We start from the raw sequence: 144,179 nt of genomic DNA on the forward strand, positions 1-144,179 counted from the left end.
ATTCATGCCAGAAAACAACGAAAATCGGCGAGAAATCGTCGCTTTGCATCGAAATATGCGGTTTTCTGTAGGAATTTTGATGATTTCGTGCAGAATTCTGCTGTTTTCTTGCAATTCAGCCGTTGAATCTTGGTAAAATGTCATGATTTTGTAGATTTCGTGCTCTTCTTTGCGAATTCAAGCCAGAAAACAACGAAAATCGCCGAGAATTCGTCGTTTTGCATCGAAATATGCGGTTTTCTGTAAGAATTTTGATGATTTCGTGCAGAATTCTGCTGTTTTCTTGCAATTCAGCTGTTGAATCTAGGTAAAAAGTCATGATTTTGTAGATTTCGTGCTCTTCTTGGCGAATTCAAGATAGAAAACAACGAAAATCGGCGAGAAATCGTTGTTTTGCATCGAAATATGCGGTTTTCTGTAAGAATTTTGATGATTTCGTGCAGAATTCTGCTGTTTTCTTGCAATTCAGCCGTTGAATCTAGGTAAAAAGTCATGATTTTGTGGATTTCGTGCTCGAAATATGCAGTTTTCTCTAAAAATTTTGATGATTTCGTGCAGAATTCTGCTGTTTTCTTGCAATTCAGCCGTTGAATCTTGGTAAAAAGTCATGATTTTGTAGATTTTGTGCTCTTCTTTGCGAATTCAAGCCAGAAAACAACGAAAATCGGCGAGAAATCGTCGTTTTGCATCGAAATATGCGGTTTTCTGTAAGAATTATGATGATTTCGTGCAGAATTCTGCTGTTTTCTTGCAATTCAGCCGTTGAATCTTGGTAAAAAGTCATGATTTTGTAGATTCCGTGCTCTTCTTTGCGAATTCAAGATAGAAAACAACGAAAATCAGCGAGAAATCGTCGTTTTGCATCGAAATATGCGGTTTTCTCTAAGAATTCTGACGATTTCGTGCAGAATTCTGCTGTTTTCTTGCAATTCAGCTGTTGAATCTTGGTAAAAAGTAATGATTTTGTAGATTTCGTGCTCTTCTTTGCGAATTCAAGATAGAAAACAACGAAAATCAGCGAGAAATCGTCGTTTTGCATCGAAATATGCGGTTTTCTCTAAGAATTTTGATGATTTCGTGCAGAATTCTGCTGTTTTCTTGCAATTCAGCCGTTGAATCTTGGTAAAAAGTCATGATTTTGTAGATTTCGTGCTCTTCTTTGCAAATTCATGCCAGAAAACAACGAAAATCGGCGAGAAATCGTCGTTTTGCATCGAAATATGCGGTTTTCTGTAAGAATTTTGATGATTTCGTGCAGAATTCTGCTGTTTTCTTGCAATTCAGCCGTTGAATCTTGGTAAAAAGTCATAATTTTGTGGATTTCGTGCTCTTCTTTGCGAATTCAAGCCAGAAAACAACGAAAATCGGCGAGAAATCGTCGTTTTGCATCGAAATATGCGGTTTTCTGCAAGAATTTTGATGATTTCGTGCAGAATTCTGCTGTTTTCTTGCAATTCAGCCGTTGATCTAGGTAAAAAGTCATGATTTTGTAGATTTCGTGCTCTTCTTGGCGAATTCAAGATAGAAAACAACGATAATCGGCGAGAAATCGTTGTTTTGCATCGAAATATGCGGTTTTCTGTAAGAATTTTGATGATTTCGTGCAGAATTCTGCTGTTTTCTTGCAATTCAGCCGTTGAATCTAGGTAAAAAGTCATGATTTTGTAGATTTCGTGCTTTTCTTTGCGAATTCAAGCCAGAAAACAACGAAAATCGGCGAGAAATCGTCGTTTTGCATCGAAATATGCGGTTTTCTGTAAGAATTTTGACGATTTCGTGCAGAATTCTGCTGTTTTCTTGCAATTCAGCCGTAGAATCTTGGTAAAAAGTGATGATTTTGTAGATTTCGTGCTCTTCTTTGCGAATTCAAGCCAGAAAACAACGAAAATCGGCGAGAAATCGTTGTTTTGCATCGAAATATGCGGTTTTCTGTAAGAATTTTGATGATTTTGTGCAGAATTCTGCTGTTTTCTTGCAATTCAGCCGTTGAATCTTGGTAAAAAGTCATGATTTTGTAGATTTAGTGCTCTTCTTTGCGAATTCAAGCCAGAAAACAACGAAAATCGGCGAGAAATCGTCGTTTTGCATCGAAATATGCGGTTTTCTGTAAGAATTTTGATGATTTCGTGCAGAATTCTGCTGTTTTCTTGCAATTAAGCCGTTGAATCTTGGTAAAAAGTCATGATTTTGTAGATTTCGTGCTCTTCTTTGCAAATTCATCCAGAAAACAACGAAAATCGGCGAGAAATCGTCGTTTTGCATCGAAATATGCGGTTTTCTGTAAGAATTTTGATGATTTCGTGCAGAATTCTGCTGTTTTCTTGCAATTCAGCTGTTGAATCTTGGTAAAAAGTCATGATTTTGTAGATTTCGTGCTCTTCTTTGCGAATTCAAGCCAGAAAACATCGAAAATCGGCAAGAAATCGTCGTTTTGCATCGAAATATGCGGTTTTCTGCAAGAATTTTGATGATTTCGTGCAGAATTCTGCTGTTTTCTTGCAATTCAGCCGTTGAATCTAGGTAAAAAGTCATGATTTTGTAGATTTTGTGCTCTTCTTGGCGAATTCAAGCCAGAAAACAACGAAAATCGGCGAGAAATCGTCGTTTTGCATCGAAATATGCGGTTTTCTGTAAGAATTTTGATGATTTCGTGCAGAATTCTGCTGTTTTCTTGCAATTCAGCTGTTGAATCTTGGTAAAAAGTCATGATTTTGTAGATTTCGTGCTCTTCTTTGCGAATTCAAGCCAGAAAACATCGAAAATCGGCAAGAAATCGTCGTTTTGCATCGAAATATGCGGTTTTCTGCAAGAATTTTGATGATTTCGTGCAGAATTCTGCTGTTTTCTTGCAATTCAGCCGTTGAATCTAGGTAAAAAGTCATGATTTTGTAGATTTTGTGCTCTTCTTGGCGAATTCAAGCCAGAAAACAACGAAAATCGGCGAGAAATCGTCGTTTTGCATCGAAATATGCGGTTTTCTGTAAGAATTTTGATGATTTCGTGCAGAATTCTGCTGTTTTCTTGCAATTCAGCTGTTGAATCTTGGTAAAAAGTCATGATTTTGTAGATTTCGTGCTCTTCTTTGCGAATTCAAGCCAGAAAACATCGAAAATCGGCAAGAAATCGTCGTTTTGCATCGAAATATGCGGTTTTCTGCAAGAATTTTGATGATTTCGTGCAGAATTCTGCTGTTTTCTTGCAATTCAGCCGTTGAATCTTGGTAAAAAGTCATAATTTTGTGGATTTCGTGCTCTTCTTTGCGAATTCAAGCCAGAAAACAACGAAAATCGGCGAGAAATCGTCGTTTTGCATCGAAATATGCGGTTTTCTGCAAGAATTTTGATGATTTCGTGCAGAATTCTGCTGTTTTCTTGCAATTCAGCCGTTGATCTAGGTAAAAAGTCATGATTTTGTAGATTTCGTGCTCTTCTTGGCGAATTCAAGATAGAAAACAACGATAATCGGCGAGAAATCGTTGTTTTGCATCGAAATATGCGGTTTTCTGTAAGAATTTTGATGATTTCGTGCAGAATTCTGCTGTTTTCTTGCAATTCAGCCGTTGAATCTAGGTAAAAAGTCATGATTTTGTAGATTTCGTGCTTTTCTTTGCGAATTCAAGCCAGAAAACAACGAAAATCGGCGAGAAATCGTCGTTTTGCATCGAAATATGCGGTTTTCTGTAAGAATTTTGACGATTTCGTGCAGAATTCTGCTGTTTTCTTGCAATTCAGCCGTAGAATCTTGGTAAAAAGTGATGATTTTGTAGATTTCGTGCTCTTCTTTGCGAATTCAAGCCAGAAAACAACGAAAATCGGCGAGAAATCGTTGTTTTGCATCGAAATATGCGGTTTTCTGTAAGAATTTTGATGATTTTGTGCAGAATTCTGCTGTTTTCTTGCAATTCAGCCGTTGAATCTTGGTAAAAAGTCATGATTTTGTAGATTTAGTGCTCTTCTTTGCGAATTCAAGCCAGAAAACAACGAAAATCGGCGAGAAATCGTCGTTTTGCATCGAAATATGCGGTTTTCTGTAAGAATTTTGATGATTTCGTGCAGAATTCTGCTGTTTTCTTGCAATTAAGCCGTTGAATCTTGGTAAAAAGTCATGATTTTGTAGATTTCGTGCTCTTCTTTGCAAATTCATCCAGAAAACAACGAAAATCGGCGAGAAATCGTCGTTTTGCATCGAAATATGCGGTTTTCTGTAAGAATTTTGATGATTTCGTGCAGAATTCTGCTGTTTTCTTGCAATTCAGCTGTTGAATCTTGGTAAAAAGTCATGATTTTGTAGATTTCGTGCTCTTCTTTGCGAATTCAAGCCAGAAAACATCGAAAATCGGCAAGAAATCGTCGTTTTGCATCGAAATATGCGGTTTTCTGCAAGAATTTTGATGATTTCGTGCAGAATTCTGCTGTTTTCTTGCAATTCAGCCGTTGAATCTAGGTAAAAAGTCATGATTTTGTAGATTTTGTGCTCTTCTTGGCGAATTCAAGCCAGAAAACAACGAAAATCGGCGAGAAATCGTCGTTTTGCATCGAAATATGCGGTTTTCTGTAAGAATTTTGATGATTTCGTGCAGAATTCTGCTGTTTTCTTGCAATTCAGCCGTTGAATCTTGGTAAAATGTCATGATTTTGTAGATTCCGTGCTCTTCTTTGCGAATTCAAGATAGACAACAACGAAAATCGGCGAGAAATCGTCGTTTTGCATCGAAATATGCGGTTTTCTCTAAGAATTTTGATGATTTCGTGCAGAATTCTGCTGTTTTCTTGCAATTCAGCCGTTGAATCTTGGTAAAAAGTAATGATTTTGTAGATTTCGTGCTCTTCTTTGCGAATTCAAGCTAGAAAACAACGAAAATCGGCGAGAAATCGTCGTTTTGCATCGAAATATGCGGTTTTCTCTAAGAATTTTGACGATTTCGTGCAGAATTCTGCTGTTTTCTTGCAATTCCGCCGTTGAATCTTGGTAAAAAGTCCTGATTTTGTAGATTTTGTGCTCTTCTTTGCGAATTCAAGATAGAAAACAACGAAAATCAGCGAGAAATCGTCGTTTTGCATCGAAATATGCGGTTTTCTCTAAGAATTTTGATGATTTCGTGCAGAATTCTGCTGTTTTCTTGCAATTCAGCCGTTGAATCTTGGTAAAAAGTCATGATTTTGTAGATTTCGTGCTCTTCTTGGCGAATTCAAGATAGAAAACAACGAAAATCGGCGAGAAATCGTTGTTTTGCATCGAAATATGCGGTTTTCTGTAAGAATTTTGATGATTTCGTGCAGAATTCTGCTGTTTTCTTGCAATTCAGCCGTTGAATCTAGGTAAAAAGTTATGATTTTGTAGATTTCGTGCTCTTCTTGGCGAATTCAAGATAGACAACAACGAAAATCGGCGAGAAATCGTTGTTTTGCATCGAAATAGGCAGTTTTCTCTAAGAATTTTGATGATTTCGTGCAGAATTCTGCTGTTTTCTTGCAATTCAGCCGTTGAATCTTGGTAAAAAGACATGATTTTGTAGATTTCGTGCTCTTCTTTGCGAATTCAAGCCAGAAAACAACGAAAATCGGCGAGAAATCGTCGTTTTGCATCGAAATATGCGGTTTTCTCTAAGAATTTTGACGATTTCGTGCAGAATTCTGCTGTTTTCTTGCAATTCAGCAGTTGAATCTTGGTAAAAAGTCATGCTTTTGTAGATTTCGTGCTCTTCTTTGCGAATTCAAGATATAAAACAACGAAAATCAGCGAGAAATCGTCGTTTTGCATCGAAATATGCGGTTTTCTCTAAGAATTTTGATGATTTCGTGCAGAATTCTGCTGTTTTCTTGCAATTCAGCCGTTGAATCTTGGTAAAAAGTCATGATTTTGTAGATTTCGTGCTCTTCTTTGCGAATTCATGCCAGAAAACAACGAAAATAGGCGAGAAATCGTCGTTTTGCATCGAAATATGTGGTTTTCTGTAAGAATTTTGATGATTTCGTGCAGAATTCTGCTGTTTTCTTGCAATTCAGCCGTTGAATCTTGGTAAAAAGTCATGATTTTGTAGATTTCGTGCTCTTCTTTGCGAATTCAAGCCAGAAAACAACGAAAATCGGCGAGAAATCGTCGTTTTGCATCGAAATATGCGGTTTTCTGTAAGAATTTTGATGATTTCGTGCAGAATTCTGCTGTTTTCTTGCAATTCAGCCGTTGAATCTTGGTAAAAAGTCATGATTTTGTAGATTTCGTGCTCTTCTTTACGAATTCAAGCCAGAAAACAACGAAAATCGGCGAGAAATCGTCGTTTTGCATCGAAATATGCGGTTTTCTGTAAGAATTTTGATGATTTCGTGCAGAATTCTGCTGTTTGCTTGCAATTCAGCCGTTGAATCTAGGTAAAAAGTCATGATTTTGTGGATTTCGTGCTCTTCTTGGCGAATTCAAGATAGAAAACAACGAAAATCGGCGAGAAATCGTTGTTTTGCATCGAAATATGCGGTTTTCTGTAAGAATTTTGATGATTTCGTGCAGAATTCTGCTGTTTTCTTGCAATTCAGCTGTTGAATCTAGGTAAAAAGTTATGATTTTGTAGATTTCGTGCTCTTCTTGGCGAATTCAAGATAGAAAACAACGAAAATCGGCGAGAAATCGTTGTTTTGCATCGAAATAGGCAGTTTTCTCTAAGAATTTTGATGATTTCGTGCAGAATTCTGCTGTTTTCTTGCAATTCAGCCGTTGAATCTTGGTAAAAAGTCATGATTTTGTAGATTTCGTGCTCTTCTTTGCGAATTCAAGCCAGAAAACAACGAAAATCGGCGAGAAATCGTCGTTTTGCATCGAAATATGCGGTTTTCTCTAAGAATTTTGACGATTTCGTGCAGAATTCTGCTGTTTTCTTGCAATTCAGCAGTTGAATCTTGGTAAAAAGTCATGATTTTGTAGATTTCGTGCTCTTCTTTGCGAATTCAAGATAGAAAACAACGAAAATCAGCGAGAAATCGTCGTTTTGCATCGAAATATGCGGTTTTCTCTAAGAATTTTGATGATTTCGTGCAGACTTCTGCTGTTTTCTTGCAATTCAGCCGTTGAATCTTGGTAAAAAGTCATGATTTTGTAGATTTCGTGCTCTTCTTTGCGAATTCATGCCAGAAAACAACGAAAATCGGCGAGAAATCGTCGTTTTGCATCGAAATATGTGGTTTTCTGTAAGAATTTTGATGATTTCGTGCAGAATTCTGCTGTTTTCTTGCAATTCAGCCGTTGAATCTTGGTAAAAAGTCATGATTTTGTAGATTTCGTGCTTTTCTTTGCGAATTCAAGCCAGATAACAACGAAAATCGGCGAGAAATCGTCGTTTTGCATCGAAATATGCGGTTTTCTGTAAGAATTTTGATGATTTCGTGCAGAATTCTGCTGTTTTCTTGCAATTCAGCCGTTGAATCTAGGTAAAAAGTCATGATTTTGTAGATTTCGTGCTCTTCTTGGCGAATTCAAGATAGAAAACAACGAAAATCGGCGAGAAATCGTTGTTTTGCATCGTAATATGCAGTTTTCTCTAAGAATTTTGATGATTTCGTGCAGAATTCTGCTGTTTTCTTGCAATTCAGCCGTTGAATCTTGGTAAAAAGTCATGATTTTGTAGATTTCGTGCTTTTCTTTGCGAATTCAAGCCAGAAAACAACGAAAATCGGCGAGAAATCGTCGTTTTGCATCGAAATATGCGGTTTTCTGTAAGAATTTTGATGATTTCGTGCAGAATTCTGCTGTTTTCTTGCAATTCAGCCGTTGAATCTAGGTAAAAACTCATGATTTTGTAGATTTCGTGCTCTTCTTGGCGAATTCAAGATAGAAAACAACGAAAATCGGCGAGAAATCGTTGTTTTGCATCGTAATATACAGTTTTCTCTAAGAATTTTGATGATTTCGTGCAGAATTCTACTGTTTTCTTGCAATTCAGCCGTTGAATCTTGGTAAAAAGTCATGATTTTGTAGATTTCGTGCTTTTCTTTGCGAATTCAAGCCAGAAAACAACGAAAATCGGCGAGAAATCGTCGTTTTGCATCGAAATATGCGGTTTTCTGTAAGAATTTTGATGATTTCGTGCAGAATTCTGCTGTTTTCTTGCAATTCAGCCGTAGAATCTTGGTAAAAAGTGATGATTTTGTAGATTTCGTGCTCTTCTTTGCGAATTCAAGCCAGAAAACAACGAAAATCGGCGAGAAATCGTTGTTTTGCATCGAAATATGCGGTTTTCTGTAAAAATTTTGATGATTTCGTGCAGAATTCTGCTGTTTTCTTGCAATTCAGCCGTTGAATCTTGGTAAAAAGTCATGATTTTGTAGATTTAGTGCTCTTCTTTGCGAATTCAAGCCAGAAAACAACGAAAATCGGCGAGAAATCGTCGTTTTGCATCGAAAAATGCGGTTTTCTGTAAGAATTTTGATGATTTCGTGCAGAATTCTGCTGTTTTCTTGCAATTCAGCCGTTGAATCTTGGTAAAAAGTGATGATTTTGTAGATTTCGTGCTCGTCTTTGCGAATTCAAGCCAGAAAACAACGAAAATCGGCGAGAAATCGTCGTTTTGCATCGAAATATGCGGTTTTCTCTAAGAATTTTGACGATTTCGTGCAGAATTCTGCTGTTTTCTTGCAATTCAGCCGTTAAATCTAGGTAAAAAGTCATGATTTTGTAGATTTCGTGCTCTTCTTTGCAAATTCATGCCAGAAAACAACGAAAATCGGCGAGAAATCGTCGTTTTGCATCGAAATATGCGGTTTTCTGTAAGAATTTTGATGATTTCGTGCAGAATTCTGCTGTTTTCTTGCAATTCAGCCGTTGAATCTTGGTAAAAAGTCATGATTTTGTAGATTTTGTGCTCTTCTTTGCGAATTCAAGCCAGAAAACAACGAAAATCGGCGAGAAATCGTCGTTTTGCATCGAAAAATGCGGTTTTCTGTAAGAATTTTGATGATTTCGTGCAGAATTCTGCTGTTTTCTTGCAATTCAGCCGTTGAATCTTGGTAAAAAGTGATGATTTTGTAGATTTCGTGCTCTTCTTTGCGAATTCAAGCCAGAAAACAACGAAAATCGGCGAGAAATCGTCGTTTTGCATCGAAATATGCGGTTTTCTGTAAGAATTTTGATGATTTCGTGCAGAATTCTGCTGTTTTCTTGCAATTCAGCCGTTGAATCTTGGTAAAAAGTCATGATTTTGTAGATTTCGTGCTCTTCTTTGCGAATTCAAGCCAGAAAACAACGAAAATCGGCGAGAAATCGTCGTTTTGCATCGAAATATGCGGTTTTCTGTAAGAATTTTGATGATTTCGTGCAGAATTCTGCTGTTTGCTTGCAATTCAGCCGTTGAATCTAGGTAAAAAGTCATGTTTTTGTGGATTTCGTGCTCTTCTTGGCGAATTCAAGATAGAAAACAACGAAAATCGGCGAGAAATCGTTGTTTTGCATCGAAATATGCGGTTTTCTGTAAGAATTTTGATGATTTCGTGCAGAATTCTGCTGTTTTCTTGCAATTCAGCTGTTGAATCTAGGTAAAAAGTTATGATTTTGTAGATTTCGTGCTCTTCTTGGCGAATTCAAGATAGAAAACAACGAAAATCGGCGAGAAATCGTTGTTTTGCATCGAAATAGGCAGTTTTCTCTAAGAATTTTGATGATTTCGTGCAGAATTCTGCTGTTTTCTTGCAATTCAGCCGTTGAATCTTGGTAAAAAGTCATGATTTTGTAGATTTCGTGCTCTTCTTTGCGAATTCAAGCCAGAAAACAACGAAAATCGGCGAGAAATCGTCGTTTTGCATCGAAATATGCGGTTTTCTGTAAGAATTTTGATGATTTCGTGCAGAATTCTGCTGTTTTCTTGCAATTCAGCCGTTGAATCTAGGTAAAAAGTCATGATTTTGTAGATTTCGTGCTCTTCTTGGCGAATTCAAGATAGAAAACAACGAAAATCGGCGAGAAATCGTTGTTTTGCATCGTAATATGCAGTTTTCTCTAAGAATTTTGATGATTTCGTGCAGAATTCTGCTGTTTTCTTGCAATTCAGCCGTTGAATCTTGGTAAAAAGTCATGATTTTGTAGATTTCGTGCTTTTCTTTGCGAATTCAAGCCAGAAAACAACGAAAATCGGCGAGAAATCGTCGTTTTGCATCGAAATATGCGGTTTTCTGTAAGAATTTTGATGATTTCGTGCAGAATTCTGCTGTTTTCTTGCAATTCAGCCGTTGAATCTTGGTAAAAAGTGATGATTTTGTAGATTTCGTGCTCTTCTTTGCGAATTCAAGCCAGAAAACAACGAAAATGGGCGAGAAATCGTTGTTTTGCATCGAAATATGCGGTTTTCTGTAAAAATTTTGATGATTTCGTGCAGAATTCTGCTGTTTTCTTGCAATTCAGCCGTTGAATCTTGGTAAAAAGTCATGATTTTGTAGATTTAGTGCTCTTCTTTGCGAATTCAAGCCAGAAAACAACGAAAATCGGCGAGAAATCGTCGTTTTGCATCGAAAAATGCGGTTTTCTGTAAGAATTTTGATGATTTCGTGCAGAATTCTGCTGTTTTCTTGCAATTCAGCCGTTGAATCTTGGTAAAAAGTCATGATTTTGTAGATTTCGTGCTCTTCTTTGCGAATTCAAGCCAGAAAACAACGAAAATCGGCGAGAAATCGTCGTTTTGCATCGAAATATGCGGTTTTCTCTAAGAATTTTGACGATTTCGTGCAGAATTCTGCTGTTTTCTTGCAATTCAGCCGTTGAATCTTGGTAAAAAGTCATGATTTTGTAGATTTCGTGCTCTTCTTTGCAAATTCATGCCAGAAAACAACGAAAATCGGCGAGAAATCGTCGTTTTGCATCGAAATATGTGGTTTTCTGTAAGAATTTTGATGATTTCGTGCAGAATTCTGCTGTTTTCTTGCAATTCAGCCGTTGAATCTAGGTAAAAACTCATGATTTTGTAGATTTCGTGCTCTTCTTGGCGAATTCAAGATAGAAAACAACGAAAATCGGCGAGAAATCGTTGTTTTGCATCGTAATATGCAGTTTTCTCTAAGAATTTTGATGATTTCGTGCAGAATTCTGCTGTTTTCTTGCAATTCAGCCGTTGAATCTTGGTAAAAAGTCATGATTTTGTAGATTTCGTGCTTTTCTTTGCGAATTCAAGCCAGAAAACAACGAAAATCGGCGAGAAATCGTCGTTTTGCATCGAAATATGCGGTTTTCTGTAAGAATTTTGATGATTTCGTGCAGAATTCTGCTGTTTTCTTGCAATTCAGCCGTAGAATCTTGGTAAAAAGTGATGATTTTGTAGATTTCGTGCTCTTCTTTGCGAATTCAAGCCAGAAAACAACGAAAATCGGCGAGAAATCGTTGTTTTGCATCGAAAAATGCGGTTTTCTGTAAGAATTTTGATGATTTCGTGCAGAATTCTGCTGTTTTCTTGCAATTCAGCCGTTGAATCTTGGTAAAAAGTGATGATTTTGTAGATTTTGTGCTCTTCTTTGCGAATTCAAGCCAGAAAACAACGAAAATCGGCGAGAAATCGTCGTTTTGCATCGAAATATGCGGTTTTCTCTAAGAATTTTGATGATTTCGTGCAGAATTCTGCTGTTTTCTTGCAATTCAGCCGTTGAATCTTGGTAAAAAGTGATGATTTTGTAGATTTCGTGCTCGTCTTTGCGAATTCAAGCCAGAAAACAACGAAAATCGGCGAGAAATCGTTGTTTTGCATCGTAATATGCAGTTTTCTCTAAGAATTTTGATGATTTCGTGCAGAATTCTGCTGTTTTCTTGCAATTCAGCCGTTGAATCTTGGTAAAAAGTCATGATTTTGTAGATTTCGTGCTTTTCTTTGCGAATTCAAGCCAGAAAACAACGAAAATCGGCGAGAAATCGTCGTTTTGCATCGAAATATGCGGTTTTCTGTAAAAATTTTGATGATTTCGTGCAGAATTCTGCTGTTTTCTTGCAATTCAGCCGTTGAATCTTGGTAAAAAGTCATGATTTTGTAGACTTAGTGCTCTTCTTTGCGAATTCAAGCCAGAAAACAACGAAAATCGGCGAGAAATCGTCGTTTTGCATCGAAAAATGCGGTTTTCTGTAAGAATTTTGATGATTTCGTGCAGAATTCTGCTGTTTTCTTGCAATTCAGCCGTTGAATCTTGGTAAAAAGTGATGATTTTGTAGATTTTGTGCTCTTCTTTGCGAATTCAAGCCAGAAAACAACGAAAATCGGCGAGAAATCGTCGTTTTGCATCGAAATATGCGGTTTTCTCTAAGAATTTTGATGATTTCGTGCAGAATTCTGCTGTTTTCTTGCAATTCAGCCGTTGAATCTTGGTAAAAAGTGATGATTTTGTAGATTTCGTGCTCGTCTTTGCGAATTCAAGCCAGAAAACAACGAAAATCGGCGAGAAATCGTCGTTTTGCATCGAAATATGCGGTTTTCTCTAAGAATTTTGACGATTTCGTGCAGAATTCTGCTGTTTTCTTGCAATTCAGCCGTTGAATCTTGGTAAAAAGTCATGATTTTGTAGATTTTGTGCTCTTCTTTGCGAATTCAAGATAGAAAACAACGAAAATCAGCGAGAAATCGTCGTTTTGCATCGAAATATGCGGTTTTCTCTAAGAATTTTGATGATTTCGTGCAGAATTCTGCTGTTTTCTTGCAATTCAGCGGTTGAATCTAGGTAAAAAGTCATGATTTTGTAGATTTCGTGCTCTTCTTTGCAAATTCATGCCAGAAAACAACGAAAATCGGCGAGAAATCGTCGTTTTGCATCGAAATATGCGGTTTTCTGTAAGAATTTTGATGATTTCGTGCAGAATTCTGCTGTTTTCTTGCAATTCAGCCGTTGAATCTTGGTAAAAAGTCATGATTTTGTAGATTTCGTGCTCTTCTTTGCAAATTCAAGCCAGAAAACAACGAAAATCGGCGAGAAATCGTCGTTTTGCATCGAAATATGCGGTTTTCTGTAAGAATTTTGATGATTTCGTGCAGAATTCTGCTGTTTTCTTGCAATTCAGCCGTTGAATCTAGGTAAAAAGTCATGATTTTGTAGATTTCGTGCTCTTCTTGGCGAATTCAAGATAGAAAACAACGAAAATCGGCGAGAAATCGTTGTTTTGCATCGAAATATGCAGTTTTCTCTAAGAATTTTGATGATTTCGTGCAAAATTCTGCTGTTTTCTTGCAATTCAGCCGTTGAATCTTGGTAAAAAGTCATGATTTTGTAGATTTCGTGCTCTTCTTTGCGAATTCAAGCCATAAAACAACGAAAATCGGCGAGAAATCGTCGTTTTGCATCGAAATATGCGGTTTTTTGTAAGAATTTTGAAGATTTCGTGCAGAATTCTGCTGTTTTCTTGCAATTCAGCCGTTGAATCTAGGTAAAAAGTCATGATTTTGTAGATTTCGTGCTCTTCTTGGCGAATTCAAGATAGAAAACAACGAAAATCGGCGAGAAATCGTTGTTTTGCATCGTAATATGCAGTTTTCTCTAAGAATTTTGATGATTTCGTGCAGAATTCTGCTGTTTTCTTGCAATTTAGCCGTTGAATCTTGGTAAAAAGTCATGATTTTGTAGATTTCGTGCTTTTCTTTGCGAATTCAAGCCAGAAAACAACGAAAATCGGCGAGAAATCGTCGTTTTGCATCGAAATATGCGGTTTTCTGTAAGAATTTTGATGATTTCGTGCAGAATTCTGCTGTTTTCTTGCAATTCAGCCGTAGAATCTTGGTAAAAAGTGATGATTTTGTAGATTTCGTGCTCTTCTTTGCGAATTCAAGCCAGAAAACAACGAAAATCGGCGAGAAATCGTTGTTTTGCATCGAAATATGCGGTTTTCTGTAAAAATTTTGATGATTTCGTGCAGAATTCTGCTGTTTTCTTGCAATTCAGCCGTTGAATCTTGGTAAAAAGTCATGATTTTGTAGATTTAGTGCTCTTCTTTGCGAATTCAAGCCAGAAAACAACGAAAATCGGCGAGAAATCGTCGTTTTGCATCGAAAAATGCGGTTTTCTGTAAGAATTTTGATGATTTCGTGCAGAATTCTGCTGTTTTCTTGCAATTCAGCTGTTGAATCTTGGTAAAAAGTGATGATTTTGTAGATTTCGTGCTCTTCTTTGCGAATTCAAGCCAGAAAACAACGAAAATCGGCGAGAAATCGTCGTTTTGCATCGAAATATGCGGTTTTCTCTAAGAATTTTGATGATTTCGTGCAGAATTCTGCTGTTTTCTTGCAATTCAGCCGTTGAATCTTGGTAAAAAGTGATGATTTTGTAGATTTCGTGCTCTTCTTTGCGAATTCAAGCCAGAAAACAACGAAAATCGGCGAGAAATCGTCGTTTAGCATCGAAATATGCGGTTTTCTCTAAGAATTTTGACGATTTCGAGCAGAATTCTGCTGTTTTCTTGCAATTCAGCCGTTGAATCTTGGTAAAAAGTCATGATTTTGTAGATTTTGTGCTCTTCTTTGCGAATTCAAGATAGAAAACAACGAAAATCAGCGAGAAATCGTCGTTTTGCATCGAAATATGCGGTTTTCTCTAAGAATTTTGATGATTTCGTGCAGAATTCTGCTGTTTTCTTGCAATTCAGCCGTTGAATCTAGGTAAAAAGTCATGATTTTGTAGATTTCGTGCTCTTCTTTGCAAATTCATGCCAGAAAACAACGAAAATCGGCGAGAAATCGTCGTTTTGCATCGAAATATGCGGTTTTCTGTAAGAATTTTGATGATTTCGTGCAGAATTCTGCTGTTTTCTTGCAATTCAGCCGTTGAATCTTGGTAAAAAGTCATGATTTTGTAGATTTCGTGCTCTTCTTTGCAAATTTAAGCCAGAAAACAACGAAAATCGGCGAGAAATCGTCGTTTTGCATCGAAATATGCGGTTTTCTGTAAGAATTTTGATGATTTCGTGCAGAATTCTGCTGTTTTCTTGCAATTCAGCCGTTGAATCTTGGTAAAAAGTCATGATTTTGTAGATTTCGTGCTCTTCTTTGCGAATTCAAGCCATAAAACAACGAAAATCGGCGAGAAATCGTCGTTTTGCATCGAAATATGCGGTTTTCTGTAAGAATTTTGATGATTTCGTGCAGAATTCTGCTCTTTTCTTGCAATTCAGCCGTAGAATCTTGGTAAAAAGTGATGATTTTGTAGATTTCGTGCTCTTCTTTGCGAATTCAAGCCAGAAAACAACAAAAATCGGCGAGAAATCGTTGTTTTGCATCGAAATATGCGGTTTTCTGTAAGAATTTTGATGATTTCGTGCAGAATTCTGCTGTTTTCTTGCAATTCAGCCGTTGAATCTTGGTAAAAAGTCATGATTTTGTAGATTTCGTGCTCTTCTTTGCGAATTCATGCCAGAAAACAACGAAAATTGGCGAGAAATCGTCGTTTTGCATCGAAATATGAGGTTTTCTGTAAGAATTTTGATGATTTCGTGAAGAATTCTGCTGTTTTCTTGCAATTCAGCCGTTGAATCTTAGTAAAAAGTCATGATTTTGTAGATTTCGTGCTCTTCTTTGCGAATTCAAGCCAGAAAACAACGAAAATCGGCGAGAAATCGTCGTTTTGCATCGAAATATGCGGTTTTCTGTAAGAATTTTGATGATTTCGTGCAGAATTCTGCTGTTTTCTTGCAATTCAGCCGTTGAATCTAGGTAAACAGTCATGATTTTGTAGATTTCGTGCTCTTCTTGGCGAATTCAAGATAGAAAACAACGAAAATCGGCGAGAAATCGTTGTTTTGCATCGAAATATGCAGTTTTCTCTAAGAATTTTGAAGATTTCGTGCAGAATTCTGCTGTTTTCTTGCAATTCAGCCGTTGAATCTTGGTAAAAAGTCATGATTTTGTAGATTTCGTGCTCTTCTTTGCGAATTCAAGCCATAAAACAACGAAAATCGGCGAGAAATCGTCGTTTTGCATCGAAATATGCGGTTTTCTGTAAGAATTTTGATGATTTCGTGCAGAATTCTGCTCTTTTCTTGCAATTCAGCCGTAGAATCTTGGTAAAAAGTGATGATTTTGTAGATTTCGTGCTCTTCTTTGCGAATTCAAGCCAGAAAACAACAAAAATCGGCGAGAAATCGTTGTTTTGCATCGAAATATGCGGTTTTCTGTAAGAATTTTGATGATTTCGTGCAGAATTCTGCTGTTTTCTTGCAATTCAGCCGTTGAATCTTGGTAAAAAGTCATGATTTTGTAGATTTCGTGCTCTTCTTTGCGAATTCATGCCAGAAAACAACGAAAATTGGCGAGAAATCGTCGTTTTGCATCGAAATATGAGGTTTTCTGTAAGAATTTTGATGATTTCGTGAAGAATTCTGCTGTTTTCTTGCAATTCAGCCGTTGAATCTTAGTAAAAAGTCATGATTTTGTAGATTTCGTGCTCTTCTTTGCGAATTCAAGCCAGAAAACAACGAAAATCGGCGAGAAATCGTCGTTTTGCATCGAAATATGCGGTTTTCTGTAAGAATTTTGATGATTTCGTGCAGAATTCTGCTGTTTTCTTGCAATTCAGCCGTTGAATCTTGGTAAAAAGTCATGATTTTGTAGATTTAGTGCTCTTCTTTGCGAATTCAAGCCAGAAAACAACGAAAATCGGCGAGAAATCGTCGTTTTGCATCGAAAAATGCGGTTTTCTGTAAGAATTTTGATGATTTCGTGCAGAATTCTGCTGTTTTCTTGCAATTCAGCCGTTGAATCTTGGTAAAAAGTGATGATTTTGTAGATTTCGTGCTCTTCTTTGCGAATTCAAGCCAGAAAACAACGAAAATCGGCGAGAAATCGTCGTTTTGCATCGAAATATGCGGTTTTCTGTAAGAATTTTGATGATTTCGTGCAGAATTCTGCTGTTTTCTTGCAATTCAGCCGTTGAATCTTGGTAAAAAGTTATGATTTTGTAGATTTAGTGCTCTTCTTTGCGAATTCAAGCCAGAAAACAACGAAAATCGGCGAGAAATCGTCGTTTTGCATCGAAAAATGCGGTTTTCTGTAAGAATTTTGATGATTTCGTGCAGAATTCTGCTGTTTTCTTGCAATTCAGCCGTTGAATCTTGGTAAAAAGTGATGATTTTGTAGATTTCGTGCTCTTCTTTGCGAATTCAAGCCAGAAAACAACGAAAATCGGCGAGAAATCGTCGTTTTGCATCGAAATATGCGGTTTTCTGTAAGAATTTTAATGATTTCGTGCAGAATTCTGCTGTTTTCTTGCAATTCAGCCGTTGAATCTTGGTAAAAAGTGATGATTTTGTAGATTTCGTGCTCTTCTTTGCGAATTCAAGCCAGAAAACAACGAAAATCGGCGAGAAATCGTCGTTTTGCATCGAAATATGCGGTTTTCTCTAAGAATTTTGACGATTTCGTGCAGAATTCTGCTGTTTTCTTGCAATTCAGCCGTTGAATCTTGGTAAAAAGTCATGATTTTGTGCTCTTCTTTGCGAATTCAAGATAGAAAACAACGAAAATCAGCGAGAAATCGTCGTTTTGCATCGAAATATGCGGTTTTCTCTAAGAATTTTGATGATTTCGTGCAGAATTCTGCTGTTTTCTTGCAATTCAGCCGTTGAATCTAGGTAAAAAGTCATGATTTTGTAGATTTCGTGCTCTTCTTTGCAAATTCATGCCAGAAAACAACGAAAATCGGCGAGAAATCGTCGTTTTGCATCGAAATATGCGGTTTTCTGTAAGAATTTTGATGATTTCGTGCAGAATTCTGCTGTTTTCTTGCAATTCAGCCGTTGAATCTTGGTAAAAAGTCATGATTTTGTAGATTTCGTGCTCTTCTTTGCAAATTCAAGCCAGAAAACAACGAAAATCGGCGAGAAATCGTCGTTTTGCATCGAAATATGCGGTTTTCTGTAAGAATTTTGATGATTTCGTGCAGAATTCTGCTGTTTTCTTGCAATTCAGCCGTTGAATCTAGGTAAAAAGTCATGATTTTGTAGATTTCGTGCTCTTCTTAGCGAATTCAAGATAGAAAACAACGAAAATCGGCGAGAAATCGTTGTTTTGCATCGAAATATGCAGTTTTCTCTAAGAATTTTGATGATTTCGTGCAGAATTCTGCTGTTTTCTTGCAATTCAGCAGTTGAATCTTGGTAAAAAGTCATGATTTTGTAGATTTCGTGCTCTTCTTTGCGAATTCAAGCCATAAAACAACGAAAATCGGCGAGAAATCGTCGTTTTGCATCGAAATATGCGGTTTTCTGTAAGAATTTTGATGATTTCGTGCAGAATTCTGCTGTTTTCTTGCAATTCAGCCGTAGAATCTTGGTAAAAAGTGATGATTTTGTAGATTTCGTGCACTTCTTTGCGAATTCAAGCCAGAAAACAACGAAAATCGGCGAGAAATCGTTGTTTTGCATCGAAATATGCGGTTTTCTGTAAAAATTTTGATGATTTCGTGCAGAATTCTGCTGTTTTCTTGCAATTCAGCCGTTGAATCTTGGTAAAAAGTCATGATTTTGTAGATTTAGTGCTCTTCTTTGCGAATTCAAGCCAGAAAACAACGAAAATCGGCGAGAAATCGTCGTTTTGCATCGAAAAATGCGGTTTTCTGTAAGAATTTTGATGATTTCGTGCAGAATTCTGCTGTTTTCTTGCAATTCAGCCGTTGAATCTTGGTAAAAAGTCATGATTTTGTAGATTTCGTGCTCTTCTTTGCGAATTCAAGCCAGAAAACAACGAAAATCGGCGAGAAATCGTCGTTTTGCATCGAAATATGCGGTTTTCTGTAAGAATTTTGATGATTTCGTGCAGAATTCTGCTGTTTTCTTGCAATTCAGCCGTTGAATCTTGGTAAAAAGTCATGATTTTGTAGATTCCGTGCTCTTCTTTGCGAATTCAAGATAGAAAACAACGAAAATCAGCGAGAAATCGTCGTTTTGCATCGAAATATGCGGTTTTCTCTAAGAATTTTGATGATTTCGTGCAGAATTCTGCTGTTTTCTTGCAATTCAGCCGTTGAATCTTGGTAAAAAGTGATGATTTTTTAGATTTCGTGCTCTTCTTTGCGAATTCAAGCCAGAAAACAACGAAAATCGGCGAGAAATCGTCGTTTTGCATCGAAATATGCGGTTTTCTCTAAGAATTTTGATGATTTCGTGCAGAATTCTGTTGTTTTCTTGCAATTCAGCCGTTGAATCTTGGTAAAAAGTGATGATTTTGTAGATTTCGTGCTCTTCTTTGCGAATTCAAGCCAGAAAACAACGAAAATCGGCGAGAAATCGTCGTTTTGCATCGAAATATGCGGTTTTCTCTAAGAATTTTGACGATTTCGTGCAGAATTCTGCTGTTTTCTTGCAATTCAGCCGTTGAATCTTGGTAAAAAGTCATGATTTTGTAGATTTTGTGCTCTTCTTTGCGAATTCAGGATAGAAAACAACGAAAATCAGCGAGAAATCGTTGTTTTGCATCGAAATATGCGGTTTTCTCTAAGAATTTTGATGATTTCGTGCAGACTTCTGCTGTTTTCTTGCAATTCAGCCGTTGAATCTTGGTAAAAAGTCATGATTTTGTAGATTTCGTGCTCTTCTTTGCAAATTCATGCCAGAAAACAACGAAAATCGGCGAGAAATCGTCGCTTTGCATCGAAATATGCGGTTTTCTGTAGGAATTTTGATGATTTCGTGCAGAATTCTGCTGTTTTCTTGCAATTCAGCCGTTGAATCTTGGTAAAAAGTCATGATTTTGTAGATTTCGTGCTCGAAATATGCAGTTTTCTCTAAGAATTTTGATGATTTCGTGCAGAATTCTGCTGTTTTCTTGCAATTCAGCCGTTGAATCTTGGTAAAAAGTCATGATTTTGTAGATTTTGTGCTCTTCTTTGCGAATTCAAGCCAGAAAACAACGAAAATCGGCGAGAAATCGTTGTTTTGCATCGAAATATGCGGTTTTCTGTAAGAATTTTGATGATTTCGTGCAGAATTCTGCTGTTTTCTTGCAATTCAGCCGTTGAATCTAGGTAAAAAGTCATGATTTTGTAGATTTCGTGCTCTTCTTGGCGAATTCAAGATAGAAAACAACGAAAATCGGCGAGAAATCTTTGTTTTGTATCGAAATATGCAGTTTTCTCTAAGAATTTTGATGATTTCGTGCAGAATTCTGCTGTTTTCTTCCAATTCAGCCGTTGAATCTTGGTAAAAAGTCATGATTTTGTAGATTTCGTGCTCTTCTTTGCGAATTCAAGATAGAAAACAACGAAAATCATCGAGAAAACGTCGTTTTGCATCGAAATATGCGGTTTTCTGTAAGAATTTTGATGATTTCGTGCAGAATTCTGCTGTTTTCTTGCAATTCAGCCGTTGAATCTTGGTAAAAAGTCATGATTTTGTAGATTTCGTGCTCTACTTTGCAAATGCATGCCAGAAAACAACGAAAATCGGCGAGAAATCGTCGTTTTGCATCGAAATATGCGGTTTTCTGTAAGAATTTTGATGATTTCGTGCAGAATTCTGCTGTTTTCTTGCAATTCAGCCGTTGAATCTAGGTAAAAAGTCATGATTTTGTAGATTTCGTGCTCTTCTTGGCGAATTCAAGATAGAAAACAACGAAAATCGGCGAGAAATCGTTGTTTTGCATCGAAATATGCAGTTTTCTCTAAGAATTTTGATGATTTCGTACAGAATTCGGCTGTTTTCTTGCAATTCAGCCGTTGAATAAAAAGTCATGATTTTGTAGATTTCGTGCTCTTCTTTGCGAATTCAAGCCAGAAAACAACGAAAATCGGCGAGAAATCGTCGTTTTGCATCGAAATATGCGGTTTTCTCTAAGAATTTTGATGATTTCGTGCAGAATTCTGCTGTTTTCTTGCAATTCATCTGTAGAATCTTGGTAAAAAGTGATGATTTTGTAGATTTCGTGCTCTTCTTTGCGAATTCAAGCCAGAAAACAACGAAAATCGGCGAGAAATCGTTGTTTTGCATCGAAATATGCGGTTTTCTGTTAGAATTTTGATGATTTCGTGCAGAATTCTGCTGTTTTCTTGCAATTCAGCCGTTGAATCTTGGTAAAAAGTCATGATTTTGTAGATTTCGTGCTCTTCTTTGCGATTCTTACAGAAAACCGCATATTTCGATGCAAAACGATTATTTCTCGCCGATTTTCGTTGTTTTCTGGCTTGAATTCGCAAAGAAGAGCACGAAATCTACAAAATCATGACTTTTTACCAAGATTCAACAGCTGAATTGCAAGAAAACAGCAGAATTCTGCACGAAATCATCAAAATTCTTAGAGAAAACCGCATATTTCGATGCAAAACAACGATTTCTCGCCGATTTTCGTTGTTTTCTGGCTTGAATTCGCAAAGAAGAGCACGAAATCTACAAAATCATCACTTTTTACCAAGATTCTACGGCAGAGTTGCAAGAAAACAGCAGAATTCTGCACGAAATCAACAAAATTCTTACAGAAAACCGCATATTTCGATGCAAAACAACGATTTCTCGCCGATTTTCGTTGTTTTCTGGCTTGAATTCGCAAAGAAGAGCACGAAATCTACAAAATCATCACTTTTTACCAAGATTCTACGGCTGAATTGCAAGAAAACAGCAGAATTCTGCACGAAATCATCAAATTTCTTAGAGAAAACTGCATATTTCGATGCAAAACAACGATTTCTCGCCGATTTTCGTTGTTTTCTATCTTGAATTCGCCAAGAAGAGCACGAAATCTACAAAATCATGACTTTTTACCAAGATTCAACGGCTAAATTGCAAGAAAACAGCAGAATTCTGCACGAAATCGTCAAAATTCTTAGAGAAAACCGCATATTTCGATGCAAAACGATTATTTCTCGCCGATTTTCGTGGTTTTCTGGCTTGAATTCGCAAAGAAGAGCACGAAATCTACAAAATCATGACTTTTTACCAAGATTCAACGGCTGAATTGCAAGAAAACAGCAGAATTCTGCACGAAATCATCAAAATTCTTACAGAAAACCGCATATTTCGATGCAAAACGACGATTTCTCGCCGATTTTCGTTGTTTTCTGGCTTGAATTCGCAAAGAAGAGCACGAAATCTACATAATCATGACTTTTTACCAAGATTCAACGGCTGAATTGCAAGAAAACCGCAGAATTCTGCACGAAATCATCAAAATTCTTACAGAAAACCGCATTTTTCGATGCAAATCGACAATTTCTCGCCGATTTTCGTTGTTTTCTGGCTTGAATTCGCAAAGAAGAGCACGAAATCTACAAAATCATGACTTTTTACCAAGATTCAACGGCTGAATTGCAAGAAAACAGCAGAATTCTGCACGAAATCATCAAAATTCTTACAGAAAACCGCATATTTCGATGCAAAACAACGATTTCTCGCCGATTTTCGTTGTTTTCTATCTTGAATTCGCCAAGAGGAGCACAAAATCTACAAAATCATGACTTTTTACTTAGATTCAACGGCTGAATTGCAAGAAAACAGCCGAATTCTGCACGAAATCATCAAAATTCTTACAGAAAACCGCATATTTCGATGCAAAACAACGATTTCTCGCCGATTTTCGTTGTTTACTGGCTTGAATTCGCCAAGAAGAGCACGAAATCTATAAAATCATGACTTTTTACCTAGATTCAACGGCTGAATTGCAAGAAAACAGCAGAATTCTGCACGAAATCATCAAAATTCTTACAGAAAATCGCATATTTCGATGCAAAACGACGATTTCTTGCTGATTTTCGTTGTTTTCTATCTTGAATTCGCAAAGAAGAGCACGAAATCTACAAAATCATGACTTTTTACCAAGATTCAACGGCTGAATTGCAAGAAAACAGCAGAATTCTGCACGAAATCATCAAAATTCTTACAGAAAACCGCATATTTCGATGCAAAACGACGATTTCTTGCTGATTTTCGTTGTTTTCTATCTTGAATTTGCAAAGAAGAGCACGGAATCTACAAAATCATGACTTTTTACCAAGATTCAACAGCTGAATTGCAAGAAAACAGCAGAATTCTGCACGAAATCATCAAAATTCTTAGAGAAAACCGCATATTTCGATGCAAAACGACGATTTCTCGCCGATTTTCGTTGTTTTCTGGCTTGAATTCGCAAAGAAGAGCACGAAATCTACAAAATCATGACTTTTTACCAAGATTCAACTGCTGAATTGCAAGAAAACAGCAGAATTCTGCACGAAATCTTCAAAATTCTAACAGAAAACCCCATTTTTCGATGCAAAACGACGATTTCTCGCCGATTTTCGTTGTTTTCTGGCTTGAATTCGCAAAGAAGAGCACGAAATCTACAAAATCATGACTTTTTACCAAGATTCAACGGCTGAATTGCAAGAAAACAGCAGAATTCTGCACGAAATCTTCAAAATTCTTACAGAAAACCGCATATTTCGATGCAAAACAACGATTTCTCGCCGATTTTCGTTGTTTTCTGGCTTGAATTCGCAAAGAAGAGCACGAAATCTACAAAATCATCACTTTTTACCAAGATTCTACAGATGAATAGCAAGAAAACAGCAGAATTCTGCACGAAATCATCAAAATTCTTACAGAAAACCGCATATTTCGATGCAAAACGACGATTTCTCGCCGATTTTCGTTGTTTTCTGGCTTGAATTCGCAAAGAAGAGCACGAAATCTACAAAATCATGACTTTTTACCAAGATTCAACGGCTGAATTGCAAGAAAACAGCAGAATTCTGCACGAAATCATCAAAATTCTTAGAGAAATCTGCATATTTCGATGCAAAACAACGATTTCTCGCCGATTTTCGTTGTTTTCTATCTTGAATTCGCCAAGAAGAGCACGAAATCTACAAAATCATGACTTTTTACCTAGATTCAACGGCTGAATTGCAAGAAAACAGCAGAATTCTGCACGAAATCATCAAAATTCTTACAGAAAACCGCATATTTCGATGCAAAACGACGATTTCTCGCCGATTTTCGTTGTTTTCTGGCTTGAATTTGCAAAGAAGAGCACGAAATCTACAAAATCATGACTTTTTACCAAGATTCAACGGCTGAATTGCAAGAAAACAGCAGAATTCTGCACGAAATCATCAAAATTCTTACAGAAAACCGCATATTTCGATGCAAAACGACGATTTCTCGCCGATTTTCGTTGTTTTCTGGCATGCATTTGCAAAGTAGAGCACGAAATCTATAAAATCATGACTTTTTACCAAGATTCAACGGCTGAATTGCAAGAAAACAGCAGAATTCTGCACGAAATCATCAAAATTCTTAGAGAAAACCGCATATTTCGATGGAAAACGACGTTTTCTCGCTGATTTTCGTTGTTTTCTATCTTGAATTCGCAAAGAAGAGCACGAAATCTACAAAATCATGACTTTTTACCAAAATTCAACAGCTGAATTGCAAGAAAACAGCAGAATTCTGCACGAAATCATCAAAATTCTTAGAGAAAACTGCATATTTCGATGCAAAACAACGATTTCTCGCCGATTTTCGTTGTTTTTTATCTTGAATTCGCCAAGAAGAGCACGAAATCTACAAAATCATGACTTTTTACCTAGATTCAACGGCTGAATTGCAAGAAAACCGCAGAATTCTGCACGAAATCATCAAAATTCTTACAGAAAACCGCATTTTTCGATGCAAAACAACGATTTCTCGCCGATTTTCGTTGTTTTCTGGCTTGAATTCGCAAAGAAGAGCACGAAATCTACAAAATCATGACTTTTTACCAAGATTCAACAGCTGAATTGCAAGAAAACAGCAGAATTCTGCACGAAATCATCAAAATTCTTACAGAAAACCGCATATTTCGATGCAAAACAACGATTTCTCGCCGATTTTCGTTGTTTTCTATCTTGAATTCGCCAAGAGAAGCACGAAATCTACAAAATCATGACTTTTTACTTAGATTCAACGGCTGAATTGCAAGAAAACAGCCGAATTCTGCACGAAATCATCAAAATTCTTACAGAAAACCGCATATTTCGATGCAAAACAACGATTTCTCGCCGATTTTCGTTGTTTACTGGCTTGAATTCGCCAAGAAGAGCACGAAATCTATAAAATCATGACTTTTTACCTAGATTCAACGGCTGAATTGCAAGAAAACAGCAGAATTCTGCACGAAATCATCAAAATTCTTACAGAAAATCGCATATTTCGATGCAAAACGACGATTTCTTGCTGATTTTCGTTGTTTTCTATCTTGAATTCGCAAAGAAGAGCACGGAATCTACAAAATCATGACTTTTTACCAAGATTCAACGGCTGAATTGCAAGAAAACAGCAGAATTCTGCACGAAATCATCAAAATTCTTACAGAAAACCGCATATTTCGATGCAAAACGACGATTTCTTGCTGATTTTCGTTGTTTTCTATCTTGAATTCGCAAAGAAGAGCACGGAATCTACAAAATCATGACTTTTTACCAAGATTCAACGGCTGAATTGCAAGAAAACAGCAGAATTCTGCACGAAATCATCAAAATTCTTAGAGAAAACCGCATATTTCGATGCAAAACAACGATTTCTCGCCGATTTTCGTTGTTTTCTGGCTTGAATTCGCAAAGAAGAGCACGAAATCTACAAAATCATGACTTTTTACTAAGATTCAACTGCTGAATTGCAAGAAAACAGCAGAATTCTGCACGAAATCTTCAAAATTCTAACAGAAAACCGCATTTTTCGATGCAAAACGACATTTCTCGCCGATTTTCGTTGTTTTCTGGCTTGAATTCGCAAAGAAGAGCACGAAATCTACAAAATCATGACTTTTTACCAAGATTCAACGGCTGAATTGCAAGAAAACAGCAGAATTCTGCACGAAATCTTCAAAATTCTTACAGAAAACCGCATATTTCGATGCAAAACAACGATTTCTCGCCGATTTTCGTTGTTTTCTGGCTTGAATTCGCAAAGAAGAGCACGAAATCTACAAAATCATCACTTTTTACCAAGATTCTACAGATGAATAGCAAGAAAACAGCAGAATTCTGCACGAAATCATCAAAATTCTTACAGAAAACCGCATATTTCGATGCAAAACGACGATTTCTCGCCGATTTTCGTTGTTTTCTGGCTTGAATTCGCAAAGAAGAGCACGAAATCTAAAAAATCATGACTTCTTACCAAGATTCAACGGCTGAATTGCAAGAAAACAGCAGAATTCTGCACGAAATCATCAAAATTCTTAGAGAAAACTGCATATTTCGATGCAAAACAACGATTTCTCGCCGATTTTCGTTGTTTTCTATCTTGAATTCGCCAAGAAGAGCACGAAATCTACAAAATCATGACTTTTTACCTAGATTCAACGGCTGAATTGCAAGAAAACAGCAGAATTCTGCACGAAATCATCAAAATTCTTACAGAAAACCGCATATTTCGATGCAAAACGACGATTTCTCGCCGATTTTCGTTGTTTTCTGGCTTGAATTTGCAAAGAAGAGCACGAAATCTACAAAATCATGACTTTTTACCAAGATTCAACGGCTGAATTGCAAGAAAACAGCAGAATTCTGCACGAAATCATCAAAATTCTTACAGAAAACCGCATATTTCGATGCAAAACGACGATTTCTCGCCGATTTTCGTTGTTTTCTGGCATGCATTTGCAAAGTAGAGCACGAAATCTACAAAATCATGACTTTTTACCAAGATTCAACGGCTGAATTGCAAGAAAACAGCAGAATTCTGCACGAAATCATCAAAATTCTTAGAGAAAACCGCATATTTCGATGGAAAACGACGTTTTCTCGCTGATTTTCGTTGTTTTCTATCTTGAATTCGCAAAGAAGAGCACGAAATCTACAAAATCATGACTTTTTACCAAAATTCAACAGCTGAATTGCAAGAAAACAGCAGAATTCTGCACGAAATCATCAAAATTCTTAGAGAAAACCGCATATTTCGATGCAAAACAACGATTTCTCGCCGATTTTCGTTGTTTTCTGGCTTGAATTCGCAAAGAAGAGCACGAAATCTACAAAATCATGACTTTTTACCAAAATTCAACAGCTGAATTGCAAGAAAACAGCAGAATTCTGCACGAAATCATCAAAATTCTTAAAGAAAACTGCATATTTCGATGCAAAACAACGATTTCTCGCCGATTTTCGTTGTTTTTTATCTTGAATTCGCCAAGAAGAGCACGAAATCTACAAAATCATGACTTTTTACCTAGATTCAACGGCTGAATTGCAAGAAAAAAGCAGAATTCTGCACGAAATCATTAATATTCTTACAGAAAACCGCATATTTCGATGCAAAACAACGATTTCTCGCCGATTTTCGTTGTTTTCTGGCTTGAATTCGCAAAGAAGAGCACGAAATCTACAAAATCATGACTTTTTACCAAGATTCAACGGCTGAATTGCAAGAAAACAGCAGAATTCTGCACGAAATCTTTTTTTTTGCAATTCAGCCGTTGAATCTTGGTAAAAAGTCATGATTTTGTAGATTTCGTGATCATCTTTGCAAATTCAAGCCAGAAAACAACGAAAATCGGCGAGAAATCGTCGTTTTGCATCGAAATATGCATTTTTCTGTAAGAATTTTGATGATTTCGTGCAGAATTCTGCTGTTTTCTTTCAATTCAGCCGTTGAATCTTGGTAAAAAGTCAAGATTTTGTAGATTTCGTGCTCTTCTTGGCGAATTCAAGATAGAAAACAACGAAAATCGGCGTAAAATCGTTGTTTTGCATCGAAATATGCGGTTTTCTCTAAGAATTTTGATGATTTCGTGCAAAATTCTGCTGTTTTCTTGCAATTCAGCCGTTGAATTTTGGTAAAAAGTCATGATTTTGTAGACTTCGTGCTCTTCGTTGCGAATTCAAGCCAGAAAACAACGAGAATCGGCGAGAAATCGTCGTTTTGCATCGAAATATGCGGTTTTCTGTAAGAATTTTGATGATTTCGTGCAGAATTCTGCTGTTTTCTTGCAATTCAGCCGTTGAATCTTGGTAAAAAGTCATGATTTTGTAGATTTCGTGCTCTTCTTTGCGAATTCATGCCAGAAAACAACGAAAATCGGCGAGAAATCGTCGTTTTGCATTGAAATATGCGGTTTTCTGTAAGAATTTTGATGATTTCGTGCAGAATTCTGCTGTTTTCTTGCAATTCAGCCGTTGAATCTTGGTAAAAAGTTATGATTTTGTTGATTTCGTGCTCTTCTTTGCGAATTCAAGCCAGAAAACAACGAAAATCGGCGAGAAATCGTCGTTTTGCAACGAAATATGCGGTTTTCTGTAAGAATTTTGAAGATTTCGTGCAGAATTCTGCTGTTTTCTTGCAATTCAGCCGTTGAATCTTGGTAAAAAGTCATGATTTTGTAGATTTCGTGCCCTTCTCTGCGAATTCAAGATAGAAAATAACGAAAATCAGCGAGAAATCGTCGTTTTGCATCGAAATAAGCGGTTTTCTCTAAGAATATTGATGATTTCGTGCAGAATTCTGCTGTTTCCTTGCAATTCAGCCGTTGAATCTTGGTAAAAAGTCATGATTTTGTAGATTTCGTGCTCTTCATTGCGAATTCATGCCAGAAAACAACAAAAATCGGCGAGAAATCGTCGTTTTGCATCGAAATATGCGGTTTTCTGTAAGAATTTTGATGATTTCGTGCAGAATTCTGCTGTTTTTTTGCAATTCAGCCGTTGAATCTTGGTAAAAAGTCATGATTTTGTAGATTTCGTGATCATCTTTGCAAATTCAAGCCAGAAAACAACGAAAATCGGCGAGAAATCGTCGTTTTGCATCGAAATATGCGGTTTTCTGTAAGAATTTTGATGATTTCGTGCAGAATTCTGCTGTTTTCTTTCAATTCAGCCGTTGAATCTTGGTAAAAAGTCAAGATTTTGTAGATTTCGTGCTCTTCTTGGCGAATTCAAGATAGAAAACAACGAAAATCGGCGTAAAATCGTTGTTTTGCATCGAAATATGCGGTTTTCTCTAAGAATTTTGATGATTTCGTGCAAAATTCTGCTGTTTTCTTGCAATTCAGCCGTTGAATCTTGGTAAAAAGTCATGATTTTGTAGACTTCGTGCTCTTCGTTGCGAATTCAAGCCAGAAAACAACGAGAATCGGCGAGAAATCGTCGTTTTGCATCGAAATATGCGGTTTTCTGTAAGAATTTTGATGATTTCGTGCAGAATTCTGCTGTTTTCTTGCAATTCAGCCGTTGAATCTTGGTAAAAAGTCATGATTTTGTAGATTTCGTGCTCTTCTTTGCGAATTCATGCCAGAAAACAACGAAAATCGGCGAGAAATCGTCGTTTTGCATTGAAATATGCGGTTTTCTGTAAGAATTTTGATGATTTCGTGCAGAATTCTGCTGTTTTCTTGCAATTCAGCCGTTGAATCTTGGTAAAAAGTTATGATTTTGTTGATTTCGTGCTCTTCTTTGCGAATTCAAGCCAGAAAACAACGAAAATCGGCGAGAAATCGTCGTTTTGCAACGAAATATGCGGTTTTCTGTAAGAATTTTGAAGATTTCGTGCAGAATTCTGCTGTTTTCTTGCAATTCAGCCGTTGAATCTTGGTAAAAAGTCATGATTTTGTAGATTTCGTGCTCTTCTTGGCGAATTCAAGATAGAAAACAACGAAAATCGGCGAGAAATCGTTGTTTTGCATCGAAAGATGCGGTTTTCTCTAAGAATTTTGATGATTTCGTGCAGAATTCTGCTGTTTTCTTGCAATTCAGCCGTTGATCCTTGGTAAAAAGTCATGATTTTGTAGATTTCGTGCTCTTCTTTGCAAATTCAAGCCAGAAAACAACGAATATCGGCGAGAAATCGTCGTTTTGCATCGAAAAATGCGGTTTTCTGTAAGAATTTTGATGATTTCGTGCAGAATTCTGCTGTTTTCTTGCAATTCAGCCGTTGAATCTTGGTAAAAAGTCATAATTTTGTAGATTTCGTGCTCTTCTTTGCGAATTCAAGATAGAAAACAACGAAAATCAGCGAGAAATCGTCGTTTTGCATCGAAATATGCGGTTTTCTCCAAGAATTTTGATGATTTCGTGCAGAATTCTGCTGTTTTCTTGCAATTCAGCAGTTGAATCTTGGTAAAAAGTCATGATTTTGTAGATTTCGTGCTCTTCTTTGCGAATTCAAGCCAGAAAACAACGAAAATCGGCGAGAAATCGTCGTTTTGCATCGAAATATGCGGTTTTCTGTAAGAATTTTGATGATTTCGTGCAGAATTCTGCTGTTTTCTTGCAATTCAGCCGTTGAATCTTGGTAAAAAGTCATGATTTTGTAGATTTCGTGCTTTTCTTTGCGAATTCATGCCAGAAAACAACAGAAATCGGCGAGAAATCGTCGTTTTGCATCGAAATATGCGGTTTTCTGTAAGAATTTTGAAGATTTCGTGCAGAATTCTGCTGTTTTCTTGCAATTCAGCCGTTGAATCTTGGTAAAAAGTCATGATTTTGTAGATTTCGTGCTCTTCTTTGCGAATTCAAGCCAGAAAACAACGAAAATCGGCGAGAAATCGTCGTTTTGCATCGAAATATGCGGTTTTCTGTAAGAATTTTGATGATTTCGTGCAGAATTCTGCTGTTTTCTTGCAATTCAGCCGTTGAATCTTGGTAAAAAGTCATGATTTTGTAGATTTCGTGCTCTTCTTTGCGAATTCAAGATAGAAAACAACGAAAATCAGCGAGAAGTCGTCGTTTTGCATCGAAATATGCGGTTTTCACTAAGAATTTTGATGATTTCGTGCAGAATTCTGCTGTTTTCTTGCAATTCAGCCGTTGAATCTTGGTAAGAAGTCATGATTTTGTAGATTTCGTGCTCTTCTTTGCGAATTCATGCCAGAAAACAACGAAAATCGGCGAGAAATCGTCGTTTTGCATCGAAATATGCGGTTTTCTGTAAGAATTTTGAAGATTTCGTGCAGAATTCTGCTGTTTTCTTGCAATTCAGCCGTTGAATCTTGGTAAAAAGTCATGATTTTGTAGATTTCGTGCTCTTCTTTGCGAATTCAAACCAGAAAACAACGAAAATCGGCGAGAAATCGTCGTTTTGCATCGAAATATGCGGTTTTCTGTAAGAATTTTGATGATTTCGTGCAGAATTCTGTTGTTTTCTTGCAATTCAGCCGTTGAATCTTGGTAAAAAGTCATGATTTTGTAGATTTCGTGCTCTTCTTTGCGAATTCAAGCCAGAAAACAACGAAAATCGGCGAGAAATCGTCGTTTTGCATCGAAATATGCGGTTTTGATGATTTCGTGCAGATTTCTGCTGTTTTCTTGCAATTCAGCCGTTGAATCTTGGTAAAAAGTCATGATTTTGTAGATTTCGTGCTTTTCTTTGCGAATTCATGCCAGAAAACAACGAAAATCGGCGAGAAATCGTCGTTTTGCATCGAAATATGCGGTTTTCTGTAAGAATTTTGAAGATTTCGTGCAGAATTCTGCTGTTTTCTTGCAATTCAGCCGTTGAATCTTGGTAAAAAGTCATGATTTTGTAGATTTCGTGCTCTTCTTTGCGAATTCAAACCAGAAAACAACGAAAATCGGCGAGAAATCGTCGTTTTGCATCGAAATATGCGGTTTTCTGTAAGAATTTTGATGATTTCGTGCAGAATTCTGTTGTTTTCTTGCAATTCAGCCGTTGAATCTTGGTAAAAAGTCATGATTTTGTAGATTTCGTGCTCTTCTTTGCGAATTCAAGCCAGAAAACAACGAAAATCGGCGAGAAATCGTCGTTTTGCATCGAAATATGCGGTTTTCTGTAAGAATGTTGATGATTTCGTGCAAAATTCTGCTGTTTTCTTGCAATTCAGCCGTTGAATCTTGGTAAAAAGTCATGATTTTGTAGATTTCGTGCTCTTCTTGGCGAATTCAAGATAGAAAACAACGAAAATCGGCAAGAAATCGTTGTTTTGCATCGAAATATGCGGTTTTCTCAAAGAATTTTGATGATTTCGTGCAGAATTCTGCTGTTTTCTTGCAATTCAGCCGTTGAATCTTGGTAAAAAGTCATGATTTTGTAGATTTCGGGCTCTTTTTTGCGAATTCAAGCCAGAAAACAACAAAAATCGGCGAGAAATCATCGTTTTGCATCGAAATATGGGGTTTTCTGTAAGAATTTTGATGATTTCGTGCAGAATTCTGCTGTTTTCTTGCAATTCAGCCGTCGAATCTTGGTAAAAAGTCATGATTTTGTAGATTTCGTGCTCTTCTTGGCGAATTCAAGATAGAAAACAACGAAAATTGGCGAGAAATCGTTGTTTTGCATCGAAATATGCGGTTTTCTCTAAGAATTTTGATGATTTCGTGCAGAATTCTGCTGTTTTCTTGCAATTCAGCCGTTGAATCTTGGTAAAAAGTCATGATTTTGTAGATTTCGTGCTCTTCTTGGCGAATTCAAGATAGAAAACAACGAAAATCGGCGAGAAATCGTTGTTTTGCATCGAAATATGCGGTTTTCTCTAAGAATTTTGATGATTTCGTGCAGAATTCTGCTGTTTTCTTGCAATTCAGCCGTTAAATCTTGGTAAAAAGTCATGATTTTGTAGATTTCGTGCTCTTCTTGGCGAATTCAAGATAGAAAACAACGAAAATCGGCGAGAAATCGTTGTTTTGCATCGAAATATGCGGTTTTCTCTAAGAATTTTGATGATTTCGTGCAGAATTCTGCTGTTTTCTTTCAATTCAGCCGTTGAATCTTGGTAAAAAGTTAAGATTTTGTAGATTTCGTGCTCTTCTTGGCGAATTCAAGATAGAAAACGACGAAAATCGGCGTAAAATCGTTGTTTTGCATCGAAATATGCGGTTTTCTCTAAGAATTTTGATGATTTCGTGCAGAATTCTGCTGTTTTCTTGCAATTCAGCCGTTGAATCTTGGTAAAAAGTCATGATTTTGTAGATTTCGTGCTCTTCTTTGCGAATTCAAGCCAGAAAACAACGAGAATCGGCGAGAAATCGTCGTTTTGCATCGAAATATGCGGTTTTCTGTAAGAATTTTGATGATTTCGTGCAGAATTCTGCTGTTTTCTTGCAATTCAGCCGTTGAATCTTGGTAAAAAGTCATGATTTTGTAGATTTCGTGCTCTTCTTTGCGAATTCATGCCAGAAAACAACGAAAATCGGCGAGAAATCGTCGTTTTGCATTGAAATATGCGGTTTTCTGTAAGAATTTTGATGATTTCGTGCAGAATTCTGCTGTTTTCTTGCAATTCAGCCGTTGAATCTTCGTAAAAAGTTATGATTTTGTTGATTTCGTGCTCTTCTTTGCGAATTCAAGCCAGAAAACAACGAAAATCGGCGAGAAATCGTCGTTTTGCAACGAAATATGCGGTTTTCTGTAAGAATTTTGAAGATTTCGTACAGAATTCTGCTGTTTTCTTGCAATTCAGCCGTTGAATCTTGGTAAAAAGTCATGATTTTGTAGATTTCGTGCTCTTCTTGGCGAATTCAAGATAGAAAACAACGAAAATCGGCGAGAAATCGTTGTTTTGCATCGAAAGATGCGGTTTTCTCTAAGAATTTTGATGATTTCGTACAGAATTCTGCTGTTTTCTTGCAATTCTGCCGTTGAATCTTGGTAAGAAGTCATGATTTTGTAGATTTCGTGCTCTTCTTTGCGAATTCATGCCAGAAAACAATGAAAATCGGCGAGAAATCGTCGTTTTGCATTGAAATATGCGGTTTTGATGATTTCGTGCAGAATTCTGCTGTTTTCTTGCAATTCAGCTGTTGAATCTTGGTAAAAAGTCATGATTTTGTAGATTTCGTGCTTTTCTTTGCGAATTCATGCCAGAAAACAACGAAAATCGGCGAGAAATCGTCGTTTTGCATCGAAATATGCGGTTTTCTGTGAGAATTTTGAAGATTTCGTGCAGAATTCTGCTGTTTTCTTGCAATTCAGCCGTTGAATCTTGGTAAAAAGTCATGATTTTGTAGATTTCGTGCTCTTCTTTGCGAATTCAAACCAGAAAACAACGAAAATCGGCGAGAAATCGTCGTTTTGCATTGAAATATGCGGTTTTCTGTAAGAATTTTGATGATTTCGTGCAGAATTCTGCTGTTTTCTTGCAATTCAGCCGTTGAATCTTCGTAAAAAGTTATGATTTTGTTGATTTCGTGCTCTTCTTTGCGAATTCAAGCCAGAAAACAACGAAAATCGGCGAGAAATCGTCGTTTTGCAACGAAATATGCGGTTTTCTGTAAGAATTTTGAAGATTTCGTACAGAATTCTGCTGTTTTCTTGCAATTCAGCTGTTGAATCTTGGTAAAAAGTCATGATTTTGTAGATTTCGTGCTCTTCTTGGCGAATTCAAGATAGAAAACAACGAAAATCGGCGAGAAATCGTTGTTTTGCATCGAAAGATGCGGTTTTCTCTAAGAATTTTGATGATTTCGTACAGAATTCTGCTGTTTTCTTGCAATTCAGCCGTTGAGTCTTGGTAAAAAGTCATGATTTTGTAGATTTCGTGCTCTTTTTTGCGAATTCAAGATAGAAAACAACGAAAATCAGCGAGAAGTCGTCGTTTTGCATCGAAATATGCGGTTTTCACTAAGAATTTTGATGATTTCGTGCAGAATTCTGCTGTTTTCTTGCAATTCTGCCGTTGAATCTTGGTAAGAAGTCATGATTTTGTAGATTTCGTGCTCATCTTTGCGAATTCATGCCAGAAAACAATGAAAATCGGCGAGAAATCGTCGTTTTGCATTGAAATATGCGGTTTTGATGATTTCGTGCAGAATTCTGCTGTTTTCTTGCAATTCAGCTGTTGAATCTTGGTAAAAAGTCATGATTTTGTAGATTTCGTGCTTTTCTTTGCGAATTCATGCCAGAAAACAACGAAAATCGGCGAGAAATCGTCGTTTTGCATCGAAATATGCGGTTTTCTGTGAGAATTTTGAAGATTTCGTGCAGAATTCTGCTGTTTTCTTGCAATTCAGCCGTTGAATCTTGGTAAAAAGTCATGATTTTGTAGATTTCGTGCTCTTCTTTGCGAATTCAAACCAGAAAACAACGAAAATCGGCGAGAAATCGTCGTTTTGCATCGAAATATGCGGTTTTCTGTAAGAATTTTGATGATTTCGTGCAGAATTCTGTTGTTTTCTTGCAATTCAGCCGTTGAATCTTGGTAAAAAGTCATGATTTTGTAGATTTCGTGCTCTTCTTTGCGAATTCAAGCCAGAAAACAACGAAAATCGGCGAGAAATCGTCGTTTTGCATCGAAATATGCGGTTTTCTATAAGAATGTTGATGATTTCGTGCAAAATTCTGCTGTTTTCTTGCAATTCAGCCGTTGAATCTTGGTAAAAAGTCATGATTTTGTAGATTTCGTGCTCTTCTTGGCGAATTCAAGATAGAAAACAACGAAAATCGGCGAGAAATCGTTGTTTTGCATCGAAAGATGCGGTTTTCTCTAAGAATTTTGATGATTTCGTACAGAATTCTGCTGTTTTCTTGCAATTCAGCCGTTGAGTCTTGGTAAAAAGTCATGATTTTGTAGATTTCGTGCTCTTTTTTGCGAATTCAAGATAGAAAACAACGAAAATCAGCGAGAAGTCGTCGTTTTGCATCGAAATATGCGGTTTTCACTAAGAATTTTGATGATTTCGTGCAGAATTCTGCTGTTTTCTTGCAATTCTGCCGTTGAATCTTGGTAAGAAGTCATGATTTTGTAGATTTCGTGCTCTTCTTTGCGAATTCATGCCAGAAAACAATGAAAATCGGCGAGAAATCGTCGTTTTGCATTGAAATATGCGGTTTTGATGATTTCGTGCAGAATTCTGCTGTTTTCTTGCAATTCAGCTGTTGAATCTTGGTAAAAAGTCATGATTTTGTAGATTTCGTGCTCTTCTTTGCGAATTCAAACCAGAAAACAACGAAAATCGGCGAGAAATCGTCGTTTTGCATTGAAATATGCGGTTTTCTGTAAGAATTTTGATGATTTCGTGCAGAATTCTGCTGTTTTCTTGCAATTCAGCCGTTGAATCTTCGTAAAAAGTTACGATTTTGTTGATTTCGTGCTCTTCTTTGCGAATTCAAGCCAGAAAACAACGAAAATCGGCGAGAAATCGTCGTTTTGCAACGAAATATGCGGTTTTCTGTAAGAATTTTGAAGATTTCGTACAGAATTCTGCTGTTTTCTTGCAATTCAGCCGTTGAATCTTGGTAAAAAGTCATGATTTTGTAGATTTCGTGCTCTTCTTGGCGAATTCAAGATAGAAAACAACGAAAATCGGCGAGAAATCGTGGTTTTGCATCGAAAGATGCGGTTTTCTCTAAGAATTTTGATGATTTCGTACAGAATTCTGCTGTTTTCTTGCAATTCAGCCGTTGAGTCTTGGTAAAAAGTCATGATTTTGTAGATTTCGTGCTCTTTTTTGCGAATTCAAGATAGAAAACAACGAAAATCAGCGAGAAGTCGTCGTTTTGCATCGAAATATGCGGTTTTCACTAAGAATTTTGATGATTTCGTGCAGAATTCTGCTGTTTTCTTGCAATTCTGCCGTTGAATCTTGGTAAGAAGTCATGATTTTGTAGATTTCGTGCTCTTCTTTGCAAATTCATGCCAGAAAACAATGAAAATCGGCGAGAAATCGTCGTTTTGCATTGAAATATGCGGTTTTGATGATTTCGTGCAGAATTCTGCTGTTTTCTTGCAATTCAACTGTTGAATCTTAGTAAAAAGTCATGATTTTGTAGATTTCGTGCTTTTCTTTGCGAATTCATGCCAGAAAACAACGAAAATCGGCGAGAAATCGTCGTTTTGCATCGAAATATGCGGTTTTCTGTGAGAATTTTGAAGATTTCGTGCAGAATTCTGCTGTTTTCTTGCAATTCAGCCGTTGAATCTTGGTAAAAAGTCATGATTTTGTAGATTTCGTGCTCTTCTTTGCGAATTCAAACCAGAAAACAACGAAAATCGGCGAGAAATCGTCGTTTTGCATCGAAATATGCGGTTTTCTGTAAGAATTTTGATGATTTCGTGCAGAATTCTGTTGTTTTCTTGCAATTCAGCCGTTGAATCTTGGTAAAAAGTCATGATTTTGTAGATTTCGTGCTCTTCTTTGCGAATTCAAGCCAGAAAACAACGAAAATCGGCGAGAAATCGTCGTTTTGCATCGAAATATGCGGTTTTCTATAAGAATGTTGATGATTTCGTGCAAAATTCTGCTGTTTTCTTGCAATTCAGCCGTTGAATCTTGGTAAAAAGTCATGATTTTGTAGATTTCGTGCTCTTCTTGGCGAATTCAAGATAGAAAACAACGAAAATCGGCGAGAAATCGTTGTTTTGCATCGAAATATGCGGTTTTCTCAAAGAATTTTGATGATTTCGTGCAGAATTCTGCTGTTTTCTTGCAATTCAGCCGTTGAATCTTGGTAAAAAGTCATGATTTTGTAGATTTCGTGCTCTTTTTTGCGAATTCAAGCCAGAAAACAACAAAAATCAGGCGAGAAATCGTCGTTTTGCATCGAAATATGGGGTTTTCTGTAAGAATTTTGATGATTTCGTGCAGAATTCTGCTGTTTTCTTGCAATTCAGCCGTCGAATCTTGGTAAAAAGTCATGATTTTGTAGATTTCGTGCTCTTCTTGGCAAATGCAAGATAGGAAACAACGAAAATCGGCGAGAAATCGTTGTTTTGCATCGAAATATGCGGTTTTCTCTAAGAATTTTGATGATTTCGTGCAGAATTCTGCTGTTTTCTTGCAATTCAGCCGTTGAATCTTGGTAAAAAGTCATGATTTTGTAGATTTCGTGCTCTTCTTGGCGAATTCAAGATAGAAAACAACGAAAATCGGCGAGAAATCGTTGTTTTGCATCGAAATATGCGGTTTTCTCTAAGAATTTTGATGATTTCGTGCAGAATTCTGCTGTTTTCTTGCAATTCAGCCGTTAAATCTTGGTAAAAAGTCATGATTTTGTAGATTTCGTGCTCTTCTTGGCAAATTCAAGATAGAAAACAACGAAAATCGGCGAGAAATCGTTGTTTTGCATCGAAATATGCGGTTTTCTCTAAGAATTTTGATGATTTCGTGCAGAATTCTGCTGTTTTCTTGCAATTCAGCCGTTGAATCTTGGTAAAAAGTCATGATTTTGTAGATTTCGTGCTCTTCTTGGCGAATTCAAGATAGAAAACAACGAAAATCGGCGAGAAATCGTTGTTTTGCATCGAAATATGCGGTTTTCTCTAAGAATTTTGATGATTTCGGGCAGAATTCTGCTGTTTTCTTGCAATTCAGCCGTTGAATCTTGGTAAAAAGTCATGATTTTGTAGATTTCGTGCTCTTCTTTGCGAATTCAAGCCAGAAAACAACGAAAATCGGCGAAAAATCGTCGTTTTGCATCGAATTATGCGGTTTTCTGTAAGAATTTTGATGATTTCGTGCAGAATTCTGCTGTTTTCTTGCAATTCAGCCGTTGAATCTTGGTAAAAAGTCATGATTTTGTAGATTTCGTGCTCTTCTTGGCGAATTCAAGATAGAAAACAACGAAAATCGGCGAGAAACCGTTGTTTTGCATCGAAATATGCGGTTTTCTCTAAGAATTTTGATGATTTCGTGCAGAATTCTGCTGTTTTCTTGCAATTCAGCCGTTGAATCTTGGTAAAAAAAAATGATTTTGCAGATTTCGTGCTCTTCTTTGCGAATTCAAGATAGAAAACAACGAAAATCAGCGAGAAATTGTCGTTTTGCATCGAAATATGCGGTTTTCTCTAAGAATTTTGATGATTTCGTGCAGAATTCTGCTGTTTTCTTGCAATTCAGCCGTTGAATCTTGGTAAAAAGTGATGATTTTGTAGATTTTGTGCTCTTCTTTGCGAATTCAAGATAGAAAACAACGAAAATCGGCGAGAAATCGTTGTTTTGCATAGAAATATGCGGTTTTCTCAAGGAATTTTGATGATTTCGTGCAAAATTCTGCTGTTTTCTTGCAATTCAGGCGTTGAATCTTGGTAAAAAGTCATGATTTTGTAGATTTCGTGCTCTTCTTTGCGAATTCAAGACAGAAAACAACGAAAATCGGCGAGAAATCGTCGTTTTGCATCGAAATATGCGGTTTTCTGTAAGAATTTTGACGATTTCGTGCAGAATTCTGCTGTTTTCTTGCAATTCAGCCGTTGAATCTTGGTAAAAAGTCATGATTTTGTAGATTTCGTGCTCTTCTTTGCGAATTCAAGCCAGAAAACAACGAAAATCGGCGAGAAATCGTCGTTTTGCATCGAAATATGCGGTTTTCTGTAAGAATTTTGACGATTTCGTGCAGAATTCTGCTGTTTTCTTGCAATTCAGCCGTTGAATCTTGGTAAAAAGTCATGATTTTGTAGATTTCGTGCTCTTCTTTGCGAATTCAAGATAGAAAACAACGAAAATCGGCGAGAAATCGTTGTTTTGCATCGAAATATGCGATTTTCTCAAAGAATTTTGATGATTTCGTGCAGAATTCTGCTGTTTTCTTGCAATTCAGCCGTTGAATCTTGGTAAAAAGTCATGATTTTGTAGATTTCGTGCTCTTTTTTGCGAATTCAAGCCAGAAAACAACGAAAATCGGCGAGAAATCGTCGTTTTGCATCGAAATATGCGGTTTTCTGTAAGAATTTTGATGATTTCGTGCAAAATTCTGCTGTTTTCTTGCAATTCAGCCGTTGAATCTTGGTAAAAAGTCATGATTTTGTAGATTTCGTGCTCTTCTTGGCGAATTCAAGATAGAAAACAACGAAAATCGGCGAGAAATCGTTGTTTTGCATCGAAATATGCGGTTTTCTCAAAGAACTTTGATGATTTCGTGCAGAATTCTGCTGTTTTCTTGCAATTCAGCCGTTGAATCTTGGTAAAAAGTCATGATTTTGTAGATTTCGTGCTCTTCTTTGCGAATTCAAGCCAGAAAACAACGAAAATCGGCGAGAAATCGTCGTTTTGCATCGAAATATGGGGTTTTCTGTAAGAATTTTGATAATTTCGTGCAGAATTCTGCTGTTTTCTTGCAATTCAGCCGTTGAATCTTGGTAAAAAGTCATGATTTTGTAGATTTCGTGCTCTTCTTGGCGAATTCAAGATAGAAAACAACGAAAATCGGCGAGAAATCGTTGTTTTGCATCGAAATATGCGGTTTTCTCTAAGAATTTTGATGATTTTGTGCAGATTTCTGCTGTTTTCTTGCAATTCAGCCGTTGAATCTTGGTAAAAAGTCATGATTTTGTAGATTTCGTGCTCTTCTTGGCGAATTCAAGATAGAAAACAACGAAAATCGGCGAGAAATCGTTGTTTTGCATCAAAATATGCGGTTTTCTCAAAGAATTTTGATGATTTCGTGCAGAATTCTGCTGTTTTCTTGCAATTCAGCCGTTGAATCTTGATAAAAAGTCATGATTTTGTAGATTTCGTGCTCTTCTTGGCGAATTCAAGATAGAAAACAACGAAAATCGGCGAGAAATCGTTGTTTTGCATCGAAATATACGGTTTTCTCTAAGAATTTTGATGATTTCGTGCAGAATTCTGCTGTTTTCTTGCAATTCAGCCGTTGAATCTTGGTAAAAAGTCATGATTTTGTAGATTTCGTGCTCTTCTTGGCGAATTCAAGATAGAAAACAACGAAAATCGGCGAGAAATCGTTGTTTTGCATCGAAATATGCGGTGCATCGAAATATGCGGTTTTCTCTAAGAATTTTGATGATTTCGTGCAGAATTCTGCTGTTTTCTTGCAATTCAGCCGTTGAATCTTGGTAAAAAGTCATGATTTTGTAGATTTCGTGCTCTTCTTTGCGAATTCAAGCCAGAAAACAACGAAAATCGGCGAGAAATCGTCGTTTTGCATCGAAATATGCGGTTTTCTGTAAGAATTTTGACGATTTCGTGCAGAATTCTGCTGTTTTCTTGCAATTCAGCCGTTGAATCTTGGTAAAAAGTCATGATTTTGTAGATTTCGTGCTCTTCTTTGCGAATTCAAGATAGAAAACAACGAAAATCGGCGAGAAATCGTTGTTTTGCATCGAAATATGCGATTTTCTCAAAGAATTTTGATGATTTCGTGCAGAATTCTGCTGTTTTCTTGCAATTCAGCCGTTGAATCTTGGTAAAAAGTCATGATTTTGTAGATTTCGTGCTCTTTTTTGCGAATTCAAGCCAGAAAACAACGAAAATCGGCGAGAAATCGTCGTTTTGCATCGAAATATGCGGTTTTCTGTAAGAATTTTGATGATTTCGTGCAAAATTCTGCTGTTTTCTTGCAATTCAGCCGTTGAATCTTGGTAAAAAGTCATGATTTTGTAGATTTCGTGCTCTTCTTGGCGAATTCAAGATAGAAAACAACGAAAATCGGCGAGAAATCGTTGTTTTGCATCGAAATATGCGGTTTTCTCAAAGAATTTTGATGATTTCGTGCAGAATTCTGCTGTTTCCTTGCAATTCAGCCGTTGAATCTTGGTAAAAAGTCATGATTTTGTAGATTTCGTGCTCTTCTTTGCGAATTCAAGCCAGAAAACAACGAAAATCGGCGAGAAATCGTCGTTTTGCATCGAAATATGGGGTTTTCTGTAAGAATTTTGATAATTTCGTGCAGAATTCTGCTGTTTTCTTGCAATTCAGCCGTTGAATCTTGGTAAAAAGTCATGATTTTGTAGATTTCGTGCTCTTCTTGGCGAATTCAAGATAGAAAACAACGAAAATCGGCGAGAAATCGTTTTCGTTTTGCATCGAAATATGCGGTTTTCTCTAAGAATTTTGATGATTTTGTGCAGATTTCTGCTGTTTTCTTGCAATTCAGCCGTTGAATCTTGGTAAAAAGTCATGATTTTGTAGATTTCGTGCTCTTCTTGGCGAATTCAAGATAGAAAACAACGAAAATCGGCGAGAAATCGTTGTTTTGCATCAAAATATGCGGTTTTCTCAAAGAATTTTGATGATTTCGTGCAGAATTCTGCTGTTTTCTTGCAATTCAGCCGTTGAATCTTGATAAAAAGTCATGATTTTGTAGATTTCGTGCTCTTCTTGGCGAATTCAAGATAGAAAACAACGAAAATCGGCGAGAAATCGTTGTTTTGCATCGAAATATACGGTTTTCTCTAAGAATTTTGATGATTTCGTGCAGAATTCTGCTGTTTTCTTGCAATTCAGCCGTTGAATCTTGGTAAAAAGTCATGATTTTGTAGATTTCGTGCTCTTCTTGGCGAATTCAAGATAGAAAACAACGAAAATCGGCGAGAAATCGTTGTTTTGCATCGAAATATGCGGTGCATCGAAATATGCGGTTTTCTCTAAGAATTTTGATGATTTCGTGCAGAATTCTGCTGTTTTCTTGCAATTCAGCCGTTGAATCTTGATAAAAAGTCATGATTTTGTAGATTTCGTGCTCTTCTTTGCGAATTCAAGCCAGAAAACAACGAAAATCGGCGAGAAATCGTCGTTTTGCATCGAAATATGCGGTTTTCTGTAAGAATTTTGATGATTTCGTGCAGAATTCTGCTGTTTTCTTGCAATTCAGCTGTTGAATCTTGGTAAAAAGTCATGATTTTGTAGATTTCGTGCTCTTCTTGGCGAATTCAAGATAGAAAACAACGAAAATCGGCGAGAAATCGTTGTTTTGCATCGAAATATGCGGTTTTCTCAAAGAATTTTGATGATTTCGTGCAGAATTCTGCTGTTTTCTTGCAATTCAGCCGTCGAATCTTGGTAAAAAGTCATGATTTTGTAGATTTCGTGCTCTTCTTGGCGAATGCAAGATAGAAAACAACGAAAATCGGCGAGAAATCGTTGTTTTGCATCGAAATATGCGGTTTTCTCTAAGAATTTTGATGATTTCGTGCAGAATTCTGCTGTTTTCTTGCAATTCAGCCGTTGAATCTTGGTAAAAAGTCATGATTTTGTAGATTTCGTGCTCTTCTTGGCGAATTCAAGATAGAAAACAACGAAAATCGGCGAGAAATCGTTGTTTTGCATCGAAATATGCGGTTTTCTCTAAGAATTTTGATGATTTCGTGCAGAATTCTGCTGTTTTCTTGCAATTCAGCCGTTAAATCTTGGTAAAAAGTCATGATTTTGTAGATTTCGTGCTCTTCTTGGCGAATTCAAGATAGAAAACAACGAAAATCGGCGAGAAATCGTTGTTTTGCATCGAAATATGCGGTTTTCTCTAAGAATTTTGATGATTTCGTGCAGAATTCTGCTGTTTTCTTGCAATTCAGCCGTTGAATCTTGGTAAAAAGTCATGATTTTGTAGATTTCGTGCTCTTCTTTGCGAATTCAAGCCAGAAAACAACGAAAATCGGCGAAAAATCGTCGTTTTGCATCGAATTATGCGGTTTTCTGTAAGAATTTTGATGATTTCGTGCAGAATTCTGCTGTTTTCTTGCAATTCAGCCGTTGAATCTTGGTAAAAAGTCATGATTTTGTAGATTTCGTGCTCTTCTTGGCGAATTCAAGATAGAAAACAACGAAAATCGGCGAGAAACCGTTGTTTTGCATCGAAATATGCGGTTTTCTCTAAGAATTTTGATGATTTCGTGCAGAATTCTGCTGTTTTCTTGCAATTCAGCCGTTGAATCTTGGTAAAAAAACATGATTTTGCAGATTTCGTGCTCTTCTTTGCGAATTCAAGATAGAAAACAACGAAAATCAGCGAGAAATTGTCGTTTTGCATCGAAATATGCGATTTTCTCTAAGAATTTTGATGATTTCGTGCAGAATTCTGCTGTTTTCTTGCAATTCAGCCGTTGAATCTTGGTAAAAAGTGATGATTTTGTAGATTTCGTGCTCTTCTTTGCGAATTCAAGATAGAAAACAACGAAAATCGGCGAGAAATCGTTGTTTTGCATCGAAATATGCGGTTTTCTCAAGGAATTTTGATGATTTCGTGCAGAATTCTGCTGTTTTCTTGCAATTCAGGCTTTGAATCTTGGTAAAAAGTCATGATTTTGTAGATTTCGTGCTCTTCTTTGCGAATTCAAGACAGAAAACAACGAAAATCAGCGAGAAATCGTCGTTTTGCATCGAAATATGCGGTTTTCTGTAAGAATTTTGACGATTTCGTGCAGAATTCTGCTGTTTTCTTGCAATTCAGCAGTTGAATCTTGGTAAAAAGTCATGATTTTGTAGATTTCGTGCTCTTCTTTGCGAATTCAAGATAGAAAACAACAAAAATCGGCGAGAAATCGTTGTTTTGCATCGAAATATGCGATTTTCTCAAAGAATTTTGATGATTTCGTGCAGAATTCTGCTGTTTTCTTGCAATTCAGCCGTTGAATCTTGGTAAAAAGTCATGATTTTGTAGATTTCGTGCTCTTTTTTGCGAATTCAAGCCAGAAAACAACGAAAATCGGCGAGAAATCGTCGTTTTGCATCGAAATATGCGTGATTTCGTGCAAAATTCTGCTGTTTTCTTGCAATTCAGCCGTTGAATCTTGGTAAAAAGTCATGATTTTGTAGATTTCGTGCTCTTCTTGGCGAATTCAAGATAGAAAACAACGAAAATCGGCGAGAAATCGTTGTTTTGCATCGAAATATGCGGTTTTCTCAAAGAATTTTGATGATTTCGTGCAGAATTCTGCTGTTTTCTTGCAATTCAGCCGTTGAATCTTGGTAAAAAGTCATGATTTTGTAGATTTCGTGCTCTTCTTTGCGAATTCAAGCCAGAAAACAACGAAAATCGGCGAGAAATCGTCGTTTTGCATCGAAATATGGGGTTTTCTGTAAGAATTTTGATAATTTCGTGCAGAATTCTGCTGTTTTCTTGCAATTCAGCCGTTGAATCTTGGTAAAAAGTCATGATTTTGTAGATTTCGTGCTCTTCTTGGCGAATTCAAGATAGAAAACAACGAAAATCGGCGAGAAATCGTTGTTTTGCATCGAAATATGCGGTTTTCTCTAAGAATTTTGATGATTTTGATCAGATTTCTGCTGTTTTCTTGCAATTCAGCCGTTGAATCTTGGTAAAAAGTCATGATTTTGTAGATTTCGTGCTCTTCTTGGCGAATTCAAGATAGAAAACAACGAAAATCGGCGAGAAATCGTTGTTTTGCATCAAAATATGCGGTTTTCTCAAAGAATTTTGATGATTTCGTGCAGAATTCTGCTGTTTTCTTGCAATTCAGCCGTTGAATCTTGATAAAAAGTCATGATTTTGTAGATTTCGTGCTCTTCTTTGCGAATTCAAGATAGAAAACAACGAAAATCGGCGAGAAATCGTTGTTTTGCATCGAAATATGCGGTTTTCTCTAAGAATTTTGATGATTTCGTGCAGAATTCTGCTGTTTTCTTGCAATTCAGCCGTTGAATCTTGGTAAAAAGTCATGATTTTGTAGATTTCGTGCTCTTCTTGGCGAATTCAAGATAGAAAACAACGAAAATCGGCGAGAAATCGTTGTTTTGCATCGAAATATGCGGTTTTCTCTAAGAATTTTGATGATTTCGTGCAGAATTCTGCTGTTTTCTTGCAATTCAGCCGTTGAATCTTGATAAAAAGTCATGATTTTGTAGATTTCGTGCTCTTCTTTGCGAATTCAAGCCAGAAAACAACGAAAATCGGCGAGAAATCGTCGTTTTGCATCGAAATATGCGGTTTTCTGTAAGAATTTTGATGATTTCGTGCAGAATTCTGCTGTTTTCTTGCAATTCAGCCGTTAAATCTTGGTAAAAAAACATGATTTTGTAGATTTCGTGCTCTTCTTTGCGAATTCAAGATAGAAAACAACGAAAATCAGCGAGAAATCGTCGTTTTGCATCGAAATATGCGGTTTTCTCTAAGAATTTTGATGATTTCGTGCAGAATTCTGCTGTTTTCTTGCAATTCAGCAGTTGAATCTTGGTCAAAAGTCATGATTTTGTAGATTTCGGGCTCTTCTTTGCGAATTCAAGCCAGAAAACAACGAAAATCGGCGAGAAATCGTCGTTTTGCATCGAAATATGCGGTTTTCTTTAAGAATTTTAACGATTTCGTGCAGAATTCTGCTGTTTTCTTGCAATTTAGCGGTTGAATCTAGGTAAAAAGTCATGATTTTGTAGATTTCGTGCTCTTCTTTGCGAATTTAAGATAGAAAACAACAAAAATCAGCGAGAAATCGTCGTTTTGCATCGAAATATGCGGTTTTCTCTAAGAATTTTGATGATTTCGTGCAGAATTCTGCTGTTTTCTTGCAATTCAGCAGTTGAATCTTGGTCAAAAGTCATGATTTTGTAGATTTCGTGCTCTTCTTTGCGAATTCAAGCCAGAAAACAACGAAAATCGGCGAGAAATCGTCGTTTTGCATCGAAAAATGAGGTTTTCTGTAAGAATTTTGACGATTTCGTGCAGAATTCTGCTGTTTTCTTGCAATTCAGCCGTTGAATCTTAGTAAAAAGTCATGATTTTGTAGATTTCGTGCTCTTCTTTGCGAATTCATGCCAGAAAACAACGAAAATCGGCGAGAAATCGTCGTTTTGCATCGAAATATGCGGTTTTCTGTAAGAATTTTGATGATTTCGTGCAGAATTCTGCTGTTTTCTTGCAAGTCAGCCGTTGAATCTTGGTAAAAAGTCATGATTTTGTAGATTTTGTGCTCTTCTTTGCGAATTCAAGCCAGAGAACGACGAAAATCGGCGAGAAATCGTCGTCTTGCATCGAAATATGCGGTTTTCTGTAAGAATTTTGATGATTTCGTGCAGAATTCTGCTGTTTTCTTGCAAGTCAGCCGTTGAATCTTGGTAAAAAGTCTTGATTTTGTAGATTTCGGGCTCTTCTTTGCGAATTCAAGATAGAAAACAACGAAAATCAGCGAGAAATCGTTGTTTTGCATCGATATATGCGGTTTTCTCTAAGAATTTTGATGATTTCGTGCAGAATTCTGCTGTTTTCTTGCAATTCAGGCGTTGAATCTTGGTAAAAAGTCATGATTTTGTAGATTTTGTGCTCTTCTTTGCGAATTCATGCCAGAAAACAACGAAAATCGGCGAGAAATTGTCGTCTTGCATCGAAATATGCGGTTTTCTGTAAGAATTTTGATGATTTCGTGCAGAATTCTGCTGTTTTCTTGCAATTCAGCCGTTGAATCTTGGTAAAAAGTCATGATTTTGTAGATTTCGTGCTCTTCTTTGCGAATTCAAGCCAGAAAACAACGAAAATCGGCGAGAAATCGTCGTTTTGCATCGAAATATGCGGTTTTCTGTAAGAATTTTGATAATTTCGTGCAGAATTCTGCTGTTTTCTTGCAATTCAGCCGTTGAATCTTGGTAAAAAGTCATGATTTTGTAGATTTCGTGCTCTTCTTGGCGAATTCAAGATAGAAAACAACGAAAATCGGCGAGAAATCGTTGTTTTGCATCGAAATATGCGGTTTTCTCAAAGAATTTTGATGATTTCGTGCAGAATTCTGCTGTTTTCTTGCAATTCAGCCGTTGAATCTTGGTAAAAAGTCATGATTTTGTAGATTTCGTGCTCTTCTTTGCGAATTCAAGCCAGAAAACAACGAAAATCGGCGAGAAATCGTCGTTTTGCATCGAAATATGGGGTTTTCTGTAAGAATTTTGATAATTTCGTGCAGAATTCTGCTGTTTTCTTGCAATTCAGCCGTTGAATCTTGGTAAAAAGTCATGATTTTGTAGATTTCGTGCTCTTCTTGGCGAATTCAAGATAGAAAACAACGAAAATCGGCGAGAAATCGTTGTTTTGCATCGAAATATGCGGTTTTCTCTAAGAATTTTGATGATTTTGATCAGATTTCTGCTGTTTTCTTGCAATTCAGCCGTTGAATCTTGGTAAAAAGTCATGATTTTGTAGATTTCGTGCTCTTCTTGGCGAATTCAAGATAGAAAACAACGAAAATCGGCGAGAAATCGTTGTTTTGCATCAAAATATGCGGTTTTCTCAAAGAATTTTGATGATTTCGTGCAGAATTCTGCTGTTTTCTTGCAATTCAGCCGTTGAATCTTGATAAAAAGTCATGATTTTGTAGATTTCGTGCTCTTCTTTGCGAATTCAAGATAGAAAACAACGAAAATCGGCGAGAAATCGTTGTTTTGCATCGAAATATGCGGTTTTCTCTAAGAATTTTGATGATTTCGTGCAGAATTCTGCTGTTTTCTTGCAATTCAGCCGTTGAATCTTGGTAAAAAGTCATGATTTTGTAGATTTCGTGCTCTTCTTGGCGAATTCAAGATAGAAAACAACGAAAATCGGCGAGAAATCGTTGTTTTGCATCGAAATATGCGGTTTTCTCTAAGAATTTTGATGATTTCGTGCAGAATTCTGCTGTTTTCTTGCAATTCAGCCGTTGAATCTTGATAAAAAGTCATGATTTTGTAGATTTCGTGCTCTTCTTTGCGAATTCAAGCCAGAAAACAACGAAAATCGGCGAGAAATCGTCGTTTTGCATCGAAATATGCGGTTTTCTGTAAGAATTTTGATGATTTCGTGCAGAATTCTGCTGTTTTCTTGCAATTCAGCCGTTAAATCTTGGTAAAAAAACATGATTTTGTAGATTTCGTGCTCTTCTTTGCGAATTCAAGATAGAAAACAACGAAAATCAGCGAGAAATCGTCGTTTTGCATCGAAATATGCGGTTTTCTCTAAGAATTTTGATGATTTCGTGCAGAATTCTGCTGTTTTCTTGCAATTCAGCAGTTGAATCTTGGTCAAAAGTCATGATTTTGTAGATTTCGGGCTCTTCTTTGCGAATTCAAGCCAGAAAACAACGAAAATCGGCGAGAAATCGTCGTTTTGCATCGAAATATGCGGTTTTCTTTAAGAATTTTAACGATTTCGTGCAGAATTCTGCTGTTTTCTTGCAATTTAGCGGTTGAATCTAGGTAAAAAGTCATGATTTTGTAGATTTCGTGCTCTTCTTTGCGAATTTAAGATAGAAAACAACAAAAATCAGCGAGAAATCGTCGTTTTGCATCGAAATATGCGGTTTTCTCTAAGAATTTTGATGATTTCGTGCAGAATTCTGCTGTTTTCTTGCAATTCAGCAGTTGAATCTTGGTCAAAAGTCATGATTTTGTAGATTTCGTGCTCTTCTTTGCGAATTCAAGCCAGAAAACAACGAAAATCGGCGAGAAATCGTCGTTTTGCATCGAAAAATGAGGTTTTCTGTAAGAATTTTGACGATTTCGTGCAGAATTCTGCTGTTTTCTTGCAATTCAGCCGTTGAATCTTAGTAAAAAGTCATGATTTTGTAGATTTCGTGCTCTTCTTTGCGAATTCATGCCAGAAAACAACGAAAATCGGCGAGAAATCGTCGTTTTGCATCGAAATATGCGGTTTTCTGTAAGAATTTTGATGATTTCGTGCAGAATTCTGCTGTTTTCTTGCAAGTCAGCCGTTGAATCTTGGTAAAAAGTCATGATTTTGTAGATTTTGTGCTCTTCTTTGCGAATTCAAGCCAGAGAACGACGAAAATCGGCGAGAAATCGTCGTCTTGCATCGAAATATGCGGTTTTCTGTAAGAATTTTGATGATTTCGTGCAGAATTCTGCTGTTTTCTTGCAAGTCAGCCGTTGAATCTTGGTAAAAAGTCTTGATTTTGTAGATTTCGGGCTCTTCTTTGCGAATTCAAGATAGAAAACAACGAAAATCAGCGAGAAATCGTTGTTTTGCATCGATATATGCGGTTTTCTCTAAGAATTTTGATGATTTCGTGCAGAATTCTGCTGTTTTCTTGCAATTCAGGCGTTGAATCTTGGTAAAAAGTCATGATTTTGTAGATTTTGTGCTCTTCTTTGCGAATTCATGCCAGAAAACAACGAAAATCGGCGAGAAATTGTCGTCTTGCATCGAAATATGCGGTTTTCTGTAAGAATTTTGATGATTTCGTGCAGAATTCTGCTGTTTTCTTGCAATTCAGCCGTTGAATCTTGGTAAAAAGTCATGATTTTGTAGATTTCGTGCTCTTCTTTGCGAATTCAAGCCAGAAAACAACGAAAATCGGCGAGAAATCGTCGTTTTGCATCGAAATATGCGGTTTTCTGTAAGAATTTTGATAATTTCGTGCAGAATTCTGCTGTTTTCTTGCAATTCAGCCGTTGAATCTTGGTAAAAAGTCATGATTTTGTAGATTTCGTGCTCTTCTTGGCGAATTTAAGATAGAAAACAACGAAAATCGGCGAGAAATCGTTGTTTTGCATCGAAGTATGCGGTTTTCTCTAAGAATTTTGATGATTTCGTGCAGAATTCAACTGTTTTCTTGCAATTCAGCCGTTGAATCTTGGTAAAAAGTCATGATTTTGTAGATTTCGTGCTCTTCTTTGCGAATTCAAGCCAGAAAACAACGAAAATCGGCGAGAAATCGTTGTTTTGCATCGAAATATGCGATTTTCTCAAAGAATTTTGATGATTTCGTGCAGAATTCTGCTGTTTTCTTGCAATTTAGCCGTTGAATCTTGGTAAAAAGTCATGATTTTGTAGATTTTGTGCTCTTCTTTGCGAATTCAAGCCAGAAAACAACGAAAATCGGCGAGAAATCGTCGTTTTGCATCGAAATATGCGATTTTCTCAAAGAATTTTGATGATTTCGTGCATAATTCTGCTGTTTTCTTGCAATTCAGCCGTTGAATCTTGGTAAAAAGTCATGTTTTTGTAGATTTCGTGCTCTTCTTTGCGAATTCAAGCCAGAAAACAACGAAAATCGGCGAGAAATCGTCGTTTTGCATCGAAATATGCGGTTTTCTGTAAGAATTTTGATGATTTCGTGCAGAATTCTGCTGTTTTCTTGCAATTCAGCCGTTGAATCTCGGTAAAAAGTCATGATTTTGTAGATTTCGTGCTCTTCTTTGCGAATTCAAGCCAGAAAACAACGAAAATCGGCGAGAAATCGTCGTTTTGCATCGAAATATGCGGTTTTCTGTAAGAATTTTGACGATTTCGTGCAGAATTCTGCTGTTTTCTTGCAATTCAGCCGTTGAATCTTGGTAAAAAGTCATGATTTTGTAGATTTCGTGTTCTTCTTTGCGAATTAAAGATAGAAAACAACGAAAATCGGCGAGAAATCGTTGTTTTGCATCGAAATATGCGATTTTCTCAAAGAATTTTGATGATTTCGTGCATAATTCTGCTGTTTTCCTGCAATTCAGCTGTTGAATCTTGGTAAAAAGTCATGATTTTGTAGATTTCGTGCTCTTCTTTGCGAATTCAAGCCAGAAAACAACGAAAATCGGCGAGAAATCGTCGTTTTGCATCGAAATATGCGGTTTTCTGTAAGAATTTTGATGATTTCGTGCAGAATTCTGCTGTTTTCTTGCAATTCAGCCGTTGAATCTTGGTAAAAAGTCATGATTTTGTAGATTTTGTGCTCTTCTTTGCGAATTCAAGCCAGAAAACAACGAAAATCGGCGAGAAATCGTCGTTTTGCATCGAAATATGCGATTTTCTCAAAGAATTTTGATGATTTCGTGCATAATTCTGCTGTTTTCTTGCAATTCAGCCGTTGAATCTTGGTAAAAAGTCATGATTTTGTAGATTTCGTGCTCTTCTTTGCGAATTCAAGCCAGAAAACAACAAAAATCGGCGAGAAATCGTCGTTTTGCATCGAAATATGCGGTTTTCTGTAAGAATTTTGATGATTTCGTGCAGAATTCTGCTGTTTTCTTGCAATTCAGCCGTTGCATCTTGGTAAAAAGTCATGATTTTGTAGATTTCGTGCTCTTCTTTGCGAATTCAAGCCAGAAAACAACGAAAATCGGCGAGAGATCGTCGTTTTGCATCGAAATATGCGGTTTTCTGTAAGAATTTTGACGATTTCGTGCAGAATTCTGCTGTTTTCTTGCAATTCAGCCGTTGAATCTTGGTAAAAAGTCATGATTTTGTAGATTTCGTGCCCTTCTTTGCGAATTAAAGATAGAAAACAACGAAAATCGGCGAGAAATCGTTGTTTTGCATCGAAATATGCGATTTTCTCAAAGAATTTTGATGATTTCGTGCATAATTCTGCTGTTTTCTTGCAATTCAGCCGTTGAATCTTGGTAAAAAGTCATGATTTTGTAGATTTCGTGCTCTTCTTTGCGAATTCAAGCCAGAAAACAACGAAAATCGGCGAGAAATCGTCGTTTTGCATCGAAATATGCGGTTTTCTGTAAGAATTTTGATGATTTCGTGCAAAATTCTGCTGTTTTCTTGCAATTCAGCCGTTGAATCTTCGTAAAAAGTCATGATTTTGTAGATTTCGTGCTCTTCTTGGCGAATTTAAGATAGAAAACAACGAAAATCGGCGAGAAATCGTTGTTTTGCATCGAAATATGCGGTTTTCTCAAAGAATTTTGATGATTTCGTACAGAATTCTGCTGTTTTCTTGCAATTCAGCCGTTGAATCTTGGTAAAAAGTCATGATTTTGTAGATTTCGTGCTCTTCTTTGCAAATTCAAGCCAGAAAACAACGAAAATCGGCGAGAAATCGTCGTTTTGCATCGAAATATGGGGTTTTCTGTAAGAATTTTGATAATTTCGTGCAGAATTCTGCTGTTTTCTTGCAATTCAGCCGTTGAATCTTGGTAAAAAGTCATGATTTTGTAGATTTCGTGCTCTTCTTGGCGAATTCAAGATAGAAAACAACGAAAATCGGCGAGAAATCGTTGTTTTGCATCGAAATATGCGGTTTTCTCTAAGAATTTTGATGATTTCGTGCAGAATTCAGCTGTTTTCTTGCAATTCAGCCGCTGAATCTTGGTAAAAAGTCATGATTTTGTAGATTTCGTGCTCTTCTTGGCGAATTCAAGATAGAAAACAACGAAAATCGGCGAGAAATCGTTGTTTTGCATCGAAATATGCGGTTTTCTCAAAGAATTTTGATGATTTCGTGCAGAATTCTGCTGTTTTCTTGCAATTCAGCTGTTGAATCTTGGTAAAAAGTCATGATTTTGTAGATTTCGTGCTCTTCTTTGCGAATTCAAGCCAGAAAACAACGAAAATCGGCAAGAAATCGTCGTTTTGCATCGAAATATGCGGTTTTCTGTAAGAATTTTGATGATTTCGTGCAGAATTCTGCTGTTTTCTTGCAATTCAGCCGTTGAATCTGGGTAAAAAGTGATGATTTTGTAGATTTCGTGCTCTTCTTTGCGAATTCAAGCCAGAAAACAACGAAAATCGGCGAGAAATCGTCGTTTTGCATCGAAATATGCGGTTTTCTGTATGAATTTTGATGATTTCGTGCAGAATTCTGCTGTTTTCTTGCAATTCAGCCGTTGAATCTTGGTAAAAAGTCATGATTTTGTAGATTTCGTGCTCTTCTTTGCGAATTCATGCCAGAAAACATCGAAAATCGGCGAGAAATCGTCGTTTTGCATCGAAATATGCGGTTTTCTGTAAGAATTTTGATGATTTCATGCAGAATTCTGCTGTTTTCTTGCAATTCAGCCGTTGAATCTTGGTAAAAAGTCATGATTTTGTAGATTTCGTGCTCATCTTTGCGAATTCAAGATAGAAAACAACGAAAATCGGCGAGAAATCGTCGTTTTGCATCGAAATATGCGGTTTTCTGTAGGAATTTTGATGATTTCGTGCAAAATTCTGCTGTTTTCTTGCAATTCAGCCGTTGAATCTTGGTAAAAAGTCATGATTTTGTAGATTTCGTGCTCTTCTTCGCGAATTCAAGATAGAAAACAACGAAAATCGGCGAGAAATCGTTGTTTTGCATCGAAATATGCGGTTTTCTCTAAGAATTTTGATGATTTCGTGCAAAATTCTGCTGTTTTCTTGCAATTCAGCCGTTGAATCTTGGTAAAAAGTCATGATTTTGTAGATTTCGTGCTCTTCTTGGCGAATTCAAGATAGAAAACAACGAAAATCGGCGAGAAATCGTTGTTTTGCATCGAAATATGCGGTTTTCTCAAAGAATTTTGATGATTTCGTGCAGAATTCTGCTGTTTTCTTGCAATTCAGCTGTTGAATCTTGGTAAAAAGTCATGATTTTGTAGATTTCGTGCTCTTCTTTGCGAATTCAAGCCAGAAAACAACGAAAATCGGCAAGAAATCGTCGTTTTGCATCGAAATATGCGGTTTTCTGTAAGAATTTTGATGATTTCGTGCAGAATTCTGCTGTTTTCTTGCAATTCAGCCGTTGAATCTGGGTAAAAAGTGATGATTTTGTAGATTTCGTGCTCTTCTTTGCGAATTCAAGCCAGAAAACAACGAAAATCGGCGAGAAATCGTCGTTTTGCATCGAAATATGCGGTTTTCTGTATGAATTTTGATGATTTCGTGCAGAATTCTGCTGTTTTCTTGCAATTCAGCCGTTGAATCTTGGTAAAAAGTCATGATTTTGTAGATTTCGTGCTCTTCTTTGCGAATTCATGCCAGAAAACATCGAAAATCGGCGAGAAATCGTCGTTTTGCATCGAAATATGCGGTTTTCTGTAAGAATTTTGATGATTTCATGCAGAATTCTGCTGTTTTCTTGCAATTCAGCCGTTGAATCTTGGTAAAAAGTCATGATTTTGTAGATTTCGTGCTCATCTTTGCGAATTCAAGATAGAAAACAACGAAAATCGGCGAGAAATCGTCGTTTTGCATCGAAATATGCGGTTTTCTGTAGGAATTTTGATGATTTCGTGCAAAATTCTGCTGTTTTCTTGCAATTCAGCCGTTGAATCTTGGTAAAAAGTCATGATTTTGTAGATTTCGTGCTCTTCTTGGCGAATTCAAGATAGAAAACAACGAAAATCGGCGAGAAATCGTTGTTTTGCATCGAAATATGCGGTTTTCTCTAAGAATTTTGATGATTTCGTGCAAAATTCTGCTGTTTTCTTGCAATTCAGCCGTTGAATCTTGGTAAAAAGTCATGATTTTGTAGATTTCGTGCTCTTCTTTGCGAATTCAAGCCAGAAAACAACGAAAATCGGCGAGAAATCGTCGTTTTGCATCGAAATATGCGGTTTTCTGTAAGAATTTTGACGATTTCGTGCAGAATTCTGCTGTTTTCTTGCAATTCAGCCGTTGAATCTTGGTAAAAAGTCATGATTTTGTAGATTTCGTGCCCTTCTTTGCGAATTAAAGATAGAAAACAACGAAAATCGGCGAGAAATCGTTGTTTTGCATCGAAATATGCGATTTTCTCAAAGAATTTTGATGATTTCGTGCATAATTCTGCTGTTTTCTTGCAATTCAGCCGTTGAATCTTGGTAAAAAGTCATGATTTTGTAGATTTCGTGCTCTTCTTTGCGAATTCAAGCCAGAAAACAACGAAAATCGGCGAGAAATCGTCGTTTTGCATCGAAATATGGGGTTTTCTGTAAGAATTTTGATAATTTCGTGCAGAATTCTGCTGTTTTCTTGCAATTCAGCCGTTGAATCTTGGTAAAAAGTCATGATTTTGTAGATTTCGTGCTCTTCTTGGCGAATTCAAGATAGAAAACAACGAAAATCGGCGAGAAATCGTTGTTTTGCATCGAAATATGCGGTTTTCTCTGAGAATTTTGATGATTTCGTGCAGAATTCAGCTGTTTTCTTGCAATTCAGCCGTTGAATCTTGGTAAAAAGTCATGATTTTGTAGATTTCGTGCTCTTCTTGGCGAATTCAAGATAGAAAACAACGAAAATCGGCGAGAAATCGTTGTTTTGCATCGAAATATGCGGTTTTCTCAAAGAATTTTGATGATTTCGTGCAGAATTCTGCTGTTTTCTTGCAATTCAGCTGTTGAATCTTGGTAAAAAGTCATGATTTTGTAGATTTCGTGCTCTTCTTTGCGAATTCAAGCCAGAAAACAACGAAAATCGGCAAGAAATCGTCGTTTTGCATCGAAATATGCGGTTTTCTGTAAGAATTTTGATGATTTCGTGCAGAATTCTGCTGTTTTCTTGCAATTCAGCTGTTGAATCTGGGTAAAAAGTGATGATTTTGTAGATTTCGTGCTCTTCTTTGCGAATTCAAGCCAGAAAACAACGAAAATCGGCGAGAAATCGTCGTTTTGCATCGAAATATGCGGTTTTCTGTATGAATTTTGATGATTTCGTGCAGAATTCTGCTGTTTTCTTGCAATTCAGCCGTTGAATCTTGGTAAAAAGTCATGATTTTGTAGATTTCGTGCTCTTCTTTGCGAATTCAAGATAGAAAACAACGAAAATCGGCGAGAAATCGTTGTTTTGCATCGGAATATGCGATTTTCTCAAAGAATTTTGATGATTTTGTGCATAATTCTGCTGTTTTCTTGCAATTCAGCCGCTGAATCTTGGTAAAAAGTCATGATTTTGTAGATTTCGTGCTCTTCTTTGCGAATTCAAGCCAGAAAACAACGAAAATCGGCGAGAAATCGTCGTTTTGCATCGAAATATGCGGTTTTCTGTAGGAATTTTGATGATTTCGTGCAAAATTCTGCTGTTTTCTTGCAATTCAGCCGTTGAATCTTGGTAAAAAGTAATGATTTTGTAGATTTCGTGCTCTTCTTGGCGAATTCAAGATAGAAAACAACGAAAATCGGCAAGAAATCGTTGTTTTGCATCGAAATATGCGGTTTTCTCTAAGAATTTTGATGATTTCGTGCAAAATTCTGCTGTTTTCTTGCAATTCAGCCGTTGAATCTTGGTAAAAAGTCATGATTTTGTAGATTTCGTGCTCTTCTTGGCGAATTCAAGATAGAAAACAACGAAAATCGGCGAGAAATCGTTGTTTTGCATCGAAATATGCGGTTTTCTCAAAGAATTTTGATGATTTCGTGCAGAATTCTGCTGTTTTCTTGCAATTCAGCCGTTGAATCTTGGTAAAAAGTCATGATTTTGTAGATTTCGTGCTCTTCTTTGCGAATTCAAGCCAGAAAACAACGAAAATCGGCGAGAAATCGTCGTTTTGCATCGAAATATGCGGTTTTCTGTAGGAATTTTGATGATTTCGTGCAAAATTCTGCTGTTTTCTTGCAATTCAGCCGTTGAATCTTGGTAAAAAGTCATGATTTTGTAGATTTCGTGCTCTTCTTGGCGAATTCAAGATAGAAAACAACGAAAATCGGCGAGAAATGGTTGTTTTGCATCGAAATATGCGGTTTTCTCTAAGAATTTTGATGATTTCGTGCAAAATTCTGCTGTTTTCTTGCAATTCAGCCGTTGAATCTTGGTAAAAAGTCATGATTTTGTAGATTTCGTGCTCTTCTTGGCGAATTCAAGATAGAAAACAACGAAAATCGGCGAGAAATCGTTGTTTTGCATCGGAATATGCGATTTTCTCAAAGAATTTTGATGATTTCGTGCATAATTCTGCTGTTTTCTTGCAATTCAGCCGTTGAATCTTGGTAAAAAGTCATGATTTTGTAGATTTCGTGCTCTTCTTTGCGAATTCAAGCCAGAAAACAACGAAAATCGGCGAGAAATCGTCGTTTTGCATCGAAATATGCGGTTTTCTGTAGGAATTTTGATGATTTCGTGCAAAATTCTGCTGTTTTCTTGCAATTCAGCCGTTGAATCTTGGTAAAAAGTCATGATTTTGTAGATTTCGTGCTCTTCTTGGCGAATTCAAGATAGAAAACAACGAAAATCGGCGAGAAATCGTTGTTTTGCATCGAAATATGCGGTTTTCTCTAAGAATTTTGATGATTTCGTGCAAAATTCTGCTGTTTTCTTGCAATTCAGCCGTTGAATCTTGGTAAAAAGTCATGATTTTGTAGATTTCGTGCTCTTCTTGGCGAATTCAAGATAGAAAACAACGAAAATCGGCGAGAAATCGTTGTTTTGCATCGAAATATGCGGTTTTCTCAAAGAATTTTGATGATTTCGTGCAGAATTCTGCTGTTTTCTTGCAATTCAGCCGTTGAATCTTGGTAAAAAGTCATGATTTTGTAGGTGTCGTGCTCTTCTTTGCGAATTCAAGCCCGAAAACAACGAAAATCGGCGAGAAATCGTCGATTTGCATCGAAAAATGCGGTTTTCTCTAAGAATTTTGATGATTTCGTGCAGAATTCTGCTGTTTTCTTGCAATTCAGCCGTTGAATCTTGGTAAAAAGTCATGATTTTGTAGATTTCGTGCTCTTCTTTTCGAATTCAAGATAGAAAACAACGAAAATCGGCGAGAAATCGTTGTTTTGCATCGAAATATGCGGTTTTCTCTAAGAATTTTGATGATTTCGTGCAAAATTCTGCTGTTTTCTTGCAATTCAGCCGTTGAATCTTGGTAAAAAGTCATGATTTTGTAGATTTCGTGCTCTTCTTGGCGAATTCAAGATAGAAAACAACGAAAATCGGCGAGAAATCGTTGTTTTGCATCGAAATATGCGGTTTTCTCAAAGAATTTTGATGATTTCGTGCAGAATTCTGCTGTTTTCTTGCAATTCAGCCGTTGAATCTTGGTAAAAAGTCATGATTTTGTAGGTGTCGTGCTCTTCTTTGCGAATTCAAGCCCGAAAACAACGAAAATCGGCGAGAAATCGTCGATTTGCATCGAAAAATGCGGTTTTCTCTAAGAATTTTGATGATTTCGTGCAGAATTCTGCTGTTTTCTTGCAATTCAGCCGTTGAATCTTGGTAAAAAGTCATGATTTTGTAGATTTCGTGCTCTTCTTTTCGAATTCAAGATAGAAAACAACGAAAATCAGCGAGAAATCGTCGTTTTGCATCGAAATATGCGGTTTTCTGTATGAATTTTGATGATTTCGTGCAGAATTCTGCTGTTTTCTTGCATTTCAGCCGTTGAATCTTGGTTAAAAGTGATTATTTAGTAGATTTCGTGTTTTTCTTTGCGAATTCAAGCCAGAAAACAACGAAAATCAGCGAGAAATCGTCGTTATGCATCGAAATATGCGGTTTTCTCTAAGAATTTTGACGATTTCGTGCAGAATTCTGCTGTTTTCTTGCAATTCAGCCGTTGAATCTTGGTAAAAAGTCATTATTTTGTAGGTGTCGTGCTCTTCTTTGCGAATTCAAGCCCGAAAACAACGAAAATCGGCGAGAAATCGTCGATTTGCATCGAAAAATGCGGTTTTCTCTAAGAATTTTGATGATTTCGTGCAGAATTCTGCTGTTTTCTTGCAATTCAGCCGTTGAATCTTGGTAAAAAGTCATGATTTTGTAGATTTCGTGCTCTTCTTTTCGAATTCAAGATAGAAAACAACGAAAATCAGCGAGAAATCGTCGTTTTGCATCGAAATATGCGGTTTTCTCTAAGAATTTTGATGATTTCGTGCAGAATTCTGCTGTTTTCTTGCAATTCAGCCGTTGAATCTTGGTAAAAAGTGATGATTTTGTTGATTTAGTGCTCTTCTTTGCGAATTCAAGCCAGAAAACAACGAAAATCGGCGAGAAATCGTCGTTTTGCATCGAAATATGCGGTTTTCTCTAAGAATTTTGACGATTTCGTGCAGAATTCTACTGTTTTTTTGCAATTCAGCCGTTGAATCTTGGTAAAAAGTAATGATTTTGTAGATTTCGTGCTCTTCTTTGCGAATTCAAGATAGAAAACAACGAAAATCAGCGAGAAATCGTCGTTTTGCATCGAAATATGCGGTTTTCTTTAAGAATTTTGATGATTTCGTGCAGAATTCTGCTGTTTTCTTGCAATTCAGCCGTTGAATCTTGGTAAAAAGTCAAGATTTTGTAGATTTCGTGCTCTTCTTTGAGAATTCATGCCAGAAAACAACGAAAATCGGCGAGAAATCGTCTTTTTGCATCGAAATATGCGGCTTTCTGTAAGAATTTTGATGATTTTGTGCAGAATTCTGCTGTTTTCTTGCAACTCAGCCGTTGAATCTTGGTAAAATGTCATGATATTTTAGATATCGTGCTCTTCTTTGCGAATTCAAGCCAGAAAACAACGAAAATCGTCGAGAAATCGTCGTTTTGCATCGAAATATGCGGTTCTCTGTAAGAATTTTGATGATTTTGTGCAGAATTCTGCTGTTTTCTTGCAATTCAGTTGTTGAATCTTGGTAAAAAGTCATGATTTTGTAGATTTCGTGCTCTTCTTTTCGAATTCAAGATGGAAAACAACGAAAATCAGCGAGAAATCGTCGTTTTGCATCGAAATATGCGGTTTTCTCTAAGAATTTTGATGATTTCGTGCAGAATTCTGCTGTTTTCTTGCAATTCAGCCGTTGAATCTTGGTAAAAAGTGATGATTTTGTTGATTTCGTGCTCTTCTTTGCGAATTCAAGCCAGAAAACAACGAAAATCGGCGAGAAATCGTCGTTTTGCATCGAAATATGCGGTTTTCTCTAAGAATTTTGACGATTTCGTGCAGAATTCTACTGTTTTTTTGCAATTCAGCTGTTGAATCTTGGTAAAAAGTAATGATTTTGTAGATTTCGTGCTCTTCTTTGCGAATTCAAGATAGAAAACAACGAAAATCGGCGAGAAATCGTTGTTTTGCATCGAAATATGCGGTTTTCTCAAAGAATTTTGATGATTTCGTGCAGAATTCTGCTGTTTTCTTGCAATTCAGCCGTTGAATCTTGGTAAAAAGTCATGATTTTGTAGATTTCGTGCTCTTCTTTGCGAATTCAAGCCAGAAAACAACGAAAATCGGCGAGAAATCGTCGTTTTGCATCGAAATATGCGGTTTTCTGTAGGAATTTTGATGATTTCGTGCAAAATTCTGCTGTTTTCTTGCAATTCAGCCGTTGAATCTTGGTAAAAAGTCATGATTTTGTAGATTTCGTGCTCTTCTTGGCGAATTCAAGATAGAAAACAACGAAAATCGGCGAGAAATCGTTGTTTTGCATCGAAATATGCGGTTTTCTCTAAGAATTTTGATGATTTCGTGCAAAATTCTGCTGTTTTCTTGCAATTCAGCCGTTGAATCTTGGTAAAAAGTCATGATTTTGTAGGTGTCGTGCTCTTCTTTGCGAATTCAAGCCCGAAAACAACGAAAATCGGCGAGAAATCGTCGATTTGCATCGAAAAATGCGGTTTTCTCTAAGAATTTTGATGATTTCGTGCAGAATTCTGCTGTTTTCTTGCAATTCAGCCGTTGAATCTTGGTAAAAAGTCATGATTTTGTAGATTTCGTGCTCTTCTTTTCGAATTCAAGATAGAAAACAACGAAAATCAGCGAGAAATCGTCGTTTTGCATCGAAATATGCGGTTTTCTCTAAGAATTTTGATGATTTCGTGCAGAATTCTGCTGTTTTCTTGCAATTCAGCCGTTGAATCTTGGTAAAAAGTGATGATTTTGTTGATTTAGTGCTCTTCTTTGCGAATTCAAGCCAGAAAACAACGAAAATCGGCGAGAAATCGTCGTTTTGCATCGAAATATGCGGTTTTCTCTAAGAATTTTGACGATTTCGTGCAGAATTCTACTGTTTTTTTGCAATTCAGCCGTTGAATCTTGGTAAAAAGTAATGATTTTGTAGATTTCGTGCTCTTCTTTGCGAATTCAAGATAGAAAACAACGAAAATCAGCGAGAAATCGTCGTTTTGCATCGAAATATGCGGTTTTCTTTAAGAATTTTGATGATTTCGTGCAGAATTCTGCTGTTTTCTTGCAATTCAGCCGTTGAATCTTGGTAAAAAGTCAAGATTTTGTAGATTTCGTGCTCTTCTTTGAGAATTCATGCCAGAAAACAACGAAGATCGGCGAGAAATCGTCTTTTTGCATCGAAATATGCGGCTTTCTGTAAGAATTTTGATGATTTTGTGCAGAATTCTGCTGTTTTCTTGCAACTCAGCCGTTGAATCTTGGTAAAATGTCATGATATTTTAGATATCGTGCTCTTCTTTGCGAATTCAAGCCAGAAAACAACAAAAATCGTCGAGAAATCGTCGTTTTGCATCGAAATATGCGGTTCTCTGTAAGAATTTTGATGATTTTGTGCAGAATTCTGCTGTTTTCTTGCAATTCAGTTGTTGAATCTTGGTAAAAAGTCATGATTTTGTAGATTTCGTGCTCTTCTTTTCGAATTCAAGATGGAAAACAACGAAAATCAGCGAGAAATCGTCGTTTTGCATCGAAATATGCGGTTTTCTCTAAGAATTTTGATGATTTCGTGCAGAATTCTGCTGTTTTCTTGCAATTCAGCCGTTGAATCTTGGTAAAAAGTGATGATTTTGTTGATTTCGTGCTCTTCTTTGCGAATTCAAGCCAGAAAACAACGAAAATCGGCGAGAAATCGTCGTTTTGCATCGAAATATGCGGTTTTCTCTAAGAATTTTGACGATTTCGTGCAGAATTCTACTGTTTTTTTGCAATTCAGCTGTTGAATCTTGGTAAAAAGTAATGATTTTGTAGATTTCGTGCTCTTCTTTGCGAATTCAAGATAGAAAACAACGAAAATCGGCGAGAAATCGTTGTTTTGCATCGAAATATGCGGTTTTCTCAAAGAATTTTGATGATTTCGTGCAGAATTCTGCTGTTTTCTTGCAATTCAGCCGTTGAATCTTGGTAAAAAGTCATGATTTTGTAGATTTCGTGCTCTTCTTTGCGAATTCAAGCCAGAAAACAACGAAAATCGGCGAGAAATCGTCGTTTTGCATCGAAATATGCGGTTTTCTGTAGGAATTTTGATGATTTCGTGCAAAATTCTGCTGTTTTCTTGCAATTCAGCCGTTGAATCTTGGTAAAAAGTCATGATTTTGTAGATTTCGTGCTCTTCTTTGCGAATTCAAGATAGAAAACAACGAAAATCGGCGAGAAATCGTTGTTTTGCATCGAAATATGCGGTTTTCTCTAAGAATTTTGATGATTTCGTGCAAAATTCTGCTGTTTTCTTGCAATTCAGCCGTTGAATCTTGGTAAAAAGTCATGATTTTGTAGATTTCGTGCTCTTCTTGGCGAATTCAAGATAGAAAACAACGAAAATCGGCGAGAAATCGTTGTTTTGCATCGGAATATGCGATTTTCTCAAAGAATTTTGATGATTTCGTGCATAATTCTGCTGTTTTCTTGCAATTCAGCCGTTGAATCTTGGTAAAAAGTCATGATTTTGTAGATTTCGTGCTCTTCTTTGCGAATTCAAGCCAGAAAACAACGAAAATCGGCGAGAAATCGTCGTTTTGCATCGAAATATGCGGTTTTCTGTAGGAATTTTGATGATTTCGTGCAAAATTCTGCAGTTTTCTTGCAATTCAGCCGTTGAATTTTGGTAAAAAGTCATGATTTTGTAGATTTCGTGCTCTTCTTGGCGAATTCAAGATAGAAAACAACGAAAATCGGCGAGAAATCGTTGTTTTGCATCGAAATATGCGGTTTTCTCTAAGAATTTTGATGATTTCGTGCAAAATTCTGCTGTTTTCTTGCAATTCAGCCGTTGAATCTTGGTAAAAAGTCATGATTTTGTAGATTTCGTGCTCTTCTTGGCGAATTCAAGATAGAAAACAACGAAAATCGGCGAGAAATCGTTCTTTTGCATCGAAATATGCGGTTTTCTCAAAGAATTTTGATGATTTCGTGCAGAATTCTGCTGTTTTCTTGCAATTCAGCCGTTGAATCTTGGTAAAAAGTCATGATTTTGTAGATTTCGTGCTCTTCTTTGCGAATTCAAGCCAGAAAACAACGAAAATCGGCGAGAAATCGTCGTTTTGCATCGAAATATGCGGTTTTCTGTATGAATTTTGATGATTTCGTGCAGAATTCTGCTGTTTTCTTGCATTTCAGCCGTTGAATCTTGGTTAAAAGTGATTATTTAGTAGATTTCGTGCTTTTCTTTGCGAATTCAAGCCAGAAAACAACGAAAATCAGCGAGAAATCGTCGTTATGCATCGAAATATGCGGTTTTCTCTAAGAATTTTGACGATTTCGTGCAGAATTCTGCTGTTTTCTTGCAATTCAGCCGTTGAATCTTGGTAAAAAGTCATGATTTTGTAGGTGTCGTGCTCTTCTTTGCGAATTCAAGCCCGAAAACAACGAAAATCGGCGAGAAATCGTCGATTTGCATCGAAAAATGCGGTTTTCTCTAAGAATTTTGATGATTTCGTGCAGAATTCTGCTGTTTTCTTGCAATTCAGCCGTTGAATCTTGGTAAAAAGTCATGATTTTGTAGATTTCGTGCTCTTCTTTTCAAATTCAAGATAGAAAACAACGAAAATCAGCGAGAAATCGTCGTTTTGCATCGAAATATGCGGTTTTCTCTAAGAATTTTGATGATTTCGTGCAGAATTCTGCTGTTTTCTTGCAATTCAGCCGTTGAATCTTGGTAAAAAGTGATGATTTTGTTGATTTTGTGCTCTTCTTTGCGAATTCAAGCCAGAAAACAACGAAAATCGGCGAGAAATCGTCGTTTTGCATCGAAATATGCGGTTTTCTCTAAGAATTATGACGATTTCGTGCAGAATTCTACTGTTTTTTTGCAATTCAGCCGTTGAATCTTGGTAAAAAGCAATGATTTTGTAGATTTCGTGCTCTTCTTTGCGAATTCAAGATAGAAAACAACGAAAATCAGCGAGAAATCGTCGTTTTGCATCGAAATATGCGGTTTTCTTTAAGAATTTTGATGATTTCGTGCAGAATTCTGCTGTTTTCTTGCAATTCAGCCGTTGAATCTTGGTAAAAAGTCAAGATTTTGTAGATTTCGTGCTCTTGTTTGAGAATTCATGCCAGAAAACAACGAAAATCGGCGAGAAATCGTCTTTTTGCATCGAAATATGCGGCTTTCTGTAAGAATTTTGATGATTTTGTGCAGAATTCTGCTGTTTTCTTGCAACTCAGCCGTTGAATCTTGGTAAAATGTCATGATATTTTAGATATCGTGCTCTTCTTTGCGAATTCAAGCCAGAAAACAACGAAAATCGTCGAGAAATCGTCGTTTTGCATCGAAATATGCGGTTCTCTGTAAGAATTTTGATGATTTTGTGCAGAATTCTGCTGTTTTCTTGCAATTCAGTTGTTGAATCTTGGTAAAAAGTCATGATTTTGTAGATTTCGTGCTCTTCTTTTCGAATTCAAGATGGAAAACAACGAAAATCAGCGAGAAATCGTCGTTTTGCATCGAAATATGCGGTTTTCTCTAAGAATTTTGATGATTTCGTGCAGAATTCTGCTGTTTTCTTGCAATTCAGCCGTTGAATCTTGGTAAAAAGTGATGATTTTGTTGATTTCGTGCTCTTCTTTGCGAATTCAAGCCAGAAAACAACGAAAATCGGCGAGAAATCGTCGTTTTGCATCGAAATATGCGGTTTTCTCTAAGAATTTTGACGATTTCGTGCAGAATTCTACTGTTTTTTTGCAATTCAGCCGTTGAATCTTGGTAAAAAGTAATGATTTTGTAGATCTCGTGCTCTTCTTTGCGAATTCAAGATAGAATACAACGAAAATCAGCGAGAAATCGTCGTTTTGCATCGAAATATGCGGTTTTCTTTAAGAATTTTGATGATTTCGTGCAGAATTCTGCTGTTTTCTTGCAATTCAGCCGTTGAATCTTGGTAAAAAGTCAAGATTTTGTAGATTTCGTGCTCTTCTTTGCGAATTCATGCCAGAAAACAACGAAAATCGGCGAGAATCGTCTTTTTGCATCGAAATATGCGGCTTTCTGTAAGAATTTTGATGATTTTGTGCAGAATTCTGCTGTTTTCTTGCAACTCAGCCGTTGAATCTTGGAAAAAAGTCATGATATTGTAGATATCGTGCTCTTCTTTGCGAATTCAAGCCATAAAACAACGAAAATCGTCGAGAAATCGTCGTTTTGCATCGAAATATACGGTTTTCTGTAAGAATTTTGATGACTTCGTGCAGAATTCTGCTGTTTTCTTGCAATTCAGCTGTTGAATCTTGGTAAAAAGTCATGATTTTGTAGATTTCGTGCTCTTCTTTTCGAATTCAAGATAGAAAACAACGAAAATCAGCGAGAAATCGTCGTTTTGCATCGAAATATGCGGTTTTCTGTAAGAATTTTGATGATTTCGTGCAGAATTCTGCTGTTTTCTTGCAATTCAGCCGTTGAATTTTGGTAAAAAGTGATGATTTTGTAGATTTCGTGCTCTTCTTTGCGAATTCAAGATAGAAAACAACGAAAATCAGCGAGAAATCGTCGTTTTGCATCGAAATATGCGGTTTTCTCTAAGAATTTTGATGATTTCGTGCAGAATTCTACTGTTTTCTTGCAATTCAGCCGTTGAATCTTGGTAAAAAGTAATGATTTTGTAGATTTCGTGCTCTTCTTTGCGAATTCAAGATAGAAAACAACGAAAATCAGCGAGAAATCGTCGTTTTGCATCGAAATATGCGGTTTTCTTTAAGAATTTTGATGATTTCGTGCAGAATTCTGCTGTTTTCTTGCAATTCAGCCGTTGAATCTTGGTAAAAAGTGATGATTTTGTAGATTTCGTGCTCTTCTTTGCGAATTCATGCCAGAAAACAACGAAAATCGGCGAGAAATCGTCTTTTTGCATCGAAATATGCGGCTTTCTGTAAGAATTTTGATGATTTTGTGCAGAATTCTGCTGTTTTCCTGCAATTCAGCCGTTGAATCTTGGTTAAAAGTCATGATTTTGTAGATTTCGTGCTCTTCTTTGCGAATTCAAGCCAGAAAACAACGAAAATCGTCGAGAAATCGTCGTTTTGCATCGAAATATACGGTTTTCTGTAAGAATTTTGATGATTTCGTGCAGAATTCTGCTGTTTTCTTGCAATTCAGCTGCTGAATCTTGGTAAAAAGTCATGATTTTGTAGATTTCGTGCTCTTCTTTGCGAATTCATGCCAGAAAACGACGAAAATCGGCGAGAAATCGTCGTTTTGCATCGAAATATGCGGCTTTCTGTAAGAATTTTGATGATTTTGTGCAGAATTCTGCTGTTTTCTTGCAATTCAGCCGTTGAATCTTGGTAAAAAGTCATGATTTTGTGGATTTCGAGCTCTTCTTTGCGAATTCAAGCCAGAAAACAACGAAAATCGTGGAGAAATCGTCGTTTTGCATCGAAATATGCCGTTTTCTGTAAGAATTTTGAAGATTTCGTGCAGAATTCTGCTGTTATCTTGCAATTCAGCTGCTGAATCTTGGTAAAAAGTCATGATTTTGTAGATTTCGTGCTCTTCTTTGCGAATTCAAGCCAGAAAACAACGAAAATCGTCGAGAAATCGTCGTTTTGCATCAAAATATACGGTTTTCTGTAAGAATTTTGATGATTTCGTGCAGAATTCTGCTGTTTTCTTGCAATTCAGCTGCTGAATCTTGGTAAAAAGTCATGATTTTGTAGATTTCGTGCTCTTCTTTGCAAATTCATGCCAGAAAACGACGAAAATCGGCGAGAAATCGTCGTTTTGCATCGAAATATGCGGTTTTCTGTAAGAATTTTGATGATTTCGTGCAGAATTCTGCTGTTTTCTTGCAATTCAGCCGTTGAATCTTGGTAAAAAGTGATGATTTAGTAGATTTCGTGCTCTTCTTTGCGAATTCAAGATAGAAAACAACGAAAATCAGCGAAAAATCGTTGTTTTGCATCGAAATATGCGGTTTTCTCTAAGAATTTTGATGATTTCGTGCAGAATTCTGCTGTTTTCTTGCAATTCAGCCGTTGAATCTTAGTAAAAAGTCATGATTTTGTAGATTTCGTGCTCTTCTTTGCGAATTCAAGCCAGAAAACAACGAAAATTGTGGAGCAATCGTCGTTTTGCATCGAAATATGCGGTTTTCTGTAAGAATTTTGATGATTTCGTGCAGAATTCTGCTGTTTTCTTGCAATTCAGCCGTTGAATCTTGGTAAAAAGTCATGATTTTGTAGATTTCGTGCTCTTCTTTGCAAATTCAAGCCAGAAAACCATGAAAATCGGCGAGAAATCGTCGTTTTGCATCGAAATATGCGGTTTTCTCCAAGAATTTTGATGATTTCGTGCAGAATTCTGCTGTTTTCTTGCAATTCAGCCGTTGAATCTTGGTAAAAAGTCATGATTTTGTAGATTTCGTGCTCTTCTTTGCGAATTCAAGCCAGAAAACAACGAAAATCGGCGAGAAATCGTCGTTTTGCATCGAAATATGCGGTTTTCTCTAAGAATTTTGATGATTTCGTGCAGAATTCTGCTGTTTTCTTGCAATTCAGCCGTTGAATCTTAGTAAAAAGTCATGATTTTGTAGATTTCGTGCTCTTCTTTGCGAATTCAAGCCAGAAAACAACGAAAATCGTGGAGCAATCGTCGTTTTGCATCGAAATATGCGGTTTTCTGTAAGAATTTTGATGACTTCGTGCAGAATTCTGCTGTTTTCTTGCAATTCAGCTGTTGAATCTTGGTAAAAAGTCATGATTTTGTAGATTTCGTGCTCTTCTTTGCGAATTCAAGATAGAAAACAACGAAAATCAGCGAGAAATCGTCGTTTTGCATCGAAATATGCGGTTTTCTCTAAGAATTTTGATGATTTCGTGCAGAATTCTGCTGTTTTGTTGCAATTCAGCCGTTGAATCTTGGTAAAAAGTGATGATTTTGTGCTCTTCTTTGCGAATTTAAGCCAGAAAACAACGAAAATCGGCGAGAAATCGTCGTTTTGCATCGAAATATGCGGTTTTCTCTAAGAATTTTGACGATTTCGTGCAGAATTCTGCTGTTTTCTTGCAATTCAGCCGTTGAATCTTGGTAAAAAGTAATGATTTTGTAGATTTCGTGCTCTTCTTTGCGAATTCAAAATAGAAAACAACGAAAATAAGCGAGAAATCGTCGTTTTGCATCGAAATATGCGGTTTTCTCTAAGAATTTTGATGATTTCGTGCAGAATTCTGCAGTTTTCTTGCAATTCAGCCGTTGAATCTTAGTAAAAAGTCATGATTTTGTAGATTTCGTGCTCTTCTTTGCGAATTCAAGCCAGAAAACAACGAAAATCGTGGAGCAATCGTCGTTTTGCATCGAAATATGCGGTTTTCTGTAAGAATTTTGATGACTTCGTGCAGAATTCTGCTGTTTTCTTGCAATTCAGCCGTTGAATCTTGGTAAAAAGTCATGATTTTGTAGATTTCGTGCTCTTCTTTGCGAATTCAAGATAGAAAACAACGAAAATCAGCGAGAAATCGTCGTTTTGCATCGAAATATGCGGTTTTCTCTAAGAATTTTGATGATTTCGTGCAGAATTCTGCTGTTTTCTTGCAATTCAGCCGTTGAATCTTGGTAAAAAATCATGATTTTGTAGATTTCGTGCTCTTCTTTGCGAATTCATGCCAGAAAACAACGAAAATCGGCGAGAAATCGTCGTTTTGCATCGAAATATGCGGCTTTCTGTTAGAATTTTGATGATTTTGTGCGGAATTCTGCTGTTTTCTTGCAATTCAGCCGTTGAATCTTGGTAAAAAGTCATGATTTTGTAGATTTCGAGCTCTTCTTTGCGAATTCAAGCCAGAAAACAACGAAAATCGTGGAGAAATCGTCGTTTTGCATCGAAATATGCGGTTTTCTGTAAGAATTTTGATGATTTCGTGCAGAATTCTGCTGTTTTCTTGCAATTCAGCTGCTGAATCTTGGTAAAAAGTCATGATTTTGTAGATTTCTTGCTCTTCTTTGCGAATTCATGCCAGAAAACGACGAAAATCGGCGACAAATCGTCGTTTTGCATCGAAATATGCGGCTTTCTGTAAGAATTTTGATGATTTTGTGCAGAATTCTGCTGTTTTCTTGCAATTCAGCCGTTGAATCTTGGTAAAAAGTCATGATTTTGTGGATTTCGAGCTCTTCTTTGCGAATTCAAGCCAGAAAACAACGAAAATCGTGGAGAAATCGTCGTTTTGCATCGAAATATGCGGTTTTCTGTAAGAATTTTGAAGATTTCGTGCAGAATTCTGCTGTTATCTTGCAATTCAGCTGCTGAATCTTGGTAAAAAGTCATGATTTTGTAGATTTCGTGCTCTTCTTTGCGAATTCAAGCCAGAAAACAACGAAAATCGTCGAGAAATCGTCGTTTTGCATCAAAATATACGGTTTTCTGTAAGAATTTTGATGATTTCGTGCAGAATTCTGCTGTTTTCTTGCAATTCAGCTGCTGAATCTTGGTAAAAAGTCATGATTTTGTAGATTTCGTGCTCTTCTTTGCGAATTCATGCCAGAAAACGACGAAAATCGGCGAGAAATCGTCGTTTTGCATCGAAATATGCGGTTTTCTGTAAGAATTTTGATGATTTCGTGCAGAATTCTGCTGTTTTCTTGCAATTCAGCCGTTGAATCTTGGTAAAAAGTGATGATTTAGTAGATTTCGTGCTCTTCTTTGCGAATTCAAGATAGAAAACAACGAAAATCAGCGAAAAATCGTTGTTTTGCATCGAAATATGCGGTTTTCTCTAAGAATTTTGATGATTTCGTGCAGAATTCTGCTGTTTTCTTGCAATTCAGCCGTTGAATCTTAGTAAAAAGTCATGATTTTGTAGATTTCGTGCTCTTCTTTGCGAATTCAAGCCAGAAAACAACGAAAATTGTGGAGCAATCGTCGTTTTGCATCGAAATATGCGGTTTTCTGTAAGAATTTTGATGATTTCGTGCAGAATTCTGCTGTTTTCTTGCAATTCAGCCGTTGAATCTTGGTAAAAAGTCATGATTTTGTAGATTTCGTGCTCTTCTTTGCAAATTCAAGCCAGAAAACCATGAAAATCGGCGAGAAATCGTCGTTTTGCATCGAAATATGCGGTTTTCTCCAAGAATTTTGATGATTTCGTGCAGAATTCTGCTGTTTTCTTGCAATTCAGCCGTTGAATCTTGGTAAAAAGTCATGATTTTGTAGATTTCGTGCTCTTCTTTGCGAATTCAAGCCAGAAAACAACGAAAATCGGCGAGAACTCGTCGTTTTGCATCGAAATATGCGGTTTTCTCTAAGAATTTTGATGATTTCGTGCAGAATTCTGCTGTTTTCTTGCAATTCAGCCGTTGAATCTTAGTAAAAAGTCATGATTTTGTAGATTTCGTGCTCTTCTTTGCGAATTCAAGCCAGAAAACAACGAAAATCGTGGAGCAATCGTCGTTTTGCATCGAAATATGCGATTTTCTGTAAGAATTTTGATGACTTCGTGCAGAATTCTGCTGTTTTCTTGCAATTCAGCTGTTGAATCTTGGTAAAAAGTCATGATTTTGTAGATTTCGTGCTCTTCTTTGCGAATTCAAGATAGAAAACAACGAAAATCAGCGAGAAATCGTCGTTTTGCATCGAAATATGCGGTTTTCTCTAAGAATTTTGATGATTTCGTGCAGAATTCTGCTGTTTTGTTGCAATTCAGCCGTTGAATCTTGGTAAAAAGTGATGATTTTGTGCTCTTCTTTGCGAATTTAAGCCAGAAAACAACGAAAATCGGCGAGAAATCGTCGTTTTGCATCGAAATATGCGGTTTTCTCTAAGAATTTTGACGATTTCGTGCAGAATTCTGCTGTTTTCTTGCAATTCAGCCGTTGAATCTTGGTAAAAAGTAATGATTTTGTAGATTTCGTGCTCTTCTTTGCGAATTCAAGCCAGAAAACAACGAAAATCGTGGAGAAATCGTCGTTTTGCATCGAAATATGCGGTTTTCTCTAATAATTTTGATGATTTCGTGCAGAATTCTGCTGTTTTCTTGCAATTCAGCCGTTGAATCTTGGTAAAAAATCATGATTTTGTAGATTTCGTGCTCTTCTTTGCGAATTCATGCCAGAAAACAACGAAAATCGGCGAGAAATCGTCGTTTTGCATCGAAATATGCGGCTTTCTGTAAGAATTTTGATGATTTTGTGCGGAATTCTGCTGTTTTCTTGCAATTCAGCCGTTGAATCTTGGTAAAAAGTCATGATTTTGTAGATTTCGAGCTCTTCTTTGCGAATTCAAGCCAGAAAACAACGAAAATCGTGGAGAAATCGTCGTTTTGCATCGAAATATGCGGTTTTCTGTAAGAATTTTGAAGATTTCGTGCAGAATTCTGCTGTTATCTTGCAATTCAGCCGTTAAATCTTGGTAAAAAGTCATGATTTTGTGGATTTTGTGCTCTTCTTTGCGAATTCAAGCCAGAAAACCATGAAAATCGGCGAGAAATCGTCGTTTTGCATCGAAAAATGCGGTTTTCTGTAAGAATTTTGATGATTTCGTGCAGAATTCTGCTGTTTTCTTGCAATTCAGCCGTTGAATCTTGGTAAAAAGTGATGATTTAGTAAATTTCGTGCTCTTCTTTGCGAATTCAAGATAGAAAACAACGAAAATCAGCGAAAAATCGTCGTTTTGCATCGAAATATGCGGTTTTCTCTAAGAATTTTGATGATTTCGTGCAGAATTCTGCTGTTTTCTTGCAATTCAGCCGTTGAATCTTAGTAAAAAGTCATGATTTTGTAGATTTCGTGCTCTTCTTTGCGAATTCAAGCCAGAAAACAACGAAAATCGGCGAGAAATCGTCGTTTTGCATCGAAATATGCGGTTTTCTCTAAGAATTTTGATGATTTCGTGCAGAATTCTGCTGTTTTCTTGTAATTCAGCCGTTGAATCTTGGTAAAAAGTGATGATTTAGTAGATTTCGTGCTTTTCTTTGCGAATTCAAGATAGAAAACAACGAAAATCAGCGAGAAATCGTCGTTTTGCATCGAAATATGCGGTTTTCTTTAAGAATTTTGATGATTTCGTGCAGAATTCTGCTGTTTTCTTGCAATTCAGCCGTTGAATCTTGGTAAAAAGTGATGATTTTGTAGATTTCGTGCTCTTCTTTGCGAATTCATGCCAGAAAACAACGAAAATCGGCGAGAAATCGTCTTTTTGCATCGAAATATGCGGCTTTCTGTAAGAATTTTGATGATTTTGTGCAGAATTCTGCTGTTTTCCTGCAATTCAGCCGTTGAATCTTGGTAAAAAGTCATGATTTTGTAGATTTCGTGCTCTTCTTTGCGAATTCAAGCCAGAAAACAACGAAAATCGTCGAGAAATCGTCGTTTTGCATCGAAATATACGGTTTTCTGTAAGAATTTTGATGATTTCGTGCAGAATTCTGCTGTTTTCTTGCAATTCAGCTGCTGAATCTTGGTAAAAAGTCATGATTTTGTAGATTTCGTGCTCTTCTTTGCGAATTCATGCCAGAAAACAACGAAAATCGGCGAGAAATCGTCGTTTTGCATCGAAATATGCGGCTTTCTGTAAGAATTTTGATGATTTTGTGCGGAATTCTGCTGTTTTCTTGCAATTCAGCCGTTGAATCTTGGTAAAAAGTCATGATTTTGTAGATTTCGAGCTCTTCTTTGCGAATTCAAGCCAGAAAACAACGAAAATCGTGGAGAAATTGTCGTTTTGCATCGAAATATGCGGTTTTCTGTAAGAATTTTGAAGATTTCGTGCAGAATTCTGCTGTTTTCTTGCAATTCAGCCGTTAAATCTTGGTAAAAAGTCATGATTTTGTGGATTTTGTGCTCTTCTTTGCGAATTCAAGCCAGAAAACCATGAAAATCGGCGAGAAATCGTCGTTTTGCATCGAAAAATGCGATTTTCTGTAAGAATTTTGATGATTTCGTGCAGAATTCTGCTGTTTTCTTGCAATTCAGCCGTTGAATCTTGGTAAAAAGTGATGATTTAGTAGATTTCGTGCTCTTCTTTGCGAATTCAAGATAGAAAACAACGAAAATCAGCGAAAAATCGTCGTTTTGCATCGAAATATGCGGTTTTCTCTAAGAATTTTGATGATTTCGTGCAGAATTCTGCTGTTTTCTTGCAATTCAGCCGTTGAATCTTAGTGAAAAGTCATGATTTTGTAAATTTCGTGCTCTTCTTTGCGAATTCAAGCCAGAAAACAACGAAAATCGTGGAGCAATCGTCGTTTTGCATCGAAATATGCGGTTTTCTGTAAGAATTTTGATGATTTCGTGCAGAATTCTGCTGTTTTCTTGCAATTCAGCCGTTGAATCTTGGTAAAAAGTCATGATTTTGTAGATTTCGTGCTCTTCTTTGCGAATTCAAGCCAGAAAACTATGAAAATCGGCGAGAAATCGTCGTTTTGCATCGAAATATGCGGTTTTCTCTAAGAATTTTGATGATTTCGTGCAGAATTCTGCTGTTTTCTTGCAATTCAGCCGTTGAATCTTGGTAAAAAGTCATGATTTTGTAGATTTCGTGCTCTTCTTTGCGAATTCATGCCAGAAAACCATGAAAATCGGCGAGAAATCGTCGTTTTGCATCGAAATATGCGGTTTTCTCTAAGAATTTTGATGATTTCGTGCAGAATTTTGCTGTTTTCTTGCAATTCAGCCGTTGAATCTTGGTAAAAAGTGATGATTTAGTAGATTTCGTGCTTTTCTTTGCGAATTCAAGATAGAAAACAACGAAAATCAGCGAGAAATCGTCGTTTTGCATCGAAATATGCGGTTTTCTTTAAGAATTTTGATGATTTCGTGCAGAATTCTGCTGTTTTCTTGCAATTCAGCCGTTGAATCTTGGTAAAAAGTGATGATTTTGTAGATTTCGTGCTCTTCTTTGCGAATTCATGCCAGAAAACAACGAAAATCGGCGAGAAATCGTCGTTTTGCATCGAAATATGCGGCTTTCTGTAAGAATTTTGATGATTTTGTGCAGAATTCTGCTGTTTTCTTGCAATTCAGCCGTTGAATCTTGGTAAAAAGTCATGATTTTGTGGATTTCGAGCTCTTCTTTGCGAATTCAAGCCAGAAAACAACGAAAATCGTGGAGAAATCGTCGTTTTGCATCGAAATATGCGGTTTTCTGTAAGAATTTTGAAGATTTCGTGCAGAATTCTGCTGTTTTCTTGCAATTCAGCCGTTGAATCTTGGTAAAAAGTCATGATTTTGTAGATTTTGTGCTCTTCTTTGCGAATTCAAGCCAGAAAACCATGAAAATCGGCGAGAAATCGTCGTTTTGCATCGAAAAATGCGGTTTTCTGTAAGAATTTTGATGATTTCGTGCAGAATTCTGCTGTTTTCTTGCAATTCAGCCGTTGAATCTTGGTAAAAAGTAATGATTTAGTAGATTTCGTGCTCTTCTTTGCGAATTCAAGATAGAAAACAACGAAAATCAGCGAAAAATCGTCGTTTTGCATCGAAATATGCGGTTTTCTCTAAGAATTTTGATGATTTCGTGCAGAATTCTGCTGTTTTCTTGCAATTCAGCCGTTGAATCTTAGTAAAAAGTCATGATTTTCTAGATTGCGTGCTCATCTTTGCGAATTCAAGCCAGAAAACAACGAAAATCGTGGAGCAATCGTCGTTTTGCATCGAAATATGCGGTTTTCTGTAAGAATTTTGATGATTTCGTGCAGAATTCTGTTGTTTTCTTGCAATTCAGCCGTTGAATCGTGGTAAAAAGTCATGATTTTGTAGATTTCGTGCTCTTCTTTGCGAATTCAAGCCAGAAAACCATGAAAATCGGCGAGAAATCGTCGTTTTGCATCGAAATATGCGGTTTTCTCTAAGAATTTTGATGATTTCGTGCAGAATTCTGCTGTTTTCTTGCAATTCAGCCGTTGAATCTTGGTAAAAAGTCATGATTTTGTAGATTTCGTGCTCTTCTTTGCAAATTCAAGCCAGAAAACAACGAAAATCGGCGAGAAATCGTCGTTTTGCATCGAAATATGCGGTTTTCTCTAAGAATTTTGATGATTTCGTGCAGAATTCTGCTGTTTTCTTGCAATTCAGCCGTTGAATCTTAGTAAAAAGTCATGATTTTGTAGATTTCGTGCTCTTCTTTGCGAATTCAAGCCAGAAAACAACGAAAATCGTGGAGCAATCGTCGTTTTGCATCGAAATATGCGGTTTTCTGTAAGAATTTTGATGACTTCGTGCAGAATTCTGCTGTTTTCTTGCAATTCAGCCGTTGAATCTTGGTAAAAAGTCATGATTTTGTAGATTTCGTGCTCTTCTTTGCGAATTCAAGATAGAAAACAACGAAAATCATCGAGAAATCGTCGTTTTGCATCGAAATATGCGGTTTTCTCTAAGAATTTTGATGATTTCGTGCAGAATTCTGCTGTTTTCTTGCAATTCAGCCGTTGAATCTTGGTAAAAAGTGATGATTTTGTGCTCTTCTTTGCGAATTCAAGCCAGAAAACAACGAAAATCGGCGAGAAATCGTCGTTTTGCATCGAAATATGCGGTTTTCTCTAAGAATTTTGAAGATTTCGTGCAGAATTCTGCTGTTTTCTTGCAATTCAGCCGTTGAATCTTGGTAAAAAGTAATGATTTTGTAGATTTCGTGCTTTTCTTTGCGAATTCAAAATAGAAAACAACGAAAATCAGCGAGAAATCGTCGTTTTGCATCGAAATATGCGGTTTTCTCTAAGAATTTTGATGATTTCGTGCAGAATTCTGCTGTTTTCTTGCAATTCAGCCGTTGAATCTTGGTAAAAAATCATGATTTTGTAGATTTCGTGCTCTTCTTTGCGAATTCATGCCAGAAAACAACAAAAATCGGCGAGAAATCGTCGTTTTGCATGGAAATATGCGGCTTTCTGTAAGAATTTTGATGATTTTGTGCGGAATTCTGCTGTTTTCTTGCAATTCAGTTGTTGAATCTTGGTAAAAAGTCATGATTTTGTAGATTTCGAGCTCTTCTTTGCGAATTCAAGCCAGAAAACAACGAAAATCGTGAAGAAATCGTCGTTTTGCATCGAAATATGCGGTTTTCTGTAAGAATTTTGAAGATTTCGTGCAGAATTCTGCTGTTTTCTTGCAATTCAGCCGTTGAATCTTGGTAAAAAGTCATGATTTTGTAGATTTCGTGCTCTTCTTTGCGAATTCAAGCCAGAAAACAACGAAAATCGGCGAGAAATCGTCGTTTTGCATCGAAAGATGCGGTTTTCTCTAAGAATTTTGATGATTTCGTGCAGAATTCTGCTGTTTTCTTCCAATTCAGCCGTTGAATCTTGGTAAAAAGTGATGATTTTGTGCTCTTCTTTGCGAATTCAAGCCAGAAAACAACGAAAATCGGCGAGAAATCGTCGTTTTGCATCGAAATATGCGGTTTTCTCTAAGAATTTTGACGATTTCGTGCAGAATTCTGCTGTTTTCTTGCAATTCAGCCGTTGAATCTTGGTAAAAGTAATGATTTTGTAGATTTCGTGCTCTTCTTTGCGAATTCAAAATAGAAAACAACGAAAATCAGCGAGAAATCGTCGTTTTGCATCGAAATATGCGGTTTTCTCTAAGAATTTTGATGATTTCGTGCAGAATTCTGCTGTTTTCTTGCAATTCAGCCGTTGAATCTTGGTAAAAAATCATGATTTTGTAGATTTCGTGCTCTTCTTTGCGAATTCATGCCAGAAAACAACGAAAATCGGCGAGAAATCGTCGTTTTGCATCGAAATATGCGGCTTTCTGTAAGAATTTTGATGATTTTGTGCGGAATTCTGCTGTTTTCTTGCAATTCAGCCGTTGAATCTTGGTAAAAAGTCATGATTTTGTAGATTTCGAGCTCTTCTTTGCGAATTCAAGCCAGAAAACAACGAAAATCGTGGAGAAATTGTCGTTTTGCATCGAAATATGCGGTTTTCTGTAAGAATTTTGAAGATTTCGTGCAGAATTCTGCTGTTTTCTTGCAATTCAGCCGTTAAATCTTGGTAAAAAGTCATGATTTTGTGGATTTTGTGCTCTTCTTTGCGAATTCAAGCCAGAAAACCATGAAAATCGGCGAGAAATCGTCGTTTTGCATCGAAAAATGCGATTTTCTGTAAGAATTTTGATGATTTCGTGCAGAATTCTGCTGTTTTCTTGCAATTCAGCCGTTGAATCTTGGTAAAAAGTGATGATTTAGTAGATTTCGTGCTCTTCTTTGCGAATTCAAGATAGAAAACAACGAAAATCAGCGAAAAATCGTCGTTTTGCATCGAAATATGGGGTTTTCTCTAAGAATTTTGATGATTTCGTGCAGAATTCTGCTGTTTTCTTGCAATTCAGCCGTTGAATCTTAGTGAAAAGTCATGATTTTGTAGATTTCGTGCTCTTCTTTGCGAATTCAAGCCAGAAAACAACGAAAATCGTGGAGCAATCGTCGTTTTGCATCGAAATATGCGGTTTTCTGTAAGAATTTTGATGATTTCGTGCAGAATTCTGCTGTTTTCTTGCAATTCAGCCGTTGAATCTTGGTAAAAAGTCATGATTTTGTAGATTTCGTGCTCTTCTTTGCGAATTCATGCCAGAAAACAACGAAAATCGGCGAAAAATCGTCGTTTTGCATCGAAATATGCGGTTTTCTGTAAGAATTTTGATGATTTTGTGCGGAATTCTGCTGTTTTCTTGCAATTCAGCCGTTGAATCTTGGTAAAAAGTCATGATTTTGTAGATTTCGAGCTCTTCTTTGCGAATTCAAGCCAGAAAACAACGAAAATCGTGGAGAAATCGTCGTTTTGCATCGAAATATGCGGCTTTCTGTAAGAATTTTGAAGATTTCGTGCAGAATTCTGCTGTTTTCTTGCAATTCAGCCGTTAAATCTTGGTAAAAAGTCATGATTTTGTGGATTTTGTGCTCTTCTTTGCGAATTCAAGCCAGAAAACCATGAAAATCGGCGAGAAATCGTCGTTTTGCATCAAAAAATGCGGTTTTCTGTAAGAATTTTGATGATTTCGTGCAGAATTCTGCTGTTTTCTTGCAATTCAGCCGTTGAATCTTGGTAAAAAGTGATGATTTAGTAGATTTCGTGCTCTTCTTTGCGAATTCAAGATAGAAAACAACGAAAATCAGCGAAAAATCGTCGTTTTGCATCGAAATATGCGGTTTTCTCTAAGAATTTTGATGATTTCGTGCAGAATTCTGCTGTTTTCTTGCAATTCAGCCGTTGAATCTTAGTAAAAAGTCATGATTTTGTAGATTTCGTGCTCTTCTTTGCGAATTCAAGCCAGAAAACAACGAAAATCGTGGAGCAATCGTCGTTTTGCATCGAAATATGCGGTTTTCTGTAAGAATTTTGATGAGTTCGTGCAGAATTCTGCTGTTTTCTTGCAATTCAGCCGTTGAATCTTGGTAAAAAGTGATGATTTTGTGCTCTTCTTTGCGAATTCAAGCCAGAAAACAACGAAAATCGGCGAGAAATCGTCGTTTTGCATCGAAATATGCGGTTTTCTCTAAGAATTTTGACGATTTCGTGCAGAATTCTGCTGTTTTCTTGCAATTCAGCCGTTGAATCTTGGTAAAAGTAATGATTTTGTAGATTTCGTGCTCTTCTTTGCGAATTCAAAATAGAAAACAACGAAAATCAGCGAGAAATCGTCGTTTTGCATCGAAATATGCGGTTTTCTCTAAGAATTTTGATGATTTCGTGCAGAATTCTGCTGTTTTCTTGCAATTCAGCCGTTGAATCTTGGTAAAAAATCATGATTTTGTAGATTTCGTGCTCTTCTTTGCGAATTCATGCCAGAAAACAACGAAAATCGGCGAGAAATCGTCGTTTTGCATCGAAATATGCGGCTTTCTGTAAGAATTTTGATGATTTTGTGCGGAATTCTGCTGTTTTCTTGCAATTCAGCCGTTGAATCTTGGTAAAAAGTCATGATTTTGTAGATTTCGAGCTCTTCTTTGCGAATTCAAGCCAGAAAACAACGAAAATCGTGGAGAAATTGTCGTTTTGCATCGAAATATGCGGTTTTCTGTAAGAATTTTGAAGATTTCGTGCAGAATTCTGCTGTTTTCTTGCAATTCAGCCGTTAAATCTTGGTAAAAAGTCATGATTTTGTGGATTTTGTGCTCTTCTTTGCGAATTCATGCCAGAAAACAACGAAAATCGGCGAAAAATCGTCGTTTTGCATCGAAATATGCGGTTTTCTGTAAGAATTTTGATGATTTTGTGCGGAATTCTGCTGTTTTCTTGCAATTCAGCCGTTGAATCTTGGTAAAAAGTCATGATTTTGTAGATTTCGAGCTCTTCTTTGCGAATTCAAGCCAGAAAACAACGAAAATCGTGGAGAAATCGTCGTTTTGCATCGAAATATGCGGCTTTCTGTAAGAATTTTGAAGATTTCGTGCAGAATTCTGCTGTTTTCTTGCAATTCAGCCGTTAAATCTTGGTAAAAAGTCATGATTTTGTGGATTTTGTGCTCTTCTTTGCGAATTCAAGCCAGAAAACCATGAAAATCGGCGAGAAATCGTCGTTTTGCATCAAAAAATGCGGTTTTCTGTAAGAATTTTGATGATTTCGTGCAGAATTCTGCTGTTTTCTTGCAATTCAGCCGTTGAATCTTGGTAAAAAGTGATGATTTAGTAGATTTCGTGCTCTTCTTTGCGAATTCAAGATAGAAAACAACGAAAATCAGCGAAAAATCGTCGTTTTGCATCGAAATATGCGGTTTTCTCTAAGAATTTTGATGATTTCGTGCAGAATTCTGCTGTTTTCTTGCAATTCAGCCGTTGAATCTTAGTAAAAAGTCATGATTTTGTAGATTTCGTGCTCTTCTTTGCGAATTCAAGCCAGAAAACAACGAAAATCGTGGAGCAATCGTCGTTTTGCATCGAAATATGCGGTTTTCTGTAAGAATTTTGATGAGTTCGTGCAGAATTCTGCTGTTTTCTTGCAATTCAGCCGTTGAATCTTGGTAAAAAGTCATGATTTTGTAGATTTCGTGCTCTTCTTTGCGAATTCAAGCCAGAAAACCATGAAAATCGGCGAGAAATCGTCGTTTTGCATCGAAATATGCGGTTTTCTCTAAGAATTTTGATGATTTCGTGCAGAATTCTGCTGTTTTCTTGCAATTCAGCCGTTGAATCTTGGTAAAAAGTCATGATTTTGTAGATTTCGTGCTCTTCTTTGCGAATTCAAGCCAGAAAACAACGAAAATCGGCGAGAAATCGTCGTTTTGCATCGAAATATGCGGTTTTCTGTAAGAATTTTGATGATTTCGTGCAGAATTCTGCTGTTTTCTTGCAATTCAGCCGTTGAATCTTGAATCTTGGTAAAAAGTCATGATTTTGTAGATTTCGTGCTCTTCTTTGCGAATTCATGCCAGAAAACAACAAAAATCGGCGAGAAATCGTCGTTTTGCATCGAAATATGCGGTTTTCTGTAAGAATTTTGATGATTTCGTGCAGAATTCTGCTGTTTTCTTGCAATTCAGCCGTTGAATCTTGGTAAAAAGTCATGATTTTGTAGATTTCGTGCTCTTCTTTGCGAATTCAAGCCAGAAAACCATGAAAATCGGCGAGAAATCGCCGTTTTGCATCGAAATATGCGGTTTTCTCTAAGAATTTTGATGATTTCGTGCAGAATTCTGCTGTTTTCTTGCAATTCAGCCGTTGAATCTTGAATCTTGGTAAAAAGTCATGATTTTGTAGATTTCGTGCTCTTCTTTGCGAATTCATGCCAGAAAACAACAAAAATCGGCGAGAAATCGTCGTTTTGCATCGAAATATGCGGTTTTCTGTAAGAATTTTGATGATTTCGTGCAGAATTCTGCTGTTTTTTTGCAATTCAGCCGTTGAATCTTGGTAAAAAGTCATGATTTTGTAGATTTCGTGCTCTTCTTTGCGAATTCAAGCCAGAAAACAACGAAAATCGGCGAGAAATCGTCGTTTTGCATCGAAATATGCGGTTTTCTGTAAGAATTTTGATGATTTCGTGCAGAATTCTGCTGTTTTCTTGCTATTCAGCTGTTGAATCTTGGTAAAAAGTTATGATTTTGTAGATTTCGTGTTCTTCTTTGCGAATTCAAGCCAGAAAACAACGAAAATCGTGGAGCAATCGTCGTTTTGCATCGAAATATGCGGTTTTCTGTAAGAATTTTGATGACTTCGTGCAGAATTCTGCTGTTTTCTTGCAATTCAGCCGTTGAATCTTGGTAAAAAGTCATGATTTTGTAGATTTCGTGCTCTTCTTTGCGAATTCAAGATAGAAAACAACGAAAATCAGCGAGAAATCGTCGTTTTGCATCGAAATATGCGGTTTTCTCTAAGAATTTTGATGATTTCGTGCAGAATTCTGCTGTTTTCTTGCAATTCAGCCGTTGAATCTTGGTAAAAAGTGATGATTTTGTGCTCTCCTTTGCGAATTCAAGCCAGAAAACAACAAAAATCGGCGAGAAATCGTCGTTTTGCATCGAAATATGCGGTTTTCTCTAAGAATTTTGACGATTTCGTGCAGAATTCTGCTGTTTTCTTGCAATTCAGCCGTTGAATCTTGGTAAAAAGTAATGATTTTGTAGATTTCGTGCTCTTCTTTGCGAATTCAAGATAGAAAACAACGAAAATCAGCGAGAAATCGTCGTTTTGCATCGAAATATGCGGTTTTCTCTAAGAATTTTGATGATTTCGTGCAGAATTCTGCTGTTTTCTTGCAATTCAGCCGTTGAATCTTGGTAAAAAATCATGATTTTGTAGGTTTCGTGCTCTTCTTTGCGAATTCATGCCAGAAAACAACGAAAATCGGCGAGAAATCGTCGTTTTGCATCGAAATATGCGGCTTTCTGTAAGAATTTTGATGATTTTGTGCGGAATTCTGCTGTTTTCTTGCAATTCAGCCATTGAATCTTGGTAAAAAGTCATGATTTTGTAGATTTCGAGCTCTTCTTTGCGAATTCTAGCCAGAAAACAACTAAAATCGTGGAGAAATCGTCGTTTTGCATCGAAATATGCGGTTTTCTGTAAGAATTTTGAAGATTTCGTGCAGAATTCTGCTGTTTTCTTGCAATTCAGCCGTTGAATCTTGGTAAAAAGTCATGATTTTGTGGATTTTGTGCTCTTCTTTGCGAATTCAAGCCAGAAAACCATGAAAATCGGCGAGAAATCGTCGATTTGCATCGAAAAATGCGGTTTTCTGTAAGAATTTTGATGATTTCGTGCAGAATTCTGCGGTTTTCTTGCAATTCAGCCGTTGAATCTTGGTAAAAAGTCATGATTTTGTAGATTTCGTGCTCTTCTTTGCGAATTCAAGCCAGAAAACAACGAAAATCGGCGAGAAATCGTCGTTTTGCATCGAAATATGCGGTTTTCTCTAAGAATTTTGATGATTTCGTGCAGAATTCTGCTGTTTTCTTGCAATTCAGCCGTTGAATCTTAGTAAAAAGTCATGATTTTGTAGATTTCGTGCTCTTCTTTGCAAATTCAAGCCAGAAAACAACGAAAATCGTGGAGCAATCGTCGTTTTGCATCGAAATATGCGGTTTTCTGTAACAATTTTGATGATTTCGTGCAGAATTCTGCTGTTTTCTTGCAATTCAGCCGTTGAATCTTGGTAAAAAGTCATGATTTTGTAGATTTCGTGCTCTTCTTTGCGAATTCAAGCCAGAAAACCATGAAAATCGGCGAGAAATCGCCGTTTTGCATCGAAATATGCGGTTTTCTCTAAGAATTTTGATGATTTCGTGCAGAATTCTGCTGTTTTCTTGCAATTCAGCCGTTGAATCTTGGTAAAAAGTCATGATTTTGTAGATTTCGTGCTCTTCTTTGCGAATTCAAGCCAGAAAACAACGAAAATCGGCGAGAAATCGTCGTTTTGCATCGAAATATGCGGTTTTCTGTAAGAATTTTGATGATTTCGTGCAGAATTCTGCTGTTTTCTTGCAATTCAGCCGTTGAATCTTGAATCTTGGTAAAAAGTCATGATTTTGTAGATTTCGTGCTCTTCTTTGCGAATTCATGCCAGAAAACAACAAAAATCGGCGAGAAATCGTCGTTTTGCATCGAAATATGCGGTTTTCTGTAAGAATTTTGATGATTTCGTGCAGAATTCTGCTGTTTTCTTGCAATTCAGCCGTTGAATCTTGGTAAAAAGTCATGATTTTGTAGATTTCGTGCTCTTCTTTGCGAATTCAAGCCAGAAAACAACGAAAATCGGCGAGAAATCGTCGTTTTGCATCGAAATATGCGGTTTTCTGTAAGAATTTTGATGATTTCGTGCAAAATTCTGCTGTTTTCTTGCAATTCAGCCGTTGAATCTTGGTAAAAAGTCATAATTTTGTAGATTTCGTGTTCTTCTTTGCGAATTCAAGCCAAAAAACAACGAAAATAGGCTAGAAATAATCGTTTTGCATCGAAATATGCGGTTTTCTGTAAGAATTTTGATGATTTCGTGCAGAATTCTGCTGTTTTCTTGCAATTCAGCCGTTGAATCTTGGTAAAAAGTCATGATTTTGTAGATTTCGTGCTCTTCTTTGCGAATTCAAGCCAGAAAACAACGAAAATAGGCTAGAAATAATCGTTTTGCATCGAAATATGCGGTTTTCTGTAAGAATTTTGATGATTTCGTGCAGAATTCTGCTGTTTTCTTGCAATTCAGCCGTTGAATCTTGGTAAAAAGTGATGATTTTGTAGATTTCGTTCTCTTCTTTGCGAATTCAAGCCAGAAAACAACGAAAATCGGCGAGAAATTGTCGTTTTGCATCGAAATATGCGGTTTTCTTTAAGAATTTTGATGATTTCGTGCAGAATTCTGCTGTTTTCTTGCAATTCAGCCGTTGAATCTTAGTAAAAAGTCATGATTTTGTAGATTTCGTGCTCTTCTTTGCGAATTCAAGCCAGAAAACAACGAAAATCGTGGAGCAATCGTCGTTTTGCATCGAAATATGCGGTTTTCTGTAAGAATTTTGATGAGTTCGTGCAGAATTCTGCTGTTTTCTTGCAATTCAGCCGTTGAATCTTGGTAAAAAGTCATGATTTTGTAGATTTCGTGCTCTTCTTTGCGAATTCAAGCCAGAAAACCATGAAAATCGGCGAGAAATCGCCGTTTTGCATCGAAATATGCGGTTTTCTCTAAGAATTTTGATGATTTCGTGCAGAATTCTGCTGTTTTCTTGCAATTCAGCCGTTGAATCTTGAATCTTGGTAAAAAGTCATGATTTTGTAGATTTCGTGCTCTTCTTTGCGAATTCATGCCAGAAAACAACAAAAATCGGCGAGAAATCGTCGTTTTGCATCGAAATATGCGGTTTTCTGTAAGAATTTTGATGATTTCGTGCAGAATTCTGCTGTTTTTTTGCAATTCAGCCGTTGAATCTTGGTAAAAAGTCATGATTTTGTAGATTTCGTGCTCTTCTTTGCGAATTCAAGCCAGAAAACAACGAAAATCGGCGAGAAATCGTCGTTTTGCATCGAAATATGCGGTTTTCTGTAAGAATTTTGATGATTTCGTGCAGAATTCTGCTGTTTTCTTGCTATTCAGCCGTTGAATCTTGGTAAAAAGTCATGATTTTGTAGATTTCGTGTTCTTCTTTGCGAATTCAAGCCAGAAAACAACGAAAATCGTGGAGCAATCGTCGTTTTGCATCGAAATATGCGGTTTTCTGTAAGAATTTTGATGACTTCGTGCAGAATTCTGCTGTTTTCTTGCAATTCAGCCGTTGAATCTTGGTAAAAAGTCATGATTTTGTAGATTTCGTGCTCTTCTTTGCGAATTCAAGATAGAAAACAACGAAAATCAGCGAGAAATCGTCGTTTTGCATCGAAATATGCGGTTTTCTCTAAGAATTTTGATGATTTCGTGCAGAATTCTGCTGTTTTCTTGCAATTCAGCCGTTGAATCTTGGTAAAAAGTGATGATTTTGTGCTCTCCTTTGCGAATTCAAGCCAGAAAACAACAAAAATCGGCGAGAAATCGTCGTTTTGCATCGAAATATGCGGTTTTCTCTAAGAATTTTGACGATTTCGTGCAGAATTCTGCTGTTTTCTTGCAATTCAGCTGTTGAATCTTGGTAAAAAGTAATGATTTTGTAGATTTCGTGCTCTTCTTTGCGAATTCAAGATAGAAAACAACGAAAATCAGCGAGAAATCGTCGTTTTGCATCGAAATATGCGGTTTTCTCTAAGAATTTTGATGATTTCGTGCAGAATTCTGCTGTTTTCTTGCAATTCAGCCGTTGAATCTTGGTAAAAAATCATGATTTTGTAGGTTTCGTGCTCTTCTTTGCGAATTCATGCCAGAAAACAACGAAAATCGGCGAGAAATCGTCGTTTTGCATCGAAATATGCGGCTTTCTGTAAGAATTTTGATGATTTTGTGCGGAATTCTGCTGTTTTCTTGCAATTCAGCCATTGAATCTTGGTAAAAAGTCATGATTTTGTAGATTTCGAGCTCTTCTTTGCGAATTCTAGCCAGAAAACAACTAAAATCGTGGAGAAATCGTCGTTTTGCATCGAAATATGCGGTTTTCTCTAAGAATTTTGATGATTTCGTGCAGAATTCTGCTGTTTTCTTGCAATTCAGCCGTTGAATCTTGGTAAAAAATCATGATTTTGTAGGTTTCGTGCTCTTCTTTGCGAATTCATGCCAGAAAACAACGAAAATCGGCGAGAAATCGTCGTTTTGCATCGAAATATGCGGCTTTCTGTAAGAATTTTGATGATTTTGTGCAGAATTCTGCTGTTTTCTTGCAATTCAGCCGTTGAATCTTGGTAAAAAGTCATGATTTTGTGGATTTTGTGCTCTTCTTTGCGAATTCAAGCCAGAAAACCATGAAAATCGGCGAGAAATCGTCGATTTGCATCGAAAAATGCGGTTTTCTGTAAGAATTTTGATGATTTCGTGCAGAATTCTGCGGTTTTCTTGCAATTCAGCCGTTGAATCTTGGTAAAAAGTCATGATTTTGTCGATTTCGTGCTCTTCTTTGCAAATTCAAGCGAGAAAACAACGAAAATCGGCGAGAAATCGTCGTTTTGCATCGAAATATGCGGTTTTCTCTAAGAATTTTGATGATTTCGTGCAGAATTCTGCTGTTTTCTTGCAATTCAGCCGTTGAATCTTAGTAAAAAGTCATGATTTTGTAGATTTCGTGCTCTTCTTTGCGAATTCAAGCCAGAAAACAACGAAAATCGTGGAGCAATCGTCGTTTTGCATCGAAATATGCGGTTTTCTGTAACAATTTTGATGATTTCGTGCAGAATTCTGCTGTTTTCTTGCAATTCAGCCGTTGAATCTTGGTAAAAAGTCATGATTTTGTAGATTTCGTGCTCTTCTTTGCGAATTCAAGCCAGAAAACCATGAAAATCGGCGAGAAATCGCCGTTTTGCATCGAAATATGCGGTTTTCTCTAAGAATTTTGATGATTTCGTGCAGAATTCTGCTGTTTTCTTGCAATTCAGCCGTTGAATCTTGGTAAAAAGTCATGATTTTGTAGATTTCGTGCTCTTCTTTGCGAATTCAAGCCAGAAAACAACGAAAATCGGCGAGAAATCGTCGTTTTGCATCGAAATATGCGGTTTTCTGTAAGAATTTTGATGATTTCGTGCAGAATTCTGCTGTTTTCTTGCAATTCAGCCGTTGAATCTTGAATCTTGGTAAAAAGTCATGATTTTGTAGATTTCGTGCTCTTCTTTGCGAATTCATACCAGAAAACAACAAAAATCGGCGAGAAATCGTCGTTTTGCATCGAAATATGCGGTTTTCTGTAAGAATTTTGATGATTTCGTGCAGAATTCTGCTGTTTTCTTGCAATTCAGCCGTTGAATCTTGGTAAAAAGTCATGATTTTGTAGATTTCGTGCTCTTCTTTGCGAATTCAAGCCAGAAAACAACGAAAATCGGCGAGAAATCGTCGTTTTGCATCGAAATATGCGGTTTTCTGTAAGAATTTTGATGATTTCGTGCAGAATTCTGCTGTTTTCTTGCAATTCAGCCGTTGAATCTTGGTAAAAAGTCATAATTTTGTAGATTTCGTGTTCTTCTTTGCGAATTCAAGCCAGAAAACAACGAAAATAGGCTAGAAATAATCGTTTTGCATCGAAATATGCGGTTTTCTGTAAGAATTTTGATGATTTCGTGCAGAATTCTGCTGTTTTCTTGCAATTCAGCCGTTGAATCTTGGTAAAAAGTCATGATTTTGTAGATTTCGTGCTCTTCTTTGCGAATTCAAGCCAGAAAACAACGAAAATAGGCTAGAAATAATCGTTTTGCATCGAAATATGCGGTTTTCTGTAAGAATTTTGATGATTTCGTGCAGAATTCTGCTGTTTTCTTGCAATTCAGCCGTTGAATCTTGGTAAAAAGTGATGATTTTGTAGATTTCGTTCTCTTCTTTGCGAATTCAAGCCAGAAAACAACGAAAATCGGCGAGAAATCGTCGTTTTGCATCGAAATATGCAGTTTTCTTTAAGAATTTTGATGATTTCGTGCAAAATTCTGCTGTTTTCTTGCAATTCAGCCGTTGAATCTTGGTAAAAAGTGAAGATTTTGTAGATTTCGTGCTCTTCTTTGCGAATTCAAGCCAGAAAACAACGAAAATCGGCGAGAAGTCGTCGTTTTGCATCGAAATATGCGGCTTTCTGTAAGAATTTTGATGATTTCGTGCAGAATTCTGCTGTTTTCTTGCAATTCAGCCGTTGAATCTTGGTAAAAAGTCATAATTTTGTAGATTTCGTGTTCTTCTTTGCGAATTCAAGCCAGAAAACAACGAAAATAGGCTAGAAATAATCGTTTTGCATCGAAATATGCGGTTTTCTGTAAGAATTTTGATGATTTCGTGCAGAATTCTGCTGTTTTCTTGCAATTCAGCCGTTGAATCTTGGTAAAAAGTCATGATTTTGTAGATTTCGTGCTCTTCTTTGCGAATTCAAGCCAGAAAACAACGAAAATAGGCTAGAAATAATCGTTTTGCATCGAAATATGCGGTTTTCTGTAAGAATTTTGATGATTTCGTGCAGAATTCTGCTGTTTTCTTGCAATTCAGCCGTTGAATCTTTGTAAAAAGTGATGATTTTGTAGATTTCGTTCTCTTCTTTGCGAATTCAAGCCAGAAAACAACGAAAATCGGCGAGAAGTCGTCGTTTTGCATCGAAATATGCGGCTTTCTGTAAGAATTTTGATGATTTTGTGCGGAATTCTGCTGTTTTCTTGCAATTCAGCCGTTGAATCTTGGTAAAAAGTCATGATTTTGTAGATTTCGAGCTCTTCTTTGCGAATTCTAGCCAGAAAACAACGAAAATCGTGGAGAAATCGTCGTTTTGCATCGAAATATGCGGTTTTCTGTAAGAATTTTGAAGATTTCGTGCAGAATTCTGATGTTTTCTTGCAATTCAGCCGTTGAATCTTGGTAAAAAGTCATGATTTTGTGGATTTTGTGCTCTTCTTTGCGAATTCAAGCCAGAAAACCATGAAAATCGGCGAGAAATCGTCGATTTGCATCGAAAAATGCGGTTTTCTGTAAGAATTTTGATGATTTCGTGCAGAATTCTGCGGTTTTCTTGCAATTCAGCCGTTGAATCTTGGTAAAAAGTCATGATTTTGTAGATTTCGTGCTCTTCTTTGCGAATTCAAGCCAGAAAACAACGAAAATCGGCGAGAAATCGTCGTTTTGCATCGAAATATGCGGTTTTCTCTAAGAATTTTCATGATTTCGTGCAGAATTCTGCTGTTTTCTTGCAATTCAGCCGTTGAATCTTAGTAAAAAGTCATGATTTTGTAGATTTCGTGCTCTTCTTTGCGAATTCAAGCCAGAAAACAACGAAAATCGTGGAGCAATCGTCGTTTTGCATCGAAATATGCGGTTTTCTGTAACAATTTTGATAATTTCGTGCAGAATTCTGCTGTTTTCTTGCAATTCAGCCGTTGAATCTTGGTAAAAAGTCATGATTTTGTAGATTTCGTGCTCTTCTTTGCGAATTCAAGCCAGAAAACAACGAAAATCGGCGAGAAATCGTCGTTTTGCATCGAAATATGCGGTTTTCTCTAAGAATTTTGATGATTTCGTGCAGAATTCTGCTGTTTTCTTGCAATTCAGCCGTTGAATCTTAGTAAAAAGTCATGATTTTGTAGATTTCGTGCTCTTCTTTGCGAATTCAAGCCAGAAAACAACGAAAATCGTGGAGCAATCGTCGTTTTGCATCGAAATATGCGGTTTTCTGTAACAATTTTGATAATTTCGTGCAGAATTCTGCTGTTTTCTTGCAATTCAGCCGTTGAATCTTGGTAAAAAGACATGATTTTGTAGATTTCGTGCTCTTCTTTGCGAATTCAAGCCAGAAAACCATGAAAATCGGCGAGAAATCGCCGTTTTGCATCGAAATATGCGGTTTTCTCTAAGAATTTTGATGATTTCGTGCAGAATTCTGCTGTTTTCTTGCAATTCAGCCGTTGAATCTTGGTAAAAAGTCATGATTTTGTAGATTTCGTGCTCTTCTTTGCGAATTCAAGCCAGAAAACAACGAAAATCGGCGAGAAATCGTTGTTTTGCATCGAAATATGCGGTTTTCTGTAAGAATTTTGATGATTTCGTGCAGAATTCTGCTGTTTTCTTGCAATTCAGCCGTTGAATCTTGAATCTTGGTAAAAAGTCATGATTTTGTAGATTTCGTGCTCTTCTTTGCGAATTCATGCCAGAAAACAACAAAAATCGGCGAGAAATCGTCGTTTTGCATCGAAATATGCGGTTTTCTGTAAGAATTTTGATGATTTCGTGCAGAATTCTGCTGTTTTCTTGCAATTCAGCCGTTGAATCTTGGTAAAAAGTCATGATTTTGTAGATTTCGTGCTCTTCTTTGCGAATTCAAGCCAGAAAACAACGAAAATCGGCGAGAAATCGTCGTTTTGCATCGAAATATGCGGTTTTCTGTAAGAATTTTGATGATTTCGTGCAGAATTCTGCTGTTTTCTTGCAATTCAGCCGTTGAATCTTGGTAAAAAGTCATAATTTTGTAGATTTCGTGTTCTTCTTTGCGAATTCAAGCCAGAAAACAACGAAAATAGGCTAGAAATAATCGTTTTGCATCGAAATATGCGGTTTTCTGTAAGAATTTTGATGATTTCGTGCAGAATTCTGCTGTTTTCTTGCAATTCAGCCGTTGAATCTTGGTAAAAAGTCATGATTTTGTAGATTTCGTGCTTTTCTTTGCGAATTCAAGCCAGAAAACAACGAAAATAGGCTAGAAATAATCGTTTTGCATCGAAATATGCGGTTTTCTGTAAGAATTTTGATGATTTCGTGCAGAATTCTGCTGTTTTCTTGCAATTCAGCCGTTGAATCTTGGTAAAAAGTGATGATTTTGTAGATTTCGTTCTCTTCTTTGCGAATTCAAGCCAGAAAACAACGAAAATCGGCGAGAAATCGTCGTTTTGCATCGAAATATGCGGTTTTCTTTAAGAATTTTGATGATTTCGTGCAGAATTCTGCTGTTTTCTTGCAATTCAGCCGTTGAATCTTGGTAAAAAGTGAAGACTTTGTAGATTTCGTGCTCTTCTTTGCGAATTCAAGCCAGAAAACAACGAAAATCGGCGAGAAGTCGTCGTTTTGCATCGAAATATGCGGTTTTCTCTAAGAATTTTGACGATTTCGTGCAGAATTCTGCTGTTTACTTGCATTCAGCCGTTGAATCTTGGTAAAAGTCATGATTTTGTAGATTTCGTGCTCTTCTTTGCGAATTCAAGATAGAAAACAACGAAAATCAGCGAGAAATCGTCGTTTTGCATCGAAATATGCGGTTTTCTCTAAGTATTTTGATGATTTCGTGCAAAATTCTGCTGTTTTCTTGCAATTCAGCCGTTGAATCTTAGTAAAAAGTCATGATTTTGTAGATTTCGTGCTCTTCTTTGCAAATTCATGCCAGAAAACAACGAAAATCGGCGAGAAATCGTCGTTTTGCATCGAAATATGCGGTTTTCTGTAAGAATTTTGATGATTTCGTGCAGAATTCTGCTGTTTTCTTGCAATTCAGCCGTTGAATCTTGAATCTTGGTAAAAAGTCATGATTTTGTAGATTTCGTGCTCTTCTTTGCGAATTCATGCCAGAAAACAACAAAAATCGGCGAGAAATCGTCGTTTTGCATCGAAATATGCGGTTTTCTGTAAGAATTTTGATGATTTCGTGCAGAATTCTGCTGTTTTCTTGCAATTCAGCCGTTGAATCTTGGTAAAAAGTCATGATTTTGTAGATTTCGTGTTCTTCTTTGCGAATTCAAGCCAGAAAACAACGAAAATCGTGGAGCAATCGTCGTTTTGCATCGAAATATGCGGTTTTCTGTAAGAATTTTGATGACTTCGTGCAGAATTCTGCTGTTTTCTTGCAATTCAGCCGTTGAATCTTGGTAAAAAGTCATGATTTTGTAGATTTCGTGCTCTTCTTTGCGAATTCAAGATAGAAAACAACGAAAATCAGCGAGAAATCGTCGTTTTGCATCGAAATATGCGGTTTTCTCTAAGAATTTTGATGATTTCGTGCAGAATTCTGCTGTTTTCTTGCAATTCAGCCGTTGAATCTTGGTAAAAAGTGATGATTTTGTGCTCTCCTTCGCGAATTCAAGCCAGAAAACAACGAAAATCGGCGAGAAATCGTCGTTTTGCATCGAAATATGCGGTTTTCTCTAAGAATTTTGACGATTTCGTGCAGAATTCTGCTGTTTTCTTGCAATTCAGCCGTTGAATCTTGGTAAAAAGTAATGATTTTGTAGATTTCGTGCTCTTCTTTGCGAATTCAAGATAGAAAACAACGAAAATCAGCGAGAAATCGTCGTTTTGCATCGAAATATGCGGTTTTCTCTAAGAATTTTGATGATTTCGTGCAGAATTCTGCTGTTTTCTTGCAATTCAGCCGTTGAATCTTGGTAAAAAATCATGATTTTGTAGATTTCGTGCTCTTCTTTGCGAATTCATGCCAGAAAACAACGAAAATCGGCGAGAAATCGTCGTTTTGCATCGAAATATGCGGCTTTCTGTAAGAATTTTGATGATTTTGTGCGGAATTCTGCTGTTTTCTTGCAATTCAGCCGTTGAATCTTGGTAAAAAGTCATGATTTTGTGGATTTTGTGCTCTTCTTTGCGAATTCAAGCCAGAAAACCATGAAAATCGGCGAGAAATCGTCGATTTGCATCGAAAAATGCGGTTTTCTGTAAGAATTTTGATGATTTCGTGCAGAATTCTGCGGTTTTCTTGCAATTCTGCCGTTGAATCTTGGTAAAAAGTCATGATTTTGTAGATTTCGTGCTCTTCTTTGCGAATTCAAGCCAGAAAACAACGAAAATCGTGGAGCAATCGTCGTTTTGCATCGAAATATGCGGTTTTCTGTAACAATTTTGATGATTTCGTGCAGAATTCTGCTGTTTTCTTGCAATTCAGCCGTTGAATCTTGGTAAAAAGTCATGATTTTGTAGATTTCGTGCTCTTCTTTGCGAATTCAAGCCAGAAAACCATGAAAATCGGCGAGAAATCGCCGTTTTGCATCGAAATATGCGGTTTTCTCTAAGAATTTTGATGATTTCGTGCAGAATTCTGCTGTTTTCTTGCAATTCAGCCGTTGAATCTTGGTAAAAAGTCATGATTTTGTAGATTTCGTGCTCTTCTTTGCGAATTCAAGCCAGAAAACAACGAAAATCGGCGAGAAATCGTCGTTTTGCATCGAAATATGCGGTTTTCTGTAAGAATTTTGATGATTTCGTGCAGAATTCTGCTGTTTTCTTGCAATTCAGCCGTTGAATCTTGGTAAAAAGTGAAGATTTTGTAGATTTCGTGCTCTTCTTTGCGAATTCAAGCCAGAAAACAACGAAAATCGGCGAGAAGTCGTCGTTTTGCATCGAAATATGCGGTTTTCTCTAAGAATTTTGACGATTTCGTGCAGAATTCTGCTGTTTACTTGCATTCAGCCGTTGAATCTTGGTAAAAGTCATGATTTTGTAGATTTCGTGCTCTTCTTTGCGAATTCAAGATAGAAAACAACGAAAATCAGCGAGAAATCGTCGTTTTGCATCGAAATATGCGGTTTTCTCTAAGTATTTTGATGATTTCGTGCAAAATTCTGCTGTTTTCTTGCAATTCAGCCGTTGAATCTTAGTAAAAAGTCATGATTTTGTAGATTTCGTGCTCTTCTTTGCAAATTCATGCCAGAAAACAACGAAAATCGGCGAGAAATCGTCGTTTTGCATCGAAATATGCGGTTTTCTGTAAGAATTTTGATGATTTCGTGCAGAATTCTGCTGATTTCTTGCAATTCAGCCGTTGAATCTTGAATCTTGGTAAAAAGTCATGATTTTGTAGATTTCGTGCTCTTCTTTGCGAATTCATGCCAGAAAACAACAAAAATCGGCGAGAAATCGTCGTTTTGCATCGAAATATGCGGTTTTCTGTAAGAATTTTGATGATTTCGTGCAGAATTCTGCTGTTTTCTTGCAATTCAGCCGTTGAATCTTGGTAAAAAGTCATGATTTTGTAGATTTCGTGTTCTTCTTTGCGAATTCAAGCCAGAAAACAACGAAAATCGTGGAGCAATCGTCGTTTTGCATCGAAATATGCGGTTTTCTGCAAGAATTTTGATGACTTCGTGCAGAATTCTGCTGTTTTCTTGCAATTCAGCCGTTGAATCTTGGTAAAAAGTCATGATTTTGTAGATTTCGTGCTCTTCTTTGCGAATTCAAGATAGAAAACAACGAAAATCAGCGAGAAATCGTCGTTTTGCATCGAAATATGCGGTTTTCTCTAAGAATTTTGATGATTTCGTGCAGAATTCTGCTGTTTTCTTGCAATTCAGCCGTTGAATCTTGGTAAAAAGTGATGATTTTGTGCTCTCCTTCGCGAATTCAAGCCAGAAAACAACGAAAATCGGCGAGAAATCGTCGTTTTGCATCGAAATATGCGGTTTTCTCTAAGAATTTTGACGATTTCGTGCAGAATTCTGCTGTTTTCTTGCAATTCAGCCGTTGAATCTTGGTAAAAAGTAATGATTTTGTAGATTTCGTGCTCTTCTTTGCGAATTCAAGATAGAAAACAACGAAAATCAGCGAGAAATCGTCGTTTTGCATCGAAATATGCGGTTTTCTCTAAGAATTTTGATGATTTCGTGCAGAATTCTGCTGTTTTCTTGCAATTCAGCCGTTGAATCTTGGTAAAAAATCATGATTTTGTAGATTTCGTGCTCTTCTTTGCGAATTCATGCCAGAAAACAACGAAAATCGGCGAGAAATCGTCGTTTTGCATCGAAATATGCGGCTTTCTGTAAGAATTTTGATGATTTTGTGCGGAATTCTGCTGTTTTCTTGCAATTCAGCCGTTGAATCTTGGTAAAAAGTCATGATTTTGTGGATTTTGTGCTCTTCTTTGCGAATTCAAGCCAGAAAACCATGAAAATCGGCGAGAAATCGTCGATTTGCATCGAAAAATGCGGTTTTCTGTAAGAATTTTGATGATTTCGTGCAGAATTCTGCGGTTTTCTTGCAATTCTGCCGTTGAATCTTGGTAAAAAGTCATGATTTTGTAGATTTCGTGCTCTTCTTTGCGAATTCAAGCCAGAAAACAACGAAAATCGGCGAGAAATCGTCGTTTTGCATCGAAATATGCGGTTTTCTGTAAGAATTTTGATGATTTCGTGCAGAATTCTGCTGTTTTCTTGCAATTCAGCCGTTGAATCTTGGTAAAAAGTCATAATTTTGTAGATTTCGTGTTCTTCTTTGCGAATTCAAGCCAGAAAACAACGAAAATAGGCTAGAAATAATCGTTTTGCATCGAAATATGCGGTTTTCTGTAAGAATTTTGATGATTTCGTGCAGAATTCTGCTGTTTTCTTGCAATTCAGCCGTTGAATCTTGGTAAAAAGTGATGATTTTGTAGATTTCGTTCTCTTCTTTGCGAATTCAAGCCAGAAAACAACGAAAATCGGCGAGAAATCGTCGTTTTGCATCGAAATATGCGGTTTTCTTTAAGAATTTTGATGATTTCGTGCAGAATTCTGCTGTTTTCTTGCAATTCAGCCGTTGAATCTTGGTAAAAAGTGAAGATTTTGTAGATTTCGTGCTCTTCTTTGCGAATTCAAGCCAGAAAACAACGAAAATCGGCGAGAAGTCGTCGTTTTGCATCGAAATATGCGGTTTTCTCTAAGAATTTTGACGATTTCGTGCAGAATTCTGCTGTTTACTTGCATTCAGCCGTTGAATCTTGGTAAAAGTCATGATTTTGTAGATTTCGTGCTCTTCTTTGCGAATTCAAGATAGAAAACAACGAAAATCAGCGAGAAATCGTCGTTTTGCATCGAAATATGCGGTTTTCTCTAAGTATTTTGATGATTTCGTGCAAAATTCTGCTGTTTTCTTGCAATTCAGCCGTTGAATCTTAGTAAAAAGTCATGATTTTGTAGATTTCGTGCTCTTCTTTGCAAATTCATGCCAGAAAACAACGAAAATCGGCGAGAAATCGTCGTTTTGCATCGAAATATGCGGTTTTCTGTAAGATTTTTGATGATTTCGTGCAGAATTCTGCTGTTTTCTTGCAATTCAGTCGTTGAATCTTGGTAAAAAGTCATGATTTTGTAGATTTCGTGCTCTTCTTTGCAAATTCAAGCCAGAAAACAACGAAAATCGGCGAGAAATCGTCGTTTTGCATCGAAATATGCGGTTTTCTGTAAGAATTTTGATGATTTCGTGCAGAATTCTGCTGTTTTCTTGCAATTCAGCCGTTGAATCTAGGTAAAAAGTCATGATTTTATAGATTTCGTGCTCTTCTTGGCGAATTCAAGATAGAAAACAATGAAAATCGGCGAGAAATCGTTGTTTTCTGGCTTGAATTCGCAAAGAAGAGCACGAAATCTACAAAATCATCACTTTTTACCAAGATTCAACGGCTGAATTGCAAGAAAACAGCAGAATTCTGCACGAAATCATCAGAATTCTTAAAGAAAACCGCATATTTCGATGCAAAACGACGATTTCTCGCCGATTTTCGTTGTTTTCTGGCTTGAATTCGCAAAGAAGAGCACGAAAGCTACAAAATCATGACTTTTTACTAAGATTCAACAGCTGAATTGCAAGAAAACAGCAGAATTCTGCACGAAATCATCAAAATTCTTAGAGAAAACTGCATATTTCGATGCAAAACAACGATTTCTCGCCGATTTTCGTTGTTTTCTGTCTTGAATTCGCCAAGAAGAGCACGAAATCTACAAAAACATGACTTTTTACCAAGATTCAACGGCTGAATTGCAAGAAAACAGCAGAATTCTGCACGAAATCGTCAAAATTCTTAGAGAAAACCGCATATTTCGATGCAAAACGACGATTTCTCGCCGATTTTCGTTGTTTTCTGGCTTGAATTCGCAAAGAAGAGCACGAAATCTACAAAATCATCACTTTTTACCAAGATTCAACGGCTGAATTGCAAGAAAACAGCAGAATTCTGCACGAAATCATCAAAATTCTTAGAGAAAACCGCATATTTCGATGCAAAACGACGATTTCTCGCCGATTTTCGTGGTTTTCTGGCTTGAATTCGCAAAAAAGAGCACGAAATCTACAAAATCATGACTTTTTACCAAGATTCAACGGCTGAATTGCAAGAAAACAGCAGAATTCTGCACGAAATCATCAAAATTCTTACAGAAAACCGCATATTTCGATGCAAAACGATTATTTCTCGCCGATTTTCGTTGTTTTCTGGCTTGAATTCGCAAAGAAGAGCACGAAATCTACAAAATCATGACTTTTTACCAAGATTCAACGGCTGAATTGCAAGAAAACAGCAGAATTCTGCACGAAATCATCAAAATTCTTACAGAAAACCGCATATTTCGATGCAAAACGACGATTTCTCGCCGATTTTCGTTGTTTTCTGGCTTGAATTCGCAAAGAAGAGCACGAAATCTACAAAATCATGACTTTTTACCAAGATTCAACGGCTGAATTGCAAGAAAACAGCAGAATTCTGCACGAAATCATCAAAATTCTTACAGAAAACCGCATATTTCGATGCAAAACGACGATTTCTCGGCGATTTTCGTTGTTTTCTGGCATGAATTTGCAAAAAAGAGCACGAAATCTACAAAATCATCACTTTTTACCAAGATTCAACGGCTGAATTGCAAGAAAACAGCACAATTCTGCACGAAATCATCAAAATTCATAAAGAAAACCGCATATTTCGATGCAAAACGACGATTTCTCGCTGATTTTCGTTGTTTTCTATCTTGAATTCGCAAAGAAGGGCACGAAATCTACAAAATCATGACTTTTTACCAAGATTCAACGGCTGAATTGCAAGTAAACAGCAGAATTCTGCACGAAATCGTCAAAATTCTTAGAGAAAACCGCATATTTCTATGCAAAACGACGATTTCTCGCCGATTTTCGTTGTTTTCTGGCTTGAATTCGCAAAGAAGAGCACGAAATCTACAAAATCATGACTTTTTACCAAGATTCAACGGCTGAATTGCAAGAAAACAGCAGAATTCTGCACGAAATCATCAAAATTCTTACAGAAAACCGCATATTTCGATGCAAAACGACGATTTCTCGCCGATTTTCGTTGTTTTCTGGCTTGAATTCGCAAAGAAGAGCACGAAATCTACAAAATCATGACTTTTTACCAAGATTCAACGGCTGAATTGCAAGAAAACAGCAGAATTCTGCACGAAATCATCAAAATTCTTAGAGAAAACTGCATATTTCGATGCAAAACAACGATTTCTCGCCGATTTTCGTTGTTTTCTATCTTGAATTCGCCAAGAAGAGCACGAAGTCTACAAAATCATGACTTTTTACCTAGATTCAACGGCTGAATTGCAAGAAAACAGCAGAATTCTGCACGAAATCATCAAAATTCTTACAGAAAACCGCATATTTCGATGCAAAACAACGATTTCTCGCCGATTTTCGTTGTTTTCTATCTTGAATTCGCCAAGAAGAGCACGAAATCTATAAAATCATGACTTTTTACCAAGATTCAACGGCTGAATTGCAAGAAAACAGCAGAATTCTGCACGAAATCATCAAAATTCTTAGAGAAAACCGCATATTTCGATGCAAAACGACGATTTCTCGCTGATTTTCGTTGTTTTCTATCTTGAATTGGCAAAGAAGAGCACGGAATCTACAAAATCATGATTTTTACCAAGATTTAACGGCTGAATTGCAAGAAAACAGCAGAATTCTGCACGAAATCATCAAAATTCTTAGAGAAAACCGCATATTTCGATGCAAAACGACGATTTCTCGCCGATTTTCGTGGTTTTCTGGCTTGAATTCGCAAAAAAGAGCACGAAATCTACAAAATCATGACTTTTTACCAAGATTCAACGGCTGAATTGCAAGAAAACAGCAGAATTCTGCACGAAATCATCAAAATTCTTAGAGAAAACCGCATATTTCGATGCAAAACGACGATTTCTCGCTGATTTTCGTTGTTTTCTATCTTGAATTCGCCAAGAAGAGCACAAAATCTATAAAATCATGACTTTTTACCTAGATTCAACGGCTGACTTGCAAGAAAACAGCAGAATTCTGCACGAAATCATCAAAATTCTTACAGAAAACCGCATATTTCGATGCAAAACAACGATTTCTCGCCGATTTTCGTTGTTTTCTGGCTTGAATTTGCAAAGAAGAGCACGAAATCTACAAAATCATGACTTTTTACCAAGATTCAACGGCTGAATTGCAAAAAAACAGCAGAATTCTGCAAGAAATCATCAAAATTCTTACAGAAAACCGCATATTTCGATGCAAAACGACGATTTCTCGCCGATTTGCGTTGTTTTCTGGCATGAATTTGCAAAGAAGAGCACGAAATCTACAAAATCATGACTTTTTACCAAGATTCAACGGCTGAATTGCAAGAAAACAGTAGAATTTTGCACGAAATCATCAAAATTCTTAGAGAAAACCGCATATTTCGATGCAAAACGACGATTTCTCGCTGATTTTCGTTGTTTTCTATCTTGAATTCGCAAAGAAGAGCACGAAATCTACAAAATCATGACTTTTTACCAAGATTCAACGGCTGAATTGCAAGAAAACAGCAGAATTCTGCACGAAATCATCAAAATTCTTAGAGAAAACCGCATATTTCGATGCAAAACGACGATTTCTCGCTGATTTTCGTTGTTTTCTATCTTGAATTCGCAAAGAAGAGCACGGAATCTACAAAATCATGATTTTTACCAAGATTCAACGGCTGAATTGCAAGAAAACAGCAGAATTCCGCACGAAATCATCAAAATTCTTAGAGAAAACCGCATATTTCGATGCAAAACGACGACTTCTCGCCGATTTTCGTTGTTTTCTGGCTTGAATTTGCAAAGAAGAGCACGAAATCTACAAAATCATGACTTTTTACCAAGATTCAACGGCTGAATTGCAAGAAAACAGCAGAATTCTGCACGAAATCATCAAAATTCTTAGAGAAAACCGCATATTTCGATGCAAAACGACGATTTCTCGCTGATTTTCGTTGTTTTCTATCTTGAATTCGCAAAGAAGAGCACGGAATCTACAAAATCATGATTTTTACCAAGATTCAACGGCTGAATTGCAAGAAAACAGCAGAATTCCGCACGAAATCATCAAAATTCTTAGAGAAAACCGCATATTTCGATGCAAAACGACGATTTCTCGCCGATTTTCCTGGTTTTCTGGCTTGAATTCGCAAAAAAGAGCACGAAATCTACAAAATCATGACTTTTTACCAAGATTCAACGGCTGAATTGCAAGAAAACAGCAGAATTCTGCACGAAATCATCAAAATTCTTACAGAAAACCGCATATTTCGATGCAAAACAACGATTTCTCGCCGATTTTCATTGTTTTCTATCTTGAATTCGCCAAGAAGAGCACGAAATCTATAAAATCATGACTTTTTACCTAGATTCAACGGCTGAATTGCAAGAAAACAGCAGAATTCTGCACGAAATCATCAAAATTCTTACAGAAAACCGCATATTTCGATGCAAAACGACTATTTCTCGCCGATTTTCGTTGTTTTCTGGCTTGAATTTGCAAAGAAGAGCACGAAATCTACAAAATCATGACTTTTTACCAAGATTCAACGGCTGAATTGCAAGAAAACAGCAGAATTCTGCACGAAATCATCAAAATTCTTACAGAAAACCGCATATTTCGATGCAAAACGACGATTTCTCGCCGATTTTCGTTGTTTTCTGGCATGAATTTGCAAAGAAGAGCACGAAATCTACAAAATCATGACTTTTTACCAAGATTCAACGGCTGAATTGCAAGAAAACAGCAGAATTCTGCACGAAATCATCAAAATTCTTACAGAAAACTGCATATTTCGATGCAAAACGACGACTTCTCGCTGATTTTCGTTGTTTTCTATCTTCAATTCGCAAAGAAGAGCACGAGATCTACAAAATCATGACTTTTACCAAGATTCAACGGCTGAATTGCAAGTAAACAGCAGAATTCTGCACGAAATCGTCAAAATTCTTAGAGAAAACCGCATATTTCGATGCAAAACGACGACTTCTCGCCGATTTTCGTTGTTTTCTGGCTTGAATTCGCAAAGAAGAGCACGAAATCTACAAAATCTTCACTTTTTACCAAGATTCAACGGCTGAATTGCAAGAAAACAGCAGAATTCTGCACGAAATCATCAAAATTCTTACAGAAAACCGCATATTTCGATGCAAAACGATTATTTCTAGCCTATTTTCGTTGTTTTCTGGCTTGAATTCGCAAAGAAGAGCACGAAATCTACAAAATCACGACTTTTTACCAAGATTCAACGGCTGAATTGCAAGAAAACAGCAGAATTCTGCACGAAATCATCAAAATTCTTACAGAAAACCGCATATTTCGATGCAAAACGACGATTTCTCGCCGATTTTCGTTGTTTTCTGGCTTGAATTCGCAAAGAAGAGCACGAAATCTACAAAATCATGACTTTTTACCAAGATTCAACGGCTGAATTGCAAGAAAACCGCAGAATTCTGCACGAAATCATCAAAATTCTTACAGAAAACCGCATTTTTCGATGCAAATCGACGATTTCTCGCCGATTTTCGTTGTTTTCTGGCTTGAATTCGCAAAGAAGAACACGAAATCTACAAAATCATGACTTTTTACCAAGATTCAACGGCTGAATTGCAAGAAAACAGCAGAATTCTGCACGAAATCATCAAAATTCTTACAGAAAACCGCATATTTCGATGCAAAACAACGATTTCTCGCCAATTTTCGTTGTTTTCTGGCTTGAATTCGCAAAGAAGAGCACGAAATCTACAAAATCATCACTTTTTACCAAGATTCTACGGCTGAATTGCAAGAAAACAGCAGAATTGTGCACGAAATCATCAAAATTCTTACAGAAAACCGCATATTTCGATGCAAAACGACGATTTCTCGCCGATTTTCCTTGTTTTCTGGCTTGAATTCGCAAAGAAGAGCACGAAATCTACAAAATCATCACATTTTACCAAGATTCAACGGCTGAATTGCAAGAAAACAGCAGAATTCTGCACGAAATCATCAAAATTCTTAGAGAAAACCGCAAATTTCGATGCTAAACGACGATTTCTCGCTGATTTTCGTTGTTTTCTATCTTGAATTCGCAAAGAGGAGCACGGAATCTACAAAATCATGACTTTTTACCAAGAGTCAACGGTTGAATTGCAAGAAAACAGCAGAATTCTGCACGAAATCATCAAAATTCTTACAGAAAACCGTATATTTCGATGCAAAACGACGATTTCTCGCCGATTTTCGTTGTTTTCTGGCTTGAATTCGCAAAGAAGAGCACGAAATCTACAAAATCATGACTTTTTACAAAGATTCAACGGCTGAATTGCAAGAAAACAGCAAAATTCTGCACGAAATCATCTAAATTCTTACAGAAAACCGCATTTTTCGATGCAAAACGACGATTTCTCGCCGATTTTCGTTGTTTTCTGGCTTGAATTCGCAAAGAAGAGCACGAAATCTACAAAATCATGACTTTTTACCAAGATTCAACGGCTGAATTGCAAGAAAACAGCAGAATTCTGCACGAAATCATCAAAATTCTTATAGAAAACCGCATATTTCGATGCAAAACAACGATTTCTCGCCGATTTTCGTAGTTTTCTGGCTTGAATTCGCAAAGAAGAGCACGAAATCTACAAAATCATCACTTTTTAGCAAGATTCAACGGCTGAATTGCAAGAAAACAGCAGAATTCTGCACGAAATCATCAAAATTCTTAGAGAAAACTGCATATTTCGATGCAAAACAACGATTTCTCGCCGATTTTCGTTGTTTTCTATCTTGAATTCGCCAAGAAGAGCACGAAATCTACAAAATCATGACTTTTTACCTAGATTCAACGGCTGAATTGCAAGAAAACAGCAGAATTCTGCACGAAATCATCAAAATTCTTACAGAAAACCGCATATTTCGATGCAAAACGACGATTTCTCGCCGATTTTCGTTGTTTTCTGGCTTGACTTCGCAAAGAAGAGCACGAAATCTACAAAATCATGACTTTTTACCTAGATTCAACGGCTGAATTGCAAGAAAACAGCAGAATTCTGCACGAAATCATCAAAATTCTTACAGAAAACCGCATATTTTGATGCAAAACAACGATTTCTCGCCGATTTTCGTTGTTTTCTATCTTGAATTCGCAAAGAGGAGCACGGAATCTACAAAATCATGACTTTTTACCAAGAGTCAACGGTTGAATTGCAAGAAAACAGCAGAATTCTGCACGAAATCATCAAAATTCTTACAGAAAACCGTATATTTCGATGCAAAACGACGATTTCTCGCCGATTTTCGTTGTTTTCTGGCTTGAATTCGCAAAGAAGAGCACGAAATCTACAAAATCATGACTTTTTACAAAGATTCAACGGCTGAATTGCAAGAAAACAGCAAAATTCTGCACGAAATCATCAAAATTCTTACAGAAAACCGCATTTTTCGATGCAAAACGACGATTTCTCGCCGATTTTCGTTGTTTTCTGGCTTGAATTCGCAAAGAAGAGCACGAAATCTACAAAATCATGACTTTTTAACAAGATTCAACGGCTGAATTGCAAGAAAACAGCAGAATTCTGCACGAAATCATCAAAATTCTTAGAGAAAACCGCATATTTCGATGCAAAACAACGATTTCTCGCCGATTTTCGTAGTTTTCTGGCTTGAATTCGCAAAGAAGAGCACGAAATCTACAAAATCATCACTTTTTAGCAAGATTCAACGGCTGAATTGCAAGAAAACAGCAGAATTCTGCACGAAATCATCAAAATTCTTAGAGAAAACTGCATATTTCGATGCAAAACAACGATTTCTCGCCGATTTTCGTTGTTTTCTATCTTGAATTCGCCAAGAAGAGCACGAAATCTACAAAATCATGACTTTTTACCTAGATTCAACGGCTGAATTGCAAGAAAACAGCAGAATTCTGCACGAAATCATCAAAATTCTTACAGAAAACCGCATATTTCGATGCAAAACGACGATTTCTCGCCGATTTTCGTTGTTTTCTGGCTTGACTTCGCAAAGAAGAGCACGAAATCTACAAAATCATGACTTTTTACCTAGATTCAACGGCTGAATTGCAAGAAAACAGCAGAATTCTGCACGAAATCATCAAAATTCTTAGAGAAAACTGCATATTTCGATGCAAAACAACAATTTCTCGCCGATTTTCGTTGTTTTCTATCTTGAATTCGCCAAGAAGAGCACAAAATCTCCAAATCATGACTTTTTACCTAGATTCAACGGCTGAATTGCAAGAAAACAACAGAATTCTGCACGAAATCATCAAAATTCTTACAGAAAACCGCATATTTTGATGCAAAACAACGATTTCTCGCCGATTTTCGTTGTTTTCTATCTTGAATTCGCCAAGAAGAGCACGAAATCTATAAAATCATGACTTTTTACCTAGATTCAACGGCTGAATTGCAAGAAAACAGCAGAATTCTGCACGAAATCATCAAAATTCTTACAGAAAACCGCATATTTCGATGCAAAACGACGATTTCTCGCCGATTTTCGTTGTTTTCTGGCTTGAATTTGCAAAGAAGAGCACGAAATCTACAAAATCATAACTTTTTACCAAGATTCAACGGCTGAATCGCAAGAAAACAGCAGAATTCTGCACGAAATCATCAAAATTCTTACAGAAAACCGCATATTTCGATGCAAAACGACGATTTCTCGGCGATTTTCGTTGTTTTCTGGCATGAATTTGCAAAGAAGAGCACGAAATCTACAAAATCATGACTTTTTACCAAGATTCAACTGCTGAATTGTAAGAAAACAGCAGAATTTTGCACGAAATCATCAAAATTCTTAGAGAAAACCGCATATTTCGATGCAAAACGACGATTTCTCGCTGATTTTCGTTGTTTTCTATCTTGAATTCGCAAAGAAGAGCACGAAATCTACAAAATCATGAGTTTTTACCAAGATTCAACGGCTGAAATCGTCAAAATTCTTAGAGAAAACCGCATATTTCGATGCAAAACGACGATTTCTCGCCGATTTTCGTTGTTTTCTGGCTTGAATTCGCAAAGAAGAGCACGAAATCTACAAAATCATCACATTTTACCAAGATTCAACGGCTGAGTTGCAAGAAAACAGCAGAATTCTGCACGAAATCATCAAAATTCTTAGAGAAAACCGCAAATTTCGATGCAAAACGACGATTTCTCGCTGATTTTCGTTGTTTTCTATCTTGAATTCGCAAAGAGGAGCACGGAATCTACAAAATCATGACTTTTTACCAAGAGTCAACGGCTGAATTGCAAGAAAACAGCAGAATTCTGCACGAAATCATCAAAATTCTTACAGAAAACCGCATATTTCGATGCAAAACGACGATTTCTCGCCGATTTTCGTTGTTTTCTGGCTTGAATTCGCAAAGAAGAGCACGAAATCTACAAAATCATGACTTTTTACAAAGATTCAACGGCTGAATTGCAAGAAAACAGCAAAATTCTGCACGAAATCATCAAAATTCTTACAGAAAATGATTTTGTAGATTTCGTGCTCTTCTTTGCGAATTCAAGCCAGAAAACAACGAAAATCGGCGAGAAATCGTCGTTTTGCATCGAAAAATGCGGTTTTCTGTAAGAATTTTGATGATTTCGTGCAGAATTTTGCTGTTTTCTTGCAATTCAGCCGTTGAATCTTTGTAAAAAGTCATGATTTTGTAGATTTCGTGCTCTTCTTTGCGAATTTAAGCCAGAAAACAACGAAAATCGGCGAGAAATCGTCGTTTTGCATCGAAATATACGGTTTTCTGTAAGAATTTTGATGATTTCGTGCAGAATTCTGCTGTTTTCTTGCAATTCAGCCGTTGACTCTTGGTAAAAAGTCATGATTTTGTAGATTCCGTGCTCCTCTTTGCGAATTCAAGATAGAAAACAACGAAAATCAGCGAGAAATCGTCGTTTTGCATCGAAATTTGCGGTTTTCTCTAAGAATTTTGATGATTTCGTGCAGAATTCTGCTGTTTTCTTGCAATTCAGCCGTTGAATCTTGGTAAAATGTGATGATTTTGTAGATTTCGTGCTCTTCTTTGCGAATTCAAGCCAGAAAACAACGAAAATCGGCGAGAAATCGTCGTTTTGCATCGAAATATGCGGTTTTCTCTAAGAATTTTGACGATTTCGTGCAGAATTCTGCTGTTTACTTGCAATTCAGCCGTTGAATCTTGGTAAAAAGTCATGATTTTGTAGATTTCGTGCTCTTCTTTGCGAATTCAAGATAGAAAACAACGAAAATCAGCGAGAAATCGTCGTTTTGCATCGAAATATGCGGTTTTCTCTAAGAATTTTGATGATTTCGTGCAGAATTCTGCTGTTTTCTTGCAATTCAGCCGTTGAATCTTGGTAAAAAGTCATGATTTTGTAGATTTCGTGCTCTTCTTTGCAAATTCAAGCCAGAAAACAACGAAATTCGGCGAGAAATCGTCGATTTGCATCGAAATATGCGGTTTTCTGTAAGAATTTTGATGATTTCGTGCAGAATTCTGCTGTTTTCTTGCAATTCAGCCGTTGAATCTAGGTAAAAAGTCATGATTTTGTAGATTTTGTGCTCTTCTTGGCGAATTCAAGATAGAAAACAACGAAAATCGGCGAGAAATTGTTGTTTTGCATCGAAATATGCAGTTTTCTCTAAGAATTTTGATGATTTCGTGCAGAATTCTGCTGTTTTCTTGCAATTCAGCCGTTGAATTTAGGTAAAAAGTCATGATTTTGTAGATTTCGTGCTCTTCTTTGCGAATTCAAGCCAGAAAACAAGGAAAATCGGCGAGAAATCGTCGTTTTGCATCGAAATATGCGGTTTTCTGTAAGAATTTTGATGATTTCGTGCAGAATTCTGCTGTTTTCTTGCAATTCAGCCGTAGAATCTTGGTAAAAAGTGATGATTTTGTAGATTTCGTGCTCTTCTTTGCGAATTCAAGCCAGAAAACAACGAAAATAGGCGAGAAATCGTTGTTTTGCATCGAAATATGCGGTTTTCTGTAAGAATTTTGATGATTTCGTGCAGAATTCTGCTGTTTTCTTGCAATTCAGCCGTTGAATTTAGGTAAAAAGTCATGATTTTGTAGATTTCGTGTTCTTCTTTGCGAATTCAAGCCAGAAAACAACGAAAATCGGCGAGAAATCGTCGATTTGCATCGAAAAATGCGGTTTTCTGTAAGAATTTTGATGATTTCGTGCAGAATTCTGCGGTTTTCTTGCAATTCAGCCGTTGAATCTTGGTAAAAAGTCATGATTTTGTAGATTTCGTGCTCTTCTTTGCGAATTCAAGCCAGAAAACAACGAAAATCGGCGAGAAATCGTCGTTTTGCATCGAAATATGCGGTTTTCTGTAAGAATTTTGATGATTTCGTGCAGAATTCTGCTGTTTTCTTGCAATTCAGCCGTTGAATCTTGGTAAAAAGTCATGATTTTGTAGATTTCGTTCTCTTCTTTGCGAATTCAAGCCAGAAAACAACGAAAATAGGCTAGAAATAATCGTTTTGCATCGAAATATGCGGTTTTCTGTAAGAATTTTGATGATTTCGTGCAGAATTCTGCTGTTTTCTTGCAATTCAGCCGTTGAATCTTGGTAAAAAGTCATGATTTTGTAGATTTCGTGCTCTTTTTTGCGAATTCAAGCCAGAAAACCACGAAAATCGGCGAGAAATCGTCGTTTTGCATCGAAATATGCGGTTTTCTCTAAGAATTTTGACGATTTCGTGCAGAATTCTGCTGTTTACTTGCAATTCAGCCGTTGAATCTTGGTAAAAGTCATGATTTTGTAGATTTCGTGCTCTTCTTTGCGAATTCAAGATAGAAAACAACGAAAATCAGCGAGAAATCGTCGTTTTGCATCGAAATATGCGGTTTTCTCTAAGTATTTTGATGATTTCGTGCAAAATTCTGCTGTTTTCTTGCAATTCAGCCGTTGAATCTTAGTAAAAAGTCATGATTTTGTAGATTTCGTGCTCTTCTTTGCAAATTCATGCCAGAAAACAACGAAAATCGGCGAGAAATCGTCGTTTTGCATCGAAATATGCGGTTTTCTGTAAGAATTTTGATGATTTGGTGCAGAATTCTGCTGTTTTCTTGCAATTCAGCCGTTGAATCTTGGTAAAAAGTCATGATTTTGTAGATTTCGTGCTCTTCTTTGCAAATTCAAGCCAGAAAACAACGAAAATCGGCGAGAAATCGTCGTTTTGCATCGAAATATGCGGTTTTCTGTAAGAATTTTGATGATTTCGTGCAGAATTCCGCTGTTTTCTTGCAATTCAGCCGTAGAATCTTGGTAAAAAGTGATGATTTTGTAGATTTCGTGCTCTTCTTTGCGAATTCAAGCCAGAAAACAACGAAAATTGGCGAGAAATCGTTGTTTTGCATCGAAATATGCGGTTTTCTGTAAGAATTTTGATGATTTCGTGCAAAATTCTGCTGTTTTCTTGCAATTCAGCCGTTGAATCTTAGTAAAAAGTCATGATTTTGTAGATTTCGTGCTCTTCTTTGCAAATTCATGCCAGAAAACAACGAAAATCGGCGAGAAATCGTCGTTTTGCATCGAAATATGCGGTTTTCTGTAAGAATTTTGATGATTTCGTGCAGAATTCTGCTGTTTTCTTGCAATTCAGCCGTTGAATCTTGGTAAAAAGTCATGATTTTGTAGATTTTGTGCTCTTCTTTGCAAATTCAAGCCAGAAAACAACGAAAATCGGCGAGAAATCGTCGTTTTGCATCGAAATATGCGGTTTTCTGTAAGAATTTTGATGATTTCGTGCAGAATTCCGCTGTTTTCTTGCAATTCAGCCGTAGAATCTTGGTAAAAAGTGATGATTTTGTAGATTTCGTGCTCTTCTTTGCGAATTCAAGCCAGAAAACAACGAAAATTGGCGAGAAATCGTTGTTTTGCATCGAAATATGCGGTTTTCTGTAAGAATTTTGATGATTTCGTGCAGAATTCTGCTGTTTTCTTGCAATTCAGCCGTTGAATCTTGGTAAAAAGTCATGATTTTGTAGATTTCGTGCTCTTTTTTGCGAATTCAAGCCAGAAAACCACGAAAATCGGCGAGAAATCGTCGTTTTGCATCGAAATATGCGGTTTTCTCTAAGAATTTTGATGATTTCGTGCGGAATTCTGCTGTTTTCTTGCAATTCAGCCGTTGAATCTTGGTAAAAATCATGATTTTGTAGATTCCGTGCTCTTCTTTGCGAATTCAATATAGAAAACAACGAAAATCAGCGAGAAATCGTCGTTTTGCATCGAAATATGCGGTTTTCTCTAAGAATTTTGATGATTTCGTGCAGAATTCTGCTGTTTTCTTGCAATTCAGCCGTTGAATCTTGGTAAAAAGTGATGATTTTGTAGATTTCGTGCTCTTCTTTGCGAATTCAAGCCAGAAAACAACGAAAATCGGCGAGAAATCGTCGTTTTGCATCGAAATATGCGGTTTTCTTTAAGAATTTTGATGATTTCGTGCAGAATTCTGCTGTTTTCTTGCAATTCAGCCGTTGAATCTTGGTAAAAAGTGATGATTTTGTAGATTTCGTGCTCTTCTTTGCGAATTCAAGCCAGAAAACAACGAAAATCGGCGAGAAGTCGTCGTTTTGCATCGAAATATGCGGTTTTCTCTAAGAATTTTGACGATTTCGTGCAGAATTCTGCTGTTTACTTGCAATTCAGCCGTTGAATCTTGGTAAAAGTCATGATTTTGTAGATTTCGTGCTCTTCTTTGCGAATTCAAGATAGAAAACAACGAAAATCAGCGAGAAATCGTCGTTTTGCATCGAAATATGCGGTTTTCTCTAAGAATTTTGATGATTTCGTGCAAAATTCTACTGTTTTCTTGCAATTCAGCCGTTGAATCTTGGTAAAAAGTCATGATTTTGTAGATTTCGTGCTCTTCTTTGCAAATTCATGCCAGAAAACAACGAAAATCGGCGAGAAATCGTCGTTTTGCATCGAAATATGCGGGTTTCTGTAAGAATTTTGATGATTTCGTGCAGAATTCTGCTGTTTTCTTGCAATTCAGCCGTTGAATCTTGGTAAAAAGTCATGATTTTGTAGATTTCGTGCTCTTCTTTGCAAATTCAAGCCAGAAAACAACGAAAATCGGCGAGAAATCGTCGTTTTGCATCGAAATATGCGGTTTTCTGTAAGAATTTTGATGATTTCGTGCAGAATTCTGCTGTTTTCTTGCAATTCAGCCCTTGAATCTAGGTAAAAAGTCATGATTTTATAGATTTTGTGCTCTTCTTGGCGAATTCAAGATAGAAAACAACGAAAATCAGCGAGAAATCGTCGTTTTGCATCGAAATATGCGGTTTTCTCTAAGAATTTTGATGATTTCGTGCAGAATTCTGCTGTTTTCTTGCAATTCAGCCGTTGAATCTTGGTAAAAAGTCATGATTTTGTAGATTTCGTGCTCTTTTTTGCGAATTCAAGCCAGAAAACCACGAAAATCGGCGAGAAATCGTCGTTTTGCATCGAAATTTGCGGTTTTCTCTAAGAATTTTGATGATTTCGTGCAGAATTCTGCTGTTTTCTTGCAATTCAGCCGTTGAATCTTGGTAAAAATCATGATTTTGTAGATTCCGTGCTCTTCTTTGCGAATTCAAGATAGAAAACAACGAAAATCAGCGAGAAATCGTCGTTTTGCATCGAAATATGCGGTTTTCTCTAAGAATTTTGATGATTTCGTGCAGAATTCTGCTGTTTTCTTGCAATTCAGCCGTTGAATCTTGGTAAAAAGTCATGATTTTTTGATTTCGTGCTCTTCTTGGCGAATTCAAGATAGAAAACAACGAAAATCGGCGAGAAATCGTTGTTTTGCATCGAAATATGCGGTTTTCTGTAAGAATTTTGATGATTTCGTGCAGAAATCTGCTGTTTTCTTGCAATTCAGCCGTTGAATCTAGGTAAAAAGTCATGATTTTGTAGATTTCGTGCTCTTCTTGGCGAATTCAAGATAGAAAACAACGAAAATCGGCGAGAAATCGTTGTTTTGCATCGAAATATGCAGTTTTCTCTAAGAATTTTGATGATTTCGTGCAGAATTCTGCTGTTTTCTTGCAATTCAGCCGTTGAATCTTGGTAAAAAGTCATGATTTTGTAGATTTCGTGCTCTTCTTTGCGAATTCAAGCCAGAAAACAACGAAAATCGGCGAGAAATCGTCGTTTTGCATCGAAATATGCGGTTTTCTGTAAGAATTTTGATGATTTCGTGCAGAATTCTGCTGTTTTCTTGCAATTCAGCCGTTGAATCTTGGTAAAAAGTCATGATTTTGTAGATTTCGTGCTCTTCTTTGCGAATTCAAGCCAGAAAACAACGAAAATCGGCGAGAAATCGTCGTTTTGCATCGAAATATGCGGTTTTCTCTAAGAATTTTGACGATTTCGTGCAGAATTCTGCTGTTTACTTGCAATTCAGCCGTTGAATCTTGGTAAAAAGTCATGATTTTGTAGATTTCGTGCCCTTCTTTGCGAATTCAAGATAGAAAACAACGAAAATCAGCGAGAAATCGTCGTTTTGCATCGAAATATGCGGTTTTCTTTAAGAATTTTGATGATTTCGTGCAGAATTCTGCTGTTTTCTTGCAATTCAGCCGTTGAATCTTGGTAAAAAGTGATGATTTTGTAGATTTCGTGCTCTTCTTTGCAAATTCATGCCAGAAAACATCGAAAATCGCCGAGAAATCGTCGTTTTGCATCGAAATATGCGGTTTTCTGTAAGAATTTTGATGATTTCGTGCAGAATTCTGCTGTTTTCTTGCAATTCAGCCGTTGAATCTTGGTAAAAAGTCATGATTTTGTAGATTTTGTGCTCTTCTTTGCGAATTCAAGCCAGAAAACAACGAAAATCGGCGAGAAATTGTCGTTTTGCATCGAAATATGCGGTTTTCTGTAAGAATTTTGATGATTTCGTCAGAATTCTGCTGTTTTCTTGCAATTCAGCCGTTGAATCTTGGTAAAAAGTCATGATTTTGTAGGTTTCGTGCTCTTCTTTGCAAATTCAAGCCAGAAAACAACGAAAATCGGCGAGAAATCGTCATTTTGCATCGAAATATGCGGTTTTCTCTAAGAATTTTGACGATTTCGTGCAGAATTCTGCTGTTTACTTGCAATTCAGCCGTTGAATCTTGGTAAAAAGTCATGATTTTGTAGATTTCGTGCTCTTCTTTGCGAATTCAAGATAGAAAACAACGAAAATCAGCGAGAAATCGTCGTTTTGCATCGAAATATGCGGTTTTCTCTAAGAATTTTGATGATTTCGTGCAGAATTCTGCTGTTTTCTTGCAATTCAGCCGTTGAATCTTGGTAAAAAGTCATGATTTTGTAGATTTCGTGCTCTTCTTTGCAAATTCATGCCAGAAAACAACGAAAATGGGCGAGAAATCGTCGTTTTGCATCGAAATATGCGGTTTTCTGTAAGAATTTTGATGATTTCGTGCAGAATTCTGCTGTTTTCTTGCAATTCAGCCGTTGAATCTAGGTAAAAAGTCATGATTTTATAGATTTCGTGCTCTTCTTGGCGAATTCAAGATAGAAAACAACGAAAATCGGCGAGAAATCGTTGTTTTGCATCGAAATATGCGGTTTTCTGTAAGAATTTTGATGATTTCGTGCAGAATTCTGCTGTTTTCTTGCAATTCAGCCGTTGAATCTAGGTAAAAAGTCATGATTTTGTAGATTTCGTGCTCTTCTTGGCGAATTCAAGATAGAAAACAACGAAAATCGGCGAGAAATCGTTGTTTTGCATCGAAATATGCAGTTTTCTCTAAAAATTTTGATGATTTCGTGCAGAATTCTGCTGTTTTCTTGCAATTCAGCCGTTGAATCTTGGTAAAAAGTCATGATTTTGTAGATTTCGTGCTCTTTTTTGCGAATTCAAGCCAGAAAACAACGAAAATCGGCGAGAAATCGTCGTTTTGCATCGAAATATGCGGTTTTCTGTAAGAATTTTGATGATTTCGTGCAGAATTCTGCTGTTTTCTTGCAATTCAGCCGTTGAATCTTGGTAAAAAGTCATGATTTTGTAGATTTTGTGCTCTTCTTTGCGAACTCAAGCCAGAAAACAGTGAAAATCGGCGAGAAATAATCGATTTGCATCGAAATATGCGGTTTTCTGTAAGAATTTTGATGATTTCGTGCAGAATTCTGCTGTTTTCTTGCAATTCAGCCGTTGAATCTTGGTAAAAAGTCATGATTTTGTAGATTTTGTGCTCTTCTTTGCGAATTCAAGCCAGAAAACAATGAAAATCGGCGAGAAATAATCGATTTGCATCGAAATATGCGGTTTTCTCTAAGAATTTTGATGATTTCGTGTAGAATTCTGCTGTTTTCTTGCAATTCAGCCGTTGAATCTTGGTAAAAAGTGATGATTTTGTAGATTTCGTGCTCTTCTTTGCGAATTCAAGCCAGAAAACAACGAAAATCGGCGAGAAATCGTCGTTTTGCATCGAAATATGCGGTTTTCTCTAAGAATTTTGACGATTTCGTGCGGAATTCTGCTGTTTTCTTGCATTAAGCCGTTGAATCTTGGTAAAAAGTCATGACTTTGTAGATTTCGTGCTCTTCTTGGCGAATTCAAGATAGAAAACGACGAAAATCGGCGAGAAATCGTTGTTTTGCATCGAAATATGCAGTTTTCTCTAAGAATTTTGATGATTTCGTGCAGAATTCTGTTGTTTTCTTACAATTCAGCCGTTGAATCTTGGTAAAAAGTCATGATTTTGTAGCTTTCGTGCTCTTCTTTGCAAATTCAAGCCAGAAAACAACGAAAATCGGCGAGAAATCGTCGTTTTGCATCGAAATATGCGGTTTTCTGTAAGAATTTTGATGATTTCGTGCAGAATTCTGCTGTTTTCTTGCAATTCAGCCGTAGAATCTTGGTAAAAAGTGATGATTTTGTAGATTTCGTGCTCTTCTTTGCGAATTCAAGCCAGAAAACAACGAAAATCGGCGAGAAATCGTTGTTTTGCATCGAAATATGCGGTTTTCTGTAAGAATTTTGATGATTTCGTGCAGAATTCTGCTGTTTTCTTGCAATTCAGCCGTAGAATCTTGGTAAAAAGTGATGATTTTGTAGATTTCGTGCTCTTCTTTGCGAATTCAAGCCAGAAATCAACGAAAATCGGCGAGAAATCGTCGTTTTGCATCGAAATATGCGGTTTTCTGTAAGAATATTGATGATTTCGTGCAGAATTCTGCTGTTTTCTTGCAATTCAGCCGTAGAATCTTGGTAAAAAGTGATGATTTTGTAGATTTCGTGCTCTTCTTTGCGAATTCAAGCCAGAAAACAACGAAAATCGGCGAGAAATCGTTGTTTTGCATCGAAATATGCGGTTTTCTGTATGAATTTTGATGATTTCGTGCAGAATTTTGCTGTTTTCTTGCAATTCAGCCGTTGAATCTTGGTAAAAAGTCATGATTTTGTAGATTTCGTGCTCTTCATTGCGAATTCAAGATAGAAAACAACGAAAATCGGCGAGAAATCGTTGTTTTGCATCGAAATATGCAGTTTTCTCTAAGAATTTTGATGATTTCGTGCAGAATTCTGCTGTTTTCTTGCAATTCAGCCGTTGAATCTTGGTAAAAAGTCATGATTTTGTAGATTTCGTGCTCTTCTTTGCGAATTCAAGCCAGAAAACAACGAAAATCGGCGAGAAATCGTCGTTTTGCATCGAAATATGCGGTTTTCTTTAAGAATTCTGATGATTTCGTGCAGAATTCTGCTGTTTTCTTGCAATTCAGCCGTTGAATCTTGGTAAAAAGTGATGATTTTGTAGATTTCGTGCTCTTCTTTGCGAATTCAAGCCAGAAAACAACGAAAATCGGCGAGAAATCGTCGTTTTGCATCGAAATATGCGGTTTTCTGTAAGAATTTTGATGATTTCGTGCAGAATTCTGCTGTTTTCTTGCAATTCAGCCGTTGAATCTTGGTAAAAAGTGATGATTTTGTAGATTTCGTGCTCTTCTTTGCAAATTCAAGCCAGAAAACAACGAAAATCGGCGAGAAATCGTCGTTTTGCATCGAAATATGCGGTTTTCTCTAAGAATTTTGACGATTTCGTGCAGAATTCTGCTGTTTACTTGCAATTCAGCCGTTGAATCTTGGTAAAAAATCATGATTTTGTAGATTTCGTGCTCTTCTTTGCGAATTCAAGATAGAAAACAATGAAAATCAGCGAGAAATCGTCGTTTTGCATCGAAATATGCGGTTTTCTCTAAGAATTTTGATGATTTCGTGCAGAATTCTGCTGTTTTCTTGCAATTCAGCCGTTGAATCTTGGTAAAAAGTCATGATTTTGTAGATTTCGTGCGCTTCTTTGCAAATTCATGCCAGAAAACAACGAAAATCGGCGAGAAATCGTCGTTTTGCATCGAAATATGCGGTTTTCTGTAAGAATTTTGATGATTTCGTGCAGAATTCTGCTGTTTTCTTGCAATTCAGCCGTTGAATCTTGGTAAAAAGTCATGATTTTGTAGATTTCGTGCTCTTCTTTGCGAATTCAAGCCAGAAAACAACGAAAATCGGCGAGAAATCGTCGTTTTGCATCGAAATATGCGGTTTTCTGTAAGAATTTTGATGATTTCGTGCAGAATTCTGCTGTTTTCTTGCAATTCAGCCGTTGAATCTAGGTAAAAAGTCATGATTTTATAGATTTCGTGCTCTTCTTGGCGAATTCAAGATAGAAAACAACGAAAATCGGCGAGAAATCGTTGTTTTGCATCGATATATGCGGTTTTCTGTATGAATTTTGATGATTTCGTGCAGAATTCTGCTGTTTTCTTGCAATTCAGCCGTTGAATCTAGGTAAAAAGTCATGATTTTGTAGATTTCGTGCTCTTCTTGGCGAATTCAAGATAGAAAACAACGAAAATCGGCGAGAAATCGTTGTTTTGCATCGAAATATGCAGTTTTCTCTAAAAATTTTGATGATTTCGTGCAGAATTCTGCTGTTTTCTTGCAATTCAGCCGTTAAATCTTGGTAAAAAGTCATGATTTTGTAGATTTCGTGCTCTTCTTTGCGAATTCAAGCCAGAAAACCACGAAAATCGGCGAGAAATCGTCGTTTTGCATCGAAATATGCGGTTTTCTCTAAGAATTTTGATGATTTCGTGCAGAATTCTGCTGTTTTCTTGCAATTCAGCCGTTGAATCTTGGTAAAAAGTCATGATTTTGTAGATTTCGTGCTCTTCTTTGCGAATTCAAGCCAGAAAACCACGAAAATCGGCGAGAAATCGTCGTTTTGCATCGAAATATGCGGTTTTCTGTAAGAATTTTGATGATTTCGTGCAGAATTCTGCTGTTTTCTTGCAATTCAGCCGTTGAATCTTGGTAAAAAGTGATGATTTTGTAGATTTCGTGCTCTTCTTTGCAAATTCAAGCCAGAAAACAACGAAAATCGGCGAGAAATCGTCGTTTTGCATCGAACTATGCGGTTTTCTCTAAGAATTTTGACGATTTCGTGCAGAATTCTGCTGTTTACTTGCAATTCAGCCGTTGAATCTTGGTAAAAAATCATGATTTTGTAGATTTCGTGCTCTTCTTTGCGAATTCAAGATAGAAAACAACGAAAATCAGCGAGAAATCGTCGTTTTGCATCGAAATATGCGGTTTTCTCTAAAAATTTTGATGATTTCGTGCAGAATTCTGCTGTTTTCTTGCAATTCAGCCGTAGAATCCTGGTAAAAAATGATGATTTTGTAGATTTCGTGCTCTTCTTTGCGAATTCAAGCCAGAAATCAACGAAAATCGGCGAGAAATCGTCGTTTTGCATCGAAATATGCGGTTTTCTGTAAGAATATTGATGATTTCGTGCAGAATTCTGCTGTTTTCTTGCAATTCAGCCGTAGAATCTTGGTAAAAAGTGATGATTTTGTAGATTTCGTGCTCTTCTTTGCGAATTCAAGCCAGAAAACAACGAAAATCGGCGAGAAATCGTTGTTTTGCATCGAAATATGCGGTTTTCTGTATGAATTTTGATGATTTCGTGCAGAATTTTGCTGTTTTCTTGCAATTCAGCCGTTGAATCTTGGTAAAAAGTCATGATTTTGTAGATTTCGTGCTCTTCTTTGCGAATTCAAGATAGAAAACAACGAAAATCGGCGAGAAATCGTTGTTTTGCATCGAAATATGCAGTTTTCTCTAAGAATTTTGATGATTTCGTGCAGAATTCTGCTGTTTTCTTGCAATTCAGCCGTTGAATCTTGGTAAAAAGTCATGATTTTGTAGATTTCGTGCTCTTCTTTGCGAATTCAAGCCAGAAAACAACGAAAATCGGCGAGAAATCGTCGTTTTGCATCGAAATATGCGGTTTTCTTTAAGAATTCTGATGATTTCGTGCAGAATTTTGCTGTTTTCTTGCAATTCAGCCGTTGAATCTTGGTAAAAAGTGATGATTTTGTAGATTTCGTGCTCTTCTTTGCGAATTCAAGCCAGAAAACAACGAAAATCGGCGAGAAATCGTCGTTTTGCATCGAAATATGCGGTTTTCTGTAAGAATTTTAATGATTTCGTGCAGAATTCTGCTGTTTTCTTGCAATTCAGCTGTTGAATCTTGGTAAAAAGTGATGATTTTGTAGATTTCGTGCTCTTCTTTGCAAATTCAAGCCAGAAAACAACGAAAATCGGCGAGAAATCGTCGTTTTGCATCGAAATATGCGGTTTTCTCTAAGAATTTTGACGATTTCGTGCAGAATTCTGCTGTTTACTTGCAATTCAGCCGTTGAATCTTGGTAAAAAATCATGATTTTGTAGATTTCGTGCTCTTCTTTGCGAATTCAAGATAGAAAACAATGAAAATCAGCGAGAAATCGTCGTTTTGCATCGAAATATGCGGTTTTCTCTAAGAATTTTGATGATTTCGTGCAGAATTCTGCTGTTTTCTTGCAATTCAGCCGTTAAATCTTGGTAAAAAGTCATGATTTTGTAGATTTCGTGCTCTTCTTTGCAAATTCATGCCAGAAAACAACGAAAATCGGCGAGAAATCGTCGTTTTGCATCGAAATATGCGGTTTTCTGTAAGAATTTTGATGATTTCGTGCAGAATTCTGCTGTTTTCTTGCAATTCAGCCGTTGAATCTTGGTAAAAAGTCATGATTTTGTAGATTTCGTGCTCTTCTTTGCGAATTCAAGCCAGAAAACAACGAAAATCGGCGAGAAATCGTCGTTTTGCATCGAAATATGCGGTTTTCTGTAAGAATTTTGATGATTTCGTGCAGAATTCTGCTGTTTTCTTGCAATTCAGCCGTTGAATCTAGGTAAAAAGTCATGATTTTATAGATTTCGTGCTCTTCTTGGCGAATTCAAGATAGAAAACAACGAAAATCGGCGAGAAATCGTTGTTTTGCATCGAAATATGCGGTTTTCTGTATGAATTTTGATAATTTCGTGCAGAATTCTGCTGTTTTCTTGCAATTCAGCCGTTGAATCTAGGTAAAAAGTCATGATTTTGTAGATTTCGTGCTCTTCTTGGCGAATTCAAGATAGAAAACAACGAAAATCGGCGAGAAATCGTCGTTTTGCATCGAAATATGCGGTTTTCTGTAAGAATTTTGATGATTTCGTGCAGAATTCTGCTGTTTTCTTGCAATTCAGCCGTTGAATCTTGGTAAAAAGTCATGATTTTGTAGATTTCGTGCTCTTCTTTGCGAATTCAAGCCAGAAAACAACGAAAATCGGCGAGAAATCGTCGTTTTGCATCGAAATATGCGGTTTTCTGTAAGAATTTTGATGATTTCGTGCAGAATTCTGCTGTTTTCTTGCAATTCAGCCGTTGAATCTAGGTAAAAAGTCATGATTTTATAGATTTCGTGCTCTTCTTGGCGAATTCAAGATAGAAAACAACGAAAATCGGCGAGAAATCGTTGTTTTGCATCGAAATATGCGGTTTTCTGTATGAATTTTGATGATTTCGTGCAGAATTCTGCTGTTTTCTTGCAATTCAGCCGTTGAATCTAGGTAAAAAGTCATGATTTTGTAGATTTCGTGCTCTTCTTGGCGAATTCAAGATAGAAAACAACGAAAATCGGCGAGAAATCGTTGTTTTGCATCGAAATATGAAGTTTTCTCTAAAAATTTTGATGATTTCGTGCAGAATTCTGCTGTTTTCTTGCAATTCAGCCGTTAAATCTTGGTAAAAAGTCATGATTTTGTAGATTTCGTGCTCTTCTTTGCGAATTCAAGCCAGAAAACCACGAAAATCGGCGAGAAATCGTCGTTTTGCATCGAAATATGCGGTTTTCTCTAAGAATTTTGATGATTTCGTGCAGAATTCTGCTGTTTTCTTGCAATTCAGCCGTTGAATCTTGGTAAAAAGTCATGATTTTGTAGATTTCGTGCTCTTCTTTGCGAATTCAAGCCAGAAAACCACGAAAATCGGCGAGAAATCGTCGTTTTGCATCGAAATATGCGGTTTTCTGTAAGAATTTTGATGATTTCGTGCAGAATTCTGCTGTTTTCTTGCAATTCAGCCGTTGAATCTTGGTAAAAAGTGATGATTTTGTAGATTTCGTGCTCTTCTTTGCAAATTCAAGCCAGAAAACAACGAAAATCGGCGAGAAATCGTCGTTTTGCATCGAAATATGCGGTTTTCTCTAAGAATTTTGACGATTTCGTGCGGAATTCTGCTGTTTTCTTGCATTAAGCCGTTGAATCTTGGTAAAAAGTCATGATTTTGTAGATTTCGTGCTCTTCTTGGCGAATTCAAGATAGAAAACGACGAAAATCGGCGAGAAATCGTTGTTTTGCATCGAAATATGCAGTTTTCTCTAAGAATTTTGATGATTTCGTGCAGAATTCTGCTGTTTACTTGCAATTCAGCCGTTGAATCTTGGTAAAAAATCATGATTTTGTAGATTTCGTGCTCTTCTTTGCGAATTCAAGATAGAAAACAACGAAAATCAGCGAGAAATCGTCGTTTTGCATCGAAATATGCGGTTTTCTCTAAGAATTTTGATGATTTCGTGCAGAATTCTGATGTTTTCTTGCAATTCAGCCGTTGAATCTTGGTAAAAAGTCATGATTTTGTAGATTTCGTGCTCTTCTTTGCAAATTCATGCCAGAAGACAACGAAAATCGGCGAGAAATCGTCGTTTTGCATCGAAATATGCGGTTTTCTGTAAGAATTTTGATGATTTCGTGCAGAATTCTGCTGTTTTCTTGCAATTCAGCCGTTGAATCTAGGTAAAAAGTCATGATTTTATAGATTTCGTGCTCTTCTTTGCAAATTCATGCCAGAAAACAACGAAAATCGGCGAGAAATCGTCGTTTTGCATCGAAATATGCGGTTTTCTGTAAGAATTTTGATGATTTCGTGCAGAATTCTGCTGTTTTCTTGCAATTCAGCAGTTGAATCTTGGTAAAAAGTCATGATTTTGTAGATTTCGTGCTCTTCTTTGCGAATTCAAGCCAGAAAACAACGAAAATCGGCGAGAAATCGTCGTTTTGCATCGAAATATGCGGTTTTCTGTAAGAATTTTGATGATTTCGTGCAGAGTTCTGCTGTTTTCTTGCAATTCAGCCGTTGAATCTTGGTAAAAAGTCATGATTTTGTAGATTTTGTGCTCTTCTTTGCGAATTCAAGCCAGAAAATCACGAAAATCGGCGAGAAATCGTCGTTTTGCATCGAAATATGCGGTTTTCTCTAAGAATTTTGATGATTTCGTGAAGAATTCTGCTGTTTTCTTGCAATTCAGCCGTTGAATCTTGGTAAAAAGTCATGATTTTGTAGCTTTCGTGCTCTTCTTTGCGAATTCAAGCCAGAAAACAACGAAAATCGGCGAGAAATCGTCGTTTTGCATCGAAATATGCGGTTTTCTGTAAGAATTTTGATGATTTCGTGCAGAATTCTGCTGTTTTCTTACAATTCAGCCGTTGAATCTTGGTAAAAAGTCATGATTTTGTAGCTTTCGTGCTCTTCTTTGCGAATTCAAGCCAGAAAACAACGAAAATCGGCGAAAAATCGTCGTTTTGCATCGAAATATGCGGTTTTCTGTAAGAATTTTGATGATTTCGTGCAGAATTCTGCTGTTTTCTTGCAATTCAGCCGTAGAATCTTGGTAAAAAGTCATGATTTTGTAGCTTTCGTGCTCTTCTTTGCGAATTCAAGCCAGAAAACAACGAAAATCGGCGAGAAATCGTCGTTTTGCATCAAAATATGCGGTTTTATCTAAGAATTTTGACGATTTCGTGCAGAATTCTGCTGTTTTCTTGCAATTCAGCCGTTGAATCTTGGTAAAAACTGATGATTTTGTAGATTTCGTGCTCTTCTTTGCAAATTCAAGCCAGAAAACAACGAAAATCGGCGAGAAATCGTCGTTTTGCATCGAAATATGCGGTTTTCTCTAAGAATTTTGACGATTTCGTGCAGAATTCTGCTGTTTACTTGCAATTCAGCCGTTGAATCTTGGTAAAAAATCATGATTTTGTAGATTTCGTGCTCTTCTTTGCGAATTCAAGATAGAAAACAATGAAAATCAGCGAGAAATCGTCGTTTTGCATCGAAATATGCGGTTTTCTCTAAGAATTTTGATGATTTCGTGCAGAATTCTGCTGTTTTCTTGCAATTCAGCCGTTAAATCTTGGTAAAAAGTCATGATTTTGTAGATTTAGTGCTCTTCTTTGCAAATTCATGCCAGAAAACAACGAAAATCGGCGAGAAATCGTCGTTTTGCATCGAAATATGCGGTTTTCTGTAAGAATTTTGATGATTTCGTGCAGAATTCTGCTGTTTTCTTGCAATTCAGCCGTTGAATCTTGGTAAAAAGTCATGATTTTGTAGATTTCGTGCTCTTCTTTGCGAATTCAAGCCAGAAAACAACGAAAATCGGCGAGAAATCGTCGTTTTGCATCGAAATATGCGGTTTTCTGTAAGAATTTTGATGATTTCGTGCAGAATTCTGCTGTTTTCTTGCAATTCAGCCGTTGAATCTAGGTAAAAAGTCATGATTTTATAGATTTCGTGCTCTTCTTGGCGAATTCAAGATAGAAAACAACGAAAATCGGCGAGAAATCGTTGTTTTGCATCGAAATATGCGGTTTTCTGTATGAATTTTGATGATTTCGTGCAGAATTCTGCTGTTTTCTTGCAATTCAGCCGTTGAATCTAGGTAAAAAGTCATGATTTTGTAGATTTCGTGCTCTTCTTGGCGAATTCAAGATAGAAAACAACGAAAATCGGCGAGAAATCGTTGTTTTGCATCGAAATATGCAGTTTTCTCTAAAAATTTTGATGATTTCGTGCAGAATTCTGCTGTTTTCTTGCAATTCAGCCGTTAAATCTTGGTAAAAAGTCATGATTTTGTAGATTTCGTGCTCTTCTTTGCGAATTCAAGCCAGAAAACCACGAAAATCGGCGAGAAATCGTCGTTTTGCATCGAAATATGCGGTTTTCTCTAAGAATTTTGATGATTTCGTGCAGAATTCTGCTGTTTTCTTGCAATTCAGCCGTAGAATCCTGGTAAAAAATGATGATTTTGTAGATTTCGTGCTCTTCTTTGCGAATTCAAGCCAGAAATCAACGAAAATCGGCGAGAAATCGTCGTTTTGCATCGAAATATGCGGTTTTCTGTAAGAATATTGATGATTTCGTGCAGAATTCTGCTGTTTTCTTGCAATTCAGCCGTAGAATCTTGGTAAAAAGTGATGATTTTGTAGATTTCGTGCTCTTCTTTGCGAATTCAAGCCAGAAAACAACGAAAATCGGCGAGAAATCGTTGTTTTGCATCGAAATATGCGGTTTTCTGTATGAATTTTGATGATTTCGTGCAGAATTTTGCTGTTTTCTTGCAATTCAGCCGTTGAATCTTGGTAAAAAGTCATGATTTTGTAGATTTCGTGCTCTTCTTTGCGAATTCAAGATAGAAAACAACGAAAATCGGCGAGAAATCGTTGTTTTGCATCGAAATATGCAGTTTTCTCTAAGAATTTTGATGATTTCGTGCAGAATTCTGCTGTTTTCTTGCAATTCAGCCGTTGAATCTTGGTAAAAAGTCATGATTTTGTAGATTTCGTGCTCTTCTTTGCGAATTCAAGCCAGAAAACAACGAAAATCGGCGAGAAATCGTCGTTTTGCATCGAAATATGCGGTTTTCTTTAAGAATTCTGATGATTTCGTGCAGAATTTTGCTGTTTTCTTGCAATTCAGCCGTTGAATCTTGGTAAAAAGTGATGATTTTGTAGATTTCGTGCTCTTCTTTGCGAATTCAAGCCAGAAAACAACGAAAATCGGCGAGAAATCGTCGTTTTGCATCGAAATATGCGGTTTTCTGTAAGAATTTTAATGATTTCGTGCAGAATTCTGCTGTTTTCTTGCAATTCAGCTGTTGAATCTTGGTAAAAAGTGATGATTTTGTAGATTTCGTGCTCTTCTTTGCAAATTCAAGCCAGAAAACAACGAAAATCGGCGAGAAATCGTCGTTTTGCATCGAAATATGCGGTTTTCTCTAAGAATTTTGACGATTTCGTGCAGAATTCTGCTGTTTACTTGCAATTCAGCCGTTGAATCTTGGTAAAAAATCATGATTTTGTAGATTTCGTGCTCTTCTTTGCGAATTCAAGATAGAAAACAATGAAAATCAGCGAGAAATCGTCGTTTTGCATCGAAATATGCGGTTTTCTCTAAGAATTTTGATGATTTCGTGCAGAATTCTGCTGTTTTCTTGCAATTCAGCCGTTAAATCTTGGTAAAAAGTCATGATTTTGTAGATTTCGTGCTCTTCTTTGCAAATTCATGCCAGAAAACAACGAAAATCGGCGAGAAATCGTCGTTTTGCATCGAAATATGCGGTTTTCTGTAAGAATTTTGATGATTTCGTGCAGAATTCTGCTGTTTTCTTGCAATTCAGCCGTTGAATCTTGGTAAAAAGTCATGATTTTGTAGATTTCGTGCTCTTCTTTGCGAATTCAAGCCAGAAAACAACGAAAATCGGCGAGAAATCGTCGTTTTGCATCGAAATATGCGGTTTTCTGTAAGAATTTTGATGATTTCGTGCAGAATTCTGCTGTTTTCTTGCAATTCAGCCGTTGAATCTAGGTAAAAAGTCATGATTTTATAGATTTCGTGCTCTTCTTGGCGAATTCAAGATAGAAAACAACGAAAATCGGCGAGAAATCGTTGTTTTGCATCGAAATATGCGGTTTTCTGTATGAATTTTGATGATTTCGTGCAGAATTCTGCTGTTTTCTTGCAATTCAGCCGTTGAATCTAGGTAAAAAGTCATGATTTTGTAGATTTCGTGCTCTTCTTGGCGAATTCAAGATAGAAAACAACGAAAATCGGCGAGAAATCGTTGTTTTGCATCGAAATATGCAGTTTTCTCTAAAAATTTTGATGATTTCGTGCAGAATTCTGCTGTTTTCTTGCAATTCAGCCGTTAAATCTTGGTAAAAAGTCATGATTTTGTAGATTTCGTGCTCTTCTTTGCGAATTCAAGCCAGAAAACCACGAAAATCGGCGAGAAATCGTCGTTTTGCATCGAAATATGCGGTTTTCTCTAAGAATTTTGATGATTTCGTGCAGAATTCTGCTGTTTTCTTGCAATTCAGCCGTTGAATCTTGGTAAAAAGTCATGATTTTGTAGATTTCGTGCTCTTCTTTGCGAATTCAAGCCAGAAAACCACGAAAATCGGCGAGAAATCGTCGTTTTGCATCGAAATATGCGGTTTTCTGTAAGAATTTTGATGATTTCGTGCAGAATTCTGCTGTTTTCTTGCAATTCAGCCGTTGAATCTTGGTAAAAAGTGATGATTTTGTAGATTTCGTGCTCTTCTTTGCAAATTCAAGCCAGAAAACAACGAAAATCGGCGAGAAATCGTCGTTTTGCATCGAAATATGCGGTTTTCTCTAAGAATTTTGACGATTTCGTGCGGAATTCTGCTGTTTTCTTGCATTAAGCCGTTGAATCTTGGTAAAAAGTCATGATTTTGTAGATTTCGTGCTCTTCTTGGCGAATTCAAGATAGAAAACGACGAAAATCGGCGAGAAATCGTTGTTTTGCATCGAAATATGCAGTTTTCTCTAAGAATTTTGATGATTTCGTGCAGAATTCTGCTGTTTACTTGCAATTCAGCCGTTGAATCTTGGTAAAAAATCATGATTTTGTAGATTTCGTGCTCTTCTTTGCGAATTCAAGATAGAAAACAACGAAAATCAGCGAGAAATCGTCGTTTTGCATCGAAATATGCGGTTTTCTCTAAGAATTTTGATGATTTCGTGCAGAATTCTGATGTTTTCTTGCAATTCAGCCGTTGAATCTTGGTAAAAAGTCATGATTTTGTAGATTTCGTGCTCTTCTTTGCAAATTCATGCCAGAAGACAACGAAAATCGGCGAGAAATCGTCGTTTTGCATCGAAATATGCGGTTTTCTGTAAGAATTTTGATGATTTCGTGCAGAATTCTGCTGTTTTCTTGCAATTCAGCCGTTGAATCTAGGTAAAAAGTCATGATTTTATAGATTTCGTGCTCTTCTTTGCAAATTCATGCCAGAAAACAACGAAAATCGGCGAGAAATCGTCGTTTTGCATCGAAATATGCGGTTTTCTGTAAGAATTTTGATGATTTCGTGCAGAATTCTGCTGTTTTCTTGCAATTCAGCAGTTGAATCTTGGTAAAAAGTCATGATTTTGTAGATTTCGTGCTCTTCTTTGCGAATTCAAGCCAGAAAACAACGAAAATCGGCGAGAAATCGTCGTTTTGCATCGAAATATGCGGTTTTCTGTAAGAATTTTGATGATTTCGTGCAGAGTTCTGCTGTTTTCTTGCAATTCAGCCGTTGAATCTTGGTAAAAAGTCATGATTTTGTAGATTTTGTGCTCTTCTTTGCGAATTCAAGCCAGAAAATCACGAAAATCGGCGAGAAATCGTCGTTTTGCATCGAAATATGCGGTTTTCTCTAAGAATTTTGATGATTTCGTGAAGAATTCTGCTGTTTTCTTGCAATTCAGCCGTTGAATCTTGGTAAAAAGTCATGATTTTGTAGCTTTCGTGCTCTTCTTTGCGAATTCAAGCCAGAAAACAACGAAAATCGGCGAGAAATCGTCGTTTTGCATCGAAATATGCGGTTTTCTGTAAGAATTTTGATGATTTCGTGCAGAATTCTGCTGTTTTCTTACAATTCAGCCGTTGAATCTTGGTAAAAAGTCATGATTTTGTAGCTTTCGTGCTCTTCTTTGCGAATTCAAGCCAGAAAACAACGAAAATCGGCGAAAAATCGTCGTTTTGCATCGAAATATGCGGTTTTCTGTAAGAATTTTGATGATTTCGTGCAGAATTCTGCTGTTTTCTTGCAATTCAGCCGTAGAATCTTGGTAAAAAGTCATGATTTTGTAGCTTTCGTGCTCTTCTTTGCGAATTCAAGCCAGAAAACAACGAAAATCGGCGAGAAATCGTCGTTTTGCATCAAAATATGCGGTTTTATCTAAGAATTTTGACGATTTCGTGCAGAATTCTGCTGTTTTCTTGCAATTCAGCCGTTGAATCTTGGTAAAAAGTGATGATTTTGTAGATTTCGTGCTCTTCTTTGCAAATTCAAGCCAGAAAACAACGAAAATCGGCGAGAAATCGTCGTTTTGCATCGAAATATGCGGTTTTCTCTAAGAATTTTGACGATTTCGTGCAGAATTCTGCTGTTTACTTGCAATTCAGCCGTTGAATCTTGGTAAAAAATCATGATTTTGTAGATTTCGTGCTCTTCTTTGCGAATTCAAGATAGAAAACAATGAAAATCAGCGAGAAATCGTCGTTTTGCATCGAAATATGCGGTTTTCTCTAAGAATTTTGATGATTTCGTGCAGAATTCTGCTGTTTTCTTGCAATTCAGCCGTTAAATCTTGGTAAAAAGTCATGATTTTGTAGATTTCGTGCTCTTCTTTGCAAATTCATGTCAGAAAACAGCGAAAATCGGCGAGAAATCGTCGTTTTGCATCGAAATATGCGGTTTTCTGTAAGAATTTTTATGATTTCGTGCAGAATTCTGCTGTTTTCTTGCAATTCAGCCGTTGAATCTTGGTAAAAAGTCATGATTTTGTAGATTTCGTGCTCTTCTTTGCGAATTCAAGCCAGAAAACAACGAAAATCGGCGAGAAATCGTCGTTTTGCATCGAAATATGCGGTTTTCTGTAAGAATTTTGATGATTTCGTGCAGAATTCTGCTGTTTTCTTGCAATTCAGCCGTTGAATCTAGGTAAAAAGTCATGATTTTATAGATTTCGTGCTCTTCTTGGCGAATTCAAGATAGAAAACAACGAAAATCGGCGAGAAATCGTTGTTTTGCATCGAAATATGCGGTTTTCTGTATGAATTTTGATGATTTCGTGCAGAATTCTGCTGTTTTCTTGCAATTCAGCCGTTGAATCTAGGTAAAAAGTCATGATTTTGTAGATTTCGTGCTCTTCTTGGCGAATTCAAGATAGAAAACAACGAAAATCGGCGAGAAATCGTTGTTTTGCATCGAAATATGCAGTTTTCTCTAAAAATTTTGATGATTTCGTGCAGAATTCTGCTGTTTTCTTGCAATTCAGCCGTTAAATCTTGGTAAAAAGTCATGATTTTGTAGATTTCGTGCTCTTCTTTGCGAATTCAAGCCAGAAAACCACGAAAATCGGCGAGAAATCGTCGTTTTGCATCGAAATATGCGGTTTTCTCTAAGAATTTTGATGATTTCGTGCAGAATTCTGCTGTTTTCTTGCAATTCAGCCGTTGAATCTTGGTAAAAAGTCATGATTTTGTAGATTTCGTGCTCTTCTTTGCGAATTCAAGCCAGAAAACCACGAAAATCGGCGAGAAATCGTCGTTTTGCATCGAAATATGCGGTTTTCTGTAAGAATTTTGATGATTTCGTGCAGAATTCTGCTGTTTTCTTGCAATTCAGCCGTTGAATCTTGGTAAAAAGTGATGATTTTGTAGATTTCGTGCTCTTCTTTGCAAATTCAAGCCAGAAAACAACGAAAATCGGCGAGAAATCGTCGTTTTGCATCGAAATATGCGGTTTTCTCTAAGAATTTTGACGATTTCGTGCGGAATTCTGCTGTTTTCTTGCAATTCAGCCGTTGAATCTAGGTAAAAAGTCATGATTTTATAGATTTCGTGCTCTTCTTTGCAAATTCATGCCAGAAAACAACGAAAATCGGCGAGAAATCGTCGTTTTGCATCGAAATATGCGGTTTTCTGTAAGAATTTTGATGATTTCGTGCAGAATTCTGCTGTTTTCTTGCAATTCAGCAGTTGAATCTTGGTAAAAAGTCATGATTTTGTAGATTTCGTGCTCTTCTTTGCGAATTCAAGCCAGAAAACAACGAAAATCGGCGAGAAATCGTCGTTTTGCATCGAAATATGCGGTTTTCTGTAAGAATTTTGATGATTTCGTGCAGAGTTCTGCTGTTTTCTTGCAATTCAGCCGTTGAATCTTGGTAAAAAGTCATGATTTTGTAGATTTTGTGCTCTTCTTTGCGAATTCAAGCCAGAAAATCACGAAAATCGGCGAGAAATCGTCGTTTTGCATCGAAATATGCGGTTTTCTCTAAGAATTTTGATGATTTCGTGAAGAATTCTGCTGTTTTCTTGCAATTCAGCCGTTGAATCTTGGTAAAAAGTCATGATTTTGTAGCTTACGTGCTCTTCTTTGCGAATTCAAGCCAGAAAACAACGAAAATCGGCGAGAAATCGTCGTTTTGCATCGAAATATGCGGTTTTCTGTAAGAATTTTGATGATTTCGTGCAGAATTCTGCTGTTTTCTTACAATTCAGCCGTTGAATCTTGGTAAAAAGTCATGATTTTGTAGCTTTCGTGCTCTTCTTTGCGAATTCAAGCCAGAAAACAACGAAAATCGGCGAAAAATCGTCGTTTTGCATCGAAATATGCGGTTTTCTGTAAGAATTTTGATGATTTCGTGCAGAATTCTGCTGTTTTCTTGCAATTCAGCCGTAGAATCTTGGTAAAAAGTCATGATTTTGTAGCTTTCGTGCTCTTCTTTGCGAATTCAAGCCAGAAAACAACGAAAATCGGCGAGAAATCGTCGTTTTGCATCAAAATATGCGGTTTTATCTAAGAATTTTGACGATTTCGTGCAGAATTCTGCTGTTTTCTTGCAATTCAGCCGTTGAATCTTGGTAAAAAGTCATGTTTTTGTAGATTTCGTGCTCTTCTTGGCGAATTCAAGACAGAAAACAACGAAAATCGGCGAGAAATCGTTGTTTTGCATCGAAATATGCAGTTTTCTCTAAGAATTTTGATGATTTCGTGCAGAATTCTGCTGTTTTCTTGCAATTCAGCCGTTGAATCTTGGTAAAAAGTCATGATTTTGTAGCTTTCGTGCTCTTCTTTGCGAATTCAAGCCAGAAAACAACGAAAATCGGCGAGAAATCGTCGTTTTGCATCGAAATATGCGGTTTTCTTTAAGAATTCTGATGATTTCGTGCAGAATTCTGCTGTTTTCTTGCAATTCAGCCGTTGAATCTTGGTAAAAAGTGATGATTTTGTAGATTTCGTGCTCTTCTTTGCGAATTCAAGCCAGAAAACAACGAAAATCGGCGAAAAATCGTCGTTTTGCATCGAAATATGCGGTTTTCTGTAAGAATTTTGATGATTTCGTGCAGAATTCTGCTGTTTTCTTGCAATTCAGCCGTTGAATCTTGGTAAAAAGTGATGATTTTGTAGGTTTCGTGCTCTTCTTTGCAAATTCAAGCCAGAAAACAACGAAAATCGGCGAGAAATCGTCGTTTTGCATCGAAATATGCGGTTTCCTCTAAGAATTTTGACGATTTCGTGCAGAATTCTGCTGTTTACTTGCAATTCAGCCGTTGAATCTTGGTAAAAAGTCATGATTTTGTAGATTTCGTGCTCTTCTTTGCGAATTCAAGATAGAAAACAACGAAAATCAGCGAGAAATCGTCGTTTTGCATCGAAATATGCGGTTTTCTCTAAGAATTTTGATGATTTCGTGCAGAATTCTGCTGTTTTCTTGCAATTCAGCCGTTGAATCTTGGTAAAAAGTCATAATTTTGTAGATTTCGTGCTCTTCTTTGCAAATTCATGCCAGAAAACAACGAAAATCGGCGAGAAATCGTCGTTTTGCATCGAAATATGCGGTTTTCTGTAAGAATTTTGATGATTTCGTGCAGAATTCTGCTCTTTTCTTGCAATTCAGCCGTTGAATGTTGGTAAAAAGTCATGATTTTGTAGATTTCGTGCTCTTTTTTGCGAATTCAAGCCAGAAAACCACGAAAATCAGCGAGAAATCGTCGTTTTGCATCGAAATATGCGGTTTTCTCTAAGAATTTTGATGATTTCGTGCAGAATTCTGCTGTTTTCTTGCAATTCAGCAGTTGAATCTTGGTAAAAAGTTATGCTTTTGTAGATTTCGTGCTCTTCTTTGCAAATTCATGCCAGAAAACAACGAAAATCGCCGAGAAATCGTCGTTTTGCATCGAAATATGCGGTTTTCTGTAAGAATTTTGATGATTTCGTGCAGAATTCTGCTGTTTTCTTGCAATTCAGCCGTTGAATCTTGGTAAAAAGTGATGATTTTGTAGATTTCGTGCTTTTCTTTGCGAATTCAAGCCAGAAAACAACGAAAATCGGCGAGAAATCGTCGTTTTGCATCGAAATATGCGGTTTTCTCTAAGAATTTTGACGATTTCGTGCAGAATTCTGCTGTTTTCTTGCAATTCAGCCGTTAAATCTTGGTAAAAAGTCATGTTTTTGTAGATTTCGTGCTCTTCTTGGCGAATTCAAGACAGAAAACAACGAAAATCGGCGAGAAATCGTTGTTTTGCATCGAAATATGCAGTTTTCTCTAAGAATTTTGATGATTTCGTGCAGAATTCTGCTGTTTTCTTGCAATTCAGCCGTTGAATCTAGGTAAAAAGTCATGATTTTGTAGATTTCGTGCTCTTCTTTGCGAATTCAAGCCAGAAAACAACGAAAATCGGCGAGAAATCGTCGTTTTGCATCGAAATATGCGGTTTTCTGTAAGAATTTTGATGATTTCGTGCAGAATTCTGCTGTTTTCTTGCAATTCAGCTGTTGAATCTTGGTAAAAAGTCATGATTTTGTAGATTTTGTGCTCTTCTTTGCGAATTCAAGCCAGAAAACAACGAAAATCGGCGAGAAAAAATCGATTAGCATCGAAATATGCGGTTTTCTGTAAGAATTTTGATGATTTCGTGCAGAATTCTGCTGTTTTCTTGCAATTCAGCCGTTGAATCTTGGTAAAAAGTCATGATTTTGTAGATTTCGTGCTCTTTTTTGCGAATTCAAGCCAGAAAATCACGAAAATCGGCGAGAAATCGTCGTTTTGCATCGAAATATGCGGTTTTCTCTAAGAATTTTGATGATTTCGTGCAGAATTCTGCTGTTTTCTTGCAATTCAGCCGTTGAATCTTGGTAAAAAGTGATGATTTTGTAGATTTCGTGCTCTTCTTTGCGAATTCAAGCCAGAAAACAACGAAAATCGGCGAAAAATCGTCGTTTTGCATCGAAATATGCGGTTTTCTCTAAGAATTTTGACGATTTCGTGCGGAATTCTGCTGTTTTCTTGCATTAAGCCGTTGAATCTTGGTAAAACGTCATGATTTTGTAGATTTCGTGCTCTTCTTGGCGAATTCAAGATAGAAAACGACGAAAATCGGCGAGCAATCGTTGTTTTGCATCGAAATATGCAGTTTTCTCTAAGAATTTTGATGATTTCGTGCAGAATTCTGCTGTTTTCTTACAATTCAGCCGTTGAATCTTGGTAAAAAGTCATGATTTTGTAGCTTTCGTGCTCTTCTTTGCGAATTCAAGCCAGAAAACAACGAAAATCGGCGAGAAATCGTCGTTTTGCATCGAAATATGCGGTTTTCTGTATGAATTTTGATGATTTCGTGCAGAATTTTGCTGTTTTCTTGCAATTCAGACGTTAAATCTTGGTAAAAAGTCATGATTTTGTAGATTTCGTGCTCTTCTTTGCGAATTCAAGCCAGAAAACAACGAAAATCGGCGAGAAATCGTCGTTTTGCATCGAAATATGCGGTTTTCTCTAAGAATTTTGATGATTTCGTGCAGAATTCTGCTGTTTTCTTGCAATTCAGCCGTTGAATCTTGGTAAAAAGTGATGATTTTGTAGATTTCGTGCTCTTCTTTGCGAATTCAAGCCAGAAAACAACGAAAATCGGCGAAAAATCGTCGTTTTGCATCGAAATATGCGGTTTTCTCTAAGAATTTTGACGATTTCGTGCGGAATTCTGCTGTTTTCTTGCATTAAGCCGTTGAATCTTGGTAAAAAGTCATGATTTTGTAGATTTCGTGCTCTTCTTGGCGAATTCAAGATAGAAAACGACGAAAATCGGCGAGAAATCGTTGTTTTGCATCGAAATATGCAGTTTTCTCTAAGAATTTTGATGATTTCGTGCAGAATTCTGCTGTTTTCTTACAATTCAGCCGTTGAATCTTGGTAAAAAGTCATGATTTTGTAGCTTTCGTGCTCTTCTTTGCGAATTCAAGCCAGAAAACAACGAAAATCGGCGAGAAATCGTCGTTTTGCATCGAAATATGCGGTTTTCTGTATGAATTTTGATGATTTCGTGCAGAATTTTGCTGTTTTCTTGCAATTCAGCCGTTAAATCTTGGTAAAAAGTCATGATTTTGTAGATTTCGTGCTCTTCTTTGCGAATTCAAGCCAGAAAACAACGAAAATCGGCGAGAAATCGTCGTTTTGCATCGAAATATGCGGTTTTCTCTAAGAATTTTGACGATTTCGTGCAAAATTCTGCTGTTTACTTGCAATTCAGCCGTTGAATCTTGGTAAAAAGTCATGATTTTGTAGATTTCGTGCTCTTCTTTGCGAATTCAAGATAGAAAACAACGAAAATCAGCGAGAAATCGTCGTTTTGCATCGAAATATGCGGTTTTCTCTAAGAATTTTGATGATTTCGTGCAGAATTCTGCTGTTTTCTTGCAATTCAGCCGTTGAATCTTGGTAAAAAGTCATGATTTTGTAGATTTCGTGCTCTTCCTTGCGAATTCAAGCCAGAAAACAACGAAAATCGGCGAAAAATCGTCGTTTTGCATCGAAATATGCGGTTTTCTGTAAGAATTTTGATGATTTCGTGCAGAATTCTGCTGTTTTCTTGCAATTCAGCCGTTGAATCTAGGTAAAAAGTCATGATTTTATAGATTTCGTGCTCTTCTTGGCGAATTCAAGATAGAAAACAACGAAAATCGGCGAGAAATCGTTGTTTTGCATCAAAATATGCAGTTTTCTCTAAGAATTTTGATGATTTCGTGCAGAATTCTGCTGTTTTCTTGCAATTCAGCCGTAGAATCTTGGTAAATGTGATGATTTTGTAGATTTCGTGCTCTTCTTTGCGAATTCAAGCCAGAAAACAACGAAAATCGGCGAGAAATCGTCGATTTGCATCGAAAAATGCGGTTTTCTGTAAGAATTTTGATGATTTCGTGCAGAATTCTGCGGTTTTCTTGCAATTCAGCTGTTGAATCTTGGTAAAAAGTCATGATTTTGTAGATTTCGTGCTCTTCTTTGCGAATTCAAGCCAGAAAATAACGAAAATCGGCGAGAAATCGTCGTTTTGCATCGAAATATGCGGTTTTCTGTAAGAATTTTGATGATTTCGTGCAGAATTCTGCTGTTTACTTGCAATTCAGCCGTTGAATCTTGGTAAAAAGTCATGATTTTGTAGATTTCGTGCTCTTCTTTGCGAATTCAAGCCAGAAAACAACGAAAATCGGCGAAAAATCGTCGTTTTGCATCGAAATATGCGGTTTTCTCTAAGAATTTTGACGATTTCGTGCGGAATTCTGCTGTTTTCTTGCATTAAGCCGTTGAATCTTGGTAAAACGTCATGATTTTGTAGATTTCGTGCTCTTCTTGGCGAATTCAAGATAGAAAACGACGAAAATCGGCGAGCAATCGTTGTTTTGCATCGAAATATGCAGTTTTCTCTAAGAATTTTGATGATTTCGTGCAGAATTCTGCTGTTTTCTTACAATTCAGCCGTTGAATCTTGGTAAAAAGTCATGATTTTGTAGCTTTCGTGCTCTTCTTTGCGAATTCAAGCCAGAAAACAACGAAAATCGGCGAGAAATCGTCGTTTTGCATCGAAATATGCGGTTTTCTGTATGAATTTTGATGATTTCGTGCAGAATTTTGCTGTTTTCTTGCAATTCAGACGTTAAATCTTGGTAAAAAGTCATGATTTTGTAGATTTCGTGCTCTTCTTTGCGAATTCAAGCCAGAAAACAACGAAAATCGGCGAGAAATCGTCGTTTTGCATCGAAATATGCGGTTTTCTCTAAGAATTTTGATGATTTCGTGCAGAATTCTGCTGTTTTCTTGCAATTCAGCCGTTGAATCTTGGTAAAAAGTGATGATTTTGTAGATTTCGTGCTCTTCTTTGCGAATTCAAGCCAGAAAACAACGAAAATCGGCGAAAAATCGTCGTTTTGCATCGAAATATGCGGTTTTCTCTAAGAATTTTGACGATTTCGTGCGGAATTCTGCTGTTTTCTTGCATTAAGCCGTTGAATCTTGGTAAAAAGTCATGATTTTGTAGATTTCGTGCTCTTCTTGGCGAATTCAAGATAGAAAACGACGAAAATTGGCGAGAAATCGTTGTTTTGCATCGAAATATGCAGTTTTCTCTAAGAATTTTGATGATTTCGTGCAGAATTCTGCTGTTTTCTTACAATTCAGCCGTTGAATCTTGGTAAAAAGTCATGATTTTGTAGCTTTCGTGCTCTTCTTTGCGAATTCAAGCCAGAAAACAACGAAAATCGGCGAGAAATCGTCGTTTTGCATCGAAATATGCGGTTTTCTGTATGAATTTTGATGATTTCGTGCAGAATTTTGCTGTTTTCTTGCAATTCAGCCGTTAAATCTTGGTAAAAAGTCATGATTTTGTAGATTTCGTGCTCTTCTTTGCGAATTCAAGCCAGAAAACAACGAAAATCGGCGAGAAATCGTCGTTTTGCATCGAAATATGCGGTTTTCTCTAAGAATTTTGACGATTTCGTGCAAAATTCTGCTGTTTACTTACAATTCAGCCGTTGAATCTTGGTAAAAAGTCATGATTTTGTAGATTTCGTGCTCTTCTTTGCGAATTCAAGATAGAAAACAACGAAAATCAGCGAGAAATCGTCGTTTTGCATCGAAATATGCGGTTTTCTCTAAGAATTTTGATGATTTCGTGCAGAATTCTGCTGTTTTCTTGCAATTCAGCCGTTGAATCTTGGTAAAAAGTCATGATTTTGTAGATTTCGTGCTCTTCCTTGCGAATTCAAGCCAGAAAACAACGAAAATCGGCGAAAAATCGTCGTTTTGCATCGAAATATGCGGTTTTCTGTAAGAATTTTGATGATTTCGTGCAGAATTCTGCTGTTTTCTTGCAATTCAGCCGTTGAATCTAGGTAAAAAGTCATGATTTTATAGATTTCGTGCTCTTCTTGGCGAATTCAAGATAGAAAACAACGAAAATCGGCGAGAAATCGTTGTTTTGCATCAAAATATGCAGTTTTCTCTAAGAATTTTGATGATTTCGTGCAGAATTCTGCTGTTTTCTTGCAATTCAGCCGTAGAATCTTGGTAAATGTGATGATTTTGTAGATTTCGTGCTCTTCTTTGCGAATTCAAGCCAGAAAACAACGAAAATCGGCGAGAAATCGTCGATTTGCATCGAAAAATGCGGTTTTCTGTAAGAATTTTGATGATTTCGTGCAGAATTCTGCGGTTTTCTTGCAATTCAGCTGTTGAATCTTGGTAAAAAGTCATGATTTTGTAGATTTCGTGCTCTTCTTTGCGAATTCAAGCCAGAAAATAACGAAAATCGGCGAGAAATCGTCGTTTTGCATCGAAATATGCGGTTTTCTGTAAGAATTTTGATGATTTCGTGCAGAATTCTGCTGTTTACTTGCAATTCAGCCGTTGAATCTTGGTAAAAAGTCATGATTTTGTAGATTTCGTGCTCTTCTTTACGAATTCAAGCCAGAAAACAACGAAAATCGGCGAGAAATAATCGTTTTGCATCGAAATATGCGGTTTTCTGTAAGAATTTTGATGATTTCGTGCAGAATTCTGCTGTTTCCTTGCAATTCAGCCGTTGAATCTTGGTAAAAAGTCATGATTTTGTAGATTTTGTGCTCTTCTTTGCGAATTCAAGCCAGAAAACCACGAAAATCGGCGAGAAATCGTCGTTTTGCATCGAAATATGCGGTTTTCTTTAAGAATTTTGATGATTTCGTGCAGAATTCTGCTGTTTTCTTGCAATTCAGCTGTTGAATCTTGGTAAAAAGTGATGATTTTGTAGATTTCGTGCTCTTCTTTGCGAATTCAAGCCAGAAAACAACGAAAATCGGCGAGAAATCGTCGTTTTGCATCGAAATATGCGGTTTTCTCTAAGAATTTTGACGATTTCGTGCAGAATTCTGCTGTTTACTTGCAATTCAGCCGTAGAATCTTGGTAAAAAGTCATGATTTTGTAGATTTCGTGCTCTTTTTTGCGAATTCAAGATATAAAACAACGAAAATCAGTGAGAAATCGTCGTTTTGCATCGAAATATGCGGTTTTCTCTAAGAATTTTGATGATTTCGTGCAGAATTCTGCTGTTTTCTTGCAATTCAGCCGTTGAATCTTGGTAAAAAGTCATGATTTTGTAGATTTCGTGCTCTTCTTTGCGAATTCAAGCCAGAAAACAACGAAAATCGGCGAGAAATCGTCGTTTTGCATCGAAATATGCGGTTTTCTGTAAGAATTTTGATGATTTCGTGCAGAATTCTGCTGTTTTCTTGCAATTCAGCAGTTGAATCTTGGTAAAAAGTCATGATTTTGTAGATTTCGTGCTCTACTTTGCGAATTCAAGCCAGAAAACAACGAAAATCGGCGAGAAATCGTCGTTTTGCATCGAAATATGCGGTTTTCTGTAAGAATTTTGATGATTTCGTGCAGAATTCTGCTGTTTTCTTGCAATTCAGCCGTTGAATCTTGGTAAAAAGTGATGATTTTGTAGATTTCGTGCTCTTCTTGGCGAATTCAAGATAGAAAACGACGAAAATCGGCGAGAAATCGTTGTTTTGCATCGAAATATGCAGTTTTCTCTAAGAATTTTGATGATTTCGTGCAGAATTCTGCTGTTTTCTTACAATTCAGCCGTTGAATCTTGGTAAAAAGTCATGATTTTGTAGCTTTCGTGCTCTTCTTTGCGAATTCAAGCCAGAAAACAACGAAAATCGGCGAGAAATCGTCGTTTTGCATCGAAATATGCGGTTTTCTGTAAGAATTTTGATGATTTCGTACAGAATTCTGCTGTTTTCTTGCAATTTAGCCGTTGAATCTTCGTAAAAATCATGATTTTGTAGATTCCGTGCTCTTCTTTGCGAATTCAAGATAGAAAACAACGAAAATCAGCGAGAAATCGTCGTTTTGCATCGAAATATGCGGTTTTCTCTAAGAATTTTGATGATTTCGTGCAGAATTCTGCTGTTTTCTTGCAATTCAGCCGTTGACTCTTGGTAAAAAGTGATGATATTGTAGATTTCCTGCTCTTTTTTGCGAATTCAAGCCAGAAACCAACGAAAATCGGCGAGAAATCGTCGTTTTGCATCGAAATATGCGGTTTTCTTTAAGAATTTTGATGATTTCGTGCAGAATTCTGCTGTTTTCTTGCAATTCAGCCGTTGAATCTTAGTAAAAAGTGATGATTTTGTAGATTTCGTGCTCTTCTTTGCGAATTCAAGCCAGAAAACAACGAAAATCGGCGAGAAATCGTCGTTTTGCATCGAAATATGCGGTTTTCTCTAAGAATTTTGACGATTTCGTGCAAAATTCTGCTGTTTACTTGCAATTCAGCCGTTGAATCTTGGTAAAAAGTCATGATTTTGTAGATTTCGTGCTCTTCTTTGCGAATTCAAGATAGAAAACAACGAAAATCAGCGAGAAATCGTCGTTTTGCATCGAAATATGCGGTTTTCTCTAAGAATTTTGATGATTTCGTGCAGAATTCTGCTGTTTTCTTGCAATTCAGCTGTTGAATCTTGGTAAAAAGTCATGATTTTGTAGATTTCGTGCTCTTCTTTGCAAATTCATGCCAGAAAACAACGAAAATCGGCAAGAAATCGTCGTTTTGCATCGAAATATGCGGTTTTCTGTAAGAATTTTGATGATTTCGTGCAGAATTCTGCTGTTTTCTTGCAATTCAGCCGTTGAATCTTGGTAAAAAGTCATGATTTTGTAGATTTCGTGCTCTTCCTTGCGAATTCAAGCCAGAAAACAACGAAAATCGGCGAGAAATCGTCGTTTTGCATCGAAATATGCGGTTTTCTGTAAGAATTTTGATGATTTCGTGCAGAATTCTGCTGTTTTCTTGCAATTCAGCTGTTGAATCTAGGTAAAAAGTCATGATTTTATAGATTTCGTGCTCTTCTTGGCGAATTCAAGATAGAAAACAACGAAAATCGGCGAGAAATCGTTGTTTTGCATCAAAATATGCAGTTTTCTCTAAGAATTTTGATGATTTCGTGCAGAATTCTGCTGTTTTCTTGCAATTCAGCCGTAGAATCTTGGTAAATGTGATGATTTTGTAGATTTCGTGCTCTTCTTTGCGAATTCAAGCCAGAAAACAACGAAAATCGGCGAGAAATCGTTGTTTTGCATCGAAATATGCGGTTTTCTGTAAGAATTTTGATGATTTCGTGCAGAATTCTGCTGTTTTCTTGCAATTCAGCTGTTGAATCTTGGTAAAAAGTCATGATTTTGTAGATTTCGTGCTCTTCTTTGCGAATTCAAGCCAGAAAACAACGAAAATCGGCGAGAAATCGTCGATTTGCATCGAAAAATGCGGTTTTCTGTAAGAATTTTGATGATTTCGTGCAGAATTCTGCTGTTTTCTTGCAATTCAGCTGTTGAATCTTGGTAAAAAGTCATGATTTTGTAGATTTTGTGCTCTTCTTTGCGAATTCAAGCCAGAAAACCACGAAAATCGGCGAGAAATCGTCGTTTTGCATCGAAATATGCGGTTTTCTTTAAGAATTTTGATGATTTCGTGCAGAATTCTGCTGTTTTCTTGCAATTCAGCTGTTGAATCTTGGTAAAAAGTGATGATTTTGTAGATTTCGTGCTCTTCTTTGCGAATTCAAGCCAGAAAACAACGAAAATCGGCGAGAAATCGTCGTTTTGCATCGAAATATGCGGTTTTCTCTAAGAATTTTGACGATTTCGTGCAGAATTCTGCTGTTTACTTGCAATTCAGCCGTAGAATCTTGGTAAAAAGTCATGATTTTGTAGATTTCGTGCTCTTTTTTGCGAATTCAAGATATAAAACAACGAAAATCAGTGAGAAATCGTCGTTTTGCATCGAAATATGCGGTTTTCTCTAAGAATTTTGATGATTTCGTGCAGAATTCTGCTGTTTTCTTGCATTTCAGCCGTTGAATCTTGGTAAAAAGTCATGATTTTGTAGATTTCGTGCTCTTCTTTGCAAATTTATGCCAGAAAACGACGAAAATCGGCGAGAAATCGTCGTTTTGCATCGAAATATGCGGTTTTCTCTAAGAATTTTGATGATTTCGAGCAGAATTCTGCTGTTTTCTTGCAATTCAGCCGTTGAATCTTGGTAAAAAGTGATGATTTTGTTGATTTCGTGCTCTTCTTTGCGAATTCAAGCCAGAAAACAACGAAAATCGGCGAGAAATCGTCGTTTTGCATCGAAATATGCGGTTTTCTCTAAGAATTTTGACGATTTCGTGCAGAATTCTGCTGTTTACTTGCAATTCAGCTGTTGAATCTTGGTAAAAAGTCATGATTTTGTAGATTTCGTGCTCTTCTTTGCGAACTCAAGCCAGAAAACCACGAAAATCGGCGAGAAATCGTCGTTTTGCATCGAAATATGCGGTTTTCTCTAAGAATTTTGATGATTTCGTGCAGAATTCTGCTGTTTTCTTGCAATTCAGCCGTTGAATCTTGGTAAAAAGTGATGTTTTTGTTGATTTCGTGCTCTTCTTTGCGAATTCAAGCCAGAAAACAACGAAAATCGGCGAGAAATCGTCGTTTTGCATCGAAATATGCGGTTTTCTCTAAGAATTTTGACGATTTCGTGCAGAATTCTGCTGTTTTCTTGCAATTCAGCCGTTAAATCTTGGTAAAAAGTCATGATTTTGTAGATTTCGTGCTCTTCTTGGGAAATTCAAGATAGAAAACAACGAAAATCGGCGAGAAATCGTTGTTTTGCATCGAAATATGCAGTTTTCTCAAAGAATTTTGATGATTTCGTGCAGAATTCTGCTGTTTTCTTGCAATTCAGCCGTTGAATCTTGGTAAAAAGTCATGATTTTGTAGATTTCGTGCTCTTCTTTGCGAATTCAAGCCAGAAAACAACGAAAATCGGCGAGAAATCGTTGTTTTGCATCAAAATATGCAGTTTTCTCTAAGAATTTTGATGATTTCGTGCAGAATTCTGCTGTTTTCTTGCAATTCAGCCGTAGAATCTTGGTAAAAAGTCATGATTTTGTAGCTTTCGTGCTCTTCTTTGCGAATTCAAGCCAGAAAACAACGAAAATCGGCGAGAAATCGTCGATTTGCATCGAAATATGCGGTTTTCTGTAAGAATTTTGATGATTTCGTGCAGAATTCTGCTGTTTTCTTGCAATTTAGCCGTTGAATCTTCGTAAAAATCATGATTTTGTAGATTCCGTGCTCTTCTTTGCGAATTCAAGATAGAAAACAACGAAAATCAGCGAGAAATCGTCGTTTTGCATCGAAATATGCGGTTTTCTCTAAGAATTTTGATGATTTCGTGCAGAATTCTGCTGTTTTCTTGCAATTCAGCCGTTGACTCTTGGTAAAAAGTGATGATATTGTAGATTTCCTGCTCTTTTTTGCAAATTCAAGCCAGAAACCAACGAAAATCGGCGAGAAATCGTCGTTTTGCATCGAAATATGCGGTTTTCTTTAAGAATTTTGATGATTTCGTGCAGAATTCTGCTGTTTTCTTGCAATTCAGCCGTTGAATCTTAGTAAAAAGTGATGATTTTGTAGATTTCGTGCTCTTCTTTGCGAATTCAAGCCAGAAAACAACGAAAATCGGCGAGAAATCGTCGTTTTGCATCGAAATATGCGGTTTTCTCTAAGAATTTTGACGATTTCGTGCAAAATTCTGCTGTTTACTTGCAATTCAGCCGTTGAATCTTGGTAAAAAGTCATGATTTTGTAGATTTCGTGCTCTTCTTTGCGAATTCAAGATAGAAAACAACGAAAATCAGCGAGAAATCGTCGTTTTGCATCGAAATATGCGGTTTTCTCTAAAAATTTTGATGATTTCGTGCAGAATTTTGCTGTTTTCTTGCAATTCAGCCGTTGAATCTTGGTAAAAAGTCATGATTTTGTAGATTTCGTGCTCTTCTTTGCAAATTCATGCCAGAAAACAACGAAAATCGGCGAGAAATCGTCGTTTTGCATCGAAATATGCGGTTTTCTGTAAGAATTTTGATGATTTCGTGCAGAATTCTGCTGTTTTCTTGCAATTCAGCCGTTGAATCTTCGTAAAAATCATGATTTTGTAGATTCCGTGCTCTTCTTTGCGAATTCAAGATAGAAAACAACGAAAATCAGCGAGAAATCGTCGTTTTGCATCGAAATATGCGGTTTTCTCTAAGAATTTTGATGATTTCGTGCAGAATTCTGCTGTTTTCTTGCAATTCAGCCGTTGACTCTTGGTAAAAAGTGATGATATTGTAGATTTCCTGCTCTTTTTTGCGAATTCAAGCCAGAAACCAACGAAAATCGGCGAGAAATCGTCGTTTTGCATCGAAATATGCGGTTTTCTTTAAGAATTTTGATGATTTCGTGCAGAATTCTGCTGTTTTCTTGCAATTCAGCCGTTGAATCTTAGTAAAAAGTGATGATTTTGTAGATTTCGTGCTCTTCTTTGCGAATTCAAGCCAGAAAACAACGAAAATCGGCGAGAAATCGTCGTTTTGCATCGAAATATGCGGTTTTCTCTAAGAATTTTGACGATTTCGTGCAAAATTCTGCTGTTTACTTGCAATTCAGCCGTTGAATCTTGGTAAAAAGTCATGATTTTGTAGATTTCGTGCTCTTCTTTGCGAATTCAAGATAGAAAACAACGAAAATCAGCGAGAAATCGTCGTTTTGCATCGAAATATGCGGTTTTCTCTAAGAATTTTGATGATTTCGTGCAGAATTCTGCTGTTTTCTTGCAATTCAGCCGTTGAATCTTGGTAAAAAGTCATGATTTTGTAGATTTCGTGCTCTTCTTTGCAAATTCATGCCAGAAAACAACGAAAATCGGCAAGAAATCGTCGTTTTGCATCGAAATATGCGGTTTTCTGTAAGAATTTTGATGATTTCGTGCAGAATTCTGCTGTTTTCTTGCAATTCAGCCGTTGAATCTTGGTAAAAAGTCATGATTTTGTAGATTTCGTGCTCTTCCTTGCGAATTCAAGCCAGAAAACAACGAAAATCGGCGAGAAATCGTCGTTTTGCATCGAAATATGCGGTTTTCTGTAAGAATTTTGATGATTTCGTGCAGAATTCTGCTGTTTTCTTGCAATTCAGCTGTTGAATCTAGGTAAAAAGTCATGATTTTATAGATTTCGTGCTCTTCTTGGCGAATTCAAGATAGAAAACAACGAAAATCGGCGAGAAATCGTTGTTTTGCATCAAAATATGCAGTTTTCTCTAAGAATTTTGATGATTTCGTGCAGAATTCTGCTGTTTTCTTGCAATTCAGCCGTAGAATCTTGGTAAATGTGATGATTTTGTAGATTTCGTGCTCTTCTTTGCGAATTCAAGCCAGAAAACAACGAAAATCGGCGAGAAATCGTTGTTTTGCATCGAAATATGCGGTTTTCTGTAAGAATTTTGATGATTTCGTGCAGAATTCTGCTGTTTTCTTGCAATTCAGCCGTTGAATCTTGGTAAAAAGTCATGATTTTGTAGATTTCGTGCTCTTCTTTGCGAATTCAAGCCAGAAAACAACGAAAATCGGCGAGAAATCGTCGATTTGCATCGAAAAATGCGGTTTTCTGTAAGAATTTTGATGATTTCGTGCAGAATTCTGCGGTTTTCTTGCAATTCAGCTGTTGAATCTTGGTAAAAAGTCATGATTTTGTAGATTTCGTGCTCTTCTTTGCGAATTCAAGCCAGAAAATAACGAAAATCGGCGAGAAATCGTCGTTTTGCATCGAAATATGCGGTTTTCTGTAAGAATTTTGATGATTTCGTGCAGAATTCTGCTGTTTACTTGCAATTCAGCCGTTGAATCTTGGTAAAAAGTCATGCTTTTGTAGATTTCGTGCTCTTCTTTGCGAATTCAAGCCAGAAAACAACGAAAATCGGCGAGAAATAATCGTTTTGCATCGAAATATGCGGTTTTCTGTAAGAATTTTGATGATTTCGTGCAGAATTCTGCTGTTTTCTTGCAATTCAGCTGTTGAATCTTGGTAAAAAGTCATGATTTTGTAGATTTTGTGCTCTTCTTTGCGAATTCAAGCCAGAAAACAACGAAAATCGGCGAGAAATCGTCGTTTTGCATCGAAATATGCGGTTTTCTCTAAGAATTTTGACGATTTCGTGCAGAATTCTGCTGTTTACTTGCAATTCAGCCGTAGAATCTTGGTAAAAAGTCATGATTTTGTAGATTTCGTGCTCTTTTTTGCGAATTCAAGATATAAAACAACGAAAATCAGTGAGAAATCGTCGTTTTGCATCGAAATATGCGGTTTTCTCTAAGAATTTTGATGATTTCGTGCAGAATTCTGCTGTTTTCTTGCAATTCAGCCGTTGAATCTTGGTAAAAAGTCATGATTTTGTAGATTTCGTGCTCTTCTTTGCAAATTTATGCCAGAAAACGACGAAAATCGGCGAGAAATCGTCGTTTTGCATCGAAATATGCGGTTTTCTCTAAGAATTTTGATGATTTCGTGCAGAATTCTGCTGTTTTCTTGCAATTCAGCCGTTGAATCTTGGTAAAAAGTGATGATTTTGTTGATTTCGTGCTCTTCTTTGCGAATTCAAGCCAGAAAACAACGAAAATCGGCGAGAAATCGTCGTTTTGCATCGAAATATGCGGTTTTCTCTAAGAATTTTGACGATTTCGTGCAGAATTCTGCTGTTTACTTGCAATTCAGCCGTTGAATCTTGGTAAAAAGTCATGATTTTGTAGATTTCGTGCTCTTCTTTGCGAACTCAAGCCAGAAAACCACGAAAATCGGCGAGAAATCGTCGTTTTGCATCGAAATATGCGGTTTTCTCTAAGAATTTTGATGATTTCGTGCAGAATTCTGCTGTTTTCTTGCAATTCAGCCGTTGAATCTTGGTAAAAAGTGATGATTTTGTTGATTTCGTGCTCTTCTTTGCGAATTCAAGCCAGAAAACAACGAAAATCGGCGAGAAATCGTCGTTTTGCATCGAAATATGCGGTTTTCTCTAAGAATTTTGACGATTTCGTGCAGAATTCTGCTGTTTTCTTGCAATTCAGCCGTTAAATCTTGGTAAAAAGTCATGATTTTGTAGATTTCGT

Source organism: Gnatocerus cornutus, chromosome 6 (assembly GCF_029298725.1).
Source record: "Gnatocerus cornutus isolate USDA-ARS CGAHR chromosome 6, icGnaCorn1.1, whole genome shotgun sequence".
NCBI classification, from domain to species: Eukaryota; Metazoa; Arthropoda; class Insecta; order Coleoptera; family Tenebrionidae; genus Gnatocerus; species Gnatocerus cornutus.